Source organism: Pan paniscus, chromosome 18, assembly GCF_029289425.2.
Source record: "Pan paniscus chromosome 18, NHGRI_mPanPan1-v2.0_pri, whole genome shotgun sequence".
Classification (NCBI taxonomy): domain Eukaryota; kingdom Metazoa; phylum Chordata; class Mammalia; order Primates; family Hominidae; genus Pan; species Pan paniscus.
Window position 1 is genome coordinate 73583240 of NC_073267.2, and position 144179 is coordinate 73727418.

Consider the following 144179-nt stretch of genomic DNA (forward strand, 5'->3'; position numbering starts at 1 on the left):
AGAACATTCCATGCTCATGGATAGGAAGAATCAGTATCATGAAAACGGCCATACTGCCCAAGGTAATTTATAGATTTAATGCCATCCCCATCAAGCTACCAATGGCTTTCTTCACAGAATTGGAAAAAACTACTTTAAAGTTCATCTGGAACCAAAAAAGAGCCTGCATTGCCAAGACAATCCTAAGCCAAAAGAACAAAGCTGGAGGCATCAGGCTATCTGAGTTTCAAACCATACTACAAGGCTACAGTAACAAAAACAGCATGGTACTGATACCAAAACAGAGATATAGAGCAATGGAACAGAACAGAGCCCTCAGAAATAATACCACACATCTACAACCATCTGATCTTTGACAAACCTGACAAAAACAAGAAATGGGGAAACGATTCCCTATTTAATGAATGGTGCTGGGAAAACTGGCTAGCCATATGTGGAAAGCTGAAACTGGATCTCTGCCTTATACCTTATACAAAAATTAATTCAAGATGGATTAAAGACTTCAATATTAGACCTAAAACCATAAAAACCATAGAAGAAAACCTAGGCAATACCATTCAGGACATAGGCATGGGCAAGGACTTCATGACTAAAACACCAAAAGCAATGGCAACAAAAGCCAAAAATGACAAATGGGATCTAAATAAACTAAGAGCTTCTGCACAGCAAAAGAAACTACCATCAGAGTGAACAGGCAACCTACAGAATGGGAGAAAATTTTTGCAATCTACTCATCTGACAAAGGGTTAATATCCAGAAACTACAAAGAACTCAAATGAATTTACAAGAAAAAATCAAACAACCCCATCAACAAGTGGGCGAAGGATATGAACAGACACTTCTCAAAAGAAGACATTTATGCAGCCAAAAGACACATGAAAAAATGCTCATCATCACTGGCCATCAAAGAAATGCAAATCAAAACCACAAGAGATACCATCTCACACCGGTTAGAATGGCGATCATTAAGAAGTCAGGAAACAACAGGTGCTGGAGAGGATGTGGAGAAATAGGAACACTTTTACACTGTTGGTGGGACTGTAAACTAGTTCAACCATTGTGGAAGACAGTGTGGCGATTCCTCAAGGATCTACAACTAGAAATACCATTTGACCCAGCCATCCCATTACTGGGTATATACCAAAAGGATTATAAATCATGCTGCTATAAAGACACACACACACGTATGTTTATTGCAGAACTATTCACAATAGCAAAGACTTGGAACCAACCCAAATGTCCATCAATGATAGACTGGATTAAGGAAATGTGGCACATATACACCATGGAATACTATGCAGTCATAAAAAAGGATGAGTTCATGTCCTTTGTAGGGACATGGATGAAGCTGAAAACCATCATTCTCAGCAAACTATCGCAGGGACAAAAAACCAAATACCACATGTTCTCACTCACAGGTGGGAATTGAACAATGAGAACACTTGGTCACAGGAAGGGTAACATCACACACCGGGGCCTGTTGTGGGGTGGAGGGAGCGGGGAGGGATAGCATTAGGAGATATACCTAATGTAAATGACAAGTTAATGGGTGCAGCACACCAACATGGCACATGTATACATATGTAACAAACCTGCACGTTGTGCACATGCACCCTAGAACTTGAAGTATAATAATAAAAGAAAATGTAGCGAAATTTTATTCATGTATAAATATATAATATTAATCATATAAACATTTATGCATTGTTTTATGACTGCACAAAATGATTACATAGAATTAGATTAAAAGTTACACTTTTTAAGAATATTTTCTTACTGGTTTTTAATAAACATTGATTCAGAATTACTGGTGCATAAGATCATATCAATTTATAGATTGTAATTAATGGCAAGGCCTGTATTTTACAACCTAACGTATCTAGTGAAATCTGTCACTAGTTATAAAGGATGGTAAATTTGAGAGCTTATCTGAGTAGCTAAAACTGTCAGATTTTGTCTTATCTGTTGCTCAGCAATTGCTCTAATATGGCATTGTGTTGAATGTAGAAAGCAGTCAGCAACTGGTATCCAATGAGTATCTACTTTCTGCTGGGTGTAATTTAGTTTTATAATTATGTTGAAATTGAGATAGTACATAATTTGCCCAGGGTCACTGTGATAGCCAATTGCATAGTTCATATTTGAATCCTGTATGAGTTATTGACTTCAAAGCTGTTATTTTACCTTCTCCTATATCAATATCAGATTATAGATATATAAACACAATTGATTTGGCATTGTGGTAAGCAGTAGGGATAGTGAGTGGGAGTACAGTAAAAAGTCAGATCATATTGTTCCCCATCATCTCATATGCTTTTGTCCTCCACACTCGAAATTCAATCAAATTTAAAAATAAAATTATAAATAAAAAATAAATATTGCCTAGGCCAATGAGGACGAATTCTGTGCGTGTGCACTCAAATTCATCTTGCAAGCCCACATTGCTCTTTTTCCTAATACATTATTATAGATTTTTTAATGAAACATTTATTCTTCATAACACCTCTTTGTCTTTTATCAGTGCTTGGAGAGCAGTTACTGGCATGTTATGTTTTAAGAATAAAAGTTGTATTCAGTTTATTTTAGTTATGTTATTGTAAATGCTTTATTTTCTGCTTGTGTCGGCTCTGGGTTGGAGTGAAACACAAATAGTGGAAAAGAGGAATCCGTGCAGCAGGATTTTTCACACTTTACAAAGTGTTACAAAGTGATAATTAACAATGTGCTAAATACTACGTGATAATGCTCAACAGAATAAGGCGAAAATTAATTGTCTGAGATACGATATCACTGGAATGGTTCATTTCCTTAAAAGCAATTGATGCAGACAAATATTGGCAGTCTCTAGTTTTGAGGTACATAATACACTGTCATCAGCTCAATTGAATTGAACCACTCCTAGTCATTGCCATCATCTTTCATTCATACTTCTGTTCCTCCAACAAATATTTATTGAATATCAATGTTGTGCCTGATACCGTAACAGATGTTGAGGATTAAGCAGCAAACAATACACACATGGTCTCTGCTCTCATGGGAATTTTACTGTAACAATTGCTGTTACCATCATCATTGTTATATTCAGTATCACTATCACCATCATTGTTATCATTATCAACATTGACTCTGGGGACAAATTCTATATTAATGGGAGAAGTAAGAGAGGGAAAAACATTAGGAGGAGACTTATATTTCGTAGGGTACTCTTTCTCTTTTCTTGTCATGCTCATTCTTATCTTTACAGTGCAAGTATAAAATGTTACTTTGCAGAAAGACCTTCTTTGACCACCCCATTTAAAGTAGGACATACCCTCAATTATTCTTTATCACACCACCTTGGAATGTGTTGGACACTCAAATTATACTTTCTGAATGAATGCATAAAATGACATGTTTGATCTCTTGCCATATCGCTAATGACCACTGACACATATGTCCAGAAATGGTCATCAGAGGCACCAACCCACGAACTCAGGAATTGCACCAGGGTTTTATCTACAACCAACTCCTTTACCCCATCACTGTCAACAACTCCTTCAGTTTACAATTGTGTAACTTGAAACTCCCCTTTCCCTATTTCAGGGTGGGTGTGTTACTGTGATGGTGCTGGTCCTGCTAGTATCCACCCAGGTTTTAGCAGCAAGGACACGCCTGATCAGTCCTGGGCTCCCACGTGTTAGATATGGGGAAATGAAAAATATCATCCATTATGCTGGTTAGAATTATGAAGAATTAAATTAGAGTGATAATAGTGGGAACTGAAAGAGGGATAAGAATCCAAAAGACAAAATAGGACATTACAATTTACTGAAAGAGATGAGTGAAAATGTTGCAGATATATGAGAAACAGAAGAGTATGTTGCCATTCACTGTGATAAATCAGGAAGAAGAGCAGAACAAATAACGGAGATGGTTAGTTCCACTGTAGATATGTTGATAACATGGCCATTTGTTGGAAAAGATCGGTTGAGAATGGAAAGATGTGAAGATACAGAAATTTTAAGTGTTGATAGTTTAAACATTGCTGCTGCCATTCACTGGAACTGGGAGCAAACAAAAGGAAGGTGATGGTTGTTTCCATTGTAGAAATATTGAGGACGAGAGATCAAGCAGGCCACTTTAAAGGCCTGTGTTAGCCTTTTGTAGTAATTCAGTTATCTCTCTCTCTCTCTCTTTCTCTATCCATCCATCCACCCACCCACCCATCCATCCATCCGTTTATCCATCCATCCTCCTTCTATGTTCTGATTCACCATATAGACAAGAGAAGGAAAGGAAATTGATAATATAAAACCAGTAAAAATTTAATGATAGCAGAAAGGTCCAAGGGTAGGACCTTGGGGGAATGAGGCAATAAAATAAAAGTATTATCAGAGATATAGAGGGGGAGCCAGTATCAAAGTAATGATAACACTGGAAGGATATCGATGCAAGAGGAAAGCTAAGAAAAATAGTGTTAAAAATGTGGTATAGGTCAGAGACATAAAGGCAAAGTCAAGACTTTTCTGGTTCAGAACGTATATTTTTGGTGAGCTTAGTTCAAATAGTCATGGGCAATCTCTGGGGGTGAGGGCAGGCTGTAGCAGATCAGCAACTGTAAGCGAGGAGAGGGAGCGTTTTATGAAAAGCAAAATGTACTTTTGGGAAATGACATGCTAAGCACCTTAAAAATTTGTGTACCCTCAGTTTTGAAAGAGCTTCCCCCAGATAACTACTATGCTGTCTCTCCTTTGTCTAATCCAGATCTCTGCTTAACTGTTATTCCCCCTCAGAGAGGGCTGTTTTGAACACCTGTGCCTGTAGTGCCTGTTTTCCTTTCCAGACTCTTCTCTGTCCTTCTTTATCCTGCCCTGAGTTCTACCAGGCTAGGTCATATTTACTGCACTAATGAACTTCCTTGACATTTTATTTCTTATAGGGTTTGTCTATTGGGGGAAGAGACTAGATGGGGGAAGACCTGTTAGTTTGGGGTATTTATTCCTCTGTTTTTGTGGGAGTCACCACTGAAGTTCACAGTCCGTTGCATGTGGCTCTTTTTACACACTTTCTACTCTACATTCTACTCCAGATTCATTCAGTCCTTCTTCCACACTGGTAAGGTAGACAGCCAGTACTATCCCCAGAGCGATAAAATCACCTTGGGGTTTTCCCAACACCCTGTCCATACCTTTTATAATAGTCCCTTTATTAAATTACCTTCAATTAATCTCAACTTGAATGTGCCACCAGGGTCCTATCAGAACCCTAAGTGATACGCAATATTGTATAAAATAGAGGCCCCGTAACTCTTATTACATTACACTGCTTTATTTTCCTTCAGAGTATTTATCACCATTTAGCATGGCTATATATTTATTTGTTTACTATCTTGCTCACTATAATGCAAAATCCACAAGTTAATGGACTTTTTCTATTCTGTTTACTGTTACATCCTATCATCTAGAGCAATGCTTGCCATATAGGTCATATATATATATGTATATTCATATTTATATGATATACATACAAATCATACACCACATTTATCATAGCATTGCCACTTAGCTTTAGTTTTCATCTCTTCCTCCAATATATTTAGAATAAGAAAAATATTGTTTTTATATACTAAGTTGTTTACACTATCACAACCAGTAATAATTATACCCTGAAAGTTTTAAATCCTAAAAGTTTCAAATTTGAGAAAATTGTGCTTGTATGACTTATTCGAAACTGCAGTCATCCGTGTGTGTGTGTATGTGTGTGTGTGTGTTTGACATAGAGAGAGGGAAAGAGAGAGAGAGAGTCTGTGATGGCTATTCCAAAATTATTTCATATATTTGTAAGGACAGATTTTTCTATTTACCTACCACTATTTCAAAGTTTTGAAACTGACTGAATGAATCAATTTTCAGGAAGTATGTAAATTCCAAGGGGAACTTGGAAGAGAGATTACAGTAAAAGAGGAAAATAACATACCCGTCTGTATTTCCATTTAACAGAACCTTGTAAAAATTACTGTTTGAAACCCTTTTATATTAGTCAACATTCCAGAGAATATTCAGAGTTTGCCAAAAAAGATAATTGCATCTTTTAAAATTTTAAGCAGTATGATGTGTTTAAGTGTGAGCTATTTTTGAGTATTTAAGCTGCACATATACATTTTTAATTTTGATTGCTCCAGTGAGCCATGAAGCTATTTGCTAGAGATATACTTCAGAAAAGAACTACCAACACAGTTAACTCACCACTTATCCTTGCCCACTGCATAATTACATGTAAGAGAGCTTTTAAAAATATGCTGCCCTTTTAAAAGAAATAGTATATAACAGAACAAAGTATGTGGCACAGATTCATAATAATCTCTGTAGCATTCCTATGATTGTAATTATAATAAGGAAATTACAACACCTTGTAAGAGTTCTTTAATGTACAAATGTTTTCATATAAGTCATCATTTTATACTAACACCAAACTAGTGGATAGTATTATTCCTAATTTCATATAAAAAAACTGAGTAATGAAGCAGTTAAAGGGCTTGTTTGAGATCATGCAGGCAGTGTTTAAGCTAAAACACAGGCTGTCATAAGGTCCTACTCATAAGAAATTATACTGAATCTTCTCCCACAAAAACTCTGTGACCTTGGGCAGATTGTTTACATTTTCTAATTCTCAGTTTTTTTCAGCTATAAAACTGTCAGTAGTAATATCTGGGTTATATTTTGACAAATATTAAGCTATATCATATATAACTAGTTAAACTGATACGTGATAATAATAATAATTGTGGTTTTATTATTTTGCTCCTATTCTAATTACAAATTCTGCGATTTAGATTTGAATAGTATTTGGAATAAAAATATTTAGTTCTATAGAAGGGCAAATCATTGATGACTGGGTTCCTTCCTATAAGATCAATTTTTATAAAGATATTTTGGGAATAAAATTATTGGCATTTATGGAGATAAATGTTCAAATGGTCATGTACCTTCAGTGGCAGACTTCAGTATGCTTACATGTAATTATCACATTGCTAAACCCACTGCAAGGAGGCAACGCAGATGACCCTTTGTTCCCATCCTGCAAGAGGAGAAAATTGCCCTGGATTCAGAGAGCATTAGTTTTTAAATCTTATTTTTTTCCCCACTCACTTTCTTGTTGCTTTCAGTAAAATCGTGTAACTTTCTAGCAGCTCAGCTCCCTAATTCATAAAACTGGCATAATAATATGTGTTCTTTCATACATACAAGAAGAGTTGCATAATTGAATCTTTTTATTAGTCAGGATAGTCTAGGTTATATGCGGTTTCCAAGTAACCCCAAGAGTCAGTGTCACATCATAACAAATGGTTTACTCATGCAACATTAACTTTTGGTCTAGGCGATTCCCCAGACCAGCTGTCTTCTATGTGTTAACTCAGCATCTCTGGCGGCTTCTACCTGACTGTATGCTTCCACAAACATTGTTGTAGAGGAAGCATGATTTGGAAAGTTAAGCACCAACAGTTAAATATCTCCACCTGGAAATAATGCATATAATTTGTGCTTTATTATAGATAGGTAGGAGGCATAACTTCTAGTGTTTTATACCACGGCAGGCTGATAATCATAGATAATAATATAGTTTCAAATGGCTACCAGGAATATATTGACTATTCCCAAGACAAAGAGATGATAAATACTTGAGATGATAGATTACCCTGATCTGATCACTATACATAGGGATCAAAAGATCATTTGTACTCAATAAATATGTAAAATTATTATACGTCATTTACAAAAAGGAAATCATGTACCCATACACATGACTTTGAGTAGAGGAAACTAAGCTTTCTTCCTGGACTCGAAGGTAGATGAAAACCATATATTGTTGAACAGCAGTGTAACCTGCCACATTTGAGATCACAGTTGCCAAGGAGAGTCTATTTGAAGAATATGAAACCATTAAACTCCACATCAACGTAGATCACAAAGCAGTTTCCTGTATACAAACAGGACATGGCTTTAAGTCAAGTGGGTTCTTGGCTGTAATAGGTTATTTTTAAAATGGAATATGTGGCTTTATCACTATCAGAGAGAACCAGAAAATTCCTGTGGTGTCATAAAACAAGTCTCAACGCTGAGAAAACAATGAATACTGCTCCAAGAGGTAAACCTTAGAACTAGAGAGGATTCCTATATGAAAGCTGAAGTGACCATTTTGCAGTTTGTTCTGAAAGACAGAAATAACAAATTCTAAAACTTGTTTTTGCATGGATATGCATACACACCATAGCGTGGATTACAAATGAAGGTTCCAAACTTAATATGTGAACATTAAGCAATTGCAATATGAGAGATGGAGAAATTTCTGCAATTGTCATTTTAAGCCCAGCGTAATAAAATAAAGTTTGAATTTAGGCACTTTCTTTTATGGTTTTAATTATTCTTGCTCAATTATTTTTCTTGCATTCATAAAGTCTGGAGATAAAAAACCTCATAAGTCCCTGTTTCCTATTGCTGTATGGAACGGACTGAAGCAGATGCTATTGGTTTCCTGACCGGGTCCTCTTTCTTTATTAGGATATTGCTTCCATTTGGTATTGCTGCTAGTGTCTAAGACTCATACTCTCCTTCACCAGAACATTGTCCTTGGCTAACAGGAGGCAGCACACTTACAGATGTCTGGGATACTGGGAGGTTATTCAACCCACTTCTCCGAGGCATCCTGCAGCCAAACAGTGACTGATGGAATATCACTCCCTTACCTTCTTTCCTTGAGGTGGGACTTCTGTGATACCAATTTATGCTCTAGAGTTTCCTGTGATGTGAGGCTGAATTCTGGAAATCACACCTCTGCTAGGTTGTTTCTCCATCTTGACCTCTTCTCTCATTCCCTACAGATTTCTCCTGTGAACCCTATTTCAACAAATCACTTTCACAAGAAACCCTGTCTCAGGCTCTGCTTCAAGGCCTGACCTAAGACATTGGATATAGTCAACTTAATTAGTGCTGTCAATATTCTAGTGCCTAGAACCAGCCAAGAGCTGTACTTAGAGAAAACAATCTTTACAAGATTATTTCTGCATGGGTTGGCTATGCATTGGACAAACAAATCAACAAAAAAGTAAACTAGAAAGGCTTAAAACAGTATCCTCTACCCTGGGTTCTGCATTGAACCACAGAATATTGTTGTACACGCCATCAACAGAATATTTTGAGTCAGTCTCACAGATAAGGTGATATTACTCTTTTGACTTGGCTGCTAATTACATAAAAATTGCACTGGACTTTGAGAGGTAGACAACACAATTTAAGAAACTGTTGATAATACAAGCATTTCTGACCTCTCAGATCACTAGGCTAGAAACTCTAAGAAATTCCTTGCAGAGTTTATTAGAACACAATGGAGTTCATAGTTCTGCCATATCATCCTTATTAAAGTCACAGGTACTATATGTCAAGTTCTGGACACCACATTCTAAGGGACAATCTAAGGAAGTTGCCTATAGGCAATCTGGTATTCAGGGAAAATGGATTAGAGTTTGGGGGGATTGTGATGTAAACATGTGTCATAAGAACTGCAAAGTTTTATGGACATATCCTGAACATCTTCCATTACGAATAACTAGTACGCAGCAGCTGTATCATGAAATTGTATGCAAGTATTTATCAACTTCCGAGTCATCTAAATTAACTGGTATGAATACATATTTTCTAATTAAGTAGAAGTTGAAATTAGTTAAAAATAAATTTCACAAATTTTTGGATTGTGAGAAAGTACCTTCTTTTTATTTTCTAAAAATGTTTAAGCAAATGCAAGAACCTCGTACTATTTTAGTTGCTTTAAGAAAATGAAGATTATTTTCCAATGAAACACTTATTATAATAAAATATATTTTAAAAAAGAAGATACAATTAAGGAAAAACAAACCCTTGGTTCATAACTATCACATTGTAGCCCGTAAGTATACACAATTATTACTTGCCAATGAAGAGATAAATTAAAAAGCCCAGAGCAGGCCCAAAAACCAACCAACTGAAAAAAACAACCAAACAAACAAAACTCCCCAAAACAAAACAGAGGTGTCAAAACATTCCAAAGGACTGAGGATCCTCTTGGTGGTATCTATGCTGGTGTTGGAGCATTTAAGTATCACTACAACATCCAGCATCATTCAGATATGAATGTTATGCCTCCAGACCACCCTCCTACATGTAGCTGGAGGTGCTTATAAGCATGGAGAGTTCCAGGCTCTACCCAGACAAGCAATGTCAAAATCTCAGGAATCCAGGTTCACTTTCAAAATCACTGTAATGTTTTCCAAACCCAGACTGTTTCTAATGATATTGTTAGGGTACTCATGAAGAACAATCAATCCATTTCTTGTCTTTTTTCAACCTAAAATATAGAAAATATTTTTTCCCAATAGCTGCAGTGGCCAATGGTGGCAAAATATCCTACTGTATTTCATACTAACCTAAAGCAATCATTCAAAGTTTTCAGGCTATCTCACCATCACTCTCCAATCTACAATTTTCAATAATAATAAAAGTGTGCATAGCAGATTTAAAATCTCTCAAAAGAAAAAGTGCAATGGTATTGTCCACAACTGCTGGTGATGTACAGTGTTTATATTTAGACATGGGAAAGGATCAGTCTTGCTCCAAGTAGTTGGTACACATGGAATGTGAAGTGAGATTTTGTTTTCCATCTGATTAAATCCTGGAGAAAGTAGGGCCAGAGGGAAAGACATAAAGCTTTGGAGCCTGACATATCTGTCTTTGAGACCTGGCTCTGCTGTTTTCTGTTTGATTTTGGACAAGTTATTTGGCTTCTCTGTGCCTTAAAATTGTCTTTAGTAATTCAAGAAAAACACTTAAGTTCTCTGCAGGACAAATGTGAGAATTTAGTAAGAGAATAATAATAGCTAACATATATAGAGTGCTGCTGACGTGCCAGGTCCTACTCTAATAGATTTATATATATATAATACGTATTTATATATATATATAATACGTATTATATATATATATGTTATCACATTTAATCCTTCTAGAACTCCATTTGATAGATACTCTAACTATTGCATTTGCATTTTGCAGATGAGGCAACTGAGACATACAGAGTTAAACTACTTTCATGAGGAAGCACAGATAATGAATTCAAGGTCCTACTTCTGATACTAAGCAGTCTAATTCAAGAACAAAAATAAGAAACTCTGGATACTGAACTATATTCATTTTGGGTGTTATTTCCATGAATTAATTGATGGAGTGCACTGTGCATATCACAAGAAATCAAGAATTTTAAGCTACCTGGCTTTGTCCCTTATTATTATTATTATTTTTGAAATGGAGTCTCACTCTGTTGCCCAGGCTGAGTGCAGTGGTGCGATCTCGGCTCACTGCACCCTCTGCCTCCCGGATTCAAGCGATTCTCTTGCCTCAGCCTCCCAAGGAGCTAGGATTACAGGCGCCCACCACCATGCCTGGCTAATTTTTGTATTTGTAGTAGATACGGGGTTTCACCATATTGGCTAGGCTGGTCTTGAACCCCCGACCTCGTGATCCATCCGCCTCGGCCTCCCAAAGTGCTGGGATTACAGGTGTGAGCCACGGCGCCTGGCCTGTCCTTTATCTTTTTGGGATAGACTGAACCACTACAGACAAGTCAATTTTGTTGGTCTATTTATACATTTTGGTTGTCTATTAACTGGCAATACTAATTCTAAACTCCTATTCCAAATGATTCTCTTACAATGACAGCCTCTACTTTTTCATGAACTTGTCGTCAAGCAATGCAGTAAACAAATGCCTGCCTCACAAGCAGCCCTTAGGTATGTTATATAATTTTGGAGAAATGTAATAAACATGGATATAGAGAGGGTTGGCTATGTTTTACCAGCACAGACTTACATACAAGTGCAAACCTTGCATTTTAGTTAGCCCCACAGATGAGAAGTATAAAAACAATATTAAAGATAGATGATCACTGAAGTAGTATATGCTTAAAATTCAAGATTTTGAATGCGGTGTTTTGTTTGTTTTTCATACAAGCACTGCTGATCCAGCATTTATTATGCCATTTGACTATCCTGAGACCCAGGATGGATATTATGTGAAGCACTTGACAATTCAAGTAAAAGATAACCTGATTTTTTTCTCCCAAACTGGTCAATAATAAATGAGTTTTAAATTTTAAATCAAAACAATGGATTTCTCACAGTACATTATTGATAAGGCACACTTATTCTAACAACATTTTCAAAGAACAATGTATTATTTACTGCCTCTACTAATAAAAACTCTAACATAAATGAAAGCATTAAGCTAAAAAATAATAATCACACAGGCCTGACCATGTTAAACATTCCACAGGGCACTTGGAAATTTGGATTGAGAAAATATGTAACATGATTTGTTCCTCAAATTCCCTAAAAATTATTTTTTAACATTGGGTAGTAAAATACATGTTTCTTATAATGGCGTGACATTTATAGCCAAATACTAAAACATCCAATAATTATTCCATGTGGGTTTCTGTACATAATGCTGACCTGAGTAATGCAATTTGAGAAAGTGACAAGGAACTCTTCACAGTAATAAAGTTGTATGAGGCAAGGATACTACTTTAAAGACTTATTTCAGAATTAGAAATTTTTTCTATGATTTTTTTTCCAGGAACATTTTGATTCTTTTAAATTCCATATCTAAAAAATTTCAAGATTCATAAAAGTATGCTGACTGGAATTGTTTATTGAATGAATAAGTGAATGCATGAATGATTACAGAAAGGAGAAAAACAATGGAGGCAGGCATAGAGATTTCTAGTGAACTCAAAAATTATAAACAAAGATAAAAATGTAACATCATCGTAGTATGCTTTTTTGGGTCTCTGATATGTGGTAGTCCATTTGCTTATAATAGCCTTTTTAAAAACTTTCATTTATTTTAAATTGAAATGTATATTGAGGTGATTATAGATTTATATGTTGGGTAAGAAATAGTAAAGAGGATTGTTGTAAGAAATAGTAAAGAGAAATCTCTTGTACACTTTGTCCAGTTTCCCTTAATAGTGACATTCGACAAACCTGTAGTGCAATTTCATAACCAGGACATGATAAAATCTACTCACATTATTTATATGTCCTTAGTTTTACTTGCACATGTGAGATTGTATTGAGTTTTATAAAATTTTATATACACCTCTGTAGGTGTGTTCATTGTCACAGTCAAGGTAATAACACAATGATTACTTCCATATCTTACCACACACCTTACTCCCACCCCGTACTACCTCCCCCCATCTTAACTACTAGCAACTACCATCTCTACTTCTAAAATTGTATTATTTCAAATATGTTACATAAATGAAAATATGTTGCATGCAACCTTTTGAGATTTTTATTCTGCAGAATATCTAGAGATGTACGGAAGCTGTTATATCTATCAATAATTCATTGCTTTTCATTGGTATGTATGCACCAAAGTTTGGATAATTATTTGGCTATTAAATTATTTAGCTATTAAAGGACGGCTGAACTGATTTCAGTTTTTGGTTATTACAAATAAAGTTCCTATAACTAGTCATGCACAGGAATTTTTGTGTGTATATACATTTTCATTTTAGGGGGATAAATGCCAAGAAATAAAATTGTTGCACTGTATGGTTGTTGCATGCTTAGTTTTGTAAGAAGCTGTCAACATGTTTTCCAGAGCGGTGGTACCATTTTACATTCCCACTAGCAATGCATATTTAATTCAGTTTCCTCACATCCAGACCAGCATTTATTGTCACTATTATATATTTTAAGCATGGGTGTAGTGATAAGTAATTATGTTAATTTGCATTTCTCAGATGGCTGTTGATATCAAACCTTTTTATGTGATTATTTGCCATCTATCTTTTCAGTAAATGTCTGTTCACGTATTTTGCCCATTTTCTAAGTGGATTGTTTGTTTTTCTGTTGTTTTCAGAATTACATATGTATTTCTAGGAAAATACAGTCTCTATATACTATATAGTATATATATAGTCTCTATATACTATATAGTATATATATAGTCTCTGTATACTATATAGTATATATATAGTCTCTGTATACTATATAGTATATATATAGTCTCTGTATACTATATAGTATATATATAGTCTCTGTATACTATATAGTATATATATAGTCTCTGTATACTATATAGTATATATATAGTCTCTGTATACTATATGGTATATATATAGTCTCTGTATACTATATGGTATATATATAGTCTCTGTATACTATATGGTATATATATAGTCTCTGTATACTATATGGTATATATATAGTCTCTGTATACTATATGGTGTATATATAGTCTCTGTATACTATATGGTGTATATATAGTCTCTATATACTATATGGTGTATATATAGTCTCTATATACTATATGGTGTATATATAGTCTCTATATACTATATGGTGTATATATAGTCTCTATATACTATATGGTATATATATAGTCTCTATATACTATATGGTATATATATAGTCTCTATATACTATATGGTATATATATAGTCTCTATATACTATATGGTATATATATAGTCTCTATATACTATATGGTGTATATATAGTCTCTATATACTATATGGTGTATATATAGTCTCTATATACTATATAGTATATATATAGTCTCTATATACTATATACATAGTGTATATATATAGACCCTATATAGTATATATATAGTATAGTGTTTATATAGTCTCTATATATAGAGACTAAGAAAATATATAGTCTCTATACAGTCTCTATATAGTGTACATATATAGTCTCTATATATGATATATATAGTCTATAGTCTTTCTATACAGACTGTATATATGTATAGACTATATATATTAAAAAGAACATATAGATTGGAAGACTATATATATATCTATATCATCTATATAGACTATTTCATGTGTGTGTATATACATACATATATATATATAGTAAAAGATAACCTGATGTTTTTCTCCCAAACTTACTTGACTATACAGACTATATAGTCTCCCAATCTACACGTTCTTTTTTAATTTTCACATGGACTTTTCAAAAGTAAACTAAAATATTAAATTTGATGAGGTCCAGTATATCAACTGTCCATTTTATGGATCGTGCCTTTGATGTCAAGTTTAAGAACTCTTTGCTTAGATTGAAAAAGGTTTTCTCCTAACTTATTTCTAAAATATTTATAATTTTTCATTTCAGATTTATGTGTGTGAGTTATTTTGAGTTGATTTTAGCATAGGGTGTGAGGTTTTGGTTGAAGGTTTTTTTTGCCCCTGGATATTCAATTGCTCCAGCCAGCACCCTTGGTTGAAAGGGCTGTCCTTTTACCATTGATTTGGTTTTTTACTCTAGTCAAAAATCAGTTGAGCATGTTTGTTTGAGTCTCTTTCTGGGTTCTATACTTTATTACACTGATTTGTACATCTATCCTTCTGCCACGACCACACTGTCTTGATTTTTGTAGATATATAGTAAGTCTTAACACAGGGCAGAGTGATTTTGCTATTAATGAATAGTGTGTTCTATATATGAGAACTAGATCCTATTGGTTGATTCATTTTTCAGATCTTCTGTATTCTTGCTGATGTTCTATTTAGTATTTCTTGCTGATGTTCTATTTAGTATTTCTATCAAGTTCTGAGTGGTGCAAGTGTTGAAGTTCCCAACAATTGTTGATTTGTTGATTGTTACTTTCAGCTCTTTTTATTATTGCTTCATGTATTTTATGTTTCCTTTGTTTGGCACATTTAGGATTGTTATCTTCCTGGTAGATAATCATTTTTTAATATGTATGCCCCCATTGTCTGCAGTAATTTTTTTTCCTCTGAATTCTAATTAGATATTATTGTAGTAATTTTTGTTCTTTAAAATCAATATCTGCATGTTAAGTTTTTTTCATCCGTTTTCTTTCAACTTACCTAAGTCTTAAAATTCTAAGTTGTTTCTTTTTTTATAAGCAGACAATAGTTGTGTCATCTTTTATCTGTCCTGCTAATCTCTCTTTTGGTTGGTATATTTAGATTATTTTTATTTAAGATAATTCCTGATATGTTAGCACTCATATCTGTCATTTTGTTTATTGTGTCTTTGCATTCTCATCTTTAATGTTGTTTTCATACTGTCCTATATGTTACTTGATCATGTTATATAATTTTAACATATTCAATATGCTATAAATAAAAATATGTTGTAGAATCATTACATATAATTCTATCTTGATTTATTTATGGTGTTTATCAACTACTTTTTGGGGTTTTCTTAGGTGCTTTGGGTATCATGATATTCATATGTAACCTACCAAAATCTACTGATATCAACATTTTACATCCTCAAGTGAAGTGTGGAGATGTCACTTTCATTTAGAACCCTTTACCTTCTCCATTTTTAAATATCTTTGTCTTGAGTATCAGATGGTGCTGTGATTTCTGCTTCATAAGCAAATATGATTTATAAAACTCATGAGGAAAAGGATAGTCTGTTTTCTATACCCATATTCATTTCTTTCATTATTTCTGCGTCATTCCTAATGCTCCAAAGTTATTTACTTTTTTTCTTTTTGAAGAATCTGTAAGGGTAGTTCTGCTCGCAACAAAATATTCTCATTTTTCCATCTGAGATTTTCTTCATGTCCCATTCATTCCTGAAAAGTAGTTTTGTCAGAAATAGAATTTGTGATTGACAGTTCTTTTCCTTAACTGCTTGAAAAAATATTGTGCCACTCCTTCTGGCTTCCAAGGTTTTAGATGAGGAATCCATTGACATTTAAAATGGTATTCCCCAGAGGTAATATATTGTTTCTTTTTGGCTACTTTCAAGACTTTGTCTTTAATTTTCAAAAGTTTAATTATTACTTGCCTTAGTGTAAGTTTGTTTGAGTTTTTTCTGTTTGGAGTTTCCTCAGCTTCTCAGACCTGTATGATAGTGTTTTCAACACAGTTGGGGAGTTTTCAGTGGTTATTTCATCAAATATTTTCAACCTCACTTTTTCTTCTCTCCTCTTGATACTCCAATAATATGAATATTGGATTTATGTCATTGTTCCATAGGCCTCTGAGGCTCTGGTCAGTTTTTTTTTTTCTCAGTATGTTTTCTCTCTGTTGCTCACATTTGGTTAAATTGCATTGATATGCTATCAAGTTTGATAGTTTCTTTCATATGTTGTATACATGCTACTCTTGAGCCCATTCAGCGAATTTTCTTGTCATTTCTGTTACTGGGTTTAATTTTTTGTTATTGTATTTATCTTACTGTGTTTTCCAGCTTTTAAATTTTTATTTGGTTTCTTTGTATACATAACATTTTTCTCTGTTATTTTCTATTTCTATTTATTTGTTCTAAGACACTTTGTATTTGATTATTGAAATATTTTTATAATGATGGCTTTAAAATTCTCATCAGATAATTTCAGCATTTGATTCATATGGGTATTCACATCAGTTTATTATTCTTTCTCATTCAAGTGGTTTTCTTGGTGCTTGATATAATTGGTGGATTTATATTATATCCTTTGCATTTTCTGTATCAGGTTTAGAGACTGTGGGCTCTATATTTAAATGTTTGACTTAATAGGCAAACCCCCTCTTCATGTTTAGCATGCAAATCTTGACCTGCACTTGTGGGCTGTGGTTCCAATGGCAGTTTAATTTTCAGAGCCTTCGTGGTGTTAGGTGCCTTTAGCATCTTCCCCCAACCCAGCTGCCTGTTGTCTCTGGAAGGACAATCAGTCTCAGGACCTCTAAGTCAAAGACCATCTGCAGGCAGGCAGGCAGGCAGCTTGGTGCTGTTGGTCTGGTCTCTCCTTACTGCTTTTCTCCAAGCACTCCAGTGCCTCTAGACCAGGGCAGAGTTTTTCAGGCCTACCCACCTGCTGTGGCTGGGTCCCTCTTTTTGGCTGTGCCGCAGCCCCAGTGTTTCTAGACTGGGGTGAGAAAACTGGGGCAGGGAAAAGAAGGAGAATCTCAGGACTGTGAGGACAAAGGAGGTCTCCAGAGGAATTGCTTATGGTAACTGGGTCCCCTTTGCTGATTCTACCTACCTGTCCCTGTATTTCTCACTGGGGAAAAGGAGTCTCAGGGCACATTGGATAGAAGACTGCTTTTGCTAGACACCTATTTTTAGCAGAGCTTCTGATGAATCCTCCTTGCTGGTGGTGTTGGTATTGAGGTTACCTAGAACTCCAGTCCTTTCAGGAAGGATGAGCCTACCTGGCCCCGCTTCTATGGCTAGGCTGAGAGTCAAGAAATGGCACATCTAAGTAGACGTCTTCTATTGAATGGAGGAGGGAGACTTAGGATATCTTGCTACTGGGCTGTTCTTTTAGTCCTGGGGTTCCAAACCTTTTATCTTCTTCTTACCATCTTTGCAGAGTTGTCCTTTTGTTATTTCCTGCATTATTTCCAGTATTTATGTTGTGCTCACCAAGGAGAAACAGGGAGGAATAGGTCTGTACCATCTTCCCTGAATTGGAAGTCCCTAAAATATTCATTTTCGCTCATAAAATGAAGATGGATATTCATTTTCCCCATTTGTCAGTGGGAGGAACTCAGGTACCGCACCTTGTGTTACTTGTTCAAGGTCAGGAAGTGAGCAAGTGGCAGTAGAAATAGCAAGCTTCATCTATTGGGGCTAAAAGAAAAATTCCTTTTCACTTTATATCTTTCTCTGCATGTGGAACCAGTGTAATAAATACAAAAACAGCAGAAATAAAAATCCAAAAAGCACAAGTTCTGAGAAATGATTCTTTACCTATTACCATTTATTTGAGGGGGGAAAGTATATGTGTTCACCAAATTGTGTCATAGCAAACACAGAAGCAAAGAAGATGAATGAAAAACAAATACCTTCTGGGAAATGCCAGACAAAGACAATAAGGACAGCTGTACTATGCACAAGATGTTCTCATGAAAGAAAAGCAGAACTCTGAAGGGCAGGTGTTGTGTTGGCAAAATGACTGGTTCAGTTCTGTGGCTGGCTCCTTGGCCCCTGTGTCCAAATCTGATTTCAGGAGGACTAGCACCAAAAAACAGGAGAAACACATTTGGCTTGGGAGTTTGCCAGAAAGCAATGACAGCTGAGTTGATTTTAGACTGTCTTCCCGGCCTGGGAAGAGTAAAAATGGCTAACTCCTTGTCTCTGTCTTTATCTGCTAGATATTTCAGATGCAGGCAGGAGGGCAGTCTGGCACTGACAACACCAGCAGTAATTACTGAGGAGACACTCTGTAAGGATAGGTTTTGTTTTGTTGTCTTCAAATACCAAAGGCAAATAATGAAGTGTTTACGAGAAGTGAAAGATCATCCCTCACTCATGTTCATGTTAATGAATTCCTGCATAAGTAAAAGAGATAATCTAAGCTATTGAGTAAATATGAACAAGTTCCAAATAAGGATCCCAGAGAAATGGCGGTGTCGGTGCAGTGAAGAGGAGAGGAGGGTGAGTGGGGAAGAGTTGAGGGAGGGCAAGGAGGATGGGGGAAGGCAATTTCAGCTCTTTCTCTTGTCCTGGTATGTGAAAGGTAAAAAGCGAAGAAACAATTTTGTTTTTTTCAGATTTTTTTTTTCTTAATGAAAAGGAAATTTTATAAAATGACATGGAGGAACTGACTTGCAGCTTTTTATCGTGGGAGCTTCCAAGAAGGGATGGATGTTTGCCAATGTGACAGAAAGTGCTTAGCAATTCTTCCCTTCCTAAAACCAAGATTTGACACAAACTCTGTTCGCACAAGGCAAATGCATCTAATAGACAGTGCTTTTGCTCCAAGGCAATTATCTGTCTGGTGCAACAACACATGAATTTTGTAGTGGGAAGGGGAGGAGAATATCTACCATTTATTGCATACTTACTGTGTACTAGACACTGAATAAGGTACTGTATATACAAAATGTCTCACAATTAACACTGTTCTGCAGTAGGATCACACAATTATCTGATGAGCAAATATCAAAGAGATTTAATAAGTTGCCTAAGCTGGGCACAGTGGCTCACCCCTGTAATCCTAGCATTTTGGGAGGCCGAGGAGGGTGGATCCTGAAGGAGTTTGAGACCAGCCTGGCCAACATGGGGAAACCCCGTCTCTACCAAAAATACAAAAAATTAGCCGGGCGTGGTGCTGGGCACCTGTAATCCCAGCTACTTAGGAGGCTGAAGGAGGAGAATTGCTTGAACCTGGGAGGCGGAGGTTGCAGTGAGCCAAGATTGCACCACTGCAATCCAGCCTGAGTGACAGAGCAAGACTCTTGTCTCTAAATAAATAAATAAGTTGCCTAAATTATCATAGCTAATAAGTGATATAACTGACAATAGAACCTAGAACTTTTTCATTCAATATTTGTATTGGTAAGAATTTTATTTTTACTCACAAAGATACTGAATGAAAAAGTGTTTTCCATTTCATTTAAAATCCCAGAGTCCTTAATATGTCAATATGAATTACAAATATTAGAAGAAGGGAGGGTGCTGTGGCTTGTGCCTATAATCCCAACACTTCGGGGGCCTAGATGAGAGATTCACTTGAGGCCAGGAGTGCGACACCTGTGAGATCCCCATCAAACAAAGTTTTTATTGGGCATATCTTCTTGTAATTTCAAAGGCTTCTATGTGGACTTGGTTTGTTTCTGTTACTGTGCTAGGCATGAGACTATGGCTGCCCCTACTGAGCTCATAGACATTATGCAGTACTGTTGTGAACACAAATATGACCAAGTTATCCTGGCCACATCCAAGGGAATCATCATATAGATGGAGAATTATTAATACTTAGAAAGACTCCTGTCTCTACAAACAATTTTAAAAAATTACCCAGGCATGATCGTGCATACTTGTCGTCCTAGGTCCTGGGGAGGCTGAGGTGGGAAGATCTCTTGAGCCTGTGAAGGAACTAAAGGCTGCATGCAGTGAGCCATGATTGAGCCACTGCGCTTTTAGCCTAGGCAACGGAGCGAGATGGCATCTCAAAAAATAAAAATAAAAATAAAAATAAAGAGGAGGAAAAAATAAGAAATATGACAATATATAAATAAATAGACTTTGGGATATTTTCCCCAAAAGCACTTGCAGTTCCAGAAATCAAATTACGGAATTTTAAGAACAAAGTTTGGAAAATCTTGGTCTAAATACTTAATACTAATTAGTTCCTTCTCTTTCTTCTCATCAAGGTATTTCTTTCTGCAAATTTTGTTTTCATGTTTGTAAGCCTTCTTTAGAGTTTTAAAAACACTCTCATATCCATCTTTTTGTTTTCATTTCACAAAGCCTAGCAGAGACTAGAATGCTTGCCCCCAATTCAAAGATGAGAAAACAGTCTCAAGAAATTTGAAGTTCAAGGACACAGCGTTCTTCTTCAGGAATTCTCTCCCAAACTCAGCATAAAAAGTTATTTTGATGTTTTAGTTATAGTATTATCTGTCTTTTCATTGGACAGCTCTGGCAGAGTAGATACAATAGGAAAAATGGAGTCTCAGAAACCCAAATTTGATTTTTTTTTTTTTTGAGACAGTCTCTCTCTCTGTGGCCCAGGCTGCACCTACCAACCCGTCATCTAGTTTTTAGCCCCACACGCCTTAGGTATTTGTCCTAATGCTCTCCCTCCCCTTGCCCCTCACCCCCAGACAGGCCCCAGTGTGTGATGTTCCCCTCCCTGTGTCCATGTGTTCTCACTGTTCAAATCCCACTTATGAATGAGAACACGTGGTGTTTGATTTTCTGTTCCTGTGTTAGTTTGCTGAGAATGATGGCTTCCAGCTTCATCCATGTCCCCGCAAAGGACATGAACTCATTCTTTTTTTAAGGCTGCATAGTATTCCATGGTATATATGTGCCACATTTTCTTTATCCAGTCTATCACTCTTGGGCATTTGGGTTGGTTCCAAGTCTTTGCTATTGTAAATAGTGCTACAATAAACTTACACGTGCATGTGTCTTTATAGTAGAATGATTTATAATCCTTTGGGTATACACCCAGTAATGGGATTGCTGGGTCAAATGGTATTTCTGAAGGAACCCATCTTCTTGATCTGCTCTTTCTGCCTCCTGCTTTCCGTTTTTCACTGACTCTATAAAGTCAAGCAAATGATGACAAAACTATTTTTCATTGCTTTTCTTCTCTTCCAGTCTTTCACATACCTTCTTTGGCCTGCTTTCTCTTTGCCATTGTTTATGCATCCTTAGAAACAGTAATATACATATATAATATGTATAAAAATATATGTTACATATATAATATAGATCTTTAAAAACAGATATATGTAATATAAAATATATTACATATATTACATAACATATATATAACACATATATAACATATATTATATATAACACATTATATAACATATTATAGACAACATATATGTTACTGGAAAGGTAGGGTTTGAACAGAGGAAGTAGGGGTGTAAATTTGTAACCTCTTTTATACTTATTTAGTTTTTTATTGAGAGTGTAAACTGCATTTACAAAAGAGAAGGGTGATAATACTGACAGTTCCTGAATTGTTTGTCCTCAGGCAACTAATTCCTGTAAGCCTCAGTTTCTACATCTGTCAAATAGGACTCATAATTAGCATTCGCCTGGCATGCAGCTGGTGCTCACTATGCTCCCATGGAGGCTTAATTTCACTGAGATATTGTTACGCAATGGGAGAATGCACCTTGAACCCAAAATACTAAAGCCATTATTCTTTCAAATTTGTGAAACATAGTTAATAACCAATCACCTTTTGTATAAGTTCATTAAAGGCACTCTGAAAGTGCAAATATGTTTTTGATTTGAGGAACATTTTGATATAAGTGGTGAATTGACTTATAGTCAAGATCATAAAAGAAACTTTATCTACATTAAGGTAGTCTGTTAAAAAGTGAAACCAAATGTATCCAGAGAGATCTGCTAACTTGCTCAAGGCCAAACGTTACTTAGTGGCAAAACTAAAAACAGATTGTATAATTGTATGCTCTGTAAACCAGACTAGAAAGCATGACACCCTTATGTGGCAAGGAATAACAGGAATATTAATGACATGATACTTATTGATCACTATTGACAATGTTTACTTATCACTATTGACAATGATATTTATTGATCACTAATAGGCAAGGTACTGTTTTAGGTGATTTATGTGTAAAAGCTTATTGGGTATTTTAAACTTGCAAAATCAATACTATTTTGCCCCTATATTACTGGAGACCGAATAATCCAGAGTTTTCTCATTAGATGTGTCTAATTCCTTCTAAGCTGTAAATTGACTATATGTTAACAATTTTTAGTTAAGATGATATCTATAAAAATTATATTGCTTTCATACAGCAAAAAGAAAATCACTTAATTATGTTTTTACCCTTTTAAAAACATCTGATTATTTTTTGGTCAACTAACTCTATTATAAACACATTTTCTATTCGCAGATTTCTGATTTATTTATGTCTAATTACATAATAATATGCAACATTTGCTGTTGAGCTCTATGCATCTGAGCCAAATGGATTCTCTGAAATATAGACAGACAAAGCAGAGGAGTTGGAGCACTTGCCATTTTTATTAGTGAGCTCTGAAAACAATTTCAGCATGCTGTACAGAGTTCCTTTGAATAATTAATTTTAAATGGGAAAGGCATTCTGCCTTTGGTTACATTGTTGATTATTTTTAAATGTATATGGCATTGCTGCCATTGACAATAATTTCCTGTCAAAGGTTTCTGCCTTACTCTATATTCCATTTTGTCATCAAGATGTACCTATTACTATTTTTAACATAAAATGCCTATCTGTATTATTTATTTAGACATCCAATCAGAAAATATTGTATTGACTAAGGAACTTTCTAAATGGACACATTTATCTGTGTTAATATCAAATCGTGTCACATTTTATTTACAGGGATAATAGGACATGGATGGATGCCCGTTTCAGTTAAAAGTACAATATATTTCCACGTGTTTATTGGTGGTGAAGATGTTAATGGGTAGTGTAACAAGGGGAATTTTACATGACTTGGGAAATCTATGTGACATGAGAAAAAGTTAATTTCAGCCTTGCCTCATTAATCAGATCTGCCGCCAGCTAAAAATTGTCACCTCAGTATATTGTGCTTTCTGCTGTGCAGTACTAATAAAGATACTGACATACAAAACAGAAGTAATTGGGTTTGGTGCTAGGAGGAGGGGGGATAGAATACACAGGAATGAATGGTTTATATCTGACCTTTCGGAAGAATCGCTCAAGGCACCGTGGGGCAGTTCCCGTCATTGCTAATGGAGACTGTGGATTCAAGACTGTTCAAACAGTCTTGCGTGCGAACTTCTGGGAACTGAAATGAACTACAGTGGTTCATACATACAGGCCTTCACAACGAAGCTTGCAAAACAAAGGAACGGTCAGGCCAGACCTGGTGTCTGTATACATTAAATGCTGGTGCATGGATATACAGTTTGTGTAGACAACTATATCATTACTTCAAAGCCTTTACAAGCACAGACATTACAAAAGGCCGGGCTGTAACTCAGGAGGGACAAAAGTGCTGTGGTGATATTGACGGAACGGTTTACATGGAACACTTTTTGCAAGCATGGTTTCATTTGTCCCTACCTCAAACGGGTAGGTAGATATTATTATTCATGATATCTAAATGAGGTACAGATTTCCGAGATAGTAAGTTACACTCTTTACATGATGTGGCTGGTATTTGCATAAAAATAAATTTGAACCCTTGGACTCAAAAACTTTTTTAGATGGAGAGGTTTCATACAACTCCATTGAGGTATAATTTTCATATAATAAAATACACACATCCGAAGTGTGTAGTCCAATGAGCTTTTGCAAATACATGCATAATAAAACCAACACCATAATCAACATTTAGAACATTTCCATCAACTCAAAACATTTTCTTATGTCCCTTTGCAGGCAGTTTCTTCACAAGCCTCAGGCAATCAAGATTTTTTTTTCTCCATAGACATATGACTTTGAGACTGTCATATGAATAGAACTATACAGAAGTGGTCTTTCATAGCCTCTTTTGTTCAATACAGCGAGTATGGAGATTCCCCAAATATTGGTACATAATGTTGCAAGCATCAACATTTCTTTTATGTTTATTGGTAATGATCTGTGTTATGTATATAGCCCAATTTATTTGTCTATGAGCCAGCTGATGGACGCTTGAGTTGTTTTCAGTTTTTGGCTATTGTGAAAAATGCTACTATAACTATTATGTACATGTGTTAGTTTGAACATGTTTTCCTTATTGGAAGGTAAATACCTAGAATTGCTGGAACATAAGGTGGGTGTACAGAACTTAGGTCCTTGATTTTTTTATTCTTAAGATGATCAGACATAACCTTTAAAATGTTAAAGGTATAAGTTTCCCTCTAAACACAGCATAAGCTGCAGCTCTCACATTTTGATAATATACGCATTTATTTTCATTTGATTTGACTTATTTTCTAATGTCTCAAGTGAAATCTTCATTTACCTATTTGTTTGATTTTCAAGTATTTGCAATTTTTAAAAATTTCACATTTTTATTGAGTGTTAATTTATTTTTTGGTCAGACAACATTTAGCATTTAAATCTTTTTATATTTAATGACACTTTTCTCTCCCAGTCTATGAACTACCATGATTAAAATTCCAGGTGTACTTGCAAATAATATGTATTTTTGTGGCTGGATAGCATATTCTATAAAGGTTAATTAGATTGTATGTGGACTGTATTGTTCAAGTCTGTATATCCTTACTGATTTTTCAATTTTATTTGGTCTATTAATTATTGTGAGTGAAGTGTTAAAATATCAAACTGCAATTATATATTTTTTATTTCTCTTTTTAATTCTGTTAGTTTTTGCTTTGTGTGTTTTGCAGCCCTTTTGTGATATGCATAAACTTTGGGAATTTTTATGGTCTCTTGATAAATTGATACTTTATCATTGTGAATCATTCATCTTTGTATCTAATGCCTAATACCTTAATACCTTATATCTTGTCTATACCTTATTTCTTGATCTGAGATCTTTTCTTATAGTCACCTGAGCTTTCTCTAAGATTAGTGTTTTTCTGGTTTATCATTTCTTATACTTTAATATTTTACTTAGCTGCTTTTAACATACCTGTGACTTCACATCGAGGTCATGTCTTATACACAACATATATTTGGGTTTTACTTTGTTATCTAATTATCTAATTACAAAATCTCTATCTTGCCATGTGTGGTTCAGCATTATAACTGCTAGCAATTTGTGGCTATTTAAATGCAAATTACCTGAAATTAAATAAAATTTTAAATTCAAAAGATAATATAGGAAAAAAATCTAAGTGACCTTGGGCCTGGCAATAAGTATATAGCTACAACATCAAAGCACATTCCATGAAAGAAAATAATTATAAGTTAGGCTTATTTAAAATTATAAACTTCTGCTCTGTGAAAACACTGCTAAAAGAATGAAAGGACAAGTCACATACTGGGAGAAAATGTTTGCAGAACTGATATCTGATAAATGACTTGCATCCAAAATATACAAATATACAAAAATTCTTAAAACCCTAACACTCCAATTAAAAGGGAAGCAAACAGCTAAACAGATATATAGATGTCAAGGAAGATATATAGATGATATATATATAGATGTCAAGGAAGATATATAGATGATATATATATATAGATGTCAAGAAAGATATATAGATGATATATATGAGATATATATATGATCTCATATATATATCATATATAGATCATATATATCATATATAGATCATATATATATCTCATATATATATGAAAAGATGCTCAACATCATGTCATCAGAGAAATGCAAATTAAAACAATACCAAGATACCACTACACACTTATTTGAATGGCTAAAATAAAAAAAAATCGGTAATACCAAATATTGGAAAGGATGTGGACCCATAGGAACTCTCATTCATTGTTGGTGAGAATATAAAATGGTGCAGCATTTTGCAAGACATTTTGGCAGCTTTTTATGAAGCTAAACATAATTTTACCATACAATTTAGCAATCAAGTTCCAAATGAGTTGAAAACTTCTGTCCATACAAAAACCTACACACAAATGTTTATAAAGCTTTGTTCGTAAAAGCCAAATATTGGAAGCAACCAAGATGCCCTATAATAGGTGGATGGATATATCAATTATGGTACATTCATATAAGGGAATATTAATCAACAACAAAAGGAAATGAACTGACAAGCTATGAAAAGAGCTGGAAGGATCTTAAATGCATATTGCTAAGTGGAATAAGCCAGACTAAAAGGGCTACATGCTATATGATTTTAAATATATGGCGTTTTAGAAATGGTAAAATTATAAAGACAGACAAAATAACAGTGGTTACTGGAGATTGGGAAGTTTGGAGGGAGGAACGAATAAGCCAATAACTGGAGATTTTTATGGCAGTGAAACTATTTTGTATGATATTATAATGGTGAATATATGACACTATGCATTTGTCAAAACCCACAGAACTATACAGCACAAAGTGAACCCCAATGTAGACTGTGAATTTTAGTTAAAATTGTGTATTGCTATGGTTTAAATGTTGATATCCCCCTAAAATTTATGTGTTGAAACCTAATGCCCAATGTGATAGTATTAAGAGAGGGGTCCTTTGGGAAGTGGTTAAGTCATGAGGGCTCCACCCCCATGAATGGGATTAGTGTCCTTATAGAGACTCCAGGGAGCTCCCTTGCTCCTCCGTCATGTAAGCACACAGAAGGTGCCATCTATGAGCAACAGGCTTTCACCAGACTCCAAGTCTGCTGGAGCCTTGATCTTGCACTCTCCAGGCTCCAGAACTGTGAGCAACACATTCTTGCTATTTACAAATTACCTAGTTGAAGATATTTTGTTATAACAGCAAGAATGGACTAAGACATGTATTGATTTGATTCACCAATTATAGCAAATGCACCACACCAATATAAAATATTAATAATTGGGAAAATTATGAGCAGAATGAGAAGGAGTATGTGGAAACTCTCCTTTTTCTGTTCAATTTTGCTGTAAAATTACATATGTTTAAGAAACAAAGTCTATTAAAAATGTAGTTCCTTTCTTATGCAAACCATATTTCAATCAATAGTCACACTGTATTGGACACTGCAGATGTAGAACATTCTAATCATCTCAGAAAGTTCGTTTGAAAGACACTATTAGACCATTAGCATTTAACGTGTTTATCAATATGGTTGGCTTCAGTCTACCACTTTGCTATTTGTTTCTGTTTTCCCTTCATCCTTTTTTTCTCTTTCTGTGCATTTTTTCTTTACCTAATGGGGCATATTTGTAATTCATTTTATTTTCATTGTTAATTAGCTATTATTTTGTGTTAAGTGGCTTCTCTACAGTTAACAATATAAATCTAACTTTCCACAGTCTATTTTCAGATAATAGTATGCCATTTAACATACAATGTACAACTTAGAAAAATATAGCTTACAATCAAAGTTTATCATAATGAATTTTATGTACAACTTACAATGTACTTCTATTCCATCCACACCTATTTGCACTATTGTTGTCATATATTTTACTATTTTCTATGTTATAAGCCTCATAATATATTCTTATTAGTTTTGCTTTAAAGATTTACATATATATATATTTTTTAATTTTTTTTTCAGTAATGCTACTTCATTGCTTGATTTCATTCCAAGAAAGAAACACAGCATACAATTACAAAGCGGGTTTGTGTCCTGGATGATAAGAACTGGCTATGTGCATTTTCTCAGTTTTATTTTTATTTTTGGAGACAGAGTTTTGCTCTGTCACCCAGGCTGGAGTACAGGGGCGCGATCTCGGCTCACTGCAACATCTGCCCCCCGGGTTCAAGCGATTCTTCTGCCTCAGCCTCCTGAGTAGCTAGGATTACAGGCGTGCCATCATGCCTGGCCAATTTTTTGTATTTTTAGTAGAGATGGAGTTTCACCATGTTGACTAGGTTGGTCTCAAACTCCTGACCTCAGGGGATCCGCACACGTTGGCTTCCCAAAGTACTGGTATTATGGGCCTGAGCCAGCACTCCCAGACTCAGTTTTATTTTGACAGGAACAATGTCTCATGGTCTTTGTATCGCAGCTTAATGTTTTGGAATTATATAGTGGTGACAGTTGTACAGTTTTGTGACTATACTAAAAATCACTATTATACACTTCAAAGGGGGGTGAATTTTATATAGATTAGATCTGAATACTTTTAAAAACACTTCTGCAACATTGTATGCTAAAATTATATTTTAAAAAATTGTAGTGAGGAAAATTATGTTTTATTCATCCACATTCATCTTTTGTGTTCTTCATTCCTATTTCCTGCTTTCATATACTTTCTGCATTATTTTTTCCATATTCTGTAATATTCTGATGACATACTTTTGCAATTTAAAAAAAGTCTCTTGGGTAAAAAATTCTCTCAGCTTTTGTTGTCTAAGAAATTATTAGTTTTGCCTTTAATTTTAAAGGAAATTTTAATGAACTATAGAATTCGAACACTCTTTTTTCTTCTAGCATTTTAAATACATTTTTCCATTATCATGAACTGTTTCTGAGAGGATTATAATTTTTCTTTTTATTCTGTGCTAAATGTTTTCTTCTTCTTTCTGGGTTCTTATAAGATATTGTCTTAATCTTTGATTTTATTTTTTTTATTTTTTATTTTAGACAGAGTTGTGCTCTTGTTGCCCAGGCTGGAGTGCAATGGCACGATCTCAGCTCACTGCAAACTCCGCCTCCCAGATTCAAGCAATTCTCCTGCCTCAGCCTCCCAAGTAGCTAGGATTACAGGCATACACCACCACGCCCGGCTAATTTTGTATTTTTAGTAGAGATGGGGTTTCTCCATGTTGGTTAGGCTGGTCTCGAACTCCCGACCTCAGGTGATCCACCTGCTTTGGCCTCCCAAAGTGCTGGGATTACAGGCATGAGCCACTGCACCCGGCCTAATCTTTGATTTTCATGAATCTGAATATAATGTGTCTTCCTGCAATCTTCTTTGTTTTTATTCTTCATAGGTTTTCCTGAGCCTCTTAGATGTGTGATATTTTAGTATTAATTTTAATTGGAAAACTTTTAACATTATCTCTTTCTCCGTTTTGCCTGGTACCTCAAATATATGTAGGTTAAACCACTTAATATGGTCATATGGTCCCAATAGTCACTGATGCTCTATATTTTTTCTTCCATTTTTTTCTTTTCTTTTTTTTTTTCTTTTTTTCTTTTTTTTACATAACTGGTATTTTCTTCTGCAGCATCTAAGCTTCAGTTTAGTGCATTTAAAGAATTTGTAATCTGACATATAGTATTTTTCATTTCTCCAAGTTCCTATTTACTTTATAGCTTGCATTTCTTTCTTCTTTACATTTATGTTTTATTTTTAATCATTGCATATATTCATAACTTTTAAAATCCTTATCTTCTAGTTATACTGTGCCTGTCGTTTCTGTGTCTGTGTCCATTGACTGATTTTTCTCCTAGTTACTGGTCATATGTTATTCCTTCTTCAGGTGTCTTATAGTGTTTTGGTAAACTTTCTTATTTACACACTTATTTACCATTTCTGATGGGCTTTACTTTTATATGCCAACTGGACTATTTTTCCATATTATGAAGAACTTTCTTAATATTTTTAAAATGTAAGTCCTTTTATAAAAATTAGTCTCTCAGTTTTGGTCTGAAATATTTTTTCTGTCTGGATATTGTGAGTATTATGTTTCTAAATGCTGGATTTTGTTGTTTTTCTTTAAAATCTTTTGATTTAGTTCTGGCAGACAGTAAACAGTAAATTTGCATTAAGCAGATCAGCTCGATCCTTTTGAAATTTATTTTTAAGCTTTTTTAAGGATTGCACAGACAAGACTTTATTGCTAGCTTTTCTCTAATCCTCAGGAATGAGTCAGAGGGTGGGGGGCAGATCAACTAAATACTCTGAGGGTTCAATGAGGTTTTCTCACTCTGACTTTCAGAACTGAAATTTTTTCCAGCCCTGTTCAGATATGTTGGAATTTTTAAACATGCAGATCTGTAGTAATTATTTTCCTAGGATACCAGGTCACAAACATATTACCGCTCTTTAATGTCCAGCTCAGATGAGAGTCTTCAGAAACTTTCAAAAGGAATAGAACTAGTTTGTACAATCTGAAGCTTATATCATCTGGATTCCTTTTCAAATTGCAAAATAAAAATTAGATAAGGAAGTATGAGTTTTAGGATGTGAAAATAAGTCATTACAAGCTAAAAGGTTAATATACTGACAAATATTATTGACATTACTGAATCCATGAAGTAGCATAATACATTAAATACTACTTTAAAATTTTACCTACCATTTCATCTGTGTACTTTGACCACCCCATTATATAACATATTTTTGATAGCATCAGTGAGATATAATTAATATGCCATATCGATTTAATGTATACAATTCAATAGTTTTTATTATGTTCTCAAAGTTACACAACCATTATTATAATCAATTTTAGAACAACTTCAGCACCCTCCGAAGAAATCCACTGTCTACTAGCACTGTCTTCCCAAATCTCCCCCACTTCTCTGTCCATGGGCAACCACTATAGATTTGCCTATTTCACATTTTTATATAAATAGAATCATACAATATGTGGTCTTTTGTAACTAGCTTCTTTCACATAGCATAATACTTTTAAGATTCATCCATGACTTAGCATGCATCAGTTCTTCATTCTTTTTTTGCCAAATAAGAATACCACATTATTTAAGCCATTCATCAGCTTATAAACATTTGGGTTATTTCCACTTTTTGGCTGTTATCATAATTCTGCTATTAATATTCATGTACACGTTGTGTGTAGACATATGTTTTTATTTCTCTTGGGTACATACCTAGGAGTGAAATTGTTGGCCCATATGGTAACTCTATGTTTAACATCTTTAGGAGACTGTAAGACGGTTTTCAAAAGGTGCTGTATAATTTTACTCCCACAAACAGTGTGTGAAGGTTCTGACATCTTCATATACTCACAAGAATTTGTGATTGTCTTGTCTTTCTGATCATTATAGTGGGTGTAAAGCAGTATCTCATTGTGGTTTTGATTTGCATTTCCCTGATGATCAGTGATGTTGAGCATCTTTTCATGTGCTGAATGACCATTTATATATCTTATTCAATGACACATCTATCCAGATAACATATGTTAATATTTTTATATAGAAAGAATAGACATCACCAATTATATATTCTAGCATATTTGATTTTTTAATTGATATTTGGGATGTATAAAACATGAAGTTTCAAATGTAAACATCTTGCTGCATGGAATACTGCTACCTGTTTTCATCCTCAGATTCAGGGATTCTAATAAATTGCATCCCATGTGGTTTATACCAAATTATCTATCCATGTGTCTACCTATTTTTCATTCTATATATTTAAATATTAATACTAGATTCCTAATAGAAGAGAGGATTCATTTAACCAGACATTGGTGAGAATTGAATTTTGTACTTCCATTTTGTATTATAGTGTTTGAGTAATTTAATATTTCATGGACTAGCTTCTGGATCCACATATTTACAACCTTTCCTCTCCCCCGTGCCCACACACTTTGAGTGCTAGGATTCATAAGCTCCATTCATATTACGATATAGCATTTGTCCCTTCACCTTTGTGGGGTAATGTCAGGCAAATCAGCAAAGTTTGCATAAGGAATATTTCTGGAAGCTATTCCTATAACAGAAAGCCAAAACTAGCCTAATTGTATTCTGACACAAAGGTAAATCACATAAATACATTCTATTTATATATAAATTAAATAAATTCTCAATTCAATTTCCCCTTAGATGGATGACAACAGAGAGTTTAATACTACCTGATGTGAGATAAAGTGTGATGCAGGACAAGTCAGAACAGAAATAAAAATGATCTTAATCAATTGTGGTCAAAATATTTTCATTTTAAGCATTTTACAAAATTGTAAGACAATGTGATAATACTGCAGAAAAATACTGACACAGACATATTCTATATGTCCTAGTACTAGAAGTATGTGGGCAATGAGCAAGAAATCCAGACTATTCCAAGAACTTATTAAATATCAAGACTTTTTTTTAATGCATCTGACCCCCAGGAATGACCACAGTCCCTAAAATATTATTGACACCCAAATGAACAATGAGTTTGGTTTATGTTTTAATTAAAAGAACTCAAAGATAGGGGCTTCTTGTTATCAGAAAGCAGGACAGAAGCAATATCCACATTAACTCCTTTTAAATTACAATTAACATAAAGAAAGTGAAAAAAGTATGCATATTCTGTTGAATATTTACTATATGCCAACGAAATTATTAGGCATTTTACTCGCATATTTGATCTTAGAACTTCATGAATATTGTTAATGTTGTTTTGTTGTGGTTTTAATTTTTATTATTATTATTTCATCATCATATTTTACTATTTTAATTATATGACAAGAAAATTATGGACAAAGAGATGAAACAACTTGCTCAATGTCTCCTAACTTACATGCTATGGAGCAAAATTCATGAATATCTCTCACTCAAAAGCCAATGTTCAAAAGAATGTGCAGTGAAACTTACACTTTTTTCTTCAAAGTCCAACAAGTATACCAAAAAGTAGATGAATACATTTGTAGTTTAACAAATAATTATAATGAAAAAATTCTATATAACCATTATTTAAGTCAAGAAATTGATTATTGGAAGTTCTCATATACTTTTACCTGATAGGAGACTCATTGCTTCCCGATAAAAGTAAACATCATCATGAATTTTGTAATAATTTATTTTTTTCTTTCTTGATTTATCAACGATAAACAAATAGTATATTGGTTGTATATTATCTATAAGTGATTTATTAATCTAATAATATAGTATACATTTTACTATTTTAAACTTTACATAAGTGGAATCTTTATATATTTATACTCTATGCATTCCTTCTTTTGCCAGTCTAAAGTAAATGAGAGTTATTTTGTGATAGGTAATTAAAGTTATTCATTTTCAATGCTATCTTATACCAAATTTATATAAATATATCAACATTTATTCACACATTCTACTGCTGATGAATCTTTTGGCCCTTGCTTGGCCATTATAGAAATTGTTATGAGCATTCATGTACATATACTATCATATAGGTGCAAAACTTTCTCGAAAGGATGTCATTAGGAATGATGGATCAAAGATTAAACATGTACAAAGTTACTAGATCATGTCAAACTCTTCCAAAATGATTGTGAATGATGGCAACTGTTTTTCTTCCTTTTCTCCTCCCCTCCATTTCTTCCTTCCCTTCCCCCTTCCCTTCCTTCCTTCCCTTCCTTTTTCTTTCTTTTCTTCCTTCATTCCTTCTTTCCCTCCTTCCTTCCCTTCCTTCCTTCTCTTTCTTTTCTTCCTTCATTCCTTCTTTCCCTCCTTCCTTCCCTTCCTTCTTTCTTTCCTATCTTCCTACCTTCTTTTCTCCACAGAAATCATTTTCTCATTACCATTGTTTTTATAACTGCACCATCACCTGTTGAGAAATCCCTCTTATTGATGGTGTCCTCTTTGTCAATTAGTGTGCCCCATCCCAAGTGGGTGGAGTACAGAAACCAACATAAATCAATTAGACATCAATTTGCAAGTGAGTGGAGCTGTTGCCTCTTGGATTACATGCCAAAGGGACAAGATTTATGGATGTTGGTAGACCTCCTCTCCATCACATAGAGAGGTTGGGTCTTTTCTGCTTCAGACGAAGATGAGCTCAATAGAAGCACAAACAGAAAAACCAAAAGCAATGGCAACAAAAGCCAAACTTGACAAATGGGATCTAATTAAACTAAAGAGCTTCTGCACAGCAAAAGAAACTACCATCAGAGTGAACAGGCAACCTACAAAATGGGAGAAAATTTTCGCAACCTACTCATCTGACAAAGGGGCTAATATCCAGAATCTACGATGAACTCAAACAAATTTACAAGAAAAAAACAAACAACCCCATCAAAAAGTGGGCAAAGGACATGAACAGACACTTCTCAAAAGAAGACATTTATGCAGCCAAAAAACACATGAAAAAATGCTCACCATCACTGGCCATCAGAGAAATGCAAATCAAAACCACAATGAGATGCCATCTCACACCAGTTAGAATGGCAATCATTAAAAAGTCAGGAAACAACAGGTGCTGGAGAGGATGTGGAGAAATAGGAACACTTTTACACTGTTGGTGGGACTGTAAACTAGTTCAAACATTGTGGAAGTCAGTGTGGCAATTCCTCAGGGATCTAGAACTAGAAACACCATTTGACCCAGCCATCCTATTACTGGGTATATACCCAAAGGACTATAAATCATGCTGCTATAAAGACACATGCACACGTATGTTTATTGAGGCATTATTCACAACAGCAAAGACTTGGAACCAAGCCAAATGTCCAACAATGATAGACTGGATTAAGAAAATGTGGCACATATACACCATGGAATATTATGCAGCCATAAAAAATGATGAGTTCATGTCCTTTGTAGGGACATGGATGAAATTGGAAATCATCATTCTCAGTAAACTATCACAAGAACAAAAAACCAAACACCGCATATTCTCATTCATAGGTGGGAATTGAACAATGAGAACACATGGACACAGGAAGGGGAACATCACACTCTGGGGACTGTTGTGAGGTGGGGGGAGGGGGGAGGGATAGCATTGGGAGATATACCCAATGCTAGATGATGAGTTAGTGGGTGCAGTGCACCAGCATGGCACATGTATACATATGTAACTAACCTGCACATTGTGCACATGTACCCTAAAACTTTAAGTATAATAATAATAAAAAAAGAAAATATTTCTAATAAAATGTTTTACTCCTGTAGAAAAAAAAAAAAAAAGAGAGACAGACAGAGAGATGGAGACAGGTCTGAGTACCTAATTCTAGTTCTTGATATTCTATTATGTACAGTTTTTACTTTGTAGTGGGAAGTCCAAAATGGTCTTTAAACCACACAGTCAGCCCACAGGAACACTCATTCAGCTGGGTGACACTGTGGTGTAAAATGTGGAACTTCATCACATAATGCAAGAATCTCTGAGATGAGTTGAAAAGGAAGTGCGTTCAGAGTGAAAATGTGAGCTCTTCTAGAATGTTCCAATAAACATTCTTATGCTAATGTGAGTTGCATTTCTGACACTTGAAACGGACCCAAAATTCCTAATATATATGCAGTGTCAAATATGTTCAATAGATACAACCAGATTGAGATAATGTATATTTCTTGAACATCTGTCATATGTTTTCATGAGACCAAAAGCATTTTCTGTAAGGTGAAAAGAGGGAAGGACAGTGAGAATATCTTGAAGGCATTGCTGTCTCTTATTCAAGAGAGAGCTACAGACTATTTCGCACATATTCATACTTCACAAATTACCACAAGGAAGACTAAGTTGACAGCCCATGCTGTATATTACAACTAGGAGTGATTGACCTTATACATGAATGAGTCATAATTTAGAAATTTGGACAACATCCTAGGCAGCAACAGAGGTGATATTACAATCTGCACCATCTGAAGAAACAATGAACAATGACTACAACAGTGAGTACATACATACAGAGACAACATATGAAAAACAGTTGTTTAAACTAAGGATGGGTGTACTGGAGAAAATCCAGGAAGGGGTTTTTCTAACATCCAAAGGCTGCAGAAAGAATAGTGTGTAATTTAATTGGATACACTAAAACTACTACATAGAAGAAACATAAAGTCTGGATATTTATTAATTTTTATAACTGAACGATTGCAATGTTCCTACAACCCCATCATTAACATAGTATTTGATGTGAATCTTAAACATACAATGAATATACATGGTCTTCTAGGTGACTCCTAAACATACGATGAACAGGGTCATGTGAGTATAGTGGCACCATTATATAGGACACAAACTCTAGAGAAAGACCATTTGGTCTAAACATTGGCTCTGCTAAGCTGTGCTATCTCAGAAACATTTTAAATACCTCTGTTTTTTTTCAGATGGTTTTTATAAAAATTGAGTTACTACAAGTGAAGTTCAATAAAAAGTTCTCTCATATACGAGGTGCTCAGTAACTGTTCTTTTTTTACCTTCTCATCCTCTTGTTCCTGTCATCATTATCATTATTTCACTCTTCTGTTTTAACTTTACAAAGCCTTCTTATCACCTATAAGATAGATTCCAAGCCCCTTTTATATCATCTTGTTATATAACGTCTGACTTTTCTCTCTGGCCAAATTACTTCTCATCTCTACCTCCCCCATTCTATCTTTAATTTTCCACACCACTTCCAGTTACCCTGAAATGTTTTTCTTTGCAGATGCTGGGTTATAGCCCACCTCCTTTATTTTACTTTATTTTGCCATACACTAGTTGGACATTATTTTTTCTATTAAATATTTAGGGAAAAGATGAGCCCTACCATCAATTGTGCTAAATCTATGTCTGACATAAAATTCTAATATGGAATGTGTTATAGTGTATGATGTTGGATTTTAAGTCTTTTCCAAGAGTGGATTGCAAACCCTTAAAAGAGAAGGACTATGTCTCTTTTACCTAGGATAGCATTTGACTCATTGAATATACTCCTTTAATGCAAAGCTTGCTGAACTAAGAAAAGTTTAACAAGAAAAAAAATGTCTCACAAATAGAAGTATACATCCTTAGGATGCTCTCACAATGACTCCCCAATACCTTATCATCCCATAGTCTGAAGTCAAATGACACCTTAAGGAGTCCATCTCATTCTGTATTTCAGACGCTTTCTTTCACAAATCTTAGGTGTCTTTACTATACTAATTTATTTACTTGTCTGGGGATTGCTTACTTGGCTTTTTTTATGTGTTTTGTTTTTGTCTTTCTCAATTATTTTAAGCTACCTAGGGAGTACAAAATGTTAATTATATCCCCCACTCTGAGGTTAGGCAAACTCAAAGTAGACACTCAATGAACAGTTGTTAAATTTAAAATTGAATATTGATATACATAGCCAAGCACAGACATAACCACTTGTCAAATATATCTTGGAAATTGATTCAGCGATGGTGTGGAAATTTGGAAGATGTTACCAAACCCTAACATTTTTCTTCAGTGCAACCTAGAATCACCCTCCTGAATCCTAGCACCACAGAATGTGTGAGCAAGAACACGCTGAAATGTGTGTTATGCAATTCAGCCAACTCCAATGCTGCCCCCAGTACATTTCCCTTTTGCCAATTACAGAACTCATCTGTTCTCTTTGCCATGTAGTTATTGAGCTTTTCTTGGCCTGGCGTGCCACTCAGGGCCAGCCCAGGCATTAAGTTGACTGTCTGGCCTTCATTAGCTGCATCTAATTCATTCCCCAGAAAACACCCCCAGGCCATAAAATGCATCTGTGTGTTGTTTTTATTAGGTCATCTGATTGAGCAGATGCTGATGGCTCTAAAAAAGGAGTATTTCCCCTGCCAACCTTAATTTGTTCTGTTTCCATTGCAGGCAGGACCCATCAATAGTGCTATTTCTGTGTTTTCATGTACTATTTCAGACCACATAGTTATTTCTGTATTAGAATATCTAAAGTGCAGAGCTATTTTTGAGAGTCACCTGATGACTCTTCTTTAACATGCCACTGATTCAGAGATTCCATAAGCATTTTGCTAACGTCCTCAGTCCCATGTCATACTACATTGTCCCCACTAGACTTTTCCAAACAGGGATTGCTGCCCACATGTTATCAATGTCACCAACGGGCCTTCTCCCTTAAAAGATTCTCCAACTATGAAACAAGTTGGCTTAGGATTTCTATAGCAAGCGATCTCGCTAAACACAGGATCTCATAATTCCAGGCTTAAAAGGGACGCAACTTTTTTTTTTCTCATTGCCAGTCCCTTATGATGCTTAAATTCCCTCTAATATTTCCCAAATATAGATGTCCAATCTCTTCCTGAGTGATTGCATTGAGCTCCCTTTTTAAAGGCTGTTTATTAATTTTTGACATGGGAAGGGTATAAAGGCAGAGATGCTCACTTTTCAGATTTCCTTTTTGTATGCTGAGGTAAAAACTGCCTCTCTTTGACTTCCTTTCACTACCACTCCTGACATATCAGAATAGCCACATCATTGTCCTTTCAATAGTAACAGCTACCCTCACCCAAAATTCTGTTCATCTCATTTCCTAGCTATTGCCTACTTTGCCTCAGATGTAGTGATAAGACAATTCATAGCCCCAAACAGGCATGGAAAATCCTATTTATGAGTGAAAATTCTTCTCAGTGAGATAGTAGTTATGACTAAGTGCAAGTTAAAGCAATGATTAATTTGAAAAAGCCGTGGAATTCTTGCTTTTTTATTGACAGGACATTGGAAGACTAGAACGCCGCCCTTACCCTCGGAGGTGCCATCCACTTTCTCTAAATCTCACACTGATGTTCAAGGCTTGGGGCTTATATTTCACTCCATTTCCCTTTTCCAAATTTCATCAGAAATAGGCAAAAGGTGGCTGATATTCAAAAGGATGCCAAAGGGCAAGGAGGAGAAAAGGAAAGGAGCCAGATCAATTGTACCTCCATTTTCATTCTTGTAGAGAGGGTCAGCAGCCCCAGATCCTTTAACCAGCTGGTTTTCGCTGGAGGATAAGATGTCCCTCAGGATTTAGGCCTTCACAAAGCTGCATTAGTTATTTCAGGCCACTCGGTCTTGTACTGTATTAGTGCTTTGTTAATTGGTATCCTAGTGGCTTAAAAATGTCATATAAATCCAGTGAAATCTGTGTGCAGTCAGCACGCCTTGAAAAAAAATTCAATGTGGCAAGTAGCTCAAAGCCCCTGAGGATTGATAGGAGTTATCTGGGCAGAGATTTCATTGTATTTATATTACACACCTTGCCTCCTTCAAGCTGTTGCCTGGTTTTCTTGATCTGACATGTGGGACTGAGGACAAAGCCAAGGTCAAAAACCAGGAGGTAAGCTGAAGGCCGGAGGCATTTTGCATGCCTGTGACTAGCATGTCCAAACCTCAGGAAGAGTCTCAGATGCTTCTGAGTCACTGCCTCAATCCCAATACTATTTAGCAAGAGAAAAGGCTATTTTTATTGAGGTTGTGTGGCAGCAAATCTAGCAAGAAACACACTCACTTTATATGACATGATTTTTCCTTTATTATTTTAGACTGCAATATGTCTTTCCATAATCAGGTCAGATCAATTCATATTGGTTCTCAATTTCCTCTCCAACCTCTTATAAGATGTGATGGACAATGACTGTGAGAAGGAGAAAAATAAGAAGTGAAAGAATTGACTTAAATTTACAAGACAGACAGACTCTGAGTATATTAAATTATATACATGAAAATAGATAGTAATAAAATACAAGGGTCAAATGGATTCAATGAGGAGAGGAGCTAAATCTTGGTGTTTAAATCCCTGAGAGAAATCAGCCGCAAATAGGCAGATCCTTTAAAAATATTTAAGTTTACAGGTTGTTTAATGATTACCACTTTTTCCTAATGGTGCAGTCTTTTTGCTATATTGCAAAAGATAGATAAATATCTAAATATCTGTTTAACAAACAGAAAAGATTAATGACACCAGATAAGTAAGGATAGAATATGTTTTTAACTGATTTCAAAAGCCTCATCTTTTTGTATTTATTTCCTACTCTAAAACCTGCAGTGACTTCCATTCCCTATGGCTGCGCTGTCTAATACCGTAGTCAATAGCCACATGAGGCTAACGAGCACTAAAAATGTAGTTAGTGTGATGGAGGAACTGAATTTGGCATCTGAATCTAGATGAGCTGTAAGTGCAAAATGCACATAGAAAGTAAAAAAATATGAAAAAGAATATTATACAAATAACATTTCATAGATTACAAATTCAAATAATACAATTTTAGATATATTGAATTCAAATACACTAAAATTTATTTTACCTATTTATTTTGCTTTTTAAATGTGACTACTAGAAAACCCAAAATTAAATATGTGGCTTGCATTATTTTTTAATTGAACAATGCTGCTGTGAAGCATAAGTCTGAACTTTCATCTGACTTTTTAAAGCCTTCTAAGATTGGGTAGCCACATAAGCTACAATTCATTCATTCATAAAACACTTACAGGAGCATTTGCTCTATTCCAGGCCCTAGAACAGTTTGTGGAATTCAGAGAAGAGATGAAGGCTGGAGATATAGAGTTTGGAGGTATCAGTTTGCATAATTAAAATCTTAGCAATAGACGATGGTGCCCAGGGAAAGTGAGTAGTGAATAAAGAAACTATAATTCAAAACTAAAATATAATTGAAATTGATTTAAAAAAGGGAGGAGAGTCTCCGAAAGCAACTGAGAAGGAATAGAGAGATCTTTAGGAAGAGAACAAGGGGAGAAGTACGCCAAATCTGGACTTACTGAGAAGGATCAGTAAGTTTATAGGGAGTAGAGCGTTCTTTAGTTGCAACTAATATTTAACTTTAAATTCATGGTGATGACGTTGTTGTGAAAAAAAAAAAAATCATTCATATTTGGAAAATCCAATTCAATGAGCTTTATAGAGCATATCCTTAGCTTGTACCAAGGTCTGAGACATACAGACACTAATAGGCCCAATCTCAGTCTAATAATTTTCTAGTTTAGCCAGGAAGATATGTTAGCATTGAAACAACTAAGCTAGAGTGAGAATGAGATAGTCCCTAGGATAAGGGTGCAATCAGACAAGGGAGGGGAAAATCCCCACTGGAAACTAAGAGGAAATGCTTTTGGATGCAAATAAAGAGCATCTTGAAGAATGACCACAATTTCAGTGGTCAGTTGAAATGGAAAGCACAAAACTCTTCCAATTCCTGAGATGCCTGGATGTATGTAGATTTGGGTTGCAGACTAATGACAAATCCAGCAAGGTCTTAAATACTTCAAAGGAATTTTGTCAGAAATTAAAAGGAAAATGATGGATAATCTAAGAGTTGAGAAAAAATGAAACCTAAAAATTATTGCAATAATATTTGCTGATATAACTTCTGCCTGGTCATGGCAAGCATGACTGCAAATGTTCAAGATTCAGAGTCAGAGGGGAAATAAGAACTAAGACAATACTGAATGTTTCAGTGGATATTTAGAATCTGTTTAATTAGATGAATGTCATTGTGCAGGTGGTCTACTGGAAGAAGGGAAATAAAAGTTTGTTAATACAGACATCTGTGAGGAACACTGACTGTTCTTTGAGGGAGTAACCTGGAAAATCTGAAAATGAAACCCCTCCCAGTAGCCTGGTCTCGGCTCTATGAAGACTGATTTACCAACATGTACAGTGGACCTCTGAGGAAAGAAGCAGCCATTTCAGAGCCCTTAATGTGAATGCATAGGCTGTGATTATTAGGAAGGGTTAAAAGCACTGGCTGGCAGCTTAGATAAACAAGAATTCGAACCATCACAAATAACCAGGGGGAAGTGGCATTTGTTAGTATTCTGGGAGATGTTAAATCCATAGCAAATGAAACTCTTAGCATTGACTGTTTCAGGCAGCTTAGCCGTAACCTCAATGCTAAAAAACAGAACACATAGAGGAGCGTTACCAATATTTATCAAGCTTCCCCTTTATGTCTGACATTTTCAAGTGGACTGACTCATTTTATCATATGAAGTAGTTGTATTAAAGCATTCTTCAGTCCCAGCCCGCAAAAAAAACAAAACAAAACAAAAAAAAACCCTGACAAAACAAGACATGGGAAAGGATTCCCTATTTAACAAATGATGCTGGGAAAACTGGCTAGCCATATGTAGAAAGCTGAAACTGGATCCCTTCCTTACACCTTATACAAAAATTAACTCCAGATGGATTAAAGACTTAAATGTTAGACCTAAAACCATAAAAACCCTAAAAGAAAACCTAGGCATTACCATTCAGGACATAGGCATGGGCAAGGACTTCATGTCTAAAACACCAAAAGCAATGGCAACAAAGGCCAAAATTGACAAATAGGATCTAATTAAACTAAAGAGTTTCTTCACAGCAAAAGAAACTACCATCAGAGTGAACAGGCAACCTACAGAATGGGAGAAAATTTTTGCAATCTATTCATCTGACAAAGGGCTAATATCCAGAATCTACAATGAACTCAAACAAACTTACAAGAAAAAAACAAACAACCCCATCAACAAGTGGGCGAAGGATATGAACAGACACTTCTCAAAAGAAGACATTTATGCAGCCAAAAGACACATGGAAAAAATGCTCATCATCAGTGGCCATCAGAGAAATGCAAATCAAAACCACAATGAGATACCATCTCACACCAGTTAGAATGGCGATCATTAAAAAATCAGGAAACAACAGGTGCTGGAGAGGATGTGGAGAAATAGGAACACTTTTACACTGTTGGTGGGACTGTAAACTAGTTCAACCATTGTGGAAGACAGTGTGGCGATTCCTCAAGGATCTACAACTAGAAATACCATTTGATCCAGCCATCCCATTACTGGGTATACACCCAAAGGATTATAAGTCAAAGACACATGCACATGTGTGTTTATTGTGGCACTATTCACAATAGCAAAGACTTGGAACCAACCAAAATGTCCATCAATGATAGACTAGATTAAGAAAATGTGGCACATATACACCATGGAATACTATGCAGCCATAAAAAAGGATGAGTTCATGTCCTTTGTAGGGACACGGATGAAGCTGGAAACCATCATTCTCAGCAAACTATCTCAAGGACAAAAAACCAAACACAGCATGTTCTCACTCACAGGTGGGAATTGAACAATGAGAACACTTGGTCACAGGAAGGGGAACATCACATACTGGGGCCTGTTGTGGGGTGGGGGGAGTGGGGAGGGATAGCACTATGAGATATACCTAATGTAAATGATGAGTTAATGGGTGCAGCACACGAACATGGGACATATATACATATGTAACAAACCTACACGTTGTGCACATGTACCCTAGGACTTAAAGTTTAATAATAAAAATAAATAAAAATAATAATTAAAAAACAAAACAAAGAAAAAAAACTGTCAGTCTGAAGTTGAACTCAATTCTGAAGTGGCTCCAAAGTCCTTGCAATGCCTTGTCAATGCTAAGTCATTTTCTTTTTTCTTTCTTATGGAGAGCTAGAAGAAAAGATGGAAATACATAATTTATTCTTTACCAATTATATGCAAGATATGCTGGTGCTGGTGTCCCTGATATACTTAATTTACTTAATCTGAACAACTTTAATTGATGCAAAGTGTTAGGTGTTTGCTCCATCCTATCCTTCTATGTGATGAATTTGGGAGGTTAGCAAGAATGTACTCAGAGATAAATGAGTTAATCAGGACTTTTCTCAGCTTCTTTTGGAGGTCTTGCCATAAAAGCAGGCTGGGAAGTAGACTAATGTTCTACTTTAATGGCTTCCCAAATCCTGCTACATTTTAAAGTCACCTGGGGAGCTTTTTAAATAGCTCTCATGCTAAGATTCCACACCCCGAGACATTCTGATTTGATTGGCCTGTGGAGGGCACACTGGTACTATTGAAAATTCCCCCCAGGGGTCTGGGACACAGCCAGAGTAACTCAATAATGTCAGAGTTAAGAGGGGGGAGTGATCAAAATCACATTAATAGCAGGAACATACTTTTCTTATTTGGAAATAGACTGTATTGTCTTCTGAGCAAAGAAATGTTGACTCTGTCTAGATCAGTCTCTTCCTCAAAATTTCAGGAAGAATCTGACCACAACCATGAATGGGCAGAGACTTGACTGCATGTGCAGCTTTTGCACTCTTTCCACCATGCAGGACCACACTCTACAAAGCCCTAGAAGTCTGGGCAGAGTCTGCACTCCATTAGCATGGTGTTCAGGCTGGACATGATAGGATTTACCTGATTCAAAGATTACAAAATGGCCAGGAGTCCTTTCTCAGTTCATGAGAAGTTGAGTTTCTCTGGGGAAGAAGAAAAGTGTTCTTAAATAAGAGTAGATGAAAGAAGAGGCAGGAGAAGATTAGAGAACTATAGGGCATTAGAGGATGGAGGATGGTCCATATGGATAAACTTCAGAAGCCTAAGATATGGTGTATGATCCTCCTCCTCCACCCATCTTGGGTGTCACAAGGGATGAGTAGAGTTAGACCCAAGAGTTTTTTTTTTTTTTTTTTTTTTTTTTTTAGTTAATCTTTTACCTGCATTGATTTGAGCATGCTTCAAGCACATTAAGTAAAAGAATGTGTAAGTCTATGTTGGTGGGTCCTGTTTGACATAAGGGCAAAGTCCATAGAAGTTCTACGGAAGCTCAGGATGGACTTCAGATCATTGAGTTTGAGGCTGTCTCATAATTACCATGTGGATGTTGAAATGAAGCAGAAGCCATGAGGTAAATTTCCCTGGCCCATTCCTCATGGTACAATGAGAAATACCCATCCTTGAAAAAGACACCAAGGTACTGTAGCTGTCAGGCAGATCACAGTGTCCCTATCTAACAAGGCTCAGAGAGGTCGGACAGCTTGCCTAGGTTACTACACTAAGTGGCTGAGCCAAGACTCAAATCCAAGTCAGTCCAAAATCTTTCCAGAACCACACCATGAACACTTTGTCTTTTTCCTTCCATCACTGGCTTTATGAGCCAGATAAAAAACAGGAGTAGCTAAGCATCTTTTTTTTTTTTTGCTTTATTAGTAGTGTTAATTGATGCCCCAAAGTTGTACATATTTATGAGGTACAGTATATTTCAATGCATGTATACATTGTATAATGGTATAATGATCAAATCAGGGCATAGCTATCAACTCAATTAGCACATCCATCGACTCAAACATTTATCATTTTTTTGTGCTGGGAACATTAAAAATCTGGTTTAATTATTTGAAAATAGGCATTTTTAATCTAAAACCTCTTCTTCAAGTATATATACAGTTAAAATCTCTGTAACACTGGGAAGAGGGAGGGAGTAGATCCCTGGATAGGGAAGTAGACACTTACAGGATTGTTTTCTACTGACTTTAGAGGAGAAAGAGGAAGCAAGATGTGTGTCTTCTGTTGCCTTGTTGTCACCAGGGCATTCTAGAGAAGATCAATGAGCGTCGCCTCCACTTCTCCTCTTATATTCCTATTGTTCCTTATACTCTCTGGCAGTGATTCTCAAATTTGAGCATGCTTAAGAATAATGTATGGTGCTTGAGAAAACACAGGTTGTTGGCAACACTCCTGGAATTACTAGTTCAAGCATTCTGGGGTGAATCCCAAGAAAGTTGCATTTCTAACAAGTTTCTAGCTGCTGCTGCTGCTGCTGCTGATGATGATGATGATGATTAGAGAACAGCTTTGAGACTGTTGCTCTGAGGCCTATTTACGGCCTTAAATTTGGTCAAACATCAATTGGCAAAGTTAAAAACAACAACAATAAAACAAAAAAAAAAAAGTCAGTTTCTGGACAACACCCAGGACAGCTGAATCATAATCATTGGACTAAATGATACCTGGGTCCTTTCCCACTTTTTCATTCCATGACATTCTGAAAAGATTAAGAATAATGAGAATCCAGCGATGCCTGCAAACAGTCAAATCTCTATTTTTTTTTTTTAACTTTCCTGGCATGTATATCACTTAATAAGACCACCAAATTACTACTATTTTGATAATGCCGATTTTGATGTCACAGTAGAAAAAGCAGGTCTTTGGAATTAAACAGATTCAGATCTTTCATTTGCATGTGTGTAAGCTGGAGATAACATAATTATTTAATTTTATGATGATTATACAGCTCTTTCACATAGCATCTAATATGTAAATTTATTTTTTTATAAAAATAGAATAGTGTCATTCTTTATTCATGTGTTCCATAAATATCATTAATTTTGTATATCTGACACTCATAGGATTTAATGCCACAATTGTTTATGGTATATTACATTGTATAATTGGAGAAAATGTGTTGTTTATGAAATGTGAAATGTAATTTTTTTTTCTTTTTTCTTTTGCCAGGAGTGGTGGCTCACGCATGTAATGCCAGCACTTTGGGAGGCCAAGGCAGGCAGGTCACCCGAAGTCAGGAGTTTGAGACCAGTGTGGCCAACATGGTGAAAGCCCGTCTGTACTAAAAATACAAAAATTTGCTGGGCATGGTGGCATGCACCTGTAGTCCCAGCTACTCGGGAGGCTGAGGCAGGAGAATTGCTTGAACCTAGAAGCAGGGGTTGCAGTGAGACAAGATTGCACCACTGCAACATAGCTTGGGCGACAGAGTGAGACTCTGTCTCAATCAGTCAATCAATCGATAAAATATTTTTTTTTCAAATCAAGGTATCCTTAATTGCAATGTTAACAATGATGAAAGGACACAGTGTCCAAGACCACAGTGACCTTTTTCTTTCGATTATTTCAGCAGAAGAGTAGGAAATGAGAAAGCAAATATTTTCTTGTGAACTCTAGACTTATGGGGGCTTTGGGCAAACAAGTCAATACTATTATCCTTACTTCAAGTTAGGGCTTCTGCAAGCCTACCCTAAAGGGTCAGATACAAGGAATCTCCAAAAGTTGTTCTCTAGCTATACTTCTAGCTGAGGGCAAAAGCAGCAGCTCCTGCTCATTTGTGAGTCAAGCAGGTGTTGAAATTCAAGCTTCTACAAGTTATGATGAAACTGCAGTGGGGAGTGAGTCACACAGGATCCCAGAGGCCCATTGCCGGTGTCAGGATGCTAATGGATTATGCTTGCCACACAGGGATGCCGGGCCATGTAGGTGGCCTGACCTGGTTTGGCTGTGCAGAGCAGGAGATGCCTCTAATACCCAGCCGGGGCTGGGTTTCATGCAGCCCTGGAAAGTTTTCTCCAAGCAACTCTGACCCCAAGGAAAATGCTGCTTTTGCAGACTGAAAGCCTTGAAATTGCTTTAAAATGATTTGGTGAAGGCAACCTTGACTCAGGTCTCCCCAGGAGCAGGAGGATTCTGCTGTGAAATGACAGCAGGACACTGAGAACTTTCCATATACTTTACATGCCGGATCTCAATCTTTGCAACTAACTACTATATAATTATACACAATTTAAATATATTAGCTTATTTTATATAATCATTTTATGCAGGAGATCTCTGAGATTTTATGAAATGGCGTAACTTAAATAGATTTACCCAGCAAGTAAGGGTTCATGTAGGGGTTCAAACCTAAGACTGTCAGATGGCAGATGGCCGAAATGTTCCTTTTTCTTTCTTTCTTTCATTTTCTATTTATTTATTTTTTTGAAACAGAGCCTTGCTTCTTCGCCCAGGCTGGAGTACAATGGCGTGATCTCAGCTCACTGCAACCTCCGCCTCCCGGGTTCAAGTGATTCTCCTGCCTCAGCCTCCCCAGCAGCTGGGATTACAGGCATGTGCCACCATGCCCAGATAATTTTTGTATTTTTAGTAGAGACAGGGTTTCACCATGTTGGCCAGGCTGGTCTTGAACTTCTGACCTCAAGTGATCCGCCTGCCTCGGCCTCCCAAAGTGCTGGATTACAGGCATGAGCCACTGTGCCCGGCCGATGTTTTCTTAACTACTCCATCTATGTTCTGCAAACTTGGGTCGTTTAAGCACCTTCTGCACTATGATCAAATTATGTATTTTTAAAAAGTTTTTAGTGTAAAATAGTTGTGCCTCAATCTAAGCAATGTTATCTATTAAACTATAGTTTTGATGCTTTACTTATGTTTTTTTCCCCTAAAACATAGTGAGGTTAAAAAAAAATCTGTTTTGCTTATATATTATGATCATGATACATCAAGGTGATATAGCCACTCAGCATGTACCCTCTTAAGGAATGTACCATTCTTCACTATTGTTTATCCAGGATATCTCTTTCTGCCCCCTTGCCCTTCTTCCTCTCTCCCTCCCTTTCATTGTTCCTTTCTCCGTTCTGACCCCAATTTTCAGGAAGCTCACTACATCTGTTTTGGCCTTATTACACCTCCCACCATTGCCCTTTGCTTTTCTCAGCTACTTCTTCAAACGCTTGGTAGCAGACTGGATCTCCACCTCTCCAGATCCCTATCATATAGCCTCAAGTTTCCTGAGAATCTCTTTAAAGAAAAAAAGTGGAGATGTGGGGTGGAAGAAAGCGATAGAGGAGAATGACGACAATAAATACAATTATAGAGCTCTTACTACATGCCAGGATGTGGTATAAGTACTTTTCATATTTTAATTATTTCAAACCTCACTGCAACATTATGTGATAGTAATAGTATTACTCTATGTTACAGATGAGGAAATGGAAACTGAAAGTGCTTGTCTCTTGTCTAAAGTCACCAGCTGGGACAAGGATGTGACCTAGACAGTCACTCGGTAGCTCAGAGTTTCAACCTTTTTCTAAAAATGTCATACTTTTAAAAAATTCTCTTTGGTGAATTCTTCTCTATAGGTTTTTGATCAATTCTTTGGATTTTTTTTGGAAACTCTCCAAAATGTCCCTGAAAGAACCTTAGCCTTATTGTAAGAGTTGTTGGTTTTATTTCAAAAAGGGGAACTCATGAATGCCCTAACATATGTCAAATTTTCCATTCTGAAACTCTACAAAGGTCTTTAACCTTACAAAAGAACATTCATTCCCAAACATAGTATAGGGAAAATTTTATGTTTATATAACTTAAAATAGGGTCTTTCTGTTTCAAGGATGGAAGTCAAGAGCTAAGAATATGTGTACACTGTAAAGTTCTATACTATGGTTTCAGTCATGAGCCATGACATTGAACCTTTCTGAATATCAATCAGAGTCCCTGACTCATCGCTTTGTTACAATACCAACTATGTAAGAAGTAGACCAAATTTTGACTAATTATATCTTAAAAATAAACATAACACAATAAACAAATTTGTTTTTATCTTATATCAGAGAGAAAGGCTGGTAAACTGGAATAACCATGGCTCTTGGAATTAGGAGGATTTCAGTTAACACCTGGCCACTTTTGAGCTGGGGGACATAACATTAAAACAAGCTTCAGTTCCTTGTCCAAAAATGAGCTTAAAGATCTCAGAACTGGGGGAAAATTAACTGCATCCAAAGTCTATTTAGCACTTTGGCATGTGGAAGGGATTCAATACTACCCCATCCCACAACTTCTCTTTTTGCCATCTCTAACATAACCAGTTCTAGAATCCACATCCCTGAACACCAAAGCTTAAATAAAAGTCCACCAATTCCTTGAAGTATTTAACTTTTCCTAAGACAAATATTTCTTCTTTAAATTTGAAGATAGCCATAGCAATTTCCTATTGTCAGATCCTTATTTTGTGAATCCTAGAGCCAGAGAGTTTAGCATCATTTATAGCACAGTTTATCAAAAACAATCCAATCCTTCATTAGGAAGTTCAGATTTTTTAAGACAATTCAATTAATAGCATCCACCAACACACGTATTTTCTCTTTAGACCTACACTGACCTGAGGTCTTTTCTTCCCTTACGTTATTCCTCTGTTTCCCCATCTCTCACTCTCTCCCCCACCCCCAGTCCATGTTATGTATTCCATTCAACTTCTGTTTTTTTTTCCCCACCAGCCTCTAATTGACCTGCTTTCTTTCTGTCATTCTCCTATTTCCTCAGAAATGCATCTGTCAAAGATGGAGAAGGAATAAAGTCAATTGTGAAGGCAATGACCTTGTACTCTTAAATTGGTTTAAGTATTAAGGCATGAGAATGAGAATTCCCATATTAATACATTTGTCCAACTATATTTCAATTACTCTGTCTCATGTTATCCTAGCCTTTACTCTAGGAGCTCTTGAGTACCACATCTTATCTGTACACCTACGCCTGACAACACTGGACCCGAGGAACCCAACCATCTCTGCCCCAAACCGTTGCCCCTATTTTGGAAGCCCATGCTGCCTCCTTAGTTGGTCAAGAATGCCTCAGCAAGTTGGGTGGAGGGTCATATGACCCTAACCCCACCTACTAGTATTTGGATCAGAGGCAAAGCTTTCCTCCCAAGGAGGGTCCACACGTTCTTTCTCCTAGAAATTTGGCATCCAGTTTCACCTTGTTCAGTCAGGCTCTCTTTTGAAATCAGAGGTGATGTGAAGCCATATTTGTGGCAGTCATATTTGGTCCTGTGATGGCAGAGCAGAAAAAAGCAAAGGGAATTAATTGTGGAGAGAAATGAAAGATGACAGCAGAGAGAAGAAAGGAGAGATGAGGCAGAGAGAGGGAGATAAAGAGAAAGAAAGAGAACTAGAGATGAGAGGCTATGTTGTCCTCAGAAGAATCTAGCTGCCTTCAATCCAATAGTGATTTATTCTTCAGTCCCTAGTTCAAGTGGGGCCTGACTAACTTTCCTGAACTTGGATGCTCTGAGAAACCTCTGGATTTTGTGTAAGTTATTCTGTAAGGATCATGTTTCTTATTCCAGGAAATTTCTGAAAGAAATGGCATTAGACACAGACATGACAAACCTGTGGATTCTGTTCACATAAATTTTTATCCTTGAAGAATCATGTTAAAAAAATATGATACCATTTTATCAAAGGCTGCTTGAATGCATTGGCAGTAGGCTTTGTGAAATATTTAGGCTCATATGTCAGCAATTCTCAAGCTAATACTAAATCGGACCCTTCAGTAATTCAGTAACTAGAGTTTGATATCACCATCCAAAAAAATGACAAAATTGGATAAAAGGTCCAGAATCTAAGAGGTGAAGAAATAATTTTGAATGTGTGGTTTGGACGCAGAACAAGCTAGGTACAAGTCCCAGCTCTGTCACTTACTGAGATTTGGGGCAAGTTATTAAATGGCACTAGGGCCGGGCACTGTAGCTCACACCCATAATCCTAGCACTTTGGGAGGCCAAGGCGGGTGGATCACCTGGGGTCAAGAGCTCGAGACTAGCCTGGCCAACATGGTGAAACCCCATCTCTACTAAAAATTAGCCGGCTGTGGTGGTGGGCACCTATAATCTCAGCTACTCGGGAGGCTGAGGCAGGAGAATCGCTTGAACCTGGTGGGCAGAGGTTGCAGTGAGGCAAGATTGTGCCACTTTACTCCAGTCTGGGCGAAAGAGCGAAACTCCATCTCAAATAATAATAATAATAATATATTATTATTATTATTATATATTATATAATATAATAATTATTACATATTATTATTATTACACTAGGACTCAGTTTTCTGTTAAACTGATCTTTTCTGTGAGGATTATGGAGAGAGAAGAGGAGGTAGAATAAAGAAGAAGGGGGAGAAAAAAAGAGCATGAGAGGAAATGTTGAGGTAGAGAAAGGAAATGAGAAAAGTTTCATTTTCATTGTTTTGCTTCAGCTTGCTCTAAAGCACTTGCAGACTGACATAGAGACATGGAGGCCTTTAATCTATGGAACAATTTTAAGGAGTGGGAATGATTCATAACCTTCACCTTTCATTATTTTGGATCGTTCTTTCTTAATATGTGGGGTCTCACTCTGCTGCCCAGGCTGGATTGCAGCAGTACAATCATACTCACTCTAACCCGAAACTCCTGTACTCAAGCCATCCTCTTGCCTCAGCCTCCTGAGTAGCTGGGACCACAGGCATCTGCCATCATGCCTGACTAATTTTTATTTATTGTTTTATAGAGATGGGTTTTCCCTGTGTTGCCTAGGCTGGCCTCGAACTCCTGGCTTCAAGCAATCCTCCTGCCTCAGCCTCCCAAAGTGTTGGGATTACAGATGTGAGCCTCTGCACCCAGCCCTGAACTAGTTATTTTTTATAAATGACTTTGTATCTTTAGTGGTATAGAAATAGAGCATTCATATTCATGACTTATCAAGCCTCAATGATCCTAATTGAATGTTTTGGCTACTCTGTTTTATCTCAAACTTAAAAATAAATATCTAATTCCCTGATATATTCTAGGGTAGTTGCATTAATTTATTATTCAACAAAATTATTAAATACCTGCTAACTGGTTTGTAATTTTCTCTCCTGTTTAATATGTTTCATCTGGCATTTTTAATTAATGGAAGCCCCTAGAAACTGCAGATTTTGTTTTATACCTTACATGAATGTGTTTTATGCAACAGAAATGTGAAGGCCACATTAGAAGCTGAGGATCTCTGAAGGGAAGTGTATGAATATAACACAATATAAACCATATTTGATGTCCTCATGTTGCTATGTGACTTGTCTTCAGCCCTGTTATTATGTTGGCTCTAATTATACCTATTATCCATTCTGCCACCTTATACCAATGTTCCCCATTTTATTTTTCTACTATTCATATTAGGGAAAATAATTTAATCTTCAGTTCCTATTTGCATAAAAATTTGAATTGTTCTGAATTGAGAATCTAAGTCTCAGTTCATCCTCTAATTCTGAAATTCATTAACAAGATTTTACATAATCCTTTTAACCCTACTGTTTTTCAGTTTGTTGTTTTTTTCTCATCCATCAAATGGGACTAATAGCATCAATTTAATTGTGTTTATCTTGGATGATGTGTTGTACAATATATAGATTTTGTACTATTTAAAGAAAAAGCTAATGTATAGTTTCATTTTTTCATCAATACTATTCTAATAGTTTATTGTTAATACGTTATTTTTACTTGGTTTTTATTGTTCCGTTTTTATGCTCAATTTGTCCATTATCACACTGCGCTAAAAAAAAAAACTATTATAAGAGTGACATGACCTTTAAAATGTTCCAGAAAATTTTCATTAGTCATCTTCACTGCCTTCATCATTGTCCTCCTCCTGGTTTTCATAGGAGTAGGAGTGTGAGCATAATTTTTATAGTGTGACTTCTAAAGGAAAGCATGTATGCAGAAAAGTCTGAGTTGTTTGGTAATGAGGAAAGTCGAATCTTGCCTTATCCACACCTGCATACCACTGCCAAAGTCCCCTATCACTTTAGAGACTCTGTTTGAGAAGTGTGATATTGATTGCTGTGTTGCAGAAGCCAGCCTCGCAGCTGCATCCTCCGGAGAATACGCCGCAGTCGGCAGCACAGGATGGATGACTGACAGCCGGCACCCAGTCCTTTTTTTCCGACAAAGCTTTCTCTTGACGTTAATTTTCCATCTCCTCTCCTGTTAGCGGTTGCCAGTTTCCAACCTAATGCCCAACTGCCAATCAGCTACTGGTTATTTTTAATTAAGACCACTCAAAAATTTCCCTCACGTAACTTGCATGGAAAAAGGGGAATCCTTTTATTCATAATCGAATTTCATGTGCAAATTGCCTTCATCACACTTGTCTGGCAGTTCTGTAATGTGCCAGGGAAAAAGCAGCATTTTTTCCTGTTCAGCCATGCATGGGCTCCACACCTTGCTTCTTGGATACTCAGTCACAATTATCTATTTTTATTTATGTCTCATTAAATCTGCAGCAGCTGGGTATTGACTGACTCGGCCCTTGCCCTCCATTGCCTGTGAGCAGATGGCATTGACTTCACTTGAGTCAGACTCTAAGGTGGACCTAGAGGAATGACTTACAAGAAAATATCATGGGGTGGGTAATGATGATTCCCTGACAATGTATAAACCCCAACATGTTATGACCTGACAAGTATCAGGACACTTATCTTGGTTCCCATTCAAGACTTACTTAAATACAGGAATCAGAATGACTTGGCAATGTAGAACATAAAATATATTAAGCTCCTTTGATTTAGACAGCTGTTTCTGTTTCTTTTTTTTTTTTTTTCCTCCTTTTTTGAGACAGAGACTTGCTTTGTTGCCCAGGCTGGAGTGCAATGGCATGATCTCAGTTCACTGCAATCTCCACCTCCCGGGTTCAAGAGATTCTCCAGCCTCCCCAATAAGTGGAACTGTATAGGCACACACCACCACAACCAGCTAATTTTTGTATTTTCAGTAGAAATGGGGTTTCACATTTTGGCCAGACTGGTCTCGAACTCCTGACCTCAGGTGATCTGCCCGCCTCAGCCTCTCAAAATGCTGGGATTACAGGCATGAACCACCGTGCCTGGCCTCTGTTTTTATTTTCTAAGAAAATTTTTACAAATAATTAAAAGCTACGCATAAACACGGGGAGAAATTGTCCCCCATTTTTATTCTTTATTGTACTACGGAAAAGTCAAGACCTTGTGTGAAGTTTTGAATAGTAATAAAAAAATTGATATCATCTGGACCATACACTCATTATAATTAGAAATTATTTCTAAATTTGGTTCTGGGCTTGAGATCCAAATCATAATTTGGGGTTATTATATCCACACCTGGAGAATGCCATAGTTTGGGAGGTCCTTTCAGTCTCTTAATCACAAAATAGATATTTAAAAACCCATAGCTATGGAAAGTTTTATATAATGGAAAGAAGAAAATTCTGCCAGACATTCAATCATGCCAACCAAAGACCACTAGTGTTCTTTCATTCAGGGCGCAAGTACATGGTTGGTGAGTTCTGGCTGTGCATAAGTTTCATTTGTTCCTAGAAGGTGTTGCAATTTTTAAATATCTAAACCCTGACCATGGCACTCTTGTTGTAAAAATCTTCCAATGTCACCCATCACTTAACATATTAAAGTTTATATTTCCTGGCAGCCTCTAAAAAGTCCTCATTGAATATCCCTCCTTCCCCCATTTCCCACTCTTTCCTCTTTTATTTTGACTGACATTGGAGTGTTCAGTATGCATGGCACTCTTCCATGTTCTTTATGTGTATTATGTCATTTAATTCTCACAACATATGTATTTGCAGATGCATACACTGAGACTTAGCCTTAGAGAGGTGCTGTAATTTGCCTAATGTCATAATTACTGGCAGAGATAGTACTGCCTGTGTTCTTGAGGATTTTGCTGCATGGATATCCTAAAGTTCAACCATGCTGGGTTACTCATAATGATGCATCATTGCATCAATCCCTCAGTACCTTGTCCAACTATGCTTTTAAAAGATACATGTGAGACCGGGCGTGGTGGCTCATGCCTGTAATCCCAGCACTTTGGGAGGCCAAGGTGGGCGGACCACGAGATCAGGAGATCGAGATCATCCTGGCTAACATGGTGAAACCCCGTCTCTACTAAAAAAAAAAAAAAAAAAAAACAAAAAAATTAGCCGGGCGTGGTGGTGGGCGCCTGTAGTCCCAGACACTCGGGAGGCTGAGGCAGGAGAATGGCGTGAATCTGGGAGGCGGAGCTTGCAGTGAGCCGAGATCGCACCACTGCACTCCAGCCTGAGTGACAGGGAGACTTCGTCTCAAAAAAAAAAAAAAGAAAAAGTTGCATGTGAGTCGGGCACAGTGGCTCACACCTATAACCCAGTACTTTGGGAGGCTGAGGCAGAAGGATCAATTGAGGCCAAGAGTTCCAGATCAGCCTGGGCAACATAGCAAGACACTATCTCTACTAAAAAAATAAAAATAAAATAAAAATTAGTTGGATGGGTGGTGTGCACCTGTAATCCCAGATACTTGGGAGTCTGAGGTGGGTGGCTAATTTGAGCCTGGGAGTTCAAGGTTACAGTGAGCCTTGACTATGCCACTGCACTCCATCCTAGGTGACAGGGTAATGACTTGTCTGAAAAATAAAATGAAATAAAAAGTAAAATAAAGCTTGCACATGATACCAACAGCTCATTCAATATGTGGTTTTCTAATTGTTCATTTATCTCTTCCTTATAATCTCCTAAAAGAAAAAACTACCCTTTATTTTTTCATATCTAATGTCTAGTAAGAGACACATAGTATACGCTGAATAAACAATATTTTATGAATAATGACATTGTCCACTGATGTGATAATAAACACAAAATCACAGTGAAAGAATAGAAATTCAAGATGGAGGATACCATAATAGACAATTTTATAGCAGATAGCAAACGCTCCCTGTGCACCAGTCACTTTCACACTGAGTGTTTTATTTGATCTTCAGACCACACGTAATATGATTAAATTTTATCTTTGTTTGCCAAATAATCCTATTTAAACCCTCTAAATCTTTAACCATCTATTTTTCTTTCTCTAGGAACATATGAACAGGAACACATCTGAAAGTATATACGCCAACACTGTTAATAGTAATTTTTTGGCAGATAAAGTTATACAGGCTTACATTTTTTGCTGTTTATTGCCCTCTTTCTTGAGTTATATGATCAAACTAATGGTGAAAAAAATCTTCACGGTCGGGCGTGGCGGGTCACGCCTGTAATCCCAGCACTTTGTGAGGCTGAGGCAGGTGGATTACTTGAGGCCAAGAGTTGGAGACCAGCCTGGCCAAAATGGTGAAACCCCATGTCTACTATAAATACAAATATTAGCTAGGTGTGGTGGTGGGTGCATGCAGTCCCAGCTACTCAGAAGGCTGTGGCAGGAGAATCGCTTGAACCCGGGAGGTGGAGGTTCCGGTGAACTGAGATTGTGCCACTGCACTCCAGCCTGGGCAAGAAAGAGTGAGACTCCATCTCAAAATAAACAACTTCATGACATGAATTGAGTATTGGATGTGTAGTGTTTGAAGAGATTTCGTACAACCAATCACGCATCAATCTGGAGTTAAAAGGAAAAGTCTGCACTGATGAGAGAAATTTAGCAGCCATAGCACACAAAATGATAATTTATGAAATGGGGATAGATAATATCAACAAGGTAAAATATAGAGTTAAAAAAGTGGATAAGATGCCTTTCCCTGCTAATTCATTTAAGCCACCAAAAGGTTTATTTCATTCACACATATCTAATCATCCTCCTCCCACAAAACACATGGAGACTGCGAATGTGGCCCTTAACTTGAGAAGCTGCAAATTCATTCAGCAAATTCTCGTGGAGTCTCTGCCATGTCCAACAGTAGCTAGCTGTTCCAAATAACTTTATCACATACATGTCATCTCATGGAGGAGGTACTAATATTATCACCATGTTATAGACAAGGAAATTGATACTCAGAATGATGAAAGAATGATGAAAATTATCAGTAAGTGGCTGATTGATAATTTTCAGATGTTACATTCATCATTCTGGGTCTTCTGATCTCTTTAGATCATTTTAAGAAAAAGCAAGACAAAAAAGGATTGCAAAAGTCATGCTTATACAAATAACGCTGTAGGAACAGAAAAGAGGTCTAATTCAGCTACAGGAGCTCAAATTATAGAAGTTGATTTAAAAACAAATTAAACATAAATAATTTAAATAAAATTAGTCTCACATAGGTAGCTTTTGGGGTTATTTTTCATAATTCTTTCATTTCTTTTCACTTCTCCCTTACCCAACCCTGTGAAATAGTGATGCTCCCAACAGAGAATTTAGAATGTACACTTGGCATTTTTATAGAAGGATTAACTTCAAGATACAGTGTGGCAGATTAAAAATGGTCATGCAAATGTTGACACTTCTCTCATTGACAGATGGGGTATATCTCACCTCTCTTTGCATCTGAGCTGGTCTGTGACTGCACCGACAAATAGAATACATCAGAAATGTTTTATGCCAGTTCTGTGTCTAGCTTTGAAGACTGGTAGCTTCTCTCTTGTTCTCTTGGAGCAGCAAGAGAACATGGGGAAGAGATCTGTATATGCTGAGCCTGCTGCGTTGTGAGAAAATCCAAACTAGTCACATTGAGAGGTTATACGGGAGAGGGAGAAAGGAGAGGGAGAAATGCAGAGAGACAGAGAGAGGCAGGCAGATGCAACAGGATATTCAAGTCATTCCAGCTTCCACAAGACCTGAGACTGTACGGATCAGAGACAGGTGGCCCCTGATGTGTGCTGACCCAAAAAAATACAGACATCTAATTACAACAATGTAATGATTGAAGCCACCAAGTTTTGGTGTAGTTTTTTATACCACAATAGATAACCAAAACAGAAAGTCAATTTCTTCTCACTTCTAGGCTTAGAAGAATTGAGAAAAAGTCGGCAGGTATTTCTCCTGCCTGCTCTTTCTTATCTCTTTTCCACACTGCACTTTTTAACCTAGCAATGGAGGGCCATTTATCCCAAGATGCACTTTTGTCAGTATAGGGAGATTCTAGCTGTGAATTGGGGTCACAGTTATTACACTGTTGGCAGGATGAAGGGGAGCATAATACTAACATTTGAAACTGAAAAGAGAGTAAATTGTCCACATGAACACCTTCTTTCAATCATTCAGCAAACCATCCCCATGTCCCAGAGTCTGTCTTTATCAGTGGCACACGCTGCTATAGTCTCACATAAAACAACCTTTCACAGAAACTTTGGTCATGTAGAAACTATAGAAATAGGAGCTCTAAAAAGCCTTAGATTCTATTTGGTATATCTCCTTAATTCTGTTGCAGTCTTCTCAAGTGAGAATTTCAAAGATTAATAAAATTTTCTGAAGTTCAACTCTCAATATTTGCAAAAAAAATCTGTATGATACCTTTTATATCAACTATATGTTTTAAAACAAGTGACTCAAGTCTATGGAGTAATATTCTCACCTTTGCCAGGTGTCATACCCAAATTGTTGCTCTCTATTTAATATTGTCTTGAAGCTTCTATCCCATATCAGGATTAAGACTCATAGAACACCAAACATAGAAGAAAACTTAATGATGATCTGCTCCAACCTCTTTTTTTTTCCAGGTGAGTTAAAGGAGGTCCTAACATTATAAATGACTGCTTTAAGGTTACTGGATCAATTAGTGCTACTGACTATAAAACAAGGTTTCTTAACCTCACCACTATTGACATTTCATGCTGAATTATTCTCTGTTGAGAAGGGCTGTCCTGTGGATTGTAAAATGTTAAGCAGTAGGCCTGACCTCCACCCTGTAGATGCCAGTAGCACAAAAGTGACTCTTGATTTTGCCAAGTATCCCCTGGTGAGCAAAACCACTCTTATGTTGAAAATCATTGCTCTTGAGGGTCTAATATATGAATAAATTTTAATCTTTTTCTTCACTTTGCTTTCCTTTGCCTGCCCTCAACCTAACCTGGAGTTCATATGCCCTCAAAAGAGACAAATTAAAACACTCTTTCCTTTTTATAGAAGTCAGAGTGTGATAGGTTCAACAAATATAATGCATTCTTGAATGATGCTGACTAAATATTGAGAGTAAGTTAGTCAAAATCCAAAACTTCGCCATCTATATCCCTCCAAAACTTTCTTTTTCTGGCCTGTTGCTATAACAGCTTACTGAGCAATCAATAAAATCTGATACTTCAAAGCCTGTTTTTTTGGATAGGCAGAGAATGTCAATCCCTGTTCTCATCAAATGGAGTGGAAAGAAACAGCTCTTTAAACATAAAGACATTCTGCTTGTTGATTTCAGGTACATTCTTCTCAATTTAACTTGTTCTCTCCAATGATGACTTGAAGTTTCAGGAAGGTCATGATTCTCTATGGTGGAAACACATGTGGCATTTATTTTAAAGTCTTCTGAATAATAAGGAAAAAATCCCAGCTCTTTAAAGAGACTTTTGTTCACTGACAATTTCTGTACTCACGATTTCATGAACTCACTCTGTACCAGATGTGTTTATGTAGTTAGGAGATGCAATAATGAAAGGAAAATCCCTGGACCCCAAAGAATCATGACCACGAAAGAAAAACAGATAGGAACAGAGTCCATTGTGCTAACTGCAATGATAGACTTAGCCTTCAAGTGTTGAACTTAACATGTGAAAGAGGACCCAAAAGGTAATGAGAAGTAGGACTAGCCTACAGAGAAATAGGCTAATTTCTAGGCCACAGGGACAACATATGCAAAGGCAGAGTGACATTACAGCATCCTTCTCTATGTAAATGGCTAGAAGATATTTATAAAATAATAATAAATTGTAGACTAGAGTATTATTAGGAAAAAAGCCAAGAAAAATGTTCTGGCTCCAGATAGATAAAGTTTTTTTATCTACACCAGTAAGAACTTGTACTTTCTCCTCGAGCAATGAGAAATCAACAGAGGTTTATGCAGGATGTGACATGACCAAATTTGGGATTTATAAAAATTATTCTGAGGCTATAAAAAGAAATGCCAGATTAAAAGCTAGATGATAGCCCAAGAAAAAAGATGATGAAAATCTGAAGGAGAGAGGAAGCAGTGGAGGGAAAAAGAAGAGTAAGAGGAAAAGGAAAATAAGGCAAGAAGATGGGAAATACATAGAGAACAAAATAAGGATGAACTGATGAACTTTTGTTACTAATTAGGCATGAGGGTGAACTAGAAAGAAAGTTAAGAGAATGGAGGAGGATATTTAGGACTGAAGAAAATAAAACATTTATTTTGGTGGTGCTGACTTTGCAGTATCTGTGAGATAATTAGTTTGTCTCAGAAGGAGTATAGCATGTAGAGTAGAAAGCCATGAAGTAGTGACAGAAAACTCAACAACTCTCCATGTAAGGGAGGTTTTCCTTCCCCCCAAATGTCAAATTCTCACCATAGGACCCCTGCACATTGTGTTCTATCTGACTGGAAACTCTTTCATTACTCCTGTTAAAAGCTTGACTTTTTAGACAGGGCACAGTGGCTCACACCTGTAATTCCAGAACTTTGGAAGGCAGAGGTGGGAGGAGCAGTTGAGTTCAGGAGTGTGTGTATATATATATACACACACACACACACATATATGTATACACACACATATATATGTATGTATATATAAGCTATCTATATACACACATATGTATATTTATAAACTATGTATATATATACAAGCTATCTATATACACACATATATGTGTATATATAAGCTATCTATATGCACACATATATATATATAAACTATATATGTATATATATGTGTATATATATGCTATATATATGTGTATATGTATGTATTAGCTGGGCATGGTGGTATGAACCCATAGTTCCAGTTACTTCGGATGTTGAAGCAAGAAGATTGCTTGAGCCCAGGAATTTGAGGTTGCAGTGAGCTGCGATAGTGTCACTGTACCCCAGCCTGGGTGACAGAGTGAGATCCTGTCTCAAAAATAAAAATAAAGTTTGATTTTTAAATTCTCAGCTCACAATTTTAAATATTACTCTAGATATAAATAGGTTCCTTGTTATTCTCTCACTGCATTTTTTTTTTTTTTGAGACAGGGTCTTGGCTCACTGCAGCCTTAACCCCTGCATTCAAGCAGTTCTCCCATGTCAGCCTCCCAAGTAGCTGGAACCACAGGCATGTGCCACCACACCCAACTAATTTTTTTTTGTATTTTTTGGTACAGATGGGGTTTCACATATTGGCCAGGGTGGTCTCGAACTCCTGACCTCAAGTTATCTGCTCGCCTAGGCCTCCAAAAATGTTGGGATTACAGGCGTGAGCCACTGAGCCTGGCCTTCTATGATTCCTCCATAGACTATATCATGCATAATTATGTAATGAATTGTTTCTGTACTTGATCTGTCTCTTCTACTAGACTGCAAGCTCCCTGACAGCACAAACCCTAGCTGTTTAACTGACAAATACATCCCCATTGTTTGGCATTGTGACTAAACAATCACTCAAATATTTGGTGAATAAATAAGTGAATATTGGGTATATAAGTAATTAAAAAGGCTAACACTATTTGGAGCTTGGTGTAAGAATGATTGGTTTTTACACTTTGATACCAGGAACTATCATAAAACTGCCAAATTTGATTTCTGAGCCTAAGAGTTGACACTTTGAATCCCTCTTCCCTTCTCAGGAACAATAGCCTGAATTCCAGCCATGTTTTTGTTCTCCTGGTCAACCATAAGGATGAAACTGAGTTGCAGTACAGCTTGGAAAAGACATTTGTTTTAAACTTACAAATGTGCCACAAATCCCTTTCTTAGGATCTTAACCATGTCAAGGAAAGAGAAATATATGTTGCTGGAAGAGGAGCTGTTTTGCTTTTTAGTGAAATTATGCAGCTGCAATCATGTTACCTCAAACTCAATTTCCAAATGACACAATGTGTGAAAAAGATCACATATCATAGGACAAAATCTGTTACACCTATATTTCTAAAAGATATTAGGGGTGTGAGAGGGTCAGAAGAAAGGAAGATCTTTCTGGTCCAGGCTATAGACAGAGGATCAATTCACTAGATGCTTGCCCAAAGCTTCCTAAAGTATGAAGTTTCATGATATTGCTTCAAATTTTTATGGGTTCATCTTTAAAAAAAAAAAGTTTGGCTGTGTCCCCAACCAAATCTCATTTTGAATTGTAACTCCAATAATTCCCATGTGTCATGGGAGGAACCCAGTGGGGAGTGATTGAATTATGTAGGTGGGTCTTTCCTGCACTGTTATGATAGTGAATGAGTCTCACAAGCTCTGATGATTTGATAAGGGGAAACCCACTTCACTTGGCTCTCATTCTTTTCTCTTGTCTGCTGCCATGTGAGATGTGCCTTTCACCTTCTACCATGACTGTGAGGCCTCCCAGCCATGTGGAACTGTAAGTCCAATAAATCTCTGTCTTTTGTAAATTGCCCAGTCTCGGGTATGTTTTTATTAGAAGTGTGAAAATGGACTAATACAGTCAATTGGTACCAGTATAGTGGGGTGTTGCTGAAAAAGATATATGAAAATGTGGATGCAACTTTGGAACTGGGTAGCAGGCAGAGGTTGGAACAGGTTGGAGGGCTCAGAAGAAGAGAGGGAAATTTGGAAAAGTTTGGAACTTCCTAGAGACTTGAATGACTTTGACAAAAATGCTTACAGTGATATGAACAATAAGGTCCAGGCTGAGGTGGTCTCAGATGGAGATGAGAAACTTGTTGCGGACTAGAGCAAAGGTGACTCTTGTTATGTTTTAGCAAAGAGACTGGCAGCATTTTGCCCCTGCCCTAAAGATCTGTGGAACTTTGAACTCGAGATGATTTAAGGTATCTGGCACAAGAAATTTCTAAGCAGCAAAGCATTAAAGAGGTGACTTGGGTGCTGTTAAAGGCATTCAGTTTTATAAGGGAAACAGAGCATGAAAGTTTGGAAAATTTGCAGCCTGCCAATGTGATAGAAAAGAAAATCCCATTTTCTGAGGAGAAATTCAAACTGGCTGCAGAAATTTGCATAAGTAATGAGGAACCAAATGTTAATCCCCAAGACAATGGGGAAAATGTCTCCAGGGCAGGTCAGAGGTCTTCACAGCAGCCCCTCCCATCACAGGCCCAGAGGCCTAGGAGGAAAAAGTGGTTTCGTGGGCTGGGACCAGGGTCCCTGTGCTGTGTTCAGCCTATTGACTTGGTGCCCTGTATCCCAGCCTCTCCAACCAAGGCTGAAAGGGGCTAATGTAGAACTCAGGCCGTGGCTTCAGAAGGTACAAGCCCCAAGACTTGGCAGATAATACATGGTATTGAGCCTGTGAGTGCACAGAAGTCAAGAATTGGGCTTTGGGAATTTCCACCTAGATTTCAGAGGATGTATGAAAATGCCTGGATGTCCAGGCAGAAGTTTGCTGCAGGGGTGGGGCCCTCATAGAGATCCCCTGCTAGGGCAGTGTGAAAGGGAAATGTGGGGTTGGAACCTCCACACAGAGTCCCTACTGGGGCACCACCTAGTGGAGCTGTGAGAAGACAGCCACCATCTTCCAGACCCCAGAATGGCCGATCTACTGACAGCTTGCACTGTGCACCTGGAAAAGCCACAGACAATCAATGCCAGTCCATGAAAGCAGCTGGGAGGGAGGCTGTACCCAGCAGAGCCACAGGGGCAGAGCTGCCCAGGACCATGGGAACCCACGTTTTGCATCAGCATGACACAGACGCAAGACATGGAGTCAAAGGAGATCATTTTGGAGCTTTAAGATTTGACTGCCCCACTGGATTTCAGACTTGCGTGGGGCCAGTAGCCCCTTTGTTTTAGCCAGTTTCTTCCATTTGAAATGGCTGTATTTACCCAATGCCTGTATCCCCATTGTATCTAAGAAGTAACTAACTTGCTTTTGATTTTACAGGATCATAGGTGGAAGGGACTTGCCTTGTCACAGATGAAACACTGGACTGTAGACTTTTGAGTTAATGCTGAAATGAGTTAAGACTTTGGGGGCTGTTGGCAAGACATGATGCTTTTGAAATGTGACAACATTAGATTTGGGAGGGGCTGGGGTGGAATCATATGGTCTGGCTGTGCCCCCACCCAAATCTCTTCTGGAATTTTTACTCCCATAATTCCCTCATGTTGTGGGAGGAACCTGGTAGGAGGTGACTGAATTATGGGGGTGAGTCTTTCCTGCACTGTTCTCATGATAGTGAATGAGTCTCACAAGATCTGAAGGTTTAATAAGGGGAAACCCATTTCGCTTAGCTCTCATTCTCCTCTTGTCTGCTGCCACATGAGATGTGCCCTTCACCTTCCACCATGATTGTGAGGCCTACTCAGCCATGTGGAACAGTAAGTCCAATAAACCTCTTTCTTTTGTAAATTGCCCAGTCTCATGTATGTCTTTATCAGCAGCATGAAAATGGACTAATACACCCTGGTAATGAGATTCTGATAAAAATCGCCAAAATAAACAAATAATGTTTTGTACACCAACTGAGTTCTAAAGCTGCACCTTCATTTTCCTTATGTGTTAAATGAAAACATTACTTATATCTCATAGGTAGTTATTCAGGTTAAACAAAATACTCTAAGAAATACTCTATGACAGTGGCTGGCATTGCAGATGACTGACAAATACATGGGAGAAAATATTTGCAAACTACACCTCTGACAAAGGACTGGTATCTAGAATCTGTAATACAAGAAACTCAAACAAAACAGCAAATAATCTCACCCGTAAGTGGGCAAAGGACATGAATATTTTTCAAAAGAAGACATCCAAATGGCCAACAAACATATGAAAACATGCTCAACATCAGTAATCATCAGGGAAATGCAAATTAAAACCTCCATGAGGTGCCACCTTCCTCCTGCATGAAAGGCCATTATTAAATTTTGAAAAACAATAGATGTTAGTGTGGATGTGGGGAAAAGGGAACACTTATATACTGTGGAAATGTAAATTAATACAATCTCTATGGAAAAGAGTATGGAGGTTCCTGAAATAGCTAAAAGTAGATATACCATTCAAACTAGCAATCCCACTACCCAAAGTAAAATGTCATTTTATAGACACTTGCACACATATGTTAATAAGGGCAGAATTCACAATTGCAAAGATGTGGATCCAACCTAGATGCCCATTGGCTAATGAGTGGATAAAGAAAATGTGGTATATATACACCATGAAATACTACTCAGTCACTAAAAGGAATGAAATAAAGTCTCTTGCAGCAACTTGGATGGAGCTGGAGGCCATTATTCTAAGTCGACTAACACAGGAGTAGAAAACCAAAAACCGCATGTTCTCACTCATAAAGAGGAGCTAAGCTATAAGTAAGCAAAGTGATATAATGAACCTTAAAGACTCAGAAGATAGAGGGTGGGAGGGGGCTAAGGATAGAAAATTACACCTTAGGTGCAATGTACTCTACTCAGGTTATGAATGCACTATATAATTCATCCATATAACAAAAAAACTACCTGTACACCAAAAGCTATTGAAATAAACATTAAAAAACATTTAAAAAAAAGCTGATACCTCTCACCGAGAAAAAACCAACAAAGTTTCTTCCCCCGTAATGATTCATTTGAGTTAATGTGTAATTTGTCCAGTTTGTAATGACATTTTAAGCATTCACTCTAAGTACAGAAGACAGTGTGCTCTTAGGTAATTATTAAACACCCAATAGTTATAAAATTCATGTATCTGCATTTAGATAACAGGGATTTTATAAATCCCATTTATTGTGTCACATCTTACACATTATTTGCCTTCCCTTCTTTCTGTATGACACCAGGGACATAAAGAGTTTGGCCAAAATCCTTCTAGCTGTATTTCAGATATGCATCTTCCAATCCCACAACCTTATCTACTCTACATCCACAAAACTGTATTTTTATGATGAACATTTTCTCAAGTCCTGTTATGCTTTGGGCCCAAGCTAAATGATTAAAAGATGATTCAGATGTAATTCTTGTACACCAGAGATAGATAGATGCAAAGGAATCTTTGTCAAAACCTCTATGTCTTTATAATTCCCTGTTAAGATAGAGTAAATTTATATCCATGGGAGTTATTTATTTATAAGGAAATGATGGCTGAGAGAAGTTGAAATTCTGACACTAAGGGCACGCAACCAAGACTCAAACATAGGCTTCTTGACCTTAACTAACATTGTGTTTTACTTTCATGGAGCACTATCCAGTCTTAGATTCCTACTGAAGACAGGGGTGGGAGTTGACATTTTTTCCAGCAGGAAAACAATGAAGTAAAAAATATCTTCTTGATTAATCCTAGTTCAGAAAACTCAACTTTAAGTTCACAAAAAAGGGGAAAAAAGTTTATAGGAAATTTTTTATTTATTCATATTTTAATTAGTCTATTAGCATGTGGAGGTAATGCACTTAAACGGGACCTTGGCAGGAAAAGCACATTTTAAACAATAAGAAACCAGGGAAAACATTGAACATAGCTATTATTTTTGGCAGGAGTCTTTTCTTACATCTTTTTTTTCCTTTTTGTTTCTCCTTTCTGGTAACAAAAGGGGGAAAAAGTTTAAATGGAAAAAGATTGCACAGAGGTGGGGATTAACATATTTAATTTACATAATGTCAGTATGTTAAAGACTACGTAGGTGCAGTAGTATCAAATATTCTTAGTTAAGAAGCAGTTCAAAATAGGAACCTCTTTTATTGCACACATTCACGAAGTTCATTGTGAGGCTAAGTTAAAAATTAACACCATTTTCTCAGCAAAGGCAGCACAAGATCTGCATAGAGGTATATAATTATGTAGAAAGAAGAGTAGTTCTTCTTTTGATTCACTCCCCAGGTGATGTAATGGGGATATCACTGATGATATAATTTGATCCTCTTGGCCCATCAAATGGTGAAATCCACATAGAATACCATATTTTTATTTTAAAAATACAATTATTTTATTTTAAAAATACAACACCATTGATGTTGGAAAGTTGTGTGTGTGTGTGTGTGTGTGTGTTTTAGGTAGAATCATCAAAATCCCTCTCTGTGAAAGACACAGCTGGCTGCATAGTAGCTTTCCGCCTTGGATGCTGCTAATGTTCACTAGCAGCTTTCACTGAGAGTTTTTACCGAAAGACCATAGTGCGTTCTCCTCTACCCAGCATGCTTGGTTTAATGCCTGCATTGGAACGGTGTTCCAGATTCATCAAGCAAAAATCAATTCTGCTGTCCTTTAGCCAGAAACCTCTGGTTTGATTTTTATCTCAACGTTTCTGTTTGGGACTGAGGGAGGAGAAGAATGAGAACCAATGACCCAGTTTTAAGATCAGTGGGGTGTAATGGACACAACATGGGATCCATAATAACTAACTGGGTTCAAAGACAGTGTCAGAGTGGGGATGCTTCTTCTGCTTGTATTTTATTTATTTTCAGCTATAGGAAACTCGACTGTTGTGATACTTCTGGGTACATGTCTTTACCTTCTATATCTCAGGGAATCTGGAGTGACAATCACGTAGGTAAATTTGTAAAAGATGGGATATTCAGTTCCACATTGCACTACTTCCTCTTGGGGTTCAAGTCTACCTGTCCAGTGGTCCTTACTTACCTAGGTAGACCCTTTCCACATGATTAGGCCTGCTACCCTGGTCCAGAGTTGCTTGGGACTGGGTGAGTCCATTTGCCTAACTTGTGATTAAAGTAGCAGCAAGTTCATCTGGCTAACAGATCTAATGTGACATCCTTTGATCTTATACAGCCTTCATGGTCACCAAAGAGCTATTTAAGCTTCCCTGTGTATTCTTTGTTCTATATCAGATTGGTCAGAATCAAGATGGGAAAATGGATGATATATATAGTTTGTTATCTGAGTGATAATTATGTTGCCTGTTGAATAATTTAAGACAAAAGATGAAGTTTAGATAAAGTGAAAACATGCAAAACATCTTACACAGTAGCTATGAAAGACAACTCAAATCGTACTTGACATCACCGCTCCCAGGAAAATTTATATTGTTGGCCAGAAAAAGTCGCTATGCCTTTCCTGTCCTTTCTGGACAGGAATGTTCAGAATTATTGTTTTAGATGATTGTATGTATGACCTGTTCTTCCTTAAAACCATTTAATGGCTCTCCCAGATGAAGAGGACGAAGTTCAATGTCCCTGGCGCAGCAAAGAGGACATTTAGCAATCTGACCATTCCTTTCATTTCCCTCACATTAGTCTTTTCCCCAATTTAGGTCCTTCCAGGCCTTAGCTGATGTTGAGTCTCCCGTCTGAAATGTTTTCACCTTTCCTTCTCCACTGTGAACTTTTGCCTGACTCACTTTCAAGGCCAAACTCACATGCCTCCCTCTCTGCTAAAGTATATTAATTGTTCTTACCTCTGTGTTCTCAGAACTTTTTATTCATATCTTTACAATAGATTAATCACTTTGTAACATCATTGATGTGTGTGTGTGTGTGTGTTTTCCCGGAAAAATTAGGACTCCTAGAGGATAAAGATAATCAATTTATCACTTCTGTGTCTACAGAGCTTGAAAAACACTAGGTATTAAATAAATGTATAAGGGATTGAATATACAGCACTCACAAAAAATCTAATTGGGATTACAAAGTGTGAAAGAATTAAAATAAAACTCCATTATTTAAAAAGAAAAACAACATCTTTAAAACAGAGATCATCAAACCCTTTGCTTTGCCTTGTTCTTACATCCCTTTGCATTCATGGAGTTGTTAATTAGTTTCTTCTCCCTCTAGCTTTATCAGTCGCTATTGAGTATTTGTGTTTATAAACCAAATGATGTTGGTTCTTATGTGATCAAATTATGTACAACTGATGACTGGGTGTGTTGCAGGGTATTTATGACAGCTTTGTGAAACTTGGGAACAATTTTTTAGGAGAATTCCAATCAAGAAAAAATGTTTTTTTCCCCCCAGACACTGTCTGGTAAAAGCAATTGATTTTACAGAGAAATTGCATTCATAAGTACAAAATATTTTAACAAATATTAACAATTAAATAATAGCTAATTATTATTTAGTAATTAGTATGTTTCCAACACTTTCTAAAGCATTTTACTACTACTAACTCATTTAATTCTCAGGATAATGCTATTGAATGTTTATAATTTCCCCAATTCACAGCTGAGAAAAATGACCTTACAGGGGTAGGAAGAATCTCAGCCACTATCTCAAACTCATCAGCTGACTCCTGGTCCCACACTCCTAACTTAACAAATGTCACTATTGTATAAAGCAAAAAAGGTCAAACAATTTCAAAATAGCTCATGCATTTTACTTGTGGTTCTGAAATGCTGTAAAAGGGCACAAGGTCTGGAAGTAATGCTTTTATTCTTGGTATTGCTCTCATATGTCTCAGTGACTCCAGCATCATTCTCTCCAGTGCCTCTGTATTTATTGCCTGCTATGTGAACACTTCTCAGTCCCTGGCCTGTGCCTCTTTCCTACTCTCCATTCCCCATTTCTGACTCACAATCCCCATCAACAATGTCGAATGGGACACCTAAGTAAGACAGTACCCTCCTCACCTCAAGTATCACCTCCTGAAGAAAGTTTTCTCCAAGTAGCCAAACTAAAGCATCTCCCACTCATCCTCTATTCCATGCATTTCTTTAAAGCAGTGAATCTCTGGATTTACTGTATTAATTTATGGGCTAAGTGTGTGTTATCTGTGTCCTCCCTCACTTCTCCCAGCACATGGATTTCTAGAGACAAAGAACATCATTTCAATGATCACTCAATCACCTTGCTTAGTTCTCAAAACAAAAGTATGCTGGTCTGAGTGGAGCTTATACAGAAGAGAAAAGTCAGAGGCCTAGTTACAATTGGTGAATGGGGAAAGATTGAAGACATTCACATTGTACTATTTTTGTGGTAATATATAAACTTGTCCAGAATGCTATATATTTAATGTATGTAATGCTACAGACACATACCTTCACCTGAGATATATGTATATACATTTTTTATTAATTCTCAAGTCTTGAGAAAATAAAAAAAGATATCCCTCACATAGTAAAATATGTTGGAAATACATACATGAGGTCTGAGACTCCAGACAAGATGTAGTTAAAAATTACCAGATTTTTGGTCCTTCTTCACGTTCTAGTAAAGAACATCTGTAGTTATTGTCATAGACATAGCAATACCTGACTCTAATAGTACTAATGTATGCATCATTGATTATGTAACAGGCACTGAGTTTAATATTCTGTGTTGCTTTGTTCTTTTCCATTTTATGATTCATCACAATGTTGTGAGAAAGACACTTTCATTGCTCAATGAAATATGGAGAAACTGAGATTCAGAAAATTTTGTTAAATTGCCCTAGGTCAGAAAGTCAGGATTCAGGCTGGGCGCGGTGGCTCACGGCTGTAATCACAGTACTTCGGAAGGCCAAGGGAGGTGGATCACCTGAGGTCAGGAGTTCGAGACCAGCCTGGTCAACACGTTGAAACCCTGTCTCTACTAAAAATACAAAAATTAGCCAGATGTGGTGGTATGCACCTGTAGTCCCAGCTACTCAGGAGGTGGAGGCGAAAATTGCTTGAACCTGGGAGGCAGATGTTGTAATGAGCTGAGATCATGCTACTGCACTCCAGCCTGGGTGACAAAGCAAGATTCTGTTACAAAACAAAACAATAACAACAAAAAAAGTCAGGATTCAAACCTGAGTTTGATTCTGGTCTATTATCTTAACCACAATGCTATACTATAAGTTTTTGAATATCAGAGAGTCCAGTGCAAAACTGGCCAAATGTAGCAATTAACAATCCCCACTCCCCTCCATTCCACTCCTACTGCCTCAGCTCTGTACAGAATGGAGAGTTAAGAGGAAGTATTTATTCATTGTTTAAATTGTCACTACGATGTGGAAGAAGTATGTTGTTGGCACTTATTTTTTCCAAACCTGACACTGTACATACCGAACGATTTTTCTATTATCAGTCTTCTATGTCAAGAATAATTTTCATATCAACTAATAGTACATCAGGGATATTTTGCTTACAATTATTTTTGTCTGCCAGAAATAGGGGCTGCTCTTTCTCTACAGCCTAATCTTGGGTTTAGAGTGCTTACATTACTTGGCAACTATATTTCCAGGTGCTAGGCAATAGATTCTAAGAGAAATTTAACATGATAACAATGCACCGCTGGCAACAGTAGTCAAGACAGCATATTGGTTTATTCCTGCAAACTTGTAAAGCTTTAGATGAGAGTCTTCCCTTATCACTAGCACTTTGCTGTCACTGAAATTGGCTTATAAGGCACAAATCCATGTGAAAAGTTGGAAGGGTAACAATTAGAGAAGAAATGTTAACCTTTTAACCATCCATTTTCTGCAAAAGATTTTTCTGTTTCTATATACTTGTTTGTAATAACCGTTTCTAGAACAAGAGTAAACTAAAGATGATTCAAGTAATGCTAGATTTACTTATTGTGTGTAAGCTCTCCAGGGGATCAGACCATGTTTATATTTTACTTTGTTGTATTCAAAACAGCTATCAGACTGCAGTGCACATCCTAACCTTAAAATATTGTCAAATGATTGCTAAGCAGTTTCTGTTTTATTATCTGTATCTTACAAGTAATAGTATCCCCCTTTTACCAATTAGAAAAAAAACCTGTCTCAGGGAAATATGTAAAAATTAATATGGTAATTTGATAATAGGAATTATTTTATTTTCTATCCTGTTTTAGAATGATCCTCAGTCTTGGGATTTTCATTTCTCAAAGGAATTTTCCTCTGTTGTTTTTTTTTTAAATTGTTGAATGGTTTGAGTGTGATAAGACAATGGAAAGGCCCCACAAACCTTCAATAGCTCCAAACTGCTGTGCAAGCTGCTCTGCCCCTTGGGCCATATGATCCAGCAGAGCCAACTGTGCTTGAAGAAACAGCAGCTGATAGGGAAGTTGTTTGGAGCCTTTGGCAAGCCCCTATAGGTGAATCACAGTACAATCCTTTAGTATTTTGGAGCAAGGCTCTGCCGTCATTCATAGACAACCATGCTCCTTTAAACAACAGCTCTTAGCCTGCTACTTGGCCTTGGTAAAGACTGAATGCTTGACCATAAACCACAAAGGTGCCATGCAACCTGAGATGCCCATCATGAACTGAGTGTCACCTGGCCTACAAAGTCATGGGTTGGGTGTGAACAGCAACTCTTCATCATCACATGGAAGTGGTAGATATGTGATATGCTTGGATATGAGCAGTAGCAATGAGTTAATTTTTGAAGATTAAAGACAAATATGGCGGGGCGTGGTGGCTCACGCCTGTAATCCCAGCACTTTGGGAGGCCGAGGCGTGCAGATCGCAAAGTCAGGAGTTCAAGACCAGCCTGACCAATATGCATGAAACCCCATCTCTACTACAAATACATAAATTAGCCAGGTGTGGTGGCGCATGCCTGTAGTCCCAGCTAGTGGGAAGGCTGAGGCAGAAGAATCGCTTGAACCTGGGAGGCAAAGGTTGCAGTGAGCAGAGATCGTGCCACCACACTCCAGCCTGGGTGACAAAGTGAGGCTCTGTCTCAAACAAAAAAATAGTTGGATAATAATATATTTCTCCAGCTCCTTTCATATATAGTCATTCAATGCAGAACCACATGAATCAAGAATTGAAACAAAATCCTCACTTAGTTGGATTATTCCATCCAGTAAGAATTACTGTCCAAATGTCCTTAATAAGTTATGAGATTTCATAACCTTATCTATAAATTTAGCCAACTACTACATTAAGATTAAGATGGTAATACATAATCTAAATTGCCCAGGATAAGTAAAATACAACACAAACTTGATAAGTTAGCCTTATTTTTATAGTTAAATGTATTGATCTTCAGAAAGTTTTTCTAAAATATTGGCATAGTGGAACAGACATGAATATGAGTTTCTGCTTATTTTTTGCTTTTATACTTTTCGGTACTTTCCAATTTTTTAAAATGAATATCTACTGGCTTTTCCAAAATATATGTATTAGGATTCTTTCCAAAAACCTGCATGTAGGATTAGTACCATTCTTTGTATATTATTACAAAATTTGTAAACCATTATTTACATACTTCTTGGTATTTCATCAGGTGCACATGCCTTAATATTTTGCTTTTGAAAGTAATTTCAGGTTTTCTTTTTTTTCCTGGTTGTGTTTTGCTTTTTTACTTTTCTAAATAGCACTGGGATAAACATCTTATTTTGATTATTATAAGTAAATAGTAACTTTAAAAAAATTTTACAGGCCATTATTGCCAGTAACTTCCTCTAAAATCCTATTCTAAAAGCAGCTATTATTACTGTAATTGCTATCATGCTTTAGAAAAAAACGCAAGGTCAATGTGAACAGGAAGACATTTTTTAACAGTTGATGATCAGAGGAAGAGACCTTAATGTTTAGTATTTCATTTAGGAAAGGACTTAGGAAAGCTTCCTTATAATGACTAATTAATGCATTAATTTTATACTTGGGAAGAAATGGACATCAAAAACGAATTATGTGATCCCCAGTGACCACACATTTAAAAAAATCTTAATGTATGCTAAGCTTTCAAATTACCTCATTGTTCTTTTAGCAACAGTGCATAGATTTGACAGAACAAACAATGTAGGTCATTCTATTAAAAAAAAGTAGATGAGCTAAAATTAATATCAATTGAAAACACACCTGTGAAAATTAAGAGCTGAAATTAGAAAAATTATGTAGATACTTCTCAGTTTCTGTAGTAGAAATGCTGTCATTCTTTTTTTCTGTATGACCAATACCAGATGCAATCAAGCCAGACTTCCATTAAAAGGGGAATAAACCCAGCAAATATTTACTGTCTTTTTAGAAAAGTTTAATCTAACAATTAAAAAACATAGCAAACATAACACATTTATTTCCCACAAAAATAGTTTTCTCTTAAAAACATTTAAAGCACTCAGCCGGGCGCAGTGGCTCACGCATGTAATCCCAGCACTTTGGGAGGCCGGGGCGGGCAGATCACAAGGTCAGGAGATGGGGACCATCCTGACCAACACAGTGAAATCCCGTCTCTAGTAAAAAAAATTAAAATAAATAAATAAATAAAAATAAATAAAAAAAAATTTGCTGAGTGTGGTGGTGGGCACCTGTAGTCCCAGCTACTCAGGAGGCTGAGGCAGGAGAATGGCATGAACCCAGGAGGCAGAGCTTGCAGTAAGCCCAGATCACATCACTGCACTCCAGCCTGGGCGACAGAGTGAGACTCTCTCTAAAAAAAAAAGAAAAGAAAAAAGGAAAAAAAAGAATATTTAAAGCACTCACTCATAGAAAGATAACATCACAAGTTCTTTATACCCAGAAAGGAATTCAGATTTGACTGATCCAGTGCTTTGCAATCTTGCATCTCCATGAACAAAGGTAGTAATAGACCTAGGAACTACTCTATAGCTTTTAAGGATTTAATTCTTAAGAATTGTTTGCAACATAAGCAGGCAAAACTAACAATTATATATTTCTTATTTTGTCTTAAATTATACCAGTACACTGAGCTCTTCATGCTGATCAAAAGCTTTAATTGACAAATGCATTTAAATATGTATAAACATACATATATACTTCATATATTTAGATATAGCATATATCTATATCAGTATATATATTTATATTATATATGCACACATAAACTTATTTTATACCACTCATAGGAGTTCAAGATATAATGTTGAACAAGATATAAGCAACAGTCCTGGCTTTCAGATTACGGGGTACAAAGAAGTAAATGGTTACACCAAAAGGTACATAGATGGACGGGGAAATAAAATGATTAGGACATTGTGCTATTGGGGCACATACATAATGCTGCTAACCAAGTCCTGGGTTTATGGAAGAAGCAATATCCAAGTGAAAACCAGAAATATAAGTAGAAGTTAGACAGGGAAAGGAGAACAGAGGGTTTTCCGAGCATAAGTAATAGCACAATGCAGATCATAAGCGAAGGAGAGAATGTTGAGAATGAAGGAAGTTGAGGCCCAATACGGTCATAGGCAATATCCAATAGAGCATGATGCTTGGAGTTCATGCCACTGTGAATGTCTGAAGGAATCTCACATGTTGAATGGAGCCCCTAAAGAAGGGATACCAGGTAGTGCTAATGAAAGGCTATATTATAATCCTCCATTGGCCATGTGATTTTTAGGTCAAGGATGCCTGAATTGCCTAGGGCTATGTGTAATGGTCATCCCTGGAAAACAGAAGGAAGATGAAGGCTATTCATAGTGTCAGAACCTTGGCTAAATTGTCAGTTTTCAGCAAAGAGTTCTATCTGCAGGGAGTCACAAAGCTTATCCATAAACAGAATCAAGGGAACTCATCAAATTTATAGAGAAAATATAGAACTGTGGTAAGGTGAACATGTGAGCTGATAGAGCTATGCCAGGGTACCCTAGATGTAGGCTTGGAGTACCACGGTGAACTCTAGAGATGGTTTGACTGGAGGAGAGAGTCATACGATAAGATTCAGATGTGGTCTGTTCAAAGAGATTATCTAATACCTCTCATTTCTTATGATTGTGTGGCACCGTCAGGGTACTAGTAGAATCAAACTTGTTAGTTTTGATCATTTAAGGGGTTTACTTTCAATTGAAGAATCATACATCAGATATTACAGCAGGGTGTGATAATTAGGATTCATGAATGTGTGTGTGTGTGTGTGTGTGTGTGTGTGTGTGTGTGTGTTTTACCACTGTCCCTGGATCATGTATGTGAAGCATTCAATAATATTCTCAATGAATGTAATATTCAGTAATTAATTATATTGTTTGAGAATATGCTTACTAATAATTTAGGATACACTTGTTTCTTGTCTACTGCCCAGTATGCTGGAATTGTTTTTTTTCTCTTTATATTGCTTCCTTCACCTGCTTTTAATTCTAAGAGTTATTCTGATTTGATCCAGTCACTAATTGTCACTGTCTATCCTACACTAAATACAATTAAGACCGGCACCATGTTTTTAATGTATGATTCTCCATCTTATGTGGCTGGTCATGTACTAGTACTAGTTATCCAGTACTAATTCCCTGAGCCTCCAAATATTCTATCCCGGATTTAATATCTCTTTGTTTTACTGTTTCCTTCTAGGTTTCCGCAGCTCTGCTTCCTGATATTTCTCAGTGTTCTTCATCTTTTCTTCTTTCTTTCTTGCACTCAACAATACTTGTCTGGCCAAAGTTTTTGCCTGGAGATCCCAGTTTCCTTGCAACCTATCAGATCAAATCTTCAATGCCACAAGCCAGTGGGAATCTGATACTTATGGAATTCTTGAGATATATTAAATAAGTTGTCCTTCGGCATTCACAGGGGATTGGTTTCACTGCCCCCTTCACACACACCAGAATCCTCAGATATTCAAGTTTCTCATATAAATTAGCAAAGTAGTTGCATATAACCTACACAAATCCTCCCATATACTTTGTCATCACTAGATTGCATATGGTACCTAACACAATGTAAATACTACGTAGTTGTTATGCTGTCTTGTTTGTATTACTTTTATTGTTGTATTGCTATGTTTTATTGTTTTTATTTTTTTTCAAATATTTTTGATCTGCATTTGGTTGGATCTGTGAATGCAAAACCCATAGATAGGAAGGGCTGACTGTATTTCCAAAAGTCTAAGAAGATGCTACGTTGCTGAAGACAGGAACAAAGATGTTAGCCAGCACTTTCAAGGGCTTATCATTGAGCAGAATTATATCAATTCAGCAATGAGCAATAGATACTTTTAACTAAACTACATGTTTAGGTTAATTAAAATGTAGGGAGAAAAATCTTATAAGATTACTTCAAATCCCATTGAAAATACTTCAAAGCTACCCAGTGATTTTGGGGTATTCTTTGATATAATCTACAATGCTCTGCACAATGTTGCCCCTCTCTGAGTTTGTCCTTCCCCAAATCTCTCTTTCTTGTGTGTGTGTGTGTGTGCGTGCGTGCGCATATACACTCATTCTTCCTTAGATCATTAATACACTGGCCTTCTCTGTTTTCTTGAACTCATAATTTTTGGCCCACAGAACTTTTCTAATGATGTTTCTCTACCATACTCTCGTCAATCATTTTCACCTCCAGGGCAGAATTCAAGATTTGCCTAGGTAGGCCATTCCTAACAAGGTCAAATTCATTCAACACAAACTGAGCACCCACTATGTGCCATGTCCTGTCCTAGAAATTGGCCTATAGCAGTACACAAATCATCTCACTCTTGAACATCACTTATCACTTTATTTAATTTCTATCAGCATAATGCTTTAATAATTACTATCTTTTTCATTTTCCTGGTCTCTGAAGCTGGGAAGCATGGTTGTCTTTACTGACTTTTTGAATTGAAGCTCACAGCAATAGTTTAATACCCACTATTGGTAGACTGAGTAAATGAATCAAAGTACGATTCAATACCACAAGAGTGGAAGAATAAAACACATCTTTGGTTTTGACAAGCATAGGAATTACTACACATCCTCATTCACGAGTAAAACATGTACCGATTTATAAGCCCCCCTTTTAAGCTGATAGAAAGTAAGACAAAGCACAAAAGCAGTATTATACACAGAATACACACCTAGAGATAAGAAGAACATTCATCACAGCTTAGCCATGTGAAAAGCCCAGCCTAATTTGATCAATGAGGTCCATCAGTCTAGACCTCTTGGAGTCCAAAGTATACTTTGGGCATTAAATCATCAGTTTATTATAATGTTGATCAAATTTACCATCAAAATGCCAAATTGGCCCTTCTCTGCATTCAGCCAACATCTCTGCTCTCAATATGACCAAAAAATTAATAGTTCTTAAAGACAGTGTAAGGGAAGAATGAATTTTCTTTACCTTTCCATAGCTGTCTAATCCTCATGATTGTCTGTAAAAGTTGCAGAATTATTTCATTTTTTAATGAATGGAAAGAAGAGTGGTTGCTGGCACATAGTGGAAAGCCAGTAATATTTGAAAAGAGCAATCAATAAGGCATGGAGGGGGGATCCAGAGAGCTGAATTCTAGTCTCTGCTCTGTTACCATAGCCTTAAAATTTTCTTGTCAGTTTCTTTACCAAAGGGTTAACTTAACATGTTAAGTACTTTTATAGCTCTTATTTCAACAATTCCAGATAAACCTTTGTTGCTTTTAATTTGAAAACTTTCAGAACATTTGCCCTCCTAGAATTGAGAATCCTTATTTAAAAAAAAAAACCAAAAAGTTAGGGGTCTTCCCTGGGTCTGATTTTATACAATTAAATCAGAAACATTTTTTTAGTGGTAAAATTATTCTATTGGTCCAGTCTTTCATAACATAGTTTTAAATAATTTAGTATTTATATGTATATTATGGTTTCATGTTGCAAAACAGACAGCGAGGAAGTTCAGAAATTTTGAAATAAAAAAAGTCACTTGCACTATCATTAAGTTTATTTCCCATTCTCATTACTATCACTGTCAAAATAATAGGTTCAATTTGTGTTATGTTCTCATTACAACCTTGAATGAGGCATCAGAATTTTAATGCCTCATTTTTTCAAAGAATTAGAGATCATCCTGTATTACATTGACCTTTTCAATATTCCATATAAATGGACTGCTAGAAACCACCTTTGAGAAAATGTGTTTATACCCCCTTTTACCCTCACATTAACTTTTTCCCCTCTTTAATCAGGGAAGGGAGCAGGAGAAACTGTCCATCAGACAAATACAAGTTCTGAAAAGGTCATAGTATCTGTGTGTGTAAGCACATATTTATATATACACATGTAAACATACACATATATAACAGTGAACACACATACAAAATATTAAATATACATAAACTTTTTATAATTTAAATATACTGGCACCTTAGCAATTACAACCTAAAGCTCAGAACTCATTCAAAATATAAAGTTCCAATTTATCAGATTAGGCTTTCTGGCATTTTTATTATTATTATTATTATTTTTAGAGAGACAGGGTCTCGCTGTTTTCCAGGCTGGTTTTGAATTCCTGGGCTCAAGCAATCCACTTGCCTCAGCTTCCCAAATCCCAGAATGCTGGGATTGATTACAGGAGTGAGCCACTGTGTGTGGCCAGGGTAAGTTTCTTCTTATTCTCACTTATGAAATACAGACTGAAGCTGGGCTTCAGTATTTGTAGCAGATTACTTATAATGTCCTCACTACAATAATGTGATTGTCTGATTTTCCATGTTTGTGATTTAGAGAAGTAACTTATTTGAATCTACTATAATAACATAAATAATAGAAATTATCTAAAATTTATTCAGAATTTATTAAGTGCCATCAATAGTGTAAGCAATGTACTTTTATTAAAACATTCACATTAGAACCCAAGGTGTCATTGATATCTACAGCATGTGGGTGAAAAAACTGAGTCACAGAGATGTGTATCCACTGTCCAAGGCCTCCAGCCAAATTGATGGAGCCAGAAATAAATAATTTTACAATGAAATAGGATAAAATATTCCTATAACATATTTAGTATAACAACGCTAAAAATTATAGCCAAAGAATTAATTCATTTTATTGAAAAGTCTATTTCAAGATGTGACTTCATCATACTAATGTAATTCTGTTTAAATTTTATTATACTATAATTTTAACATACTATGTTTATTATTGTTGATTTTATTAAAATAAATAATATAATTTACAATAAGATAGATGGAATGAAATCACATTTATAGACCTTTAGCCTCTTGATCACTGGGTTAACCATAAAATCCATACTTGGGTAAGTCAGAAATGTTTGTCTTAGGGTCATGTCTCACTGCAATCAAATTCAGATCCAAGGGTTGTTTTATTATTATAATTTCTCCCCTAGATCGTAAGTAGTATTCTGGACAGATGTTACTGCAAATTATAGTAAAACCACAATAAAAAGAACCCTTAGGACTAATTTTTAGTAAGACTAAATATTTGTCATCATTAAATTAGATGTAATTTATATATTTGCTTGCAGAATTTCTTTGTTCTTGGTTATACCTTGAAAAAAAGAAGTGGGGTGGGTGCTAGAGGGGGTCATTTGTATATGTTGAATTATTTTAAGTGCTTCTCTAGTTCCATATTGAAGAACACCAATATATTTTTGTTGTTAAAAATCATTCAGCTCAAAATTGTATACTTCAAACAATGATTCAGTCGTGCCTGATTGCACATTCTCTCATTAAAACTTTAAACTAAATTGAACTTTCTTCTCCACTCTAACTAATACACACATGCATATTCTACAGACAACTAAAACAGATTTTCAAGTTTTAATGTAGATTTTAAAGACTATAATTTTCTGTATCTTCATTGTGGATTTTGAGGGTTTAATTGCTATGTTATGGCTGCACTTATCAGAAAGCATTGAAAAGTGTTAATTACTTTGTACTTTAGTCAGTTATGAATGCATGTAAAATTTAAATTTTTCCTGAGAAGCATATAAAGTCCACATTTATTATGCTACAAAAACTTATGAAATGATTTAAAATAATTAACCCAAAGGCAGTCATACTCCATGTTTTAAACATTTGTATGGTGCATCAGATGAATCTTAGACAATTTGTTAAAAATATATATATAGTAATTTTAACAAGATCAAATCATTGAGGGGGAATGGAAAACAATGTGTATATACATGTGTGTGTATATGCATGTATGCACGTGTGTGTATGTACATTTGGTCAACAGTTTGGAGAAAAATAAGTGAATAGAAAATAAGCATAGAAATGACTTTAAAATAATCATCTGCTCCCACCATTTTCTTGGCACCCAGATGCCAGTACCACATCCTTGTTTTTCAATCCACTAGCAAGTCCTTCCTAAACTGATATAGGAACAGAAAACCAAGTACAATATGTTCTCACTTAGAAGTGGGAGCAAATGAAAAGAACTCATGGACACATAGAGGAGAACAACAGATACTGGGAGGAGGGAGAGGATTGGGCAAAATAACTATTGGGTAATAGGATTAATCCCAGGGTGACAAAATAATCTGCACAACAAACCCTTATAACATGGGTTTACCTATGTAACAAACCCGCATATGTACCCCTGAACTTTAAAATAAGAGCTAAAAAATAAATAAAATCCTTGCTAATAATTTTCATAAGACGACTTCTAGTGATTGGGAACTCACTATTACCTGAGGTGGTTTTATACTATATTTAATTCAACTGCAATTATTTTAAAATGTTCTTTGTGCTTAATTGAAACACACTAAATTGTTGATTATATATGCTACAATCATTATTAAATTAAAAAAATATGTTTGGGCATCTACTATGTCTCCAGCACTGTTTTGTGAGTGCTGGGTCACAGTGATGAAAACAGGGGAAGAAAATCCTCACCTTCATGGAGATTGTGTGTAGGGGTGGAAGGGAGGTGAACTATGTGATGTTAAACGAAGATAAATAATGAGGACAAAACATTTGCCATGAAAAAGAATCTGTTCTGATTAAGACAAAAACCTTGGCACTAGAGACTCTAGATGACTGCCACATAACAGTTTTGAGATTCTGGATTCTTTATCTCAGTCAAATGTTATAAGAACCACATGACCCAATACATAAACATGGTTTGACCTTACTTCTTGACTCAGCATTCAGCAGTCTTAGCTATTTTGGTGATGTTGTAATGATGGTGGTGGTAATGGAAATGGAGAGAGTAGTGGTTTACTAAGAGAAATGCTATCAGGTTCATGTACTTCTCAACATGGAGGCCTTTTAAACATTTGAGGACAAGGCTCAGTCCACTTAAAGCATCTTGACATCAAAATTTCTTGCCTCTCAGTCCTTAAATGGTTGTTGCTTTCTATTTTCCACATCATTATTTTCATTGTCCTCCACAAAAGCTCCATGTCTTAATTCATGTTCCCTAATTCATTATGTGTGCATTTTTTGTTTTTAAAATTTGTAATTGACAGATAACTGCATAATTTAATTGTATAACTTATGATGTATAATGTTTTAATGTATTTATACATTTTAGAAGGAGTAAATCAAGCTAATTAACATGTCCATTACCTCACCTGCTTATCATTGCTTTTGTGGTCAAGCTGTTTAAGGTATACTCTTAGCAGTTTGAAATATGCAATACATTATTATTAATTATTGTCACCATGCTGTGCAATAGACGGCTAAAACTTATTCCTACTGTTTAAATGAAACCTTGTACCGTTTGACCAACACATTCCTTTTCTGCATCCCCCACACCCCAGCCTCTGGTAACTGCCATTTTAATCTCTGCTTCTACAAGGTCAACTTTTTCAGATTCTACATATATGTAAGATTATGCAGTATTTGTCCTTCTGTACATGGCATATTGCACTTACCATAATCTCCTCTCATGTAATTTCAGCACTATTCATGGTAGTCAAGATATGGAAGCCACCTAAGTGTCTATGAACAGATAAAGAAAACGTGGTATGTATATAAACACAATAGAATGCTACCCAGCCTTAAAAAAGGAAATTTTGTCATTAGCATGTATATTTAAAAATGAGGAAAACAAAATACAGATAAAAATTGAAAACTGACCTAAAGAAAAGAATCACAGAATAGCATTTTCAGGCCAGGTAAGAACACTTGGTGGTCCCACAGCAATATGAAAACTTTAAGAACTATATTGAGAAGGCAAATATTCTGGCTACATATTAGGTATAGATATCTTTATTAAGTTGGCATACTGTATATTTTAAGTTCTTTCTTTCACTCACTCTCTTCCTCCCTTCTCTCTTATCTGTTTAACTTTCAGTCAGACTTTCATATGCCATATTTCAGTGGTATATATTTTAATTATTCTGTCAAGTGCCATGGCTAAATTCCATGAAAAGAATGAAAAAATCCTAAATCTGATAGAGACAGAAAAGGATTTTTTCTTTATAAAGAAATAACCTCTTCTAGGTGTTTAAATGCCAAAGTAAGTCAATCAAACTATAATTGAGTCTAATTGGGACTCCCACAAGTTCTTCATCTTTCACAAAAGTACCAAAAGTTAAGAAGAGGTGAAAAATTCATCTGTGACACTAGGTATTAAAAAAATCTGATCTGCCTAAGAAAATATCTGATTCTGAATCAGAAAAAACAAATCCAAAGCATTACCCTCATTAAATTAGAAATAACTCTACATCTTAATTCAAATTATGGTACCTATCAACCCGATTTTCCAATAAATGATATAACATGATAAATAAATATTATATTTAAAGAACTAAGAAATACAAAATTGGGATCTCAGTTGTGATCTAAGGGGGAAAGTACAGTGTAAACAACTTTTGATGAAAAATGCCTTTCTACTGGAGGAATGGTAGTTCCTGCCAATTTAACGTCTAAAATTGGTGTGTGTGTGTGTGTGTGTGTATGTTTTAATTTAAAACACATACAGCCTCCTGGTTTGATATAGTAAGCACACAAACACATGGAAGGCAAGAGTTCCTGTTTCTACTCTGAGCCTTGGGATTCCTCCAAATATAAAACAATACAAATTCATTTGCAGGGTGAAGTTCTTTGAGATTGCATAGAACTTGTGATATCTGTGATTTGAAAACGCATGTTTGCTCAAATGGGTGCTATCAATGAATATCCTGCTATCTAATTGGATACTTTCTATTCTTATTTGGATCCTCATCTCTACAATATGACTTTGTAGTGGGAGAATACATCAGAGATTGCACCAAATTAACACAAAACCAGGGAGGAACTTGCCAGAGGGAGTGGTTGTGTGCCTCTGCTGAGACACAGATCTGGAAGGATATATGATGTCAGTGCACATCTTGCTATTTCATTTTAAAAGCCAAATCTTTACTCATAAGAAAACTTAGTTTTTACTTTATTATATTGTTTATTTATTTTGTGAGACGATGTTTCGCTCTTGTTGCTCAGGCTGGAGTGCACTGGCGTGATCTTGGCTCACTGCAACCTCCACCTTCCGGGTTCAAGTGATTCTCCTGCCTTAGTCTCCAGAGTAGCTGGGATTACAGGTTCCCGCCAACACACAGAATTTTTTTTTTCTGTATTTTTAGTATAGATGGGGTTTAACCATGTTGACCAGGCTGGTCTGAAACTCCTGGCCTCTCAAGCAATCCTTCTGCCTCAGCCTCCCAAAGTGCTGGGATTATAGGCATGAGCCACTGTGCCTGGCCTTAGTTTTTACATTCTGATAGACTCCAGTAAGAATGGTTTTAGACCTAGAAGTGACACTTTTCTTCATGAAAATAGATGTATTAAAAATGGCAAATGTGAAGTTTCTTACAATGATTAAAGTGTTGAAAGTAATAGCTATGATAAAAGGCAACAGAAATCAGGAATACTAAACTGTAAGCAACGAGTATTGCTAGATAGCTGAATAACTATCTACAAAGACATGTTGGTTTATAACATAGAATGAGGACAGTGACCCCCTTTTCAACAATCTTCATATCAGTAAACACTAAATGAATTTAAATCACCAGAGAAAGAGGAGGGGACTGATCTGTCACACTTTAAGTAGAAGAGAGAGCCATAAACACTTAGGATCTAATGGTGATCCACTATCTCTATATTTCACACAGGTGCTTCTGGTATATCCATTTGCAAGAGATTAACAAATTCACCACTGAATGTCTTTTATAATGTGGAGAAGATGATCTTGGATAAGGTGATCTTTCATAATCTTAACCAAGAACTTAACTAATGCTAAGCATAAGATATGTTGGTTGCTAAACTTTAAAAAAAAAAAAGGAAAGAAAAAGAAATCTCATTACAAATTCTTCTAAGCACTGCAATGGAATCAAAATCTGAGGTTGTATACAGGCCACAAACTACCTGAAAACTGACATAAAGTTTAACCAAATATTATTTTAAACCTTAGTTTTATGGAACTTAGAAAGAGGAGTTGATCACTGCTGGATGCACAACTGCAAATATCCCTTTGCATAAGCACATTAATGATCAAATATTAGGTTACCCTTTTGTGACATTTTCTGAGCTTTAATTTTTATTTAATTGAAAGTATCTTAGAACTGCTCTAACATTTAGAAGCATGGCTCCGGGAAGGCCACACATTCTGTCTTCTTAAATACATATTTATCCAGCAGGCTAACATTTTAAGAGACAACTATGCCAGCTGTTAACAAGATTTTATGGGTTTAATGTTGACACATGAAAATTATAATTTATGCTTTATTAATTGTTGACAAAAGTGATGATTAACAAGAAACCAAATTAATTGTGCTTTCTCAATTAAAAAGATGTACCACAGCATACAATTTAACCAGATATTTATTTCCTCTTATCTTAGCAACATGGGATTTGCTTTTTAAAAATAAATAAAAATAAACAAAACATTTTGAAGGCCTCAGATTTCTCCCTTCCTTTCTTCATATTGATTGATGAATAATCATGGAAAAATATTTAGCTCTAACTTTATGCTTCTGACACCTTTTTGTATTCTAGTCATGAAGTTAGGGATGTGATTCCTAACATTTTTCTCATTACTGGCCATGATATTTTAAAAATTAGACTGAATAGCTGAGATATCTTGTGTAATGGAAATATAATATTGCACATAGGTGTGTCTCTCTATATGTTAATTACATAGTTCACATTGTATCTTAATATGTACATTGAATAGCCAGATACATTAAGTATGACTTTCTTTTTGATTCTGTTGCTGATCAGCTTAGTTATTGAGAATAATGTTTCCTAGAAACAAACGTTGAGGGCTGGGCGCAGTAGCTCATGCCTGTAATCCCAGCACTTTGGGAGGCTGAGGTGGGCAGATCACTTGAGGTCAGGAGTTCAAGACCAGCCTGGCCAACATAGGGAAATCCCATCTCCACTAAAAATACAAAAATTAGCCAGGCTTGGTGGTGCATGCCTGTAATCCCAGCTACTCAGGAGTCTGAGGTGGGAGAATCGCTTGAACCCAGGAGGTGGAGGTTGCATGCAGTCAGCTGAGATCATGCCATTGAACTCCAGCCTGGGTGACAGAGCAAGACTTCATCTCAAAGGAAACAAACACTGAACATTGGACATTTGTCTTACCATGGCCCCGACACAGTGGATTGTGTCTCTAGCCCCAGTTGAATATCTTAGAAATATGTGCTATGTAAAAATGTGAGCACAGAGAGAGACAGAGATTAAGACATCACTCCAAGAGTAAATTAGCTCAATACAAGAAAGGTACATCCAGAATTTAGGAATTTCTGACAACCACAAGTCCAGAGGTGCAGGTTTGTAGAAGTGATTTATTGGAGGTTTTCTCTCAAACACTGACCCATCCCAGCACGTTTAACTTTATCAGCAATTTTAATAATTTTATTCACTTTGCATTTTACCTTATACCATATGATATACTATATGTTCTAATATAAACTTATTCTTTTGAAAAAATGTATGTCTTTCTACACAATATGACATATATTCCATAATTTTGAAATTCTGTTCTCTACTGTTTCAACTCCAGAATCTAGAAAAGTGCGTGGAACACAATAAACACCCCATAACTACTTGTTAAGTTGATTTGTTACAATAGAAAAAAGGATGAACAATGATTCTGGCATAGGGAAGTATTATAGACTGAAAAACCTTTACATCATCTTATTCTGAATCGTGAATATTGTCAGTGAAGTGTCTATAACACATCACCAATTTTTATTTCATAAATTTAATGCCATAGGTCAGAATTGCTTTTCTTTCATCTATTTTTGTCTGCAAATATGTTGAAGAAACTGTCAAAAGCAGTTCAAAAGGAGGGGGAAAATAGCCTGGTGAGGCTGTGAATAAAATTTTCCTCATTCATGTGATCTCTTTTATTAAAAAGGTCTCCCAAGCTTGGTCCCCTGAGCCAGGCTTAATTAAAGTTATTTGCTCTTAGCTTACACCATGAATTGCCCCTTCTCACTTAGAGGTGGAGTCTACCACTGACAGCAGAGTTGAAATCCGGGGGCTTTACTTTCCATAGAATTTGTCCCTATGTCCTCAAATGAATTGCTTTAATTAAAATAACTTAGTGACCTTTTCTTTGCTCTCTTGGCTACAGAAATTTTCCATAACCCTCAGATTTGCCCTTGGGTTGTTAAAAATATTGCACTGAAAAAGTGCCTTTTGTTCTCCCAGAAATATCTTTTTTTGCAAACACCTCTTCTTTTTATGATGACTGTCTATTTTAGAGGAAATCTTTGATTGATACATGTTAACTCCACAGACTTAACATACTTCAAGCCTGGGCAAAAGCAAAGTTCTCCTAGGTTTGAATCTTTTGGATCTCACAAAATGATGGAGACTTGGTGGGTCTCAAAACGAGCAAGATGAAATAAATAAGCAATTATATGATTACTTATTTACAAGAAGATTTAGGAGGATTTGAAATCATTGCAATATAGCAAAACTGCATTAAAATATCCTATTTTAAATGAACAGTTCTTTTAGTATAAGAGATATCATGGTTACTCAAAATAATAATGAGGATGGCTAGATTTAGCAGGGACTTATTATGTGTTCCTTCAATCAAAGGCATTTATTGAACCATATAATAGGCGAGCCAGTGTGCTTGGTGTGCAATGGAGCAGTGAACAAAACAGATAGTCTCTCCCTTTAGCAATTGTATGTTCTCATGGGATAAATAGACATTACGTTGAATATCTCATATAAAAATATATATAGCTGTGGTAAGCTATGTAAAAGAAACAAAGAGTTATTACTACAGAACTCAACTCAAACTAGAGGTGCATGGGGGTAGAAGGAAAAATCTCCCTGAGAAAGAAGCATTTAATCTAAAAAAAAGAATTAGCTGAGTCACAGCCAGCAGGAAGGAGAAAAGCATTTCAGATAGAGAACACAGCACGTGTGAAATGCCTGAGAGGTAGCCCATTTGAAGAATGACGAACAGCAGAAGAGTTGCAGGAAATGAGAATGTAGATCCTGCCGACCACATAAGACAGGTTACCAGTGTCATGTAAAAGGATCTGTATTTGGTTCTAAGACAAATGGTAAAGCATTAATTGACACTGGTTTGTATTTTATGATAATTCTATCTTCTGTGTACAATATTGGATTAAAAGGTGCAAGAATGGCAAGGAGTCTACTGGATGAATATTTCCTGGAATAGTCCCCATGACAGCTTAGGTTTGAGGGGTTTAAAGACGAACTGAGGATTTAAAGTGCATAGAAGCACTTGGAGCATCTGTGAACACTTTACTAAAAATGACAACGATAAGGAAATCAAATTTGTGGTGAAGATGAAGTGTTCTGTTTTGAACACATTAAGCTTGGCATCACTGTAAGAGATTCAAGAGCAGATGCCAAGTGGACAGTTTTACATTTACAAACCCACACACATCTACTCAGACATGAGTCAACAGCTGACGAGAGGGATCCATACTGCAGACAAAATGTTAAGAATCAATAACTTATAAATAATATTTATAGAAAATAAGACTGAGAACTATAAGCAGAAGGGTGGAAGAGCATTCATGGGTATGGAACATCATAGGAAGCAATAACAGCAAGTTTTATAAAATGTAACTCAACTGTGTGAAATGATGTTTAGGGCTGGCGCTAGGGCTTCATCTTCCTTTTATAAATAAATCATATAGAATTCAGGAATACTTGCCAAAATTTATGCAGTGATGAAGATTTCAAATCAGCTTATTTTTTTTAAATTCTAAATTTTTATCTCACTACGTCATGAGGATTTGAATACTAATACAAGAAAACTGAACTTATTTGCTTGTGCAGAGAGAATAATTAGAGCCTGGTCTCTTCAAGATGAGTTTATAGATGCAAATGCATTCTTATTAGAAGGCAGCATTAGGGTCTCAACTGCTCTGAAGTGTCCACCTTCTCTTGAATACACACACACACACACACACACACACACACACACACACACACACACACACAGAGTCTCACTCTGTTGCCCAGGCTGGATGCAGTGGTGTGATCTCGGTTCACTGACACCTTTGCCTCCTGGGTTCAAGCAATTCTCCTGCCACAGCCTCCTGAGTAGCTGGGACTACAGGTGCCCGACACCATGCTCAGCTAATTTTTGTATTTTTAGTAGAGACGAAATTTCACCATGTTGGCCAGGTTGGTGTCGAACTCCTGACCTCAGGTGATCTGCCTGCCTTGGCCTCCCAAATTGCTGGGATTACAGGCATGAGCCACCACACCAGCCCTTCTCTGGAATTTTTTATGGCAGTTCTAAAGGTCTTCTCTGGAATTTCTACTGTATTTGTCCAATTAGACACATTAAGGAGCTTTTGGAATAAGGAAATAGAGTCACACTGAAAGTGTAAAGGAGTGGAATAATCAAGAATTATGACAAAATAGGTTTCTACAGAAAAATAAAAACATTTTTTTCAGTTTGGGCCTCTTTGACTATCCTACATGAAAAAGCCACCTCTCTGCATAACTGTATCTCATTATCCTGCCACATTTTCCTTCATAATATATATACAGGTTTGTTTGTTTGCTGCCTTCCCTGCTCATTAAGCCCAAGGAAGATCGGAACTTTGCCCTCCTATTCACTCATTGATGGCATCTAGAAGAAAGCCTATGCTTACTGCTCACTCAATAAAGAACAGTTGAATGATCAGATGATTATTGAAATAAACTTCAGAGGTGACCCAAGAGTTGTCCATTTGTACAAACCTCACAGGACTCAAATGCTAGTATAACCAGAATAGCCATGATTTGTCAGAATAAAGTCTGTTTCTACCAATCTGGTGCCTGGACAAAAGGATAAGAGAGGAGAAAATGCCACTGTTTATTGAGAGTTATCTTAAGGGGGTATCTAGTTGATGTATGGAATGTGGGTGTCCTGGACAGCAGAGAAAATAATGGATGGCAAGTATATCATTCTATTCTCATACTGCTATGAAGAAATACTCAAGACTGGGTAATTTATAAAGAAAAAGAGGTTTAATGGGCTGACAGTTCCACATGACTGGGGAGACATCCACAATCTTGGCAGAAGGTGAAGGAGGAACTAAGGCAGGTCTTACATGGTGGTAGGCAAGAGAGTCTGTGAAGGGGAACTGTCCTTTATAATACCATCAGATCTTGTGAAACTTATTCACAATCACTAGAAAAGCACCAGAAAAACCTGTCCTTGTGATTTAATTACCTCCCACAAGCTCTGTCCCACAATACATGGGGAATATGGGAGCTACAATTCAAGGTGAGATTTGGGTGGGGACATGGCCAAACCATATCAGCAAGTATAGGCAATAGTTGAAAAACAAATTATCACCTCTTTTTAATCTTCCTCCTCTAAATAAGAAATGTTTAACTGGACTCATAGGATGTCTCAGTCTTCCTCCTTTTTCCAGTCTCTACCTTTCTACTACAAATGAAAATAAATGGGTAAATTTCAGAATATTCAGAATATTTTAGGTATAGTAGGTGACAGCCCCAAGTAGTACAGTTTAAAAGGCAATAATCAGTCACATACATATAGGTACACTTTAGACTAAACTTTTCCAAATATATGATTTTAAAAAATATTTTAAAGACATATTTCACAACTTCTAAATTTACCTGTTTAACTCAATATGTATCTATGGATTGCGGGACTGACTTTGGGAATGGTTATGCTATCTTACTTAGGAAATTCAAAATCATTTCTAATATAAGCAACATCTTTAGTTTCCTGTCCTGTAGCTGAAATTTACCAAAATGAAGCACTTCGAGATGCAGCTAAAATTTTTAATATATTTTTCAGGAAAGAAAGAAAGTTAAGTAAGTTTATATTATTTAATATAAAAAGAGATGTTATTTGCACATAAATAAATGTTTTTCTTGATATATATTATTTTAAAAACAATATTCATTAATGTATGATATATGATATAAATGTGGTATTTATGTCTATATTTCATGGAGTAGTAATTAAACCACTATTTCTATGTGACTAATTTTTTTAGTCCCTGTAAAATACACATATACTCAACCCTAGCACTATTCACACTCCAGGTGAGATGTGGGCCACTTTGGGAGGCTCTCCTATATGTGGTGGGATGTTTACCAGCACTGCTGTCCTCTACCCACTAGATACAAGTTGCATCTAACCCTAAGTTGTGACAAACAAAAAGATACCCAGAGATTGTCAAATGTCAGCTGCAGGGTTGGGGGGTGGGGTGGGGTGAAGTGGGCAGGGTGGGGGGGTGGGGTGGGTTGGGGTGTGGGAGTGGTGGGTGGGGGGGTAGGGTGGGGTGTGGGAGTGGTGGGTGGGGTGGGGGTGGGGGGTGTGGGAGTGGTGGGTGGGGTGGGGGTGGGGGGGTCGGAGTGGTGGAGGGGGTGGGGGTGGGGGGGTCGGAGTGGTGGAGGGGGTGGGGGTGGGGGGGTGGGAGTGGTGGTGGGGGCCAGCAAAATTACCCCAGGTTGAGAACCACTGCAACAGAAAAATGTTTCTCAGAGTCCCAGAGACAGAGTGTCTGTTTAAATTTGAAGATATCCGGTCCTTCTCAAAATTAATTAAATTAGAATATTTAAGGATTCTGGGAACCGGAATTTTCACAAGCATGCTTGATGATATTGAGGAAATTGTAAGTTTAATATGCAAATACATGAGATAATCACGAAACTCATTCCTGAGGAAGAGTGAGGACAGTGATTCTGTGAGTTTAACATATATTTTTGTGATTTGCAGACGCACTGAGTAATAAAAAACATACTTGCAACTGAAAGGTATGTTTTGTTAGATTTGCAGTAGGTAATTAATATCACTGCATAAGAATTGTATTGCTAAGTGAAATGACAATTATTTCTATAGTTCTGGGCACATCTTTAGTCTAAACACTAAATGCGTAGTAGTAAATGTTAGTCTTTTCTCTTCTTCCTTCTCTAAGTATTTCCATCTTGAAAAAAAAATGGAAAGAAAACTATCTTTCCTGTTATACAAGAAAGCAGATTAAAAAGGAGCTTGTGATAACGCTTTGGAAAACACAAATGTTACTTATGCTAATGGGCCATTATTATTATCTGTATCATGAGTATTTTTTTAAGATAATAGTCAAATTCCTGTTCTTCCTCTTCCCTTATGAGCTGCCTCCACACATAGTCCAGCTGTGGCATATGGTCAATTCTTGATTGTCTGTGAATGGATTAGCCGCCTTGTCGATTACCCATGTGCACTGGGGGCTGACTCATTATCTAGCTGAACAGCTGCTAACACATCTGTCTTCTCCCACTCACCATGGGATCCCCACAGAGGCTTTCCCCTTTTACCAGCTCATACAACTCTGCTCATTTGCATTTTCCTCTGAAATAACCCAGCTTAACAGAGCTGCAGCCTAAGGGTTTGTGGGGGAAGGAAGTAGAAAGGAAGTAAGTCATCAAGCACATTTCCAAATTTTATCTACTCTTCATAAAGAGTCCCATAGAAATTGGCCCCCTATCTACTACACAAGTAGATAATTTTTGTTTGACGAATGGTATTTGCCCTATCAGCATACATATTTTTGTCTCCTGAAGTAGGATAAAGAGTTAAATGGGGAAATAAAAGAAAGGTAGTCATAAGAATTTCAGAGGCCGGGCATGATGGCTTATGCCTGTAATCCCAGCACTTTGGGAGGCCGAAGTGGGCAGATTGCCTGAGGTCAGGAGTTTGAGACCAGTCTGGCCAATATGATGAAACCCCATCTCTATTAAAAAAACACACACACACAAAATTAATCAGGCGTGGTGCTGTGTGCCTGTAATCCCAGCTACTCAGGAGGCCGAGGCAGGGGAATTGCTTGAACCAGGGAGGTGGAGGTTGCAGTGAGCAGAGATTGTGCCACTGCACTCCAGCCTGGGCGACAGAGCAAGACTCCATCTCAAAAAAAAAAAAAAAAAAAAATTTCAGAAAAGCACAGGACAGAGAAATTGATACTTTGTATAACCCATGGTGGTAACTTTCAAACATATTCATAAACTCTTTGACACTCCTCCCACTAAAAGTTGAGGGTCATAAGCCTTCTGTTTGATTCTGACTGACCTTAGTAAATAGTCTACTAGCTGACTATGGCCACAGCAACATGACATGACTTGCAAGTCTAGGTCATAAAGGTGCTATAGCTTCCGACTGATTTTCTAGAAGACTCGGACTAGAGAACTGAGCCACCATGGAATAAGTCTGACTGCACTGAAGCCATGATCCTGTGAAGAAGCCTGAACTAGTTAATGCTGAGATATTACATGGAGAATATACAAGACAACACGAAGAGAGGCGGAATAGCCAGCCCCCACCTGTCCCAGTCACTTGCTGTTCTACCTTCAGCCCCTATCTCACTGTAGCCCACAACTGGAATCACCAGCCTGAACTTTCTCAAATTCTGACCTGCAGAAAATGTGAAAGATGCTACCATGATTGTTGTTATCCTAAAGCACTAGATTTGGGGGTAATTTGCTGTAGAGCAGCAGATAGCTGATATCTCCTCTAATATAGCAACTTACACCCTGTTATTTTCGTTGTTTAAGAATTAGATTCTTCTCTGGCAGGAAAATGGGAGTAAAGGCCCAGTGCCATGGGCATCTCTCCTTTATTTAACAAGCACATGTTATGTCAGACTCTATTCCAGACAAGGCTAATTTGTAGTTGAGCATACTGTACTTCCTGAACTCCTAGAATATATAAAGTACAGGATGGAGACAGGTGTTAGGGTTGAACAGCTAAGTAAGTAAGTAAGAAGGATACACATAGTGAAAAGTACTAATGCAGATAAAATATATAACAAGGTCATATACCAGGCAAATGTGACCTAATCAGGGAGAAGGGAGGCAAAAAGGAGAGTGGCTGGACTTTATTTCCAAACTCTCCAGTGAAATATCTTGGTATCTCTTGGGTATATACCATATCAATACTCAGCAATATGACAGAACACAAAACATGGCTATAGGTAAAATCCATTATATAAATTGTGAAGGCTTTAAGCTTCCCTGTGCTCTGGGATCCCAGGTTTTTAAACAAAAGTTTAACCAATTAGGAAATTAAACCAACAACAAAAACAAGAGAGTAAACTCTTTATCAGATAAGATTCTGACTCTAGTTTCCAACCATTTGATTATTGCTTTGCCTCAAGATAATGACAAAAAGAGTCATTGACTCAATTTGCACTTTTGAGCCATCTGCATTTGTGTTCCTTCTCATTAGTGTCTAGCAGCAAGAGCGTATTTGATAAATAATAAATTCAATGAATCTCTACTATTCCAAACACTGTGAAGGAAGGCAAAATAAGAAAAAAAAAAAGCTTCGTCCTTCAGAAATTAATACTATGGAAAAACCTATTGTCCAAAAGATTTATGTATTCTATAAGTTTATTAAACACCCATTTAAGGACTTATTACTAGGTGCTATAATAGATAGCAAATAATATCAGATACTGTCATGATGTCACACTATATCTTTTCTTTCTTATTGAAAGGATTAAGATAATGTATCACATAATTTCATTCCAGGTCGCTTTCCCATTACATAGTAACCATTTTTAGCCAAAGTTGTACTTTGAACTTGTACTCATATATCCTTTCTCTTACGATTTTTGAAATTTTTTTCTATTTACTTTTTTTCTATTATTCCTATTAACAATATTAAAGATGATTTTTATCTATACACTTCTGCAACCTTTATAGGACTAAAGAAGTGCTGTAGGTTATGGGTGATGTCATAGACTCTGGATTCAAAAATGCATGGAAACTAAATCTATATCTAACTATTTGACCAAATATATAGTTTCACTCTCTATGCCTACATTTTAGCATCTGTAAAATAGGACTAGTAATATTTTTTACCTTATATTGCTCTTTTAAGAATTAAGTAGTAAAAGTGCTCAGCATAGTGTATTGTCCATATTAAACACTCAGCAAAAGTAATTTCATAAAATTACAACAACTTTATTTTGTTCGAAAAACCTCCTTCGGGTAAATGCAGTTTTCTTATCCCCATTTTGTAGAAGATGAAAGTTGAGACATTATATTGTTTGGCTATGGCCACATAGTAAGTTGAATAGTTGGTATTCAAGTCCCAAACTTCTGATTTCATACCCAGATATAACTTTATAGTTATTGAGATTTATTATTTTTCTAAAAATTTCTCATCTTAGTTCTATGATTAGAAATAATTTAGGATCAATTCATTTTTCCTCTCTTTCACTCATTCCTCACATCAATGCAATAAAGCCTATTAGTTCTTGCTCCAAAATATATTATGAAACTATTCCCCATCTATGTTCCTGGATACCATTTGGTCCAATGCATTATTCCCTCACAAGTGGATGGCAGCAAGAGTCAACTTAATCATCTCATGTTGGCACCCCCTCCACCTTTTCCAAGTATTACAGAAGACAAATCCCCTCTTGTGGTCTATCAAGGCTGACACAATATTGCTCTGTCTTCTCCTCCTTTTCACCTCTAAAGACCCCTTTCTCTGAGTTAGTAGCCTCAGATTCTTTGGCCTTCTGTCCAAAGTCATCTCAGGAGCTTCCTCTGCCTATTTCCTCTGTCTGGAATGACCTTTGCTCCCAAACCAATGCTTCTTATGACTAGATCATACCTGAAATTCAGAAATAAATGTAAAATCATCTCTAGCATGGGGCTGTTTCTGTCCATGACTAAAAATTCCAAATGATTCTGCACTCCCCCAACTCCAGTTGCATGCTTCTGTTTTACTTTGTTTTATAATACATTCTACTGTAGAAAATTACTTCTTTTGATCATTTGGTCAATAATTATTCCTTGTCTTCTTCCACTAAAATATAAGTGCTAGAAAATTCATATACCTTGTTCATTACTGAATGCTCATTATGTAGAAAAATATGAGGCATGGAATAGGCTTCCAATTAATACTTCCAGAATAATGAATTAACTATACTCCCTGAAGTTTTGTTGAACTTAAGAGTGCACATAAGAGTACACATGTTCTAGCAAACTTGGCATTTCCAAGGAATAGGATATCCATTTAAACGTCTCTCACAATAGAGGCAGAAGGTCAATGGAGAGAAAAAGGCATTAGCAGAATGATATTAGTAAATAATATTGCTTACAATAACAGCAATAACAATGGATTGAATGTATAGTAATTACCCAACTAAGTTTAAGGAAAATTTACATATATTCTATCACTTAATTATTTCAACAAAGTTAGAGGAAGATGTTACTGTTCCCATTTTACAGACAAAAAATTGAGGCCCAAAAAAGCTATATCCCAAAGTTATCCTCTCCCCAAGTGATAGAGACAATATTTGTACCTAGGTATATCCGCCTCCACAGACATTATTTGTAAAGACTCTTCCATAGAGCAATTTGCTTTATTCTCACTGCCTGTTATTTTCAATGACAAATAATCTAGCTAATTCCATCAAGGAGGAAGAAAAACTGCTACATTATTCATCGGCAACACATATGCTTTTGAAAACTGGTAGACATGGTTCTCAGTCTATCAAAACACACTGAAGTCTTTATTATCCTTCCAGTTTTAAAGCCTAGTATAGTCACTGAAAGATTTAGGTTTTGTTTTTCTACAAGGCCTCATCTGAGGGAAGACAAAGAAACTGAAAGCAAATGTGTCAACACTGTGATCACTCCACATTCAGACACTCCGATGGGAACAGAGGGACCAGAGTGTGAGGTCTGGTGTGGGGATCTTTTCAGCACTTGCTGGTGAGCAGGACAAATGAAAGGGGCCTTCCGAGGCTGAACACCCGTAATTGGGGTCAGAACACTGGATTTATTACATTTTCCATTCACTGAAAGGCCTTTTCCTATGGTTCTATTTCATTTCCAGCTCCTTGTATTTTAAACATTGAGTGAAATGCAAATGCGACATTTAAGCTTTCAGAGGGACATTGAAAATGAACAGCCCTGTGCAGAGAGTATTTGGTATGGATTGGTGGGGTAGTGAGGAGAGAAAAGGTTATTACATCCTAAGGAAATTTAACTGAAGAGGAGAAAGGAAAATAAAAGACTAAGTTACTCATATAAATGAGAAAACAGAATGACAGCAGAAGTGTATTGAAAATGAATCTGTTCCCTCCTCAAATTGTTTGAAAAAAGTCTTTATTGGGAAAGTCTAAGAATTTTATATTAGTCAGGAAAATATAGATCGTCTCTTTTCCTGGGTTGACTGATGAGAGAAAGAGGGCTTGTGGGGAAGAAATTTCAATCTCTTTTTATAAATAATATTTTAGTTCTCTGCTACTTATTTAACAAGTTCTGGAAAACATTGTATTTTGGGGAGGTGGAACTTGAATCTATCAGATATTATAGATGGCAAATATATGCATTCATTTATATTTACAGAAAATATCTGTGAACTTCCTAAAACAGTGAAAGAGATTGTATAACCCAAAATAGTAGGTAAGTAGTAGCAAAATACCATTGGGGCAGAAAAGAAGTGGCAACAAAATAACTACAATGACAAATTAAATCTCTGATGAAGGTAAAGAATCCAGAAAAGTCTAGTGATTTATTAATCATTGTGGAAGATGATAGCTAAGGAACAGGCCAAGGGAAGGGGAAGGCAGGACTCTCTGGTTGGGGAGAGTTCCTATAGATGGAAATCCAGGCCAACAGTCAATGCAGCATGCCAATCTATATGTAATTGATGAGATAAAAAGCCACTCACAGCCGATCACAGGGGCTCATGTCTGTAATCCCAGCACTTTGGGAGACCGAGGCAGACAGATAACAAGGTCAGAAGATCGAGACCATCCTGGCCAACATGGTGAAACCTCATCTCTACTAAAATACAAAAAAGTAGCTGGGTGTGGTGGTGCACGCCTGTAGTCCCAGCTACTCAGGAGGCTGAGGCAGGGGAATCGCTTGAACCTGGGAGGCGGAGGTCGCACTCTAGCCTGGCAATAGAGCAAGACTCCGTCTCAAAAAAAAAAAAAAAAAAAAAAGCCAGCCACAAAGATGTTTCCTAGATATTCTCTTCCTCGGGATTCCTAATGAAGTACCCATATTTATTCATCATCCCTCTGTGAACCTTAATGATATATTAGCATTTTTACATAGGCTTTCATTTTCTTTATCTCTCTTCCTCCCCATCCACCATCAACTCCCCCCTAACTCCTGCTATTGGGGGTGGTAAGAAAAATTAGCTAGATTAAGGTTATGGGAATAATTTTTTTAAGAAGTAGTCTATGCCTTTTTGCTCTTGGTCCCTATGCAGCTCTGAGACATAAGCATCATTGCAAAGACATAATGGAGAACATTTGTGAAGGTTTAAAGTTCAAAAGCAACATATTGACATTACAACAGTCTCCTATGGTGTGGGTGGCATTCTTGCTTCCCCATTAAAGAAAGTGCAGGAAGAGCAGAATCAAGAAAGTGCAGGAACAGCAGAATCAAGAAAGTGCCAGCTATGTTCTTCTGAAATAGACTCTCAAAGGATGCTGCCAACGGTATTCTTCAAACATCTGGAAATGGTGCATTATAGCTGAAGCATGGCCCAGGTGTCTGCAAAAATATCACTGCATCATGAACCTGCTTGAGGGCCAGGTGCTTGTTCCACTTGTATATCCTATGAGAGAGTGGAATCTTGGGTCACAGAATATGTGACACTCTTCCTTGAAATGCTTTCAGCTGCTGGTCTAATTTTTTTGGGGGGATTATCTATTCAAAATGGCATGATCCAGCTTCAAAGTCATTGTTGTAGCCTTCTATGCTACCATTCACTCCTTACATATATGTTGTTGTTCTTTTAGGAAAGAGAAATATAAGTCCATTATCTTTTTCTCCTTCAACTAACATCCTAGAAGTTAGTAACATGTTTTCTTGGAGAGAAAAAACGAGTCAGGTAAAAAGCAGAGACCTTGCAAAAATTTGCTTCTTTACAAAATGTGGTATTATCCTAATCACTTAAGTATATAACATATAGAAGACCTTAGACCCCAGTATGCTATAAGGAAATGAATTACAGCAATGGTTGGCAAGTTCTTAACACATATGACCGTCTCGATGATTTTGTAAAAAATTTCTCAGGTCAGGCTGGGCGCAGTGGCTCATGCCTGTAATCCCAGCACTTTGGGAGGCCAAGGTGAGTGGAGCACTTGAGGTCAGGAGTTGGAGACCAGCATGGCCAACATGATGAAACCCCATCTCTACTAAAAATACAAAAAATTAGCCAGGTGTGGTGGTATGCACAATCCTGTAGTCCCAGCTACCCAGGAGGTTGAGGCACAAGGATCGCCTGAACCCAGGAGATGGAGATTGCAGTGAGCTGAGATCTCAGTACTGCACTCCAGCCTGGATGACAGAGTGAGACCCTGTCTCAAATAAATAAATAAATAAATAAATAAATAAGTAAATAAATGTCAGTCAGAGACTTGGCTTCACTCATTTGCTGTGTAACATCAGATGAGTCATTTCTCAGTTTCTTCTCTTGTAAAATCAGATTAATAATAATTATTCTTGCAATTCATAGGATGGTTTTGAAGATAAAAACAAAGTAACTTGCAAACGTAAGTTACTATGAAAATTGGCATATTCATTTTTGCAGGTTAAATTGTCAGGTGTTATGAAGCTACACTGGGTAAGTTGAAGACTCTCCTTTGTTGGAGCAGTACTATGATTCCCAGTAGAATTTCCTACACTGTTGCTTTTGCTGTGATTTTAGGTTTCTACTGGTTCCTTCCACTTCTATTGAACCTCTGAATCTGCTCAGACTCCTTCACCTTTCACCCTTAAAAGTCAATAAAATACGATCATTAACCCCAAATCTAAGAAATCACCACTGATGAGCTATCCACTCTTGCCATCATACAAAAATTTCTTACCTTCTGAGCTCAACATTCCTCTGTTGTCTCTACATTCCTATGTTGATATTTACCTCTAATCTCTTCAATGTGGTCATTTTATAGATTTTCCCCCCAAATTTTTTAAATTATTATTTTACTCTTCTTTATTCTCTAGCTTCTGGTATCCTGGTTTACTTTGATGAGAACTATTATATTCCAACCAGACACTGGAGAAATGCATCCAGGCATAAGTCAAACTACCGCCACTCAAAAATGTGGGAGACAGAACATCTCACTTTATTTCTCTGCTTCTAGGCTTTTTCATTCAGGCTTCCTTATGTACTAGTTGAATGAGCATGAGAAAGTTAATCAATCTGAGTCTGTTTCCTCATGTCAAAAATAGGAAGAATAATACTTGCCATCATGTGAATTACAGTAGAGAATGCATATGCATAGTAGTTAAAATAGTATCTGACTTATAGCACATGAGCAATATATCTTAGCTATTATTTAACTCACTCATTCTTAGGTTTAAAATTTTAAATTAGCTGATTTCTAGTTTATGAACTAGTCTGCTATTTGGCTGGTTATTATGAATCAAAAAGACAAAATAGCAAAAGGACCAATTCCTCTTGGTATTCCAGTGCTTGTGCTTAATCATTTCAGATAGATTTAGAGAATTCTAACAAACTGTCTCTGTGATCTGTGCAAGATTGGTGGTAAAAGTGGTCCCTCTCCAGATGTTTCCTCCATGAGGAGGGAGCTCCAGTAATTTCACATTTCTGACCGCTTTCTCTTCCTCATTCAATGCTTCCCAGGAGTGGAGGAGTTACTTAGTTTGATTGATGGGTTTAGATGGAGAACTATGGGGCATACATCGCCTAGTCACTTTTGCTACCTGTCCCCTGAGAGCTACTCTCAGCCCTGCTAACATAGAATGTCTTTGGTTTTTCTGTGCCCTGCAAAATCTCTATGGGCTCAGGCCCTCACATGGGGAGGTTTGCAGTTTAACAGCACTTACTCTTACTGACTGGGTAAGTCTGACTACTTCTGGGTATCAATATTAGAAAGTCCGCATTCTCACAGTGTGTAATACTGTGAGTTTTATGATATGAAACTGATTTTTTGGTTCTATATTACTGTGTTAGAACTACCTTAATAAAATATCATGGACAGGGTGCTTTAAACAACAGAAACTTATTTTCTCATATTCTGGAGGCCAGAAGTTCAAGATCAAGGTACAAGGCAGGTTTGCTTTCTCCTGGGGCCTCACTCCCTGGATCGCAGATGGCACCCTTCTCATTGTGTCCTCACATGGCCTTTTCTGTGCGCATGTATATCCTTGGTGTCTCTTCCTCTTCTTACAAAAATACCAGCCATCCTGAATCAGGTCTTTACTCTTATAACCTTATTTGGCCTTAATTACCTCTTTACAGGCTCTTTTTTCCAAATACAGTCACATTTTAAAGCACTGAGAAGGCTTTAACATATGAATTTCACAGGGACAGAATTCAGTTCATAAGAGGTTCACATTGGTCTTTCTCTCAGTTGTTTCCAAACCTTGTGCTTAGGCAGGAGAATACAGGTGAGTCATTTGGGAACCTCAGTAGACTTACAGCAGTGGTTTTCAATCTTATTTTTATTAAATCTTTATGGAGCCTTTTTAGATATTGTCTTTCCCTAATCAAAATCCCTTCCCATGAAATTGTAATGCTACACATACCTGTTTATGTACTATGGCCCTATGGAGGGTCATAAGTCATTCTAATCTCTGAGATGCTTTGACCCTGAGAACCAATTTTGCCCTTCTGGGGTGGTCTTGCATGCAATAAAGATTGAATGAAAGCAGGAACAGACAGAAGTCAGCAAGTAAGCAATATGAGCCGTGCCAGAGCTCCTCAGCTTCTTCCAAAGCAGTACTATGAGCCTTCAGCTCCATGGACCTCAGAGAGGGAGGGTCCACACTCATGGAGTATAAAAGGAATTTTCTCCAATCTGTAGAACCCTCTTATAAATAAGTAAGCATGTGTTTCCACGTCTTTGTCCATAATACATCACCACATTTGAAGGGTATATTTGTGGTTGATAGTCTGGTTTAAAACATAGACTAGGTGGTATATATAATACTGTATTTTATAAGATCTGGGTAAATACGAGTAAGATCCTTCAAACTAACATGTCATTATCCTCCAGAATAGTTGAAACGAAGGCATAAAATACTCATGTGACTCTCACTTGAGAGACATAGCACATATGAATTCGAACACCGTGAAAAGAAAAAACAAAAGGGCTTTCAGAGATGAGCACCCAATGAAAAGTTCCTGAGACAGGGATCCAAAATTGTAGATGCTGACATGCTATGGGGCTGCTTTTCATGTGGACAATTCTCAATAAGTGCTAGACTGAATAAATGCTGCACAGACTTATTTATTCAGTAAAAGCTAATGCATGATACTCCAGGCACTAACAGAAAAAGAAAACAAAATAACAGAAGATTAACAACAACAAACATTTGAGAGCATTTCTATGCCAGAATGGGGGCAAAACATAATCTCATTTAATACTCACAACAACCTGAAGAGGTAGTCGCTATCACTCTTATTCTGCAGATGAATCACAAGGAAGTTTAACAAGGTGAGTAGCTTGTTAGATGTCAAACCAAAGTCTATCTGATTACAGAGTCTGCATATTTTACCATTCACCATCCTGGCTGCTACCTGCTCCCAACTCCTGGGTAGAGATAATAAACCTAATTTTCCCATTAGTTTAGTTTCCAAAAACTAATTGCCAACACTAATCTTCTTAGAGTTTGCCTTTTTACACTGTTAGAGGGGTCTCTGCGAGAGTTACCAGCTATTTATATTGTCATATGAAAGGAGAAGACATGAGTCATTTGCAGAGGGATTGTGTACAGAGGCAGAGCTGCAGCAGTGTAAACTATCACCAATAAAATCATGGTACCCTCACAACACCCACCCTGCTGAAGTAAGTATCATAGGTAGTGATTCCTACCTTACAAATGAGGACGCCAAGGACTAGAGAGTTCAGTGATTTATCCAAAGTTCTATATCCAGATAGAAGCATCAAAAAGAACTATAACCTCTGACTCTAAGTTTGCTGCCAGACCCACTACTTCACATTTCCTCCCAAGCATGACAGTCATTGTGACCTTCCCTCTGCCCCACTGTGTTTCCCCTCGTACCCCTGTCCTCTCTTTCCCTTCCTCAACACCACTGTGATTTTGAAGTTTGTAAGTCATTTGGAGGAGATCAACTTCTCCAGCATCCAGACAGTCTTTTACTAAACAAGTCTGCAGTACATAAGGCAGAGGAAGGATTTACATCTTTGACTCTCTTCCAGCAGATATTACTTATCTTGAACTGCCAGCAGAGCCTCGTCTATATGATGTGTGTGACAGTGAAGAATAGCTTTTTGCTGTATTGCCGGGCTTGCATGGGTAAAAGAAATTAGGAGCCATTGTTTGATGGAATGAATATTCAGGAACATCTCTGGGAAATCTTGGCAAGGAGGGTAAGGTGTAAGACCTAGTCTTAGGGGCCGTGAAAATAATCCCCAATTCACTGAGCCCTGGCAATGATTTTGTAGAGACTTGACAAGCAAAAAAAAAAACAAAACAAAAACAAAAAACCACACACACACACACACACACACAAAAACCATATATATATGAGAGATTATTCAACCCTCCTTAAGACCCTTGTAGGCCATGTCTTTCCCAGTAAAGCCGTTCTTGAATTACATAGCATGTGAAAAAAGTTTGTTTATAACCTCGTCCTTAAAAACTTGGCATCAATCGTGTCTCATAAACATAATTGTAAGCAGTGGTCATTATAGATAGTGGCTGGATATATATCTTAGTAGTGACTTGCATACATCAAACAATCAACAAATGATAAGTCTTATTAACTGTAGTGCTCATTTCATGTATACATATTTATTTTCTAAAGTATAGTACATCTTCAGTGATATGAGAGATATCTGCATTTCATAGTATGCCTGTGGTAAAATGACATCAAGTTTTCAAACTTATCTTCACAGTCCTTAGCACAGAATAGAAATATTAATGAACCCATTTTCGGACAAATTCCTAAGGAATATCTGGCAATGTTCAGGTTTTATAGTTAAAATTAGATCTGAGAGATATCTGGTTGATTCTGCAGAATTCGTTGAAATGAAGTCAAAATGTACATTTTGTCACAAATTTGATAACATATTTGAACTAGATTCTCTTAGTTTACTGCAATATTTTCCTAACAGTAACAAAACATGTTTTAAACTTGTACTTATGTCAGTTTAATAGTATTGGATCATGTGCAAAGGAGATTATTTTGTGCTTTTACATTTTAAATAGAATGGTTGACCTCTGAATCCAGAATCTTATTTAAGCTTTAAAATTCTTCAGAATGAGATATAAGGTGGAACTGCACTCAAGGACGCAATCTTGGTAATGAACAGTAGTTCAAAATCCTACTTTGACATATAAAATAATGTGTTAAAAAATAAAACATGCTTGATAGGCACCAACATTTTTTTTTAGCATAAGCATAGTGTCAAGCACTAACATAATATAAACTATTTTGAGGGTTTTAATCACAGCACATATGTATTTTTCCTCTATCTACTCCAATATCAAATGCTAGCAGTATAAGATCTACTTTTGAATAAATTAAGGGAATGTGAGTATACCTCTCATTGCAAAATACACACATTTTTAAAATGCTCAACATGAAAATATACCATATATTATTTTCTATTTCAAATATACATGGGAAGCTCTGTGCATGGTTTTATCTTAGGTGAACTCCTCACGTGTGCCAGTCATTGATGAAAGAGTTGCAGACCTCATATAGGTAACTGCGTACCATTCAAGGGACAGGAAGAGGTCACTCATGAAAAAAGCAAGCTATTTTCCAGCAGCATTAGCCAGCATTGTTCCAAATTAGGGATGAATCCATTCATGGGCCCGTGGAGAAGTAAGTATGAGATCAATTTCAGACAAGCTATAGGACTGAAGGTATGGGTGGCCCCTTAAAAGAAAATATAGGTGTTGTTGGTAAAAGCAGGAAGTAGATGATGGTGACCTAGCCAACATTTGCTCCCTACAGCTCACATATCTGAATCTCCAGAATTCAGATTTGCATTTTTACCAAATTTCCCAGGTGATAAATATTGTCATTACAGTTGAAGAATCACTCTTTGTGTATAATTTCTGCACCCCTAAAAGCATTTTGCACATAGTTTAAAAGAGGACACTAATATTTGATAATCTTCAGAATAATGTTCTAATGCACTAGAAAGAGAGGGGGAGAATAGCCACATTTGTGTTCCAGTGGTGTTTGCCCCTTTCTGATCTGTAGCGATATCTCAAACCTTCAGGGCAGGTGACTGAGTAGGAAAAGCCCATGAAACAGCCAATTATTTTAACCAGAGAAACACCACTTTTAGCTGGATGACATTTTTAGTTTCCATGTGAAATTACACCTTTAGAAATTATTCTGTGTTTAGGTGGGGACATGTCTAAACATTCTGGATCACCCATTTTGAAGATATAAAAACTTAGGCACAGAGAAGCAAATCCAGGACCACATTATAAATTCAAGTCCTCTGACTCTCAATCCAGTGCTCCTTCAAGCTTGGATTCTAGAATCCTGAAGAATACAGGGAATGGAATCTCACCTTAGAGAATTATTTTGTCTTAGGTAGGTTGCCCCTTCCTGCTAAGATGCACCACAAATGGGATTCTGCCTCCTGGTCATGAATTATCCCATCTTTGCTAATGCTGTGGTCTGTTTGCTTGCTTACATAAAATGCAGCCCATCCACATGTGAGTGGAAATACTGATCAAATTGCAAAGGTGTAAGAGATAGGGCGGGAAGAGTTGGGAACTTACCTCTCTTTGAGCACCATGATCAAAGAGCCACTAGTCAGATAATATCACTAGGTCTGGGTATCTGCCTTGTTTAGACTTTGTTCTCATGGTTGTTTCTTTCAACTGACTTTTATTCAAATCGATAAAGGAATTGCTGAGATTGTCCAACTCAACAATTTATAAAAGGGTTTCTCAAACTTAGCACTGTTGGGAAACTTAGCACTGTTCTCAAACTTATTCTGGGCCAGATGCTCCTTTGTTATAGGGTGGACCTGTGCACTATGAGATGGTTAGCAGTATCCCTGGCTTCTACCCACTAGATAACAGTAATATCACCATTCCTCCCAACCTCAGCTGTGACAACCAAAAATATCTTCAGACATTGTCAAATGTTGCCTAGGGTTGTTGCCAAATCACCTCCAGTTGAGAACAACTGATGTATACAACTAACTACACCTCACTCTACAGAAAATATGCAATTTTGTGTAGTGGATAAAGTAAAATTGGATCTTTGCCCCCACTTATTCAGTATAAGGATCTGAAGATTGCTATTAGCTAATTAAGCTAAGAATGTTGTTCAGTATTTGTCCTCTTGTGCATGTACCATGATGTCTAGCTAGGGTCAGGACGTCTACTGCTTGCTAAAGAAGGTTTGTTTCTAAATTACATTCGTATCTTCCTTTGGGACAAGAATACTTTTTGATTATTGAGTTTTCATGAATTAATTTCTACAAAACATTATTTCCAATGCTTTCTGCAAAATACTGATTGTAGCTGTGATATTCCACTGTATCTCCCCAATCCAAGGTTTCTGCCTCTGCATCTATATTTGTTCACACAGAGGCTTTGACGCAATTGACAGTACCTGCCACATTGTGCCTTATGAGTTGGCTATGTTTGTGCATGGTTGAGAAGAAATAAGTTTAAACCAACTTTGGAAAAGAAAATTGCCAGCTGCTTAGAGAGCATTCTGAGAAACTGATCCTCTGGTGAACGTAAATATAGGCCACAGGTAACTTCTGGCAATGCTCTTGAACACTGTCCAGCAAAGGCAACACAGAACTAACTCAGGACATTACTCTTGCCTTACATTAAGCTCCACCATATGGATTCTTCTCACTCTTGGAAATGTTCTTTTCTACTTCTTCCCACTCTTCTTCTTTCTTTCTATAGTATTTATTTAGTGCTTGAAATATTCTTGGCACAGCCCAGGCCCTGGAGTTGTAAGTTGAATTAGGCTGGGTTCCCCCTCAAGGTTCATCATAGTAGACAGAATTATGAATAGTAACAGATGGATCAACAGGTTACTCTTACATTACAGAGAAAGGACACCAAATTGTTTCTGAAGACCTAGTACATATTTTTCACAGACCAGACAGAGATTTAAATGTAAAGATTTACCAAGCATTAAATAATATTATATAGTTGTGCGACAGAACATACTGAGGTTAAAAAAAGATTTGGAAATGTATGGTATTTATAATGAAGAGTATGTTTCTCAAATATTTGGTTAGAGGAAGGTCAGTGATATGGAGATTGTTAGATGGGAGAAGATGAAACTAGAAAGGACTGCTTAATAGACCCAAGCAAGAACCATAAATATCCATGGGAAATTATAAGGCGGGGGTGACATCAGATATGTCATTTTAGAGACATAATTATAGCATCATATGGCAGGTTAGAAAGGCTAAGACAGAAGGAAAGGAAGAACATTAAATGTAATAATTGCTCAACAATTCAAGTAACACTTGATGGTACCTAAACGGAAGCCCCAGGAGTGGGGCTGTCACAAGAGCGTGAATCTGTGTGATAAAATGTTTGGGGCTTTGCAGCTGATTGGTTGAAATGGTGAGGAGAGGAAAAGAAGTGGAGATGGCTCCCAGGCTTCAACCCTAGTGATCTGAGAGAAAGTAAAGTTGACAAACTATATTTGGTCTTCTAGTGTCTATGGGCTGTTCATGGTGTAAACGTTTGATATTAATTGATTGAGATGGGTTTTCACCCTTGTTGCCCAGGCTGGAGTGCAATGGTGCGATCTCAGCTCACTGCACCCTCTGCCTCCCAGGTTGAAGCAATTATCCTGTCTCAGCCTCCAAAGTAGCTGGGATTACAGGCACCTGCCAATAAGCCCGGCTAATTGTTTTTTGGTATCTTTAGTACAGACGTGGTTTCAGGACGTTGGGCAGGTTGGTTTCAAACTCCTAACCTCAAGTGATCCACCTGCCTTGGCCTCCCAAAGTGCAAGGATTACAGGAATGAGCCACCGCACCCGGCCACATTTGATAATTATTAATGGTACAGTGTCACAGGCCAATGAATACCATGTAGACTCAGTCTCTTACCAAATTGCAGTTTTGAAAAATTCCTGTGATTCTACTGCTTTTCACTTTGACAACGAGAGTTCTCTGAAGCACATCACAGAAGTTCTTCTACTTCATGCACAGGTTTCTCAAGAGGCTCTTTCTGAATTAATTATCTGTGTCATCTCAGTGATCCAAAGAACTTTATATTTAGTGACTGTGTACTTGCTAGAGAGACATCTTCTATGTAGCTATACATCAAAGGCCAAATAGACAACTGGGGCTCACTCTGCTTTGTATTAAGGAAATGCTACAAATTAGCAGAGAAGGGAATAGGCTTGGCAGTTCTGTATTTTGATTTTTGGTTATGGAAATGTGGACATGTCTAATTTTGCCAGCCTCAGACTGACTTTTCGGAGATATTTTTTGGGTTTAGGTTTGATGTTCACCCACCAGTAATGCATATCACATTTCATCCTTACTTTCCTAGCACCATGATTTGATAGAAATGATAGAAATGCAGAAGCTTATGAAAACAACCATTTCAATTCCCTCCTTTATAGATAAGAGACAGTAATCAGAGAAAAAGTGTTTTTTTCCAAAGTAATGCAAAGGAGAATATTAAATAAAGAGAATAATCGGACAAATAAGTGTCAGGGCTAGTTTTGCCTTCTAAGATTTAAAACAAAAAAATGGAGGGCTATAATGGGTTAGAGAGGTGTTTAAGTCTGGGATGTTTAAGTATTTATTGGGAATGCTCAGGAAAGGTAGGTGTTAAGGGTCAGGCAAGAAATTATCATCAGAATGATTCTTCCCCAGAAGGGAGTAATGGAGATTCATGACATCATGCTTATAAGTTAATTCTAGGTGGCCAGCTCATTCAACATACAGATATTATGTGTTAGCTAGACTGAGAAAGTGATGTAGAAAAGACCTAATGGACAAATGGAAGAATCCATACATATAAGAAAATATTCAGAAGAAAATGCAAAGCTTGTGGAATGCTCAATACCCCACCCCACCTATTTTTGGGGACATTCCACCAGAATATTGAGTTCCTGAATTTTGTGGTACCATAATGGCAGGCAGACAGGTGAGAGCCACTTGCAATCACAAAGGTCACTGCTTGGTACTAGCATACTGAGAACTTTCCCACTAAATCTTCCTTCCCTTCTAGATAATGGGGTAGGGTGCTGGGAAGGGGAAAAGGATGTGATTCAGGTGTGTGTTATTGTCTTCTTTTTCCTTTTTGTCTCTCCCCACCTCCCGCAATAATATCATTGAATTACTGGGAGGTTTTTTGCATCCAGTAATCTACATCAAAAATAATTCTCCAAGGAAAAGTATCTCAAGACGCCTGAAGGCAAATTGTCAGGGTCATTAAAATGCTCTGGAACCTCATCACCACTTCAACAAATTGTGTGTGTGTAACATGTATTTATTATGAACAAGTTCTTTGCCACCGTAGCTCAGAAGATACACAAACCATAGTGATAAAGGTGCTGGTTTCTTTAGCTTCTACATTTGTGGTGAATAAGAGCAATTTGAGACTTTAAAGTATCAAATAAATGAGTTTCCATGTTGCGAACCCCTAGAAACTAATTGAAATCATGTGTTTTTCTACTTAAAGATTAGCTCTAACAGTGCTTCTGAAAATGAAAAGCAGAAAGTAGCACTCTACTTATTATGGTGTTCCACAGCTCAGCTATGGGCTCCAGAGTGGTCTCTAATGATTGCTGGTTTAGTGAGTGGCAAATCCTATAAATAAGAAAAAGTTCCAAATCACTTTCAGCTTGGCTGCCTCAAATTATGTAGAGTATCTAAGGTAATCTCTGTTTCAGTTTGGAGTTAGGGTTTCAGATGCGTTTGCAGGGAGCCCTCTGACTCAAAGGCAATATGAACACTTAACACTCACCTTGGAGTTCTCCTATGCTTAAGTGAGATTGCCATTTTCTCCTTTGAGTGTGTTAACGAAAAAAGCATGACAGAAAAAAGCTTAAATTTGAAATAATGGCCCTATAGTAGAATCTGCCAATGTCTGCACCACCTACGTTGGCTATTTTCATGTGAAAGGGAGAATGTCACTCCCCCTCCCCGAACCCAACATGCACTCATATTCTGGCACAATGTTTTTCTTAGTGATACAGGAGTTAAGAAGAAATTACTTAGTCAGATACTGAGGGTACGGAAGTCCTCGGTAAGGTTTTCCTTTTAATGAAAAGCAGCCCCAAATCATTTTCCTCTCTAACAAAGGGCAGCCTGTAAAGTCGAGCTGCAGACATAGAAAAGCAAGCTGGGAGCTGGCACGGGTGAATGCCTGCAGGAACTAGGGACTAGACATGTTCAAGATGGCAGCTCCATCTTCCCTTCTCCTCCAGCCACGTTTACAATAAGGACCAGAAAAGATGGCGCCAGCCAAGGAGCGTTCATTTGCATCATCAGATTAGGGTGAGGCAACCAGCATTTCCTGCATGCTATCTAAACATCATACCTGATGGAACCAAACTGTGAGCCCTAGAAAATCAGACACTGCCTTCTCAAGCTGTACTACAAAATCCAGCGTAACCACCGCCAGCGGTCTTTCCTGCTCAGAGACCCGTCTTTCTCCATAGAGAGAGCTGTTTCTCTTTCTCTTCTCATCTTCCTATTAAACTTCCACTCCTAAATCTCTCGTGTGTGTTCATGTCCTAAATTTTCCTGGGACGAGATGACAAACCCTGGGTTTATACCCCAGACAACACAGCTGCTTCATTAAATGCACACCAAAATTAATCCAGAAAATGTGTCTATATATATTGCTATTTTATCAAACTCATTTTTAGGCAGTTTACTAACTTTAAGAACAAATAATTTTAAAGCGGTGGAAACACACAAACATGCTGTATTAGTCTGTTCTCACACTACTGCGAAGAAATACCCAATACTGGGTAATTTATAAAGGAAAGAGGTTTGACTCACAATTCTGAATGGCTGGGGAGACTTCAGGAAACTTGCAATCATGGCAGAAGGCAAAGGGGAAGCAGACAACTTCTTCACAAGGTGGCAGGAGAGAGAGAGAAGGCAACGAGGAAGAGAGTCTTATAAAACCATCAGATCTCGTGAGAACTCACTCACCATCAGGAGATCAACATGGGGGAAACCACCCCCACAATCCAATCACTTCCCTCCCTTCACACATGGGGATTATAATTTGAGATGAGATTTGGGTGGGGCATAGAGCCAAACCCACACACACATAGAAAGCAGAATGCTGTAAAGCATATGAAAATAACCTCTGGTTTTGTCTGTTTCTTTAAAAGGGACCCTAGTTCAGTATATCCTACTAACAATTTTAAGTCTGCCTTTGCATTTAATTTCTTACTGAGACCCACAATGTACCAAACTTCATCACCCGTAAGGCCCAGGTGTCTCCTGTTCAATCTTAGCTTGAGACGTTTTGCATTTTTCATTTAGAGCTCGTCTATAGGCTTCAGTTTTCCTATTTATAAAATAACAGATAAGACTCAGATGGTCCTAAGGTCACTTTTTGCTATGGTCTGAATGTGTTCTCTCAAATTCATGTTGAAACTTAATCACCAATGAAATAGTACTAAGAGGTGGGACCTTGAGGAGGTAATTAGGTCATGAAGGGTCTTCCCTTGTGAATAGGATCGGTGCCCTTATAAAAGAGGCTCTATCATTTGTGTTTCTTTTGAACTATAGTTACAAAGGGCTTGTTCATAACATATCATGCATATACCACACATACAGACACACACATACACATTTGTTGAAGGAGTAATGGGGTTCAAGAGCACTTTAGTAACCCATCTGCCTTTTTGGTCATGTGAAGACGCTGCCAGAAGATGCCATCCATGGAACGGGTCCTAACCAGACACTGAACCTGCTGGCACCATGACCTTTGGCTTTCCAGCTTTCAAAACTATGGGAAATGCATTTTATTAGATATAAATTGCTCATTATATGGTGTTTTACTAAGGCAGCCTGAATGAACTAATACACTCGTTCTCAGATCTAAATGTTTATTGTGACATTCCATGACTTAACTTTGGTTCAAATCTAAACTTTAGAGACTATATTAGCTCAAAATTATTCAGTAGTTTTCAAAAAATTCCATAAAGAGGTTCCCATCGACTTACCTAAATCCATCTCCTGCTTATTCCCAGGAAATTCTCACCATTTCAGATAGGCTAATGTCAGTCTCAAAACACATTCAGCTGACTCTAATCTCTGAATCCTCCAGCATCTTGGCAGCTGCTTTATTTATCGGATGCACCTGAGTTTAGATCCTGACTCAACCACTTCCCAGCACTGTTGTCTTTATTTAACCTCTTAATCCTGTTTTCTTACATACAAAACAAGGTTGTTTACATGCTTGCTACTCTAACTATGATCTTCACTCCAGGATTATCAGAATTATGTAAGAGCTTGTTAGAAACGCAGAATATCAAACTCAACCCCAGAACTTCTGAATCATAATCTGAATTTTAACAAGAATCACAAATGATTCTCATGGATATTAAAATTAGAGAAGCATTGTTTTATATAACTCTATCTAATAATGCAAAGAAAAGTGCTTATAATTATTCCTAGCAGATACTAAGCACTCATTAAACACTGTTATGCTTATTAACTCAGTAAACTGAGTTAATTAACTGAGTAAATATTAACTGGTCATAATCCTTAGAACATCAAGGTAGACAGAACTGAATAATTTGGATAATAAGAGCAATGTCTATAGCATTATAATTTCCACTGTCAAAAATGAAAACTTCACAAACGTCATCAACAACTGATCTTTAATAAAGACACTAAATGGACTTGAAAAAATTAGTATGCACTAATGTTTTAGAGAACAAGACACTGAGGCTTAGTGATGTTACATATTCAAGAAAGTAGAAAATTGTACAAGGTCTTCCTATCCACGTGCAAGTATTTCCCCCACCAAATTCAGCCTTCTGAAATGAAATTCCAAGTAGATGCTGTTCCTGCTAAATGTCGTTTAATGATTCATTAAATGCAACAGATAAAAACCAAAATTTTGTGATCACCTGTTACTCTGGTTTGAATATTTGTGTCCCTTCTGCCAAGTTCATATGTTGAAATCCTAACCTCCAAGATGATGTACTAGGTGAGGCCTTTGGGAGGTAATTAGATGAGGATGGAGGACACATGCATAGGATTAGTGCCTCATAAAAGAGACACAAGAGATACCCCCACCAAGATTTCTTTGTCTTCTTCCATATGAGGTTTCATATGGAGAAAAGCTGTCTATGAGGAAGTGGGTCCTCATCAGACATTGTTTTTGTCAGTGCTTTGGTCTTGGACTTCCCAGCCTCCAGAATTGTTATAAATTTCCATTGTTTATCAGCCAACTAGTTTGTGTTTTTCTGTTACAGCAGCCTTCATGGACTAAGACAGTAGTTTAGTTTCATCTTTTGATAATCTCCCCTACCTTCTCCAATGTGCCTTCTACACTATCCCAATAAGTCACTGTGATTCATACTTCTATCACTTTATACAGGAAATTTGCATCCTTTAAATGATTTACTTTTTGATAAACTGCAGATATCCTACTTCCTTAAGGCCCTTCTTGCATGTTGCCTTCTCTGTGAAGAAATCTATGCTTCCTAGGAAGGCTTAGTTCTTCTGTGACTGTAATGGGGCATAATTTATTCTCTCTTTCTAGGTGCTGATTGCACTGTGTTGGAATTGCTTGCTTATCTATCAGTTTCCCTCAGTAAATGATGCACTCAATAAGGGAAAGTTCGTTTCCATCATTTCCTTGGCTTAAATTCCGATTACTGTTTGGCACAGCAGTGGATCTCAAACATCTATGTTAATAAGAAGCACCCACAGGCTTATTAACACACAGCTTGCTGAATCACAACTACAGAGTTTCTGATTTTGTAGGTCTGGAATGGGGCCTGATAACTTGCATTTCTAGGAAGATACTAGGTGATGATGATACTGTTGGTGCAGACACTTTGAGAACGATTGACTTAAATTAGAAACTCAGTGAACTCTGTAGTAAACACAAATTGATATGGAAGTGCTTACACACCCTGTACCTGATGTCAGATAGATCTGAGATCAAATCTTTGATCTTCCAATTATCAATTCTATATATTAAAAAAAATAGATTCAGGGGTACATGTGCAGATTTGTTACATGGATATATTGTGTGATGCTGAGGTTTGGGCTTCAACTGAACCTGTCACCTAATGAATGTAGTGTCCCATAGGTGGTTTTTCAATGCTTGCGCCTCTCCCTCCACCTTTTGGAATTCCTAATATCTATTTTTCCGTCTTTATGTCCACTTGTACAAAATGATTAGTTCCAACTTTAAGTAAAAACGTGTTATTTGGTTTTCTGATTCTGTATTAAATCACTCAGTATAATGACCTCCATCTGCATCGAGGTTGCTGCAAAGGACATGATTTCATGCTTTTTTTATTGCTACATAGTATTCCATGGTGTATATGTCTGCTTAGTATTCCATGGTGTATATATGCCACATTTTATTTATTCAATCCACTCTCGATGTGCTCCTATGTTGATTCAGTATCTCTGCTCCTGTTAATAGGGTTGCAATAGACATATATATGTTTTTGTGTGTGTATAGTGTTGTTCCTCAGAGCATTTGTTTTCTATGACTGCATAACAAATTGCCACAAATATAAGGGTTTAAAACACGTTTATTACAGTTTGGAAGTTCCTCAAAAAAGTAAACATAGTGTGATGGTTAATACTGAGTGTCAACTTGATTGGATTTAAAGATGCAAAGTATTGATCCTAGGTGTTTCTGTGAGGATGTTGCCGAAGGAGATTAACATTTGAGTAAATGGGCTGGGAAATGCAGACCCTCCCTTAATCTAGGTGGGAACCATGTAACCAGCTGCCAGTGTGGCCAGGATATAAAGCAAGCAGAAAACTGTGAAAAGACTAGACTGGCCTAGCCTCCCAGTCTACATCTTTCTCCCATGCTGGATCCTTCCTGCCCTCAAACATCAAACTGTAAGTTCTTCAGTTTTGGCACTCAGACTAGCTCTCGTTGCTGCTCACCTTTCAGACAGCCTATTGTGGGATCTGTGAGCTTGTGAGTTAATACTTAATAAGCTCATATATATATGTATATATATATATATATCTCATATATATATATCTCCTATATATACTTAATAAACTCCTATATATATGATATATATCCTATTAGTTCTGCCCCTCTAGAGAATGCTGACAAATATACATAGAATTTCCATATAATGTAATAATTCTACTCCTAGTTAAATACTCAAAACTATTGAAAGCAAGGACTCAAACAAATACATGTACACATATTCATAGCAACACTATTCACAATAGCCAAAAGGAGAAAGCAACTCAAACGGGCACTGATGAATGAATCAATAAAGAAAATGTTTTATATCCATATGAAGTACTGATATATGCTACAATGCCAGGAAGCCTCAAAAACAGGAAGCCAAGCAAATGTAGTCAGACACCAAGGTCATGTAGTGTATGGTTCTATTTATATAAAATATCCAGAACAGGTAAATCTATAGATACAGAAACAAATTATTCGCTTCTAGGGGCTGGCAGGAGGCGGATGAAGAGTGACTGTTTAATGGGTGCAGAGATTCTTTTTGGGGTGGTTAAAATGTTTTAGAAATAGTGGTAATGGTTGTACAACATGAGTGTACTAAATGCCACAGAGTTATATGCTTCAAAATGGTTAACTTTATGTGAATTTTACCTCAATTAAATATGATTTAAAACATCCATTTATTTTCTTACAGTTTCTGTGGGGCAGATTAGGAGCTTGGGCACATTTTAGCTGATTATTCTGCTCAAGGTCTTAAAAAACTTCAACTAAGCATTAGTCAGGCTGAATTCTGATCAGAGGCTTGATTGGGGAAGAATCTTTTCCCAAGCTCTCTTAAGTTGTTGGCTGAATTTATTTCTTTGTAGCTGTAGAATTAATGGCATTTCACTTCTTCAGGACCAGTAAGAGAATAATTCTGGCTTCTCTCCCCCAGTCTGAGCCACTTGGCTGCATTGCAGTATACTTTTGAGATTCTGTACCATTACTTAAGCTCCTCTGTAGTATACCCACAAAATTGGTATTCATCCTTCAATACTGACATGTAGGCTGTAGCTCATGTATCTGTGATCTCAAGATGACCAATCATTACCTCTGCTTAAGTACTACACATCAAATTGAATTATAATCATTTGTCTAGAGCCTTTCTACCTAGAATGCTAAGTTCTGGTAAAAAGTATATCTTGTCTTCTTCATATGCTGAATAGCTGGCACTCTTTTCAGAATTCACTTGATTAGGTAAGACACAACCAGGATAATTTCCCTTTTGATTAAGTCAAAGTCAAATGATTTGAGACCTTAATTACAGCTGAAAAGTTCCTTCACCTTTAGCAAATCACAGGATCTGCCTACACTCAAGGGAGAGAGTTATATGGGGGTTACCTTAACACATAAATGCTACACGAACTTCCCAATGTTTAAAGTGAGAAAGTAATAGGTCTTTCATAGGAGTTCAATGACACATAGTCAGCACAAGGCTGGCATATAGTGAATGCTTAATAAATATGAGTTACCATTATAATTATTTATCTCATTTATCATGCCACTTATCCTTACACAATTTTTCCTATTATGTATTCATTTTAACTCTAATGAAGTAATTGATGCCAAAAAAGAAAACCTAATCATGATTGTTAGATATTAGAGCTGAAGAGCAGAGACCAAACACACCTGACTCCAGTGCTTCAAAATATATTTTCAGGAAAAAAAAAATAGCATCTTAACCCCTGCAAGGAAGTGACAGGTGGGCTGCTAAGGAGATGTGTGGGAGTTTTCTGAGGATGTCTGCAGTCAGAATGTATCTTGGAGAGGGCTTTAGAGAAGCGATTTTTCACCTGAATAATGGTGGCAATCAAATCAATGAGAGTTGATAGTGCTGTTTGATGCAGCTGCCTGATGGGTGCTTCCCCCTGAGGGCCTTGGTAAGCACTTCCAAGCTATTATTCCTAAGCCTTGTGCTATTACTTGTCTCTGAATAATTGCAGTTTTTTTCACTGCCAGTATCAGCAGCATATTCTGATTATTCATAGAACATAGGCAGCAGGTGGGTGAGGAGATGGAACTGGCCCATTTCTAAGCAGGAGGGAGTCCTGTGATGAGGTTGGATATGCATGGACTCTAGATCAAATAGACCTGGTTTCTATATTCATTTGTTTATCACCATCAAGCTATGTTGTTGGAAAATTATATGACCTAGGTAAACCTCAGCTTCTTCATCTTTCAAATAAAAATAACAATTTCTAAGTTTTAGCATTGTCTTCCACAAAACATGGCTGATTGTAGGTAGCTATTTTGCTGTTGTTGCTATTGTTGTTACTATCAGGGTTATTAAAATACCTAACACTTAGCCAGGTGCGGTGATTCATGCCTGTAATCCCAGCACTTTGGGAAGCCAAGGTGGGCAGATCACCTGAAGTCAGGAGTTCGAGAACAGCCTGGACAACATGGTGAAACCCCGTCTGTACTAAAAATACAAAAATTAGCCAGGCATGGCAGCATGCTCCTGTAATCCCAGCTATTCAGGAGGCTGAGGCAGGAGAATCGCTTGAACCTGGGAGGCAGAGGTTGCAACGAGCCAAGATCATGCCACTGCACTCCAGCTTGGGTGACATAGTGGAGTGCAAAAAAAAAATCAAAATAAAATAAAATAAAAATACGTAGCACGAAGCCTATCATGGTTAAGTGTCAGTGATGATCACCATTTATGCAAAGGCTCAGATGAAGCAAAAGGATTGAGTAATGTTAGCTTTCCTGAAAGCCATGACCTTCAGCCATGCTACAAGTCAGAATCCCTGCTTAAATTGTGAGCCCACCACAAACTATTCAATTTATGCTAGTTGCATCATCTGTAAGATTGTGAGGTCACAGGGCCACTATAAGGATTGAAGAACTTGATCCAATAGTTTTCTTCACAAATGCCTAGTATAAAGTGTGCAGTGGAGGTGAGATATTAAAGAAGGATTAAGAGGGAAAAAGTAAGAATTTGAAATTATTATTCTCCCTCCATAATGTAAAATCTTATCCATTTGGTTCTATTGTAGTACACTTTTGATGCTCTGTACTTAAGTTCCTCCTTAAGCTCCTCTCTGTAGTTGACAGCAGCAGCAGCCCATATGTTGGGGGCACTGCAAAGACACCAGCTGCAGCGAGGGAGAAGTGACTGGAGCTGAGTGCTCTGCAGAGCCAGTGGGAGCCAGAAACAGGCAGGAGCCCTGCCCACTTCAGAGTTGGCATGACAGGGGCCTCATCCTTCTGGGTTCAGCTGCAGCCACCTAGCCGTGGCCATGGACCCAGGCATCCCTACACTACTGGGGGCCCAGGAAGACCCCCCTCCCCCTACAGGCTCAGAAGTGGCTATGCCCAATCCCTGGCTTCTCCCTGTTCCCAGTGCCAGCTCCAATTTCAGAGCAAAGTTGTGGTCAAGCCCAGGCACTGTTGTGACCTGACCAGGTGTGCCCATGTTTGGGGTGGCACTGACACGCCAGCCCCCTACCACCTTGGCCACCTCCAGACTTTGGGTTTGGGGGGCTGAAGGTAGCTCAGCACTGGCCTGCAGGTGCCCTTTGGCATGAACAACTTGGGTGCTGCAGATGACATATAGATGGCAGCAGGAGGGAGACAGGCTCCTGGGCAGAAAGGGGCAGGTCTCTGCTGAAGCCCCACCTTCAAGCCAGGGATAACCTGAAGCATGGGGGCCCAACTGTCAATTCTGGGTGGAGCCTGTGGCCTGGAGTGAGAACTTATGGTGCTTTTTTGGGCCCACCCATGGCTGCCCGTGGATCAGTCAGCATGCACTTCTTCTGAAGCTCATAAAAACCCTGGACGCAGCCAGACTCAGGCAGACAATGGGACGACCTGCCTGCAGATAGGGACTACCCTCTCTGGGTCTCCCCTCTGCTGAGGACTGCACACTCCTCAGGACAACCTGCCTTTGGAAAGTAGCTACCCACTTTGGGTGTCCTTGGAGCTGTACTGTTGCTCAATAAAACACCTCTTTGCCTTGGTCATCCTCCAGTTGTCCATGTACCTCATTCTTACTAATGTGGGAAAAGAACTTGGGGCCCACCGAATGGTGGGACTGAAAGAGGTATAACACAAACAGAGCTGAAACATGTACACCCCCGTCCCCCAACTCACCACACTGTGGGCAACAAGAAGTAGAGAAGAGCTGGGGCTCCCTGAGCCAGGGCTGTGCCACCCTCTTTGGGGCTCTGTGGTTTCTGGCATCTCCAAGCTTCTGGGCACCATTGTGTTCCCCTCATCCAGACATGGGTGCCCACAGCAGAAGGCATTTTGGTGCATCTGTTCCAGCCACAGGCTTGCACAGAGCTGGCACCTGTGCTGGTGCCTGTAGCTGCCTGCCCCCCACAGCAGCTGACATGCCTGGCTGTGACAGGAGCCGGACCCTGCTCTCATTTGCTCAGGCACCCCTCACCACTCTGCACCTGGCTCCAGTCTTCAGAGGTGTGGGATGCAGGCCAGTAGCTTGAGTTGAGTGTAGCCTGCCAGGCCGATTGGGCAGAATGAGCCCAGTGGGCTCAAGCAAAACTAGGGCAAATGTCCGACTGGTCACAGAGGTTTCCAGCTGGAAGAGTGACACCCTAAGGATCCTGTGACATAGTCATCCAGAGAATTTGTATTCATCTTTCAACACTGACATTCTCCATGCAGGTTGTGGCTTATATGTCTGTGCTTCCAAGACAACCAACCACCACCTCTGCTTAAGTACTACACACCACATTCAATCACAATCATTTGTTTATAATCTGCCTTCCCATCTAAAATGTTAATATCTGGTAAAGGTGATAACCTGTCTTTGTTATACGCTCAACAACTAGCACAAAATCCAACTAGTAATAGTTGCTTTATATATGATTGAAAGTAAAGTGATTGAATAAATGAACACATAAACAAAAATAAATGAATGTTCTCTGACATTATTACTCTGCAAAGGTATCTTTGCCAAACAATCGTATCTGGTAAATGAGAATTGTAATTCCCGTTTGCACACAGGAATTATTTTGAAACTCCTTGAGTGATGGCTTTATGAAAACAATACTCCTCCCTCAAATTTCTTTTTAAAACTCCATTTTGATGAAAAAAATTTTCCCAGTTTTACAACATTCTCTCCACAGCTCTGTTTTCATTCAGCACTAATAAATCCAACAATAAAACAAATAATTTAAGAAAGGAACAAAATATTTCCTGTTATTTTTGTATGTCATTTATGAATATACTCATTTCTTATTTACTGGGTTAGTTGATTTTCAAGAATTCCAATCCTTGTTCCAAGTTGCTCATTATTTAAAAGTACACAAGTTCCCTATTCTTTTTCCGCCTTTCCAGAACTTTCTCAATATAAAATCTTTTAAAGGTATCTGTGATACCAAACTATTGCTTCCTAAGACCTGATTCATGCCTAAAGCAAAAAAAAGGAGGCAGCCAGCATGACTTAGAAGACACGGGGATTCTGTGGAAAATCACTTGGTGAAAAATATAAAGAAAACTGTGTAAATGCTTTTGGCTCATTGATTGGAGTCCAAATTAATGGATGCCAGTTCAAATGAGCAGACTCTGGTGATTGGTAGGGAATTAAGTGGGTCATAGTGAAGGACGAAGAAAAAAAGGAAGAAATAAACATATAAAACTGGGAGCCTCAGAAAGAAAATGGAGAAATACCATTTCTTAGGTACTTACTATGTGTGAGGCATCATTCTTGTCTTTGGGTATTTAACACACACAGATAAACATCTAAATAGCATAAGGCCATCTACTCACTGCCTCAAAATTTATATCTCGCTATAGGCAACTGTTTCTGAACTATTGCGTGAAACATCCATAATGTATTTTTCTGTGGAATTTTTTTTTCATTTCCTTTTATTATCCCTCTGCTCTGATTGATATTTCCTGTTTCCATGGACTTTCTCCTTTTAGCTACACCTTCTCCTATCTGAAACCTGAACTCAGGGGTCAAGTTTTCCAGAATATCTTGCCTGTCCAATCACCTTATCTTTTTTTTAGCCATAATAACCTGTGTGTGTGTTCTGCTGCATATGATATTTTGTGTCTGCCTTTCCAGTCACTGAAGAATGATAGCTGAATAAATGAAGGAAAGGTTGAATGAGGGCTCTGATTTTATCCTTCATAGAAAACCTATAGAAGAGGTGTTAGCTTCTGAATCTTACAGATGATGAATTAATTATTAGTATCACCATCAACTCCAGGATTCAAAGCCTTATCTATTAGAAATATCGTTCCTGTTCTTGACACTCAGCAACATTATAATTGTTTAATTAAAATACAACCATATAAAGGAGAAAATAGTTATTGCTTGGGAAGAATAGTTACACCAAGAAAAAACAACATAGATCTTACAAGGAAAACCAGGATAATTTTTGCATTCTTAATGAGAAAAAGCGAAAGAAAGAAAGGAAGTAAACATTTCTGATCCATCAGAGAAGTGAAAATGCATTCTGTGTAATGAAATCTGTGTATATCACACATGCCAGGAAGACACGTCAGAATAAAAGCTACAATCCATCCAAAGTGTTATAAACTCTCTCTTGTGCTCCTATTAATAGCACTCTTAGATGAAAGGAAAAGAGCAATGGCCTTGGATCTAGATGAAATGAATTCATTCGTCAGACCTGATGAGCCCAGCCCAACTGGCATTTTTAACAGTGTGTCCTTGGACATGTTACCTAAAATCTCTAGTCTTAGTTTCCACATCTAAAACTGGACATCATATCAACCTGGTAGAGCTGTTGTAAAATGTATATTAGATAATGGATATAAAACACCCAGCACAGTACTGGCACCTATTAAATACTCGGTATTTAATAATGATGATGATAATGATAACACCAAAAGTAATGCCATCTCACCTCCCTGAACTACAATGTCTTTAAGTGAATGTTTTTCATAATTCAAAGGATTTTAGGGAGTATCCTAAATGATGATGAGTTCATTGTAAGTCAAGCTATGCACACACAGGATAATGACATTCTTCAGCACTCAACTACTATGGTGACTTTCTGCTATTGTTGAGAGAGTGAGCCCAGGGGACCAGGAAGGCTTGATGTCTGTCTTGGTTTATCAGTACCTTCTTACCATGAAGAGGGTGATGTAAGCACAAAGGAAACCTGGACCATTTTATTATTATTAGATTATTAGCTCAGGCTTATTCTTTAAACCCTTGCACACAAGCTCTCTGAAAGGGAGCAGTTGGTCTCACTCTAACCCTAGATAGAAAGGACTTCTCCTTCTGCTATGTCCAAGTGATACTAGCAAGGACCGCTCGAATGCTCAGAGAGCATCCTTGTTTATTTGAACGTAAGAGGAGAGGGAAAGTAAAGCCAAATCTTTTTGACATTTCAAATCTCTTCGTTTTACCTTCTTATTGACCTTCCTAACATATCATCCAAAGGTTGTGTTCCCTGGGAAGCAGATTCTAGGACAGTGTTAGAGGCACAAAAGGTTTAGAGGGGGTCATTCTGTGAAGGGCATGGGAGGAAGGATGAGTGGGCAGGGGAAGGTGTCAGATTACAATACAGACCTGAAGAAAATCTCTGGCAACCTAAACAAGGAAGTCTGGGTCAAAGATTATCCATCAGAGGAATCCTGTATTGAATGAAAATGGCTGGGTTTTGTACCATTGCCTTCTTCAATAATTAGATGAAAGCCCCAGGAGGGAGTGTGTTCTGGGCTAGATAATTGCTGAAGCAAACCCTGAAAATGCTGCCAACTGAAGTTCGTTAGCTAACACAGTCCTTGCAGTTGGACAGTAAGTCTTTCCTTGAAGAAGAATATGAGTGGCACATCTCAGTATCTGCCATATAAATAATGACCCCCACATAGCACTTAACAACATAGTCATAATTGATATTCACACTTCTGAAGGAAAAACTTGCCAACAAGGAACAGAAATTGTTTCTTCTCTTCACCTCTTAAAATGAACAACATGATGATGGTGACAGTTAATTCTAAAGTAACTTTATTTGCTCTAAATTGTGTGCTTCTGCCAGAGGACCTTTCTATATACTTTCAAAGTACCTACAGGATAAAATAAATTCAAAAAATTAAATTGCCCTATGTTAAGTATCTGGAAATTAATAAGAAAAAAATGAAAAGACCACAGCATTGATTCTACTCTGACACCGTTTCTGAATCATTCTTGGGATAGATATTTTCTCCAGGGGTTAAGTAAGTAGGAGAGAATGAACGAAAAGCTGTAGTATACTAGATAATTTGGAATAATAAATTTAAATTTTCAGGGAACATGAACTATTCCAATTAAGTTGTACATTTAATCATCTGCATCCTTTCTTAAAATAAAATATTTAAGCCTCTTTCCTCCAAAAAAGTCAATTTTCCTCAGAAACCCACTGAAGCCTGATCGGTGAAATATGAGGAGGCACTCAGTCATGAATTCTACCAGACAGAGAGACAAATAATCCCACATAGTTTCATTTAATCAACTAAACCCATTTTAGAAATGTTGGGTTGGGGCACTAAGTCAAGTTGGAGATTACACATGTCAGCAGAGTTAATGGCCTTTCTCTTTTGAGAAATTGCCATGGGGATAGAATTACATTTAAACTTGTGGCTGGGTTAAGTAAGAAAGTATTTAATTTAGCATATACCATATTACCCAAGTGCACATTGAAATAATCAATTCATCAATCAACCTTTTATTGAGCACCTATTAAGTGTCAGAAGGAATGCTAGGCTTAGAGGCCCACAGGGAAGCATCAGTAAATTAAGAGAATTAAATGCTAGGATATGATGCACATGACTCACTGACTAGTTAGCAAAGGCTGATTCACTCCCATTGCCTAAAGCTTTCCAAAAAAAATGCCCATAAAAAAATGTGACTCTTTCAAATTTACAACACTGATAGATATGCAAATTGTTCAAATATCTTTGAGGAAATTACCATGAGTCACACTGTAAAGAGGCTCAACTGAGAAGAAACTTGAGGTTGACTTTGTACAGATCCATGGTCCATCAACTAAAGAGTCAATCAATAAACGAGTCCCAACTTACACACTCTTCTCCTCTCTTGTTTCATTATGAAAACTACTAACCTAAGTGCTAGAAGTGAAGGGGCTGAAGACTGGAGGCTACATTCTGCAATATAAAGTCATATAGATTTGCAGATAGAAAGGGAGCAGAAGGTAATGGAAAAGATGTAAGAAATTCTGGGAACTGCGTTTCCTCATATATTCTTTCAGTTGGAGAACAACTAAGAACAGCTTTAAATTATAGTTTTTAAAAATCACCTTCGTTCATTCATGAGTTCTATCAGGTAGAAATAATAGCTATACCACCTATGCATCATCAATTAGAAGAACCAGAGTAGATTTTTGCTAAAGCCCAAAAGAGCCTCACCTGACTTTGCCTGGGAAATCTAAATGACAAGATACCCTTTAACTGAGCATCTGAGAAATATATTCTAAAGATCTAGATGTTTATAAGGGCGGACATAAGGGAGAAACACACCTGTAAGTCAAACAGGGAACAAACAATTTCGCAAGTTAAGCACATATACATGTTTCATTCAATAGATGAAAAGAGATCTAACACCTAAGATTTAGCTTGAAAAGTCACATTTTTCGGCAGGCGCTGTGGCTCACGCCTGTAATCCCAGCACTTTGGGAGGCCAAGGAGGGTGGATCACGAGGTCAGGAGATCAAGATCATCCTGGCTAACACGGTGAAACCCTGTCTCTACTAAAAATACAAAAAAAATTAGCCCGACATGGTGGCGGGTGCCTGTAGTCCCAGCTACTCGGGAGGCTGAGGCAGGAGAATGGCGTGAACCCGGGAGGCAGGGCTTGCAGTGAGCCGAGATCGCGCCACTGCACTCCAGCCTGGGCAACAGAGCAAGACTCTGTCTCAAAAAAAAAAAAAAAAAAAAAAAAAAGAAAAAGAGAATGAAAAGTCACAGTTTTCAAATAACAAAAGCTTGAACTTTTTTAGAAATGGGATTGCAAAATAAGACATTTTTCTCCTAGCTCATAGACAAGTACATATATTTTAAAGACAATGCTTCAATTGTACTTTTTAAAGCCCTTGCTCTCATAGAACATAAGTTTTGGGTCTTGAAGGATGGTTATGGTTTGGCTCTGTGTCCCTACCCGAATCTCATCTCAAATTGTAATCCCCATCTGTCAAGGGAGGGACCTGGTGGGGGGTGATTTGATCATGGGGGCATTTTTCCCCTTTGCTGTTCTGATACGAGTGAGTTCTCACGAGATCTGATGGTTATGAAGTGTGGCAGATCCCTCCTCGCCCCCTCTGTCTCATGCTTTCTAAGACAGGCTTGCTTCCCCTTGGTTTTCCGCCATGATTGTAAGTTTCCTGAGGCTTCCCCAACCACGTGGAACTGTGAGTCAGTTAAACCTCTTTCCTTGATAAATTACCCAGTCTCATGTGGTATCTTTATAGCAGTGTGAAAATGGACTAATACAAATGAGTGGCCCTCTGTTCAGAGAAAAAGGTGTGAAAATACATACCAAGATTAAACAACATCTAAAAAGAAACTGATTCTTAAAAACGGCATTAAACAAAGAAACAACAACAAAACCACACAGGTCAGAATGCCAGGAGTTAGATCTGTGTGATGGGAGGTAGTAAGAAATACAGTGACCAGATAAGTATAGAGTAGAGGCCAATTCAGAGCCTTAGAATTTAAGTTGCAAAATCTGGTTCTTTCAGGCCAGGAGAAACCACTGATGCTCTGGACATTGTCTTCTTGGATTTCTGAACAAAGGGGTTTCTTTTGAATCTTGCCACATGACCTAGAAACAAAACTAAAAGTTGAGTAGACTGTTGTCAAGAGAGGTGATGAGGTGTACTCAAAGCCATACAATGAGTTACTGATTTTATTGCCATGGGAAAATCCATGTAATATTTCTACAATATGCTTAATCATTCTTGAACTATTTCTGCTACAAAAGCATCTGAAACAGTGAAAAAGTCTGTGTGATTTTTTTGTATTTTATGCAAATATATTTTTCTTTTTCTTTTCTTTTCTTTTTTTTTTTAATAAAATCTGTTACCATCTGTCCTTTTTAAAAAATGTGCTGCAAAAAAGAAAAAAAAGTTTGGATAAGCACCTGGTTATTTGTATCAATTATTGAGCACTTTGGATGTTTTCCATGGATAATCCTAGAAATAGATCATTCTCTAAAGGTTTTTCAATTATATTGTTTATCAACACAGAGTTTCTCATACATATGCTCTGTGAAAAGACAAGGATTAAAGATATGAATTAGGCTAGAGTCTGAGACCTGGAGGAGCTGTAGACAAGCCGCATAGGTTTAACAAGAACGTGAGTTTGAATTTGGTCCTTGCCACTAATTGATTATGAGAACTTTGGGTATGATGAATGTCAGCTTTTCACCTAAATGCCCCAGCTCAGCCAGACTCCCCAGTTTCTTCACTGGTATTTATAGATACGTATATAATAAAAACTACACACTTATAGAAAGTTGGGTTAGAATTAGAGCTTTTCCATAGGAATGAGCTAAGCATTATATGGCATAATATGTGTAAAATGCCTTATCCAGTACCTGGAACAGCATGTGTGGTTATAAATGTTTATTCACATCTCTTGTCATTATGCCTCAACTCCAGTCTCTTGCTAAACTAAGAGCTACTTGTGGACAAGGCATTCATCTTTGTATATGCCTGTATCACAAAGCACATTATCGTGTGCATTGGAATTGCTCAATAACTGGTTATCTATGTAGTAGCTCTTTCAGCCTCAATTCTCTTGTGTGTAAAGTCAGAATGGAAAACATTTTTTTTTTGAAACTGAATTCTTGCTCTGTTGCCCAGTGGTACAATTCTCCTGCCTTAGCCACCACCCCCTACCCCCACCAAGTAGCTGGGACTACAGGCATGCACCAATATACCTGGCTAATTCTTTTTGTATTTTAGGTAGAGATGGAGTTTTGCCATGTTGTCCAGACTGTTCTTGAACTCCTGGCCTCAAGTGATCCGCCTGCCTCAGCCTCTCAAAATGCTGGGATTACAGGCATGTGCCACCATGACCAGCCGGCATGGAAAAGAACATTCTTTCAAAACTTGAACTGGGAATTTCATGTGATAATGCTTAGACATATGAAACACTCATGTTAAACATTCAATAAATGTTAACCTTGATATAATATAGACGCACCATAGGCCGTAGTTAAAAACTTAGAAGCTAGATTGTCAAACACCAGATGTACGGTTTTGAACAAACTCTTTGAATGATTTGTGCTTCCATTTCTTAACTGAAAATAGGGGGTGATAATAATATCTATATGACAAGATTGTTCGATTTATTATTAAATTAATTAACACAAGCAAGCACTTAGAATAATGTCTGATGTACAGTAGGCACTATTTAATATTCCCAATTTTATTACAATCAACTCTCCCATCAAAGATGAATAAATGAGATATCAAAATGCAAACAATCCATTCTTGTTTTGCCTATTGTTTCAGACTCTACAATGGAGGGAGAGAGAGGTGTTTCTTTAGGGCTGGCTGCTTCAGTCACCAGATGTTACTCTGTTAGAAAGATCTCTGGTGCCACTTGCTATGAGCACTTGATAACCCCAGAAGATGTTTGCCTTCTGCTGCCTTGGACTTTTGCAACTGTTCAAATCTCACTTCTCCCTTCCCTTCCGCTCTTCCTTGTCAGTTGTCGCCTTTGGATTCCAAACTGAAGCCAACATCAGTCACTTTAGGAAACTCGAGTGCTGCTGTGGGCTGTTCTTTGAACCCCTTCCAGCAAGCTCATGGTGTTCATCTGTGCAGAGAGAGGGAGTCTGTGCAAAGAATTCTCCGCACTTGAGAGCTTCCAAGCATTTCCCTCGTGTCTTTGTACATCTCTATTCCAAATTCCTATGTCAGAAAATTGACATTGTCTGAATTTTGAGTAAAATGTAACTTTTGGTGTACCGTGTTTCTTTAAGGGTAAAATATTTCAAATCTTAGTGCAGGATATTTTGTCTCAGTGATACCAAAGTAGGCTTAATCCTGTGTTTTATTTTGGCAGGATTCCTCAGTCATCTCATGCTGTTTGAGATATGTTTCAGGGTTTTCTATCTTTTCACAGACACCTACTTTAGAGCTAGTTCTAGCCTCCACTACTTTCTAGCTATGGGCTGGTTTTTTTTTTAGGACTAATTGATTCATAAATTCAACAAATATTTATTCAATGACAAATATGGCTCAAAACACTTTGATTTTGTGCACTATTGCATCCCCATTACTTAAATATATTTCCTGTGCTTTCAAGGAGCCTATATTTCAGTGAGAATACATAGACACTAATCAGTATGCACACAAATAAATGTGTAAGCATAAATTAAGTTCATCAAGAATATGAACACAGGCTCTGAAAGCAGAGAATAAGCCTGCCTACACGTGAGAATGGTAGAGAAGACAGCCTGATGAAGTTATATTCCAGGAGAAATCTAAAATCTAAAATCTAAAGGAATCATAAAAATGGCCAGGCGCGGTGGCTCACGCCGGTAATCCCAGCACTTTGGGAGGCCGAGGCAGGCGGATCACGAGGTCAGGAGATCGAGACCATCCTGGCTAACACGGTGAAACCCCATCTCTACTAAAAAATACAAAAAATTAGCTGGGCGTAGTGGCGGCCACCTGTAGTCCCAGCTACTCTGGAGGCTGAGGCAGGAAAATGGCGTGAACCCGGGAGGCGGAGCTTGCAGTGAGCCGGGATCGTGCCACTGCACTGCAGCCTGGGCGACAGAGCGAGACTCCGTCTCAAAAATAAATAAATAAATAAATAAATAAATAATCATAAAAGTATGAAACTTAAAAGCTGACAATGAATTTAGTATGAGAGTGAAAGTTCGCCAGACAGAGGAGATGTGGAAATTCACAAAAGTACACTTGCTGGAAGGAATATGGCCTATCTCAGGATTTGGTAGGTCAGTGAAAAAAGACCAATAATATATCAATGAAATGGAACATCATGAAGGTCAAGTTTGAAGGATGGAGCCTGTCTGGCCAACTCGATTTCAGACTAATAAAAATGGCTCTATAATTCCTGTTAGATTACCAGTTCCTGTTGTGATTTTTTTTTCTTTTTCTTTTCTTTTTCTTTTTCTTTTTTTTAGATGGAGTCTCGCTCTGTCGCCCAGGCTGGAGTGCAGGGGCGCGAACTCGTCTCACTGCAAGCTCCACCTCCCGAGTTCATGCCAATCTCCTGTCTCAGCCTCCCGAGTAACTGGGACTATAGGCGCCCGCCACCATGCCCAGCTAATTTTTGTATTTTTAGTAGAGACGGGGTTTCACCATGTTAGCCAGGATGGTCTCGATTTCCTGACCTTGTGATCCACCCTCCTCGGCCTCCCAAAGTGCTGTGATTACAGGCGTGAGCCACCGCACCCGGCCCCTGTTGTGAATTTTTTTAAGCCTTGGAACCTTGAGGAAAGAAGAGAGTTGTTTCTTAAGACCACCCAAATTCTCCAGCATTGTTTTTCTCTGTGCCTCCATCTCTCCTCACCCGGGATCCCCTCTAAGATAAACTGCTACTGGTTCAGAATTTCTAAAACATATTTTATACTATTTCCTGGTTCAATGGATGCTGTTTATATTGTTGTAGTTATGCTAAACTGTTTCTAGTCTGGCCCCAATCAAATCTTATTAATCTCTTGAGTTGATATTTGAAGGCACTTTGCTTGAAATAGCTGCCTTATTCTCTCTAAAATATTCCATTCCATCAACAGAGTGGAGACAATCTGTCAAATGGGAGAAAATATTTGCAAACTATTTACATGGCAAGGGACCAATATCAAGAATATACAGGGAACTCATACAATTTGACAGAAAAAAAAAAACTTAAAATGTGGGCAAACCAAATAACCAAATCAATCCTAAGCAAAAAAAAAAAAAAAAAAAAAAAAAAAAAAAAAAGCCAGAGGTATAATATTATGACTTTAAATATACTGTAAAGTTATGGTAACCAAAACAGCATGGTAGAGGTGTAAAAACAGACACATAGAGCAATGGAACAAACAGAGCAGAGAACTCAGAAATAAAGAAACAAAGTCACATACCTACAACCATCTGATCTTCAACAAAGTCAGCAAAAATAATCAATGGGGAAAAAAGACTCTCTACTCAATAGACAGCCAGCTGGAACAGCTGGCTAGTCCTATGCAGAAGAATGAAACTGGACCACTACTTTCACTATATGTAAAAATTAACTCAAGATGGATTAAATATTTAAATGTAAGACTTCAGACTATAAGAATCTGAGAAAAAAAAAAAAAAACAACCTAGGAAACACCATTCTGGACATCGGCCTTGGGAAACGATTTATGAATAAGTCCCCGAAAGCAATTGCAATGAAAACAAAGTTCAACAAGTGGGACGTAATTAAACTAAAAGAAACTATGCACAGCACAGCAAAACTATCAACAGGATAAACAGATAACCTATAGAATGGGAAAAAAAATTCCAAACTGCATTCAACAAAGGCCTAATGTCCAGAATTTATAAGGAATTTAAATAATTCAACAAGCAAAAAACAACCCCATTGAAGAATGTGCAAAAAACATGAACTGCTGCGTCTCAAAACAAAACCCACAAGCAGCCAACAAACATATGAAAAAATGATCCACATCACTAATTCGCAGAGAAACGCAAATCAAAATGACAATGACGTACCATCTCACACTACTCAGAGTGGCTATTATCAAACAGTCAAAAAACAATAGATGATGGCAAGACTATGGACACAAGGGAACACTTACGTACTGTCGGCGGGAATGTAATTTAGTCCAACCACTGTAGAAAGAAGTTTGAAGATGTCTCAAATAACTTAAAACAGAACTACCATTTGACCCAGCAATCCTATTATTGGGTATATACCCAGAGGAATATAAATTGTTCTACCAAAAAGACATATGCATTCCTATGTTCATCGCAACACTATTTACAATAGCAAAGACATGGAATCAACCTAGGTTCCCATCAACAGTGGATTGTATATAGAAATTGTGGTACCTCTACCCCATGAAGTACTATGGAGTCATAAAAACATGAAATCATTTTCTTTGCAGCAACATGGATAGAGCTAGAGGCCATTACTTTAAGTAAATTAACAAACGAAACAGAAAACTAAATACTGCTTGTTCTCACTTATAAGTGGGAGCTAAACATTGAGTACATATGGACATAAAGATAACAACAATTCACACCACAGACTCTGAAAGTGTGGAGGGAGGAAGGAGGGCAAGCATTGAATAACTATTGGGTTCTATGCTCAGTATCTGGGTGAAGGGATCATTTGTACCTCAAGCCTCAGCATGATACAATATACCCATGTAATAAACCTGCATATGTCCCCCTGAATTTAACATAAAAGTTCAAATTATTTTTAAAAAGTGGGCAAAGGACATATTTAGACATTGCTCAAAAGCAGATATACCAATGACCAATAAATCTGTGAAATAATGCTCTCAACATCACTAATTCTCAGTTAAATGCAAATCAAAGCCACAGTGAGATATTATTTTACCCCAGGTAGAATGACTATTATTAAAAAGACAAAAAATAACAGATGCTGGTGAATATGTGGAGAAAAGGGAATGCTGATACACTGTGGGAATGTAAATTAATATGGCCACTATGGAAAACAGTATGGAGATTTCTCATAAAACTAAATATAGATCTATAATCTCACTACTGGGTATTTATCCAAAGGAAAATAAATTACATCAAAGGGAAATCTGCACTGTCATGTGTATTGCAGCACTATTTAGAAGAGCAAAGATAGGAGATTAACTTAAGTGTCCATCAACAGACAAATGTATAATAACAAGGTGATAAATAGTCACAATGGGATACTATTCAATTATAAAAAGAATGAAATAAATTCATTTGTAGCAATATGTTGGATGAAACTCAAAGTCAGTATGTTAAGTAAAATAAGCCTGGCACAGAAAGACCATATTACATGTTCTCACTTTTATGTGTGAGCTAAAAAAGTTGGTCTCATAGAGGTAGTGAGTAGAATGATGAATGCCAGAGGCTGGGGAGGGTGTGTGGTAGGGGGAGGCAGGGATAAAGAAAGGCTGGTTAATGGGTACAAACATATGGTTAGATAGAAGGAATAAGTTCTAATGTTCCATAGAGTTGTTGACTATATTAACAATAAGGTATATTTCAAAATAGGTAGAAAAAAGGATTTGAAATGTTCTCGGCACATTGAAATGATAAATGCCTGAGTTTGTGAATACCCCAAATGCCTTGATGTGATCATTACATAGTATATGCATGTAACAAAATATCACGAGTCACATAAATATATTAAAATACTTGTATCTATAAAATATTACAAAAGAAATAAATTTTAAAAACATTTAGTCCCAACACAGTTACCAAACCTCCTATACTGAAATCCAGAATCTTTGGGGATTATGAGTTTTCCCAGTAATCATATGTTTTAGGTCTTGGTCAGGCTTGGTCAAGGCTCAGTGCTTCCTCAAGTATCTAACAGTGGATTTAGAAAAGTCTTTAGAAATACCACAAAAGGGAATAAATGCCCCACATGTAAGAACTATTTATTTCAATCATTTTAAGTAAACCAAACAGGCCATTTGAATTAAGTACTTTTGACACCAATAACATTATATAGAAACAATTTATACTTGAACTTTAATGATCAAACCAGAAAACAAGGTGTAGTATCCCATTTCTTTCACCAGGTCTCTGTTATAAAGCAGGATATTTCCCACAGCTGACAATATCCTTGGATTACGGGTTTTCTAAAGCCTAAAATGTCATCTGTATTGGCAAAAGCTTCTCTAAAGTAATCCTGATTATTTCTGCATCCCCCAACGTCTTATTGAAGTCCCCCCCATCAAGTTTCATCTTAGCCCTTCAGAAGGAAGAGGCACCCACAGCAAAAATATTTACCAATGGACTTGAATCCACGTGTTCACAGCCCTATTGTCGTTAAATATAGAGAGATGGAAATGTAGTTTCTTAGCAGCTTGAACTACCATAACAAAATGCCATACACTGCATGGTTTACACAACAGAAATTTATTTTCTCACAGTTCTGAAACTTACAAATTCTAGATCAAGGTGCTAGCATTGTTGGTTTCTGAAATGGCTCTCTTGCCGATTTGTAAATGACCACCGTCTTTCTATGTCCTCACAAGACATGCACAGAGAGAGAGAGAGAGAGAGAGAGAGAAACATGCAAGCACTCTGGTGTTTCTTCTTATAAGGGCATTAGTCTCATTATGAGGACCCCACCTTCATGACCTCATCTAAAATTAATTATCTCCCAAAGACCCTATCTCCAAATACCATCATGACAGGGTTCAGGACTTCAAAATAGGAACTTGGGGTGGAGGGCTCAGTCCATAACAGGTAGGGATTGGGATAACTTCCATTTTCAGTAGTTTCAACAATAACAGTCATTGAACAGTTACTGTATTATTTATAACTCCATGGAAACTGATCCCAATAATGCTTTTATGTGTATTCAGGAAGTCTTTTTGACTTTATGCTGACCCACAGAGGGCTGGATCTCCAGCCTGTAGCATTTGGTCAGCCCCAGAGATATGAATAACTCCTTCCTTCTTCCTGAATTTCAACACGTACATGACCTCTGGCTTTTATTATATTTACCCTTATAGGATATGTGATTACATTTCCCTGAGATAGAATTGAGTATATATTCGTAGCTAAAAGTTACATTTGCGTTGCCTAAAACAGGCTTACACTTACATCTAAACCACCTTAATAATTTTAATTAGTTAAAAAATGCCAAATATCAGGTACACAAAATATCAGCAGTAAGACATATTCAGGTAGGTGAGAATTTTTCAAGATCTTTTTTCTTTTTTAATCTCATGACACTTGTCCTCAGCAGGAGCTTGGTGCATGTTTGCTGATGGATACATATCATGTGACAACACCACAGCTGATGGAAATTGGCTCATTCCAAAAACAGCAGGGGACAAGGGCAGGGGGCGGGGTGGAGGAAGGCTGAGTTCAGTTTCAATATGATACACTTTAAAGTGACTTTTCCCCCTCACTGAAATGCTTGGTTCTTCAGATGAGTTCACTAATCTCTTAAGATGGGGCGGTGTAGACCATATTTTAGCACAGCATTGAGATATTTAATAAATTATCATAGAATAAATGCATAAACTCTCAATGCTGTCCGCCACTCATACCCTCACATACACACAAAGCAGTAAAGATAGAAATGCTATTCACATTTTTTTCTGTTTTATTATTCTCAGAAACAGACACAGAATATGTTTTCCCCAGCTGTAGCATGGTATTGGACACTGGTGTCTATAAAAGAGAAGAATTAAATGCACATTTTAAATTAAAATTCCTTTTAAATATTTATTCGAAAGTCAAGCCATTAGCCAGTTAAAATAATAGTCTGTGATTCCAGATGCTGATGTGAGTTAACAAGTAAGCATGTTAGTGCTTTATTACACTAACGTTTAATGAGCTTCCATTCTGTGCTGGGCCCTCCGCATTGTTCTGAGATTTTAAAGACGAACAAGGTACAGGCTGGGCCCTCAAGATGCTCATAATCTAACTGGGAAGATAAATATACAAATATATACATCATAGTACATGTTTTTGTGATCAACAATATCCATATTAAAGACATGGTCTGTGACTCCAAAAAGAAAAATAAGAGAAAACTGGGGTTATCAGGTATGGAGACCACAGACTGAAATTCAAACGATGGAAAAAACTTGCCAAGCAAAGCCTCTCACAAATATATTCACATTACAGTGCTTATTTTCATATAACCCACTAAGTTCAAGTATAATTTCAAAAAAAAAAAATTAAATGATTTTAGACTTATGGAAGAGTTTTTAAATTGCACTTAGACTTCCTACATAACTTTCATCCAGCTTCTTAAATATAAATATCTCACCTAGTCAGAGTATAATTATCAAAAACAAGGTTAACATTGATATAATTATATTAACTAATACATAGATCTTACTAGAATTCATAGGATCCAGGTTGGGCTTCTCAGTCTAATCCCTCATTTGGCTACAGCAATTAGTTTTTTCATGGCTCAATGCCTTATAATAGGCCAATGATAATTAAGCATTTTAATTTAATTTATTGGGAAATAAAAGATTCTTTTCTGCTAGAATTTCTAGGTATAGAATGACTTAATCTTGGAACTACGAGGGGAGAAGGATTTCAATATCAGAGATGGCCAGAGAAAGAGAGAGAGATTCTGAATTCCATGATCACGTTCAAGGTACAACTGAAGATAGAGATCTATTCCTGAATATTTAGTTATATAACTAAACAAATCACTTTTCTGTTTAGACCACTTTCAGTTTGGTTTTCTATTACATGCTAAATAAAAATACAGATGTTTATGACTAATATATGTGCACAAGCAATTTCTTTTATATAAGAGCACTTTAAATGACATGTATATATAATTACTTATATAATTTCTACAGGAAACAAAGCTCTAAACAAATTGTAGAAAATGAATCTGTGCACTAAACGTGCTAACTAATTTGTCAAAGGCAAATTTTTTCTTTTTTTTCAATTGAAAAAAAAGTCTTGCTGTCTTCAAGAGCTACTTTCTTATAGGAAGAAAATCTAATCTATTTCACTGATTAATGAGACAGTGTATACATAGCACCCAGTACAGTGGTCTAGATTTTGTGCTAGACATTATGCCAGACCATTAATGAATGTCATCACTCCTTTCTTTTCCAGAATTCACAGGACATTCTCACCGTTGTTACCAAAGATTGTTCATTGAGAATAGAATCTAAGGGAGGTGGAGAAATTATATTGTGACTCTTGGTGAGTTCCTCAACTGCCCCTCTCACTCCCTCCTTTGGTGAAAATGGTGACTTACTGTGTGCCAGGAGATTGAAATTATCCTATTATATTTAGAATTTAAATAAAATTTGATATAAAAATTGCTGTGATTATTTTTTGTTCTCATCTTTGAATGCTGCAGCCAGGCTGAAAGCCCATGTGCCAAGTTTTCTGCCTGGAGGAAGATTGTGTGGCTGAGTTATAAATACATTGATGGATCCAGCTGGAACTGTCTCTTGTAATTTAATATGCAAAGAAATAATCTGAGTCATAGATGAAGACAAGCAGTTCCTTTTAGATAAGAGTGCTCTCTAAGTTTGGCTATGCAGATGACTTTCAAGAGACTTCTTCCAAAGAAGAACAAGAAATGGTCTCAGGACAAGTGGGGCAAAGCTTTGACCTTGAATCTAGCATTCAATTGCCTGTCCCGTCGTTCTTCCAAACATCAGCAAAGTGGCTTATGCCACCTAAATTCTCCTTCAGTAGGTTTTACATAAAAAGTCTGTTTTCCAATGTTGGAAACAAAATGGATTTTAATTTCTATAAAGTACACTTTTTAATATTCCTTCAAATTAAATAATATGTATGGGTAACTACTATGAATGAGATAACACGCTAAGCAGTGGAGGAGCAGGAAGACTAAGAAATAAAAATTGCAATTGGACCCTGCTCCTCGAAGTATAATGTTGAAATCATAATTTAATACATAGCCAGTTGAAATAGCTCTTAAAATATGCCTTTATTTTTTAAAATTTATAATATGATAATGCTATCATGTCAATAACATTAATAACTAACAATTAATAATGATGCTATTAGTACTTTCTCAATAATAAGTGATTTCACTTGATAACATATGGAGACTGTTTCAGTTAACTATTGTTATCTAACAAGCCACTCCACAACTTAGTGGCTACGAACAGCAATTATTTATCATAAGTATGTGAAGTGGTTAAGAGATTCTCCACTATTTTTACCTGGATTCCTTCTTGCATTGCATTTATCAGAAGGATTGGCTGTCCTAGAAGCTGCCAGATCCTCTCATTTGCACGTCTGGTAGTTTGAGCTGACTGTCTGCTGAGGCACCTCCATTCTCCTCCACATGACCTCTCATTCTCCAGCAGACTAGATCAGTTTCCTCAAATGGCAGGCCCAGGGAAGTATTCCAAGAGGGTGAAAATAGAACTTGCAAAGTGTATTTTGAAGTCAGGGAGTGTGACACCCCCTAGCTTTGTTATTTTTGCTGAGAATTATTTTGACTATTTGGGGTCTTTTGTGTTTCCATATGAATTGTAGGATTATTTTTTTCTAATTCTATGAGGAATGTCATTGGTAATTTGATAGGAATTTCATCAAATCTGTAAATTGCTTTGGGAAGAATTGTCATTTTAACAATATTAATTCTACCAATCATGATCATGGAATCTTTTCATGGTTCTGTGCTCTCTTCAAATTATTGCATCGCTGTTTTATAGCTTTTCTTGTACAGATCTTTCACCTTTCTGGTTAAACTAATTCCTAGATATTTCATCTTTTTGACTCTATTATAAATGGGGTTGCTTTTTTGATTTCTTCTTCAGATTGTTCACTGTTGGCATGTCCAAATGCAACTGTTTTTTGTGTATTGATCTTGTATCCTGCAACTTTACTGATTTTTTTAAATCAGTTCTAATAGTTTTTGGTAAAGTCTTTAAGTTTTTCTAAATATAAGATCATATCATCTGAAAACAGGGATAATGTAACTTCTTTCTTTTCAATTTGAATGCTCCTTATTTTTTATTCTCTTGCCTAATTGCTCTGACTAAGACTTCCAGTATTATATTAAACAAAAGTAAAACTAGGCATCCTTGTCTTGTTCCAGATCTTAGAGGAAAGGCTTTCATTTTATTTTCTTGTTCAGTATGGTGTTAGTTGTGGGGTTGTCATATATGGCCTCTTTTTTTTGAAGTATGTTCCTTCTATCCCAGTTTGTGGAGGAATTATTTTTTATCATGAATGGATGATTAATTTTATTAAATGCTTTTTCAGCATCTATTGAAGACAGAGAGCAGATTGTTGGTTACCAGAAGTTAGGAAGGGTTGGGGTGTGGGATAAAGAGAGGTTGATTAATGAGCACAAATACACAGATAGATAGAGGAAATAAGACCGAGTGTCTGATAGATCAGTAGGGTGACTACAGTTAACAATAATCTATTGCACCTTTCAAAATAGCTGGAAGAGAATAATTCAAATATTCCTAGCATAAAGAAAATATAAATATTTAAGGTGATGGATATTTCCAGTCACTCTGCTTTGATATTTACAATTTATATGAATGTATCAAAATATCACAGGTACCCTCCAGATATGTATATGTATTATATATCACCTTAAAATTTAAAAAAAAATCCTGAAAAAAAGTAGAGAAATACAGATGGTAAACATGAGAAAGCTAAGGCTCAGAATGATTAAGCAATAGCATGAATAGTAAATAGCAGAGTGAAGAGTCAAACATAGATAACCATGAGACAAATGATTTTGACTTTTCCACGGTATCACACTGTTTTTGGTGTAAGCAATTTTGCCTCCAAGAGATTGTGTTATCTTTTATCATTCCTGATGGAGAGTGGTTGTGGATATTTTATCAATAATGAATAGAGGTTGAGAGAAGTTTGTGATTTTGCTGCAAATTGGTAAATCAGGATTATCATACAGAATATTGATATTAAAATTCACTCCCCCCACCTGCCCACCATATCCACTAACATTTCATTGATGTCATTAATTGATTGATTGCTTCATTTATTCATTCCCTCTAAAAGCTCTGTGTATTCCATTGTCAGGGCATCAGACTAAACCAAACAGGGCAGCTAAAAGATTGTTGTGGGCCAATGATGACTCAGACTGGGGTACAGAAATGGAGTGAAGTGAATTAGTCTCGGTATCATTTTGAGTTAAAACTATGTGAGACACCAATACTTTTTGTCCTCAGCTTCATCCTGAAATCTTCCCCTGCTCTGCTTTTTATTGCAAGAATGGAGCTGTGACTATCTCCAGTAGGCTTAATTTTTAAGGCTTTTTGGTCATCGAGATTCTCAATCAATGGAGTTACAATTAAGAGATTTGGATAAAAAGAAATAAGGAGTACAGGAGTGTTTCACCTGACCTCTCTCTGCTTCCTACCTCCATCCTCAGATGCATCTATGTACCCTACATGGCTTCTGGGAAAAGCCATGGAAATCCCACCTCTGTTTTACCAGCCAAAGTGTGGTAGAAATTTCCTGTGTTCCTAGGTGGCTGTATATTGTTTTCTTGGCTTTCAGTTTATCTACCACCAGTATTACAAATTCCTGGCTAAATTGCCTTGTTCTAAGTCCAATAATCCCTGGAAATCAGCAGGGGATTGAGTCTGAGACATCATGGATACCTAAATCCACAGTATAAAATGCTATGCTATTTTATACTTTGCTACATATAAAACAGCATAGTGTAAGCATACAACCTGCACACATCTTCCTGTATACTTTAAATCATTTCTAGATTACTTATAATACCTAACAATGTAAATGTTATGTGAATAGTTGTTACACTGTATTTTATTTGTACTATTTTTTATTGTTACAGTATTATTATTTTAAAAAATATTCCTGATGTGTAGTTTGTTGAATTCCTGGAGAATGTGGAACCTGTCAGTGTGGAACCTGCGGATTTAGAGGGCCAACTGTACTCACAGTGGATTTTATTTTCCTGGTTAGGCCCTGGACTGACACTGACAAGGTGATAGATGTTACAAAGAGAGTGAGCAATAGAGGAATCACAGTTTCAGGTTTGAGCAACAAGGTAGTTGTAGGTTTCTCTTATTAATATTTAGAAGTCTTACATATGTATGGAGTTACTCATCCTCATCCTTTAAGACTTGGTTAAAACACCAATCCTAAGAAGACTTTGTTTTGAACTTCTTAGGTAGAATCGATTAAGTTTGAATCCCAGGTTTTTATTTTTTATATCATTTATCACTAATTGTATTATTATTTCTTGCTTTCTACAGAAAATATTGTCTTCAGAAAAATATAAAATCTGCAGTAATAATGTCCCTTTGTTCCTTATTCTGTTCCCAGTATACATATAGTAAGTGGTAAATTTGTATCTGTGAAGGGAAGATGGAAAAAAGAAAGAAAGAAAGGCAAACAGGAAGGAAAGAAGAAAAAAAGGAAGGGAAGGGAAGGGAAAGGAAGGAAAGGGAAGGGGAGGGGAGGGGTGGAGAGGGGAGGGGACGGGTGGAGAGGGGAGGAGAGGGGAGGGATGAACCTTGAACTTCTTCCAAAATGGTCCATCACTCACCAGCACACACAAACCTCATGTTAACAAGAACATCCTTACATCATGACGGACACAGGCTGAATCAGTCTCCTTGCTGAAAATGTCGCTCATGTCAAGAACCAGCCTGCATTTCTGGTCACACCTGCCCTATCGCAGTATGTTCGGATTATTTTATCCACCTACCAGGAACCACCTTTACCACTTTGTTAGGCCTCAGATGACAACAAATGTCTATGAATGGGTCTTTTCCTATGTCTGTCCACATAATATCTGAATATCTTGTGATTTTTTGTGCCTAATTAGATGTACCTTAAAAGCCTGACACTGTGATTCTTCTCTACATGGAATACTACAGCAAGATAGTAAGCCCCATCATAAACAACCCACCTCCACTCGAATATAATTAACCAGTTCATAATCGGATTTAGTCCTCAGAGTAGTACCTTGAAAGCAAGTGATTCAGAAAAAAAGAGGTGCATGGATTTGTGAATTAACTAGAGCCAGGTTAATCCCTCCTCCACCAGTTGTAAGTCTGATAAATCTCTTTCTTTCTGAAAATATGTCTTCACATTTGAAAGTAAAAAACAATTACTCAATGATGATTACAGTAACTGAAACACGTGATATATTAAGTAAACATTTGTTGGATAAAGGAGAGAACAACAACCTATGTCTGGGTTGCTATGAGATACATGTGCTTTTACGAGGGTGCAAAATAATAACAGAGTGCCTGCTCCACTGAGGGGCTCATCAAATGTGATCTCAACAAACCTCCAAGTCCTGACTGATATTAAATTACTAGATGTCAAAAGATGCCTATTCTACCCAGCCACTATAATCTTTAATGGCACTGGAAATCCCACAAGACTCTGTCTTAGCCAGCCTTTATTTGGCTGCAGTGATTGTTACTGTCTACCCAATTTTTTCCTGTGTATTTGTGTTCACTTCATCCTCTGCAAAACCCTCAACCTCAGCATTGCTAACCCTCATGTAGTCATCTCCCATTGCCGAGCACCTTGTTTCTTTCTGAATTTTTGTACTTTCAGGTTATAAAGAAGTTACACTGTAGACTTCGAGTCATCACCCTTTGCCCACACCCAGTGATTCTTTCATAGAAATAACCCTAAATGCATTCTTTCTTCCCTGTCTCTACTACTTCTGCTTCAGCTTTAGTCTATGTTGTCTTATTGCTTAGTTACTTTTTTCAGTAGAGTGCTGATCTGATCACTTGAGGATCCTCAGTTCCTGTATATTTTACTATTTGTGTTGTTATTAGAGTAACTTTTCTTTTAAAATCCCACAAAAATAGATGAAAAAATGACAATCCTATCCAGCCATCATATTTCCCATTGTAGTAACCTGGGTCCTCATGGAAGAAAGCACAAACTTTTGACCATAATATAGCATGCTCCTCACACTCCAGACCTTGTCTACTTTCCTGGCCTTGTCATTAAGGTGATCACATGCTTTTTAAAATGGAAAAGAACACTTTCATTAATAATTATCTAAGACAACAGGTATTGACTGGGACTTCCCTTAGCAAACAGAGATGTGTATTCATTTTAGTTATCATCTCTCATTTTAGGTACCCTGAAGTGCTGGTCTTTCCCATAAAAGCCATGTGCTGTCACGCCCCTCAGCCTTTGATCGTGTTGTAACATTTGCTCATAAAACTCCTCCCTCTTTTGCTTTCTGAGCACCTACAAAATTTTGAACGCCTGTTACTAATTTACCTGTGTGGTGAAGTCTGTGGCAGAATTTTACATTTTGCAACATTAACATGAGCCTGGATTATAACTGATACTATGTATTACTATACAAATAAAATCACACCTCCTTCTCCAATCTTTCATTGTGAATTTGGAGGACTCAGTAGTCCTGCCTTATTTATTTTTGCATTTCCTGTGCCTAATACAAAAGTTTGTCAGATAGTATATAACAATAAGTGTTTTTTAGTAGTGGAATAAATCTCATTTTGGCTTAACCAATGCTGCTTGAGCAAACATCATTGCTACATAGGACTGTATTTGAAATTCAGTCCAATGGCCTCATTTCTGTTTTGAGGGTCCTTCTTATGTTTAAGATTACAAAAATGTGTTTTGTGACTGGAATACTCTCAAGTGAAAACAGTGAGATGGAAAGGAAGATGAAGATACTCAGGTCTAATATGCCTCAAAGGAATTTAACTGTGAGGCAGGAAGATCTAGACAGATTAAAAAAATGGCATTTATAAATATAAAAACAACAGATAGTGATAAGTGTGAGTTGGAGAACTGGAGCACGTTAATATGCTAGCACCAAGGTGGGGTGGGCAGACACAGCCTCTTTCTAAGTTGGTAACATTTCAGTTGAGATCTGTAGCACAAGGAAGTAGTAGTGGAAGATGGGGAAGTGAGTATTACAAGGAAGAAAAGCAATATGACTTGTAGTTTTCCTATTTTCAGCAAGTTTTCCTGCTTCTGGACATGTTTCTTTGGACTTCTTATCACCACATTCCTTTAGTATGTTACAAAGTGGGATCATATGACATAGAATAAATATAAAAAGAAGAACTACTGTGTTTTATTCCCTTCCCTCCATTTTTAATATACTTTATTTAATAGACTTATTATTTTTTAGTAGTTTTAGATTCACATCAGACTGAAAAGTGCAATAGAGTTCCCACATTCTCCCCTCTACTCTCTCTCTCTCAGTCTCCTCCACTATCAACATTCCCTACCAGAGTGATACATTCGTTACCAATTGACACATCATTATTAACCAAAGGCCAGAGCATACACTATAGTTCACTCATTGTGTTATGTTTGTGTTACGGTTTACTCTTTCTGTCATCTTACATCTTGAGTCTGACAAATGTATAATGATATGTATCCACCCCATAGCATCCTGTGGAATAGTTTCACTGGCCTAAAAATTCCCCATACTCCATATAATTATTCCTCCCTCCCCCAAATCCAATGGTCATTTTACTATCTCCATTGTTTTGCCTTTTCCAGAATATTACATACATAGAATTACACTGCAGGTAGCCTAGCTTTTAGGCCGGCTTATTTTACTTAGTAACATACCCTTAACACAAAAAGATGTGGAACATCTTTTTGTGGTTTGATAGCTCATTTAGTTTCATATTTGTTTTATTTTATTTTATTTTTTGCTATGATAATTCTTTATGCAAGTTTCATGCTATGCATGCTG